General features: G+C 39.8%; 15 protein-coding genes and 1 long non-coding RNA gene across 21 annotated transcripts; 3 read left to right on the forward strand and 13 right to left on the reverse strand.

Annotated features, from left to right (window-relative positions):
* Positions 1-8,517: 8,517 nt before the first annotated feature.
* LOC149383939 (F-box/FBD/LRR-repeat protein At1g13570-like) lies at positions 8,518-11,461 on the reverse strand. Its single transcript, XM_089628309.1, has 5 exons — positions 11,271-11,461; positions 10,966-11,066; positions 9,522-10,339; positions 9,254-9,394; positions 8,518-9,157 (listed from the first exon to the last, which is right to left on the reverse strand). Exons 3-5 carry the CDS (start codon positions 10,305-10,307, stop codon positions 8,873-8,875), a joined length of 1,212 nt encoding a protein of 403 aa, XP_089484435.1. The 5' UTR covers positions 10,308-10,339; positions 10,966-11,066; positions 11,271-11,461; the 3' UTR covers positions 8,518-8,872.
* A 12,332-nt stretch (positions 11,462-23,793) lies between these two features.
* On the reverse strand, positions 23,794-26,054 carry LOC149383940 (F-box/FBD/LRR-repeat protein At1g13570-like). The gene is made up of 4 exons (XM_089628976.1): positions 25,885-26,054; positions 24,702-25,511; positions 24,340-24,561; positions 23,794-24,250 (listed from the first exon to the last, which is right to left on the reverse strand). Exons 1-4 carry the CDS (start codon positions 25,930-25,932, stop codon positions 23,930-23,932), a joined length of 1,401 nt encoding a protein of 466 aa, XP_089485102.1. The 5' UTR covers positions 25,933-26,054; the 3' UTR covers positions 23,794-23,929.
* Positions 26,055-30,714: 4,660 nt separating this feature from the next.
* Positions 30,715-32,165, reverse strand: LOC149383941 (uncharacterized). 2 transcript variants are annotated; one of them, XR_016301910.1, is made up of 5 exons: positions 32,033-32,165; positions 31,824-31,945; positions 31,580-31,700; positions 31,434-31,487; positions 30,715-31,007 (listed from the first exon to the last, which is right to left on the reverse strand). It is a non-coding gene; the product is annotated as an uncharacterized LOC149383941 (long non-coding RNA). The 2 variants fall into 2 exon arrangements; XR_016301909.1 differs by having other exon boundaries at positions 31,434-31,700.
* A 3,510-nt stretch (positions 32,166-35,675) lies between these two features.
* On the reverse strand, positions 35,676-38,046 carry LOC149383942 (F-box/FBD/LRR-repeat protein At1g13570-like). The gene is made up of 4 exons (XM_089628197.1): positions 37,938-38,046; positions 36,752-37,591; positions 36,453-36,608; positions 35,676-36,277 (listed from the first exon to the last, which is right to left on the reverse strand). The coding sequence occupies exons 1-4, from the start codon at positions 37,953-37,955 to the stop codon at positions 35,951-35,953; spliced, it is 1,341 nt and encodes a 446-aa protein (XP_089484323.1). The 5' UTR covers positions 37,956-38,046; the 3' UTR covers positions 35,676-35,950.
* Positions 38,047-43,224: 5,178 nt separating this feature from the next.
* Positions 43,225-45,518, reverse strand: LOC149383943 (F-box/FBD/LRR-repeat protein At1g13570-like). Of its 2 annotated transcripts, none has more exons than XM_089629027.1 (4): positions 45,412-45,518; positions 44,226-45,065; positions 43,926-44,081; positions 43,225-43,744 (listed from the first exon to the last, which is right to left on the reverse strand). In XM_089629027.1, the coding sequence occupies exons 1-4, from the start codon at positions 45,427-45,429 to the stop codon at positions 43,424-43,426; spliced, it is 1,335 nt and encodes a 444-aa protein (XP_089485153.1). In that variant the 5' UTR covers positions 45,430-45,518; the 3' UTR covers positions 43,225-43,423. The 2 variants fall into 2 exon arrangements, with proteins under 2 accessions (XP_089485153.1, XP_089485152.1); XM_089629026.1 differs by having other exon boundaries at positions 43,225-43,750.
* A 4,619-nt stretch (positions 45,519-50,137) lies between these two features.
* Positions 50,138-52,424, reverse strand: LOC149383944 (F-box/FBD/LRR-repeat protein At1g13570-like). 2 transcript variants are annotated; one of them, XM_089629171.1, is made up of 4 exons: positions 52,322-52,424; positions 51,148-51,987; positions 50,848-51,003; positions 50,138-50,666 (listed from the first exon to the last, which is right to left on the reverse strand). In XM_089629171.1, exons 1-4 carry the CDS (start codon positions 52,337-52,339, stop codon positions 50,346-50,348), a joined length of 1,335 nt encoding a protein of 444 aa, XP_089485297.1. In that variant the 5' UTR covers positions 52,340-52,424; the 3' UTR covers positions 50,138-50,345. The 2 variants fall into 2 exon arrangements, with proteins under 2 accessions (XP_089485297.1, XP_089485296.1); XM_089629170.1 differs by having other exon boundaries at positions 50,138-50,672.
* Positions 52,425-54,797: 2,373 nt separating this feature from the next.
* Positions 54,798-56,173, reverse strand: LOC149383945 (uncharacterized). 2 transcript variants are annotated; one of them, XM_089629172.1, is made up of 4 exons: positions 56,003-56,173; positions 55,527-55,852; positions 55,323-55,462; positions 54,798-55,243 (listed from the first exon to the last, which is right to left on the reverse strand). In XM_089629172.1, the coding sequence occupies exons 2-4, from the start codon at positions 55,808-55,810 to the stop codon at positions 55,194-55,196; spliced, it is 474 nt and encodes a 157-aa protein (XP_089485298.1). In that variant the 5' UTR covers positions 55,811-55,852; positions 56,003-56,173; the 3' UTR covers positions 54,798-55,193. The 2 variants fall into 2 exon arrangements, with proteins under 2 accessions (XP_089485298.1, XP_089485299.1); XM_089629173.1 differs by having other exon boundaries at positions 55,527-55,865; positions 56,003-56,146.
* Positions 56,174-61,687: 5,514 nt separating this feature from the next.
* LOC149383946 (Galactose mutarotase-like superfamily protein) lies at positions 61,688-64,468 on the forward strand. The gene is made up of 5 exons (XM_089629300.1): positions 61,688-61,877; positions 61,997-62,046; positions 62,579-62,705; positions 63,361-63,459; positions 63,538-64,468. Exons 1-5 carry the CDS (start codon positions 61,769-61,771, stop codon positions 64,164-64,166), a joined length of 1,014 nt encoding a protein of 337 aa, XP_089485426.1. The 5' UTR covers positions 61,688-61,768; the 3' UTR covers positions 64,167-64,468.
* Positions 64,469-66,493: 2,025 nt separating this feature from the next.
* Positions 66,494-68,335, forward strand: LOC149383947 (glucan endo-1,3-beta-glucosidase, basic isoform-like). Its single transcript, XM_089629664.1, has 2 exons — positions 66,494-67,029; positions 67,263-68,335. The coding sequence occupies exons 1-2, from the start codon at positions 66,636-66,638 to the stop codon at positions 68,165-68,167; spliced, it is 1,299 nt and encodes a 432-aa protein (XP_089485790.1). The 5' UTR covers positions 66,494-66,635; the 3' UTR covers positions 68,168-68,335.
* A 1,801-nt stretch (positions 68,336-70,136) lies between these two features.
* Positions 70,137-70,774, reverse strand: LOC149383948 (F-box/FBD/LRR-repeat protein At1g13570-like). The gene has a single exon (XM_089627954.1). The coding sequence runs from the start codon at positions 70,743-70,745 to the stop codon at positions 70,137-70,139; it is 609 nt and encodes a 202-aa protein (XP_089484080.1). The 5' UTR covers positions 70,746-70,774.
* A 4,338-nt stretch (positions 70,775-75,112) lies between these two features.
* Positions 75,113-77,867, reverse strand: LOC149383949 (F-box/FBD/LRR-repeat protein At1g13570-like). Of its 2 annotated transcripts, XM_089628227.1 has the most exons (5): positions 77,699-77,867; positions 77,524-77,605; positions 76,450-77,256; positions 76,186-76,341; positions 75,113-75,608 (listed from the first exon to the last, which is right to left on the reverse strand). In XM_089628227.1, the coding sequence occupies exons 2-5, from the start codon at positions 77,542-77,544 to the stop codon at positions 75,312-75,314; spliced, it is 1,281 nt and encodes a 426-aa protein (XP_089484353.1). In that variant the 5' UTR covers positions 77,545-77,605; positions 77,699-77,867; the 3' UTR covers positions 75,113-75,311. The 2 variants fall into 2 exon arrangements, with proteins under 2 accessions (XP_089484353.1, XP_089484354.1); XM_089628228.1 differs by lacking the exon at positions 77,524-77,605.
* Positions 77,868-86,326: 8,459 nt separating this feature from the next.
* LOC149383950 (uncharacterized) lies at positions 86,327-86,920 on the reverse strand. The gene has a single exon (XM_089627955.1). The coding sequence runs from the start codon at positions 86,918-86,920 to the stop codon at positions 86,327-86,329; it is 594 nt and encodes a 197-aa protein (XP_089484081.1).
* Positions 86,921-91,153: 4,233 nt separating this feature from the next.
* Positions 91,154-98,231, reverse strand: LOC149383951 (uncharacterized). The gene is made up of 7 exons (XM_089627956.1): positions 96,933-98,231; positions 96,522-96,827; positions 94,462-96,026; positions 94,032-94,372; positions 93,201-93,328; positions 92,466-92,549; positions 91,154-91,423 (listed from the first exon to the last, which is right to left on the reverse strand). The coding sequence occupies exons 1-7, from the start codon at positions 98,229-98,231 to the stop codon at positions 91,154-91,156; spliced, it is 3,993 nt and encodes a 1,330-aa protein (XP_089484082.1).
* Positions 98,232-99,027: 796 nt separating this feature from the next.
* Positions 99,028-100,093, reverse strand: LOC149383952 (F-box/FBD/LRR-repeat protein At1g13570-like). Its single transcript, XM_089628229.1, has 2 exons — positions 99,344-100,093; positions 99,028-99,239 (listed from the first exon to the last, which is right to left on the reverse strand). The coding sequence occupies exons 1-2, from the start codon at positions 100,091-100,093 to the stop codon at positions 99,057-99,059; spliced, it is 933 nt and encodes a 310-aa protein (XP_089484355.1). The 3' UTR covers positions 99,028-99,056.
* Positions 100,094-102,777: 2,684 nt separating this feature from the next.
* Positions 102,778-108,311, forward strand: LOC149383953 (uncharacterized). The gene is made up of 2 exons (XM_089627957.1): positions 102,778-102,877; positions 107,686-108,311. Exons 1-2 carry the CDS (start codon positions 102,778-102,780, stop codon positions 108,309-108,311), a joined length of 726 nt encoding a protein of 241 aa, XP_089484083.1.
* A 9,990-nt stretch (positions 108,312-118,301) lies between these two features.
* LOC149383954 (uncharacterized) lies at positions 118,302-119,772 on the reverse strand. The gene is made up of 2 exons (XM_089627958.1): positions 119,400-119,772; positions 118,302-118,897 (listed from the first exon to the last, which is right to left on the reverse strand). The coding sequence occupies exons 1-2, from the start codon at positions 119,770-119,772 to the stop codon at positions 118,302-118,304; spliced, it is 969 nt and encodes a 322-aa protein (XP_089484084.1).
* Between the last annotated feature and the right edge of the window lie 1,457 nt (positions 119,773-121,229).

A 121,229-nucleotide genomic window follows, 5' to 3' on the forward strand; every position in this document is an offset into this window, starting at 1 on the left:
ATGACATGCGGAAAGTAAAGCTTCACCCCACAAACTAAAATGTAATTCAGAATGCATTAACATGGCATTTATCATCTCTTGAAGTATCCTATTTTTACGTTCGGCTAAACCGTTTTGTTGTGGTGTTCTAGGTGCGGAACATTCATGAACAATGCCATTTTCTTCACAAAAGCATTAAAATCACTAGGAAAATATTCACCGCCCCTATCACTTCTAAGGACTTTAATATTAATTCCTAATTGATTTTCTACTTCAGCCTTATACACCTTAAAAACATTAAAAGCATCATCTTTATGTTTCAAAAGATACACATATGTAAATCTAGAGCAATCATCAATAAAGGTAATAAAATACCTATTTCCCCCACGGGTTAACATGGCATTAAATTCACATATATCAGAGTGTATAAGATCTAACACCTTAGAATTTCTCTCTACACTATAAAACGGTTTCTTTATCATTTTAGATTTCACACATATTTCACATTTATCTAATTTATCAGAATTGCACGAAATTAAACCACATTTAATTAATTTTTTCATAGTGCTAAAACCAATATGTGCTAATCTACTATGCCATAAAGAAACGGAATCAACCATATAAGCAGAAGGAGAAATTTCATTAATAGCATTGTCAATGATACAAAGTTTGACCATCCCTTCACTGGAATAGCCTTTGCCAACAAGTACACCATTACGGGTCAAGATAAGCTTGCCCGACTCATACACAGATTTGATCCCCGGTTTGCCTAGGAGATCGCCACTAACTAGGTTCCTACACATATCCGGAACATGGAGAACATTGGTCAAAGTGACCGTCTTCCCGGAGGTGAAGTTGAGATCCACGTTCCCGAAGCCGACAACTTGAGAGCGATGCTCGTTTCCCATCTGAACCACTTGTCCATCGTTGACTTCAGAATAGGTTTTGAAGGCAGCCCTATCATAGGCGACGTGAACGGTAGCACAAGTGTCGTACCACCACCCTTGAACCTTGCCTTTGACCGCCATGAGTTCGCTCAACATAGCGACTATGTTAGTATCGGTCATAGTGGCGTCGACCTCTTTCACATCCGTCTTGCGGTGTCGACAATCTCGAGCATAGTGACCGGGTTTGCCACACACATAGCAGCCCCCTTTGGACCCCTTGGACCCGGGCTTGTTACCGGACTTGGATTTACCTGAATGCTTGAATTTCTTCGAGTCCTTTTTGGAACCCGAAATTCCTTCCTTGTCATTCCACTTCCTCTTGCCTTTAGCGCTCACCGCATTGGCCTTGGAAGTACCGGCATCCGTCGTCTTCTCTCTCATCTTCGATTCCTCCTCGATTCGAAGATGTTTCTGGATTTGCTCCAAAGAGAAGTCCTCGGTATTGTGAAGAAGTTTCTTTCGATAGCCTTTCCACGAATTGGGCAACTTCGCAATAATTGCACCAACTTGGAAAGACTCCGGAATATCTATCTTCACAGCCCTCAATTTGTTGTCTATAACTTGCAATTCATGAACTTGAGCAAGTATAGGCTTGTCATCAAACATCTTGAAATCAAAGTAACTCGAGACAAGGAACTTTTTGGTACCTTCTTCTTCGGCCTTGAACTTGTACTCGAGAGCCTTCCATATCTCGACCGCCGATGGATTGTCGGTGTAGAGATCGTAGAGTCGGTCTGACAATGTGTTCAGAATGTGACCCCGGCACAGCAGCTCGTCCTCTTGACGCTTCTTCCGGTCCGCCTTGAGTTCGTCATCATCTTCGTCCGTCGGCTCTGGGATGGGCACCAACGTCGGATCGAGCACGTAGAAGATCTTCATGGCGGTGAGGAAGAAACGCATCTTGTCTTGCCAGCGAGTAAAGTTAGTGCCTTCGAAGCGATCTAACTTGACGAAGTCCTAGCTCATCACTTTCAGACTTGAAACAGACGCCTCAGTAGCCATAACACAAGATACTATAAGATTGTTAGATAATTCTTCGAAATTGAAGACTTCGAGGCTTGAATCACGCATAGGAACGCTTTCCTTATAGTATTTCGAGTACCCCAAAGTATCTTAAGGTTTTTGTACAAGAATACCGCAGGATACGACAAGCCTGGTTCGGACTGCACCAAGACAGAGTGAAAATCCGAAAATAAGGAAGAACTGTGTTTTTGGATTAGTGTTTCGGGAATTGAGAAAGTTGGTTCGAAAACCTGTGTTGATTACTGAATCCGAAGTCGGATTATATAAGCAATCGTACTCGTTCGCGAAGAGGTTCGACGAACAGACGCACTGTTTCGATCGAACTACGGTTATAGTCGCAAACGACACGACCGTTGGCCAAAGGATAGCTCGTTTCGAAGCGACGTGACCGTTAGTTAGAACAGTAACTAAAAATAACTACTAAATGAGGAGACGCGGCCGTTGGCGAGAATCGCCGCGAGAAGCTCGCGAATCGTGTCGTTTCGCCTGGAGGTCGATCTCGCCTGGAGGTCGATCTCGCCTGGAGGTCGAGCTCGCCCAGTCGAGCTGAAATGACTTCGTCACTTCGTCCAGTCGAGCTGAAATGACTTCGTCACTTCGTCCAGTCGACTTCGCCCAGTCGAGCTGAAATGACTTCGTCACTTCGTCCAGTCGACTTCGCCCAGTCGAGCTGAAATGACTTCGTCACTTCGTCCAGTCGACTTCGCCCAGTCGAGCTGAAATGACTTCGTCACTTTCTCACTCACCTTAGTATTTTGTTCCATGTGGGACTCTTTCTCACACACAAACTCACTTTCTCAATCAACAACACACTATTTTGTCTTTTAGTGAACAAATTAAATTGAGCTGATTAAAACATCTATTTAATTTTTCTCAATTTCCAACATACATGACACATTGTTTCATCATGATCTTCTAAGTAAGTAGAGTTTGACTTACCGTGTATTTTTTCAATTTTTTTTATTTTTAAATTTATAACAACCATTGGTCCCTTAAGACGTATTTAATGAAATAAAAGAGAGATTTCTCATTAAATTTCATCAAAGTATCCAATTTCGTGACTAAAATGTCATGAAAACGTACTGTTTCGTGACTTGAAGAGTTTGTTTCGTGATAGATACGTCACGAAACCCCAATTTTTCGTGACAGGATAGTCACGAAATCTCCATTTTTCGTGACAGGAAAATCACGAAATCCTCATTTTTTGTGACATAGAAGCAAGGAAAAAAATACCGTTTTCGTTGCCGTTTCGAACCTCCTGATTTACGGAAAATCGTCATGCCGATGGAAAACCCAACGAAAAAATTGTGAAAAAGGGCAAGTGAAATGCCGTTTTCAAATGCCGTTTTCCATGGAAAACCGACAAGCCGACGGAAAACCGAACGGTAATAATGTGGTAAAATATATTAAAAAGATAATACATAATTATATACATGTATCTTTTGAATTTTTAAACTTGAAAAATATATTATATATAATATCTATAGATTTAGTACGTATTTATACGTATTGATAATTTATTTTTTGTTGAAAGTAATATGTATAATAATGTTTTGGGTTTAATACCCATATTTTGTTTTTTATTATTACTCAATTTTTTATAATTCCTGAGTCTCAACTACCATAAATTATTTTTGAACTCATAATTCTCTTGAAATTTAAATTTTATTAGCATTAAAACCATATTTCATGTCTTAACTCTGAATGATCATGGCCTGGGGAGCCCAAAACTATTAATGACATTCATTTCCCATAAACCATTTATAGCAAATAAAAAATGTATACAAAGCCACGTCATATTTGGTGTTTTTTTTTTTTTGCAGAGCCAGAACATACACACACACTCTCTCTCTCTCTCTCTCTCTCTCTCTCTCTCTCTCTCTCTCTCTCGCACCTCCATTGTCGTTCTCTCTCTCTCACACTACAAGAAAACGGGGTATCAGAGACTAGAGTATTCGAGACTAATTTATTAGTCTGTGATAGTGGGCATCAAAGACTGATCATGCTGTCTCTGATGCTATTGGAGACTGATTTTTATGCGTATACTATTCGAGACTAATATTTAGTCACAAATATATATTTCTCCGGTCATAATTTTAGGAGAGACTAATTGTCGGTCACAGATGTATTCCCTCCAAAATGAAAAATGGCGTAAATTGTAGGAGACCAATTTTTAGTCTCTGATAATTGGCATTCGGGACTGATTTGGTTGTCTCTGATAGTATTCGGGACTGATTTGGTTGCGTATACTATTCGACACTAATAATTAGTCACGGATATATTCCCTCCAAAAATGTAAAAATGACGCAAATTCGTAGAGACTAATTTTTTGTCTCTGATTGCGGGCATTCGAGACAAATTTGGTTGTCTCGAATAGTATTCGGGACCGATAGTATTTGAGACTAATTTTCGATCACGGATGTATTCCCTTCAAAGTGAAAAATGGAGCAAATCGTAGGAGACAATTTTTTAGTCTTGGCATCCGGGACTGAGTTGGTTGTATCTGATAGTAATCGGGATTTGATTTGGTTGCATATACTATTCGAGACTAATAATTAGTCACATATATATTTTCCTCCAAAAATGTAAAAATGACGCAAATTTGTTGAGATTACTTATTTGACCAGTTGTACTTCAATTAACTTATTAATAAATTAGTGTATACAATATTATAAAGCATACCAATCAGACTCGGCTCACCTTTAAGGAGAGTAAAGCTTTTGCTTTAGGCCCAGAAAAATGAAGAAGGCCCACAAAATCTTCATCACAAGTCTAGTCACCTTCGAATTGGTTGCGCTAGGATTAGAACTTTCGGTGGTCGAATTTGGGTATGTTTTCAACTTCGATTTTGGGGGTTTCTAAAAAAAACTTATTAATAAACAATGTTATTATACAACTGATATTAACCATGTTATTTTTCAATTTATTCGGTAAAACAATGGACTTGTGCGTTCAATTGAGATGCTATATTATAATATCTCAATATTATAGTCTACAATAATATTATAGCAAAACCAATATTAATTAGTTTCTAAGTTAACGATATAAAGTATCTCAATATTATAATATCTTTCAAAACTATATACTAGGCGTAATCCCACGTTTTCGGTGATCCCACGTTTTCCTTCCTTCTCGATCGCGTTGCTCAACTTCTACCCTATTCGCACTCTGCAATTCCCATTCTTCTCTCGCTTTCTCTCCCAACTCGCCGTCTCTTCCTCGCTTTCTCTCTCAACTTTCCGTCTCTCCCTCACTTTATCTCTCAACTCGCCTTCTCTCCCTCTTCTTGGTGTGCTCTGGTTTTGCTCATCCGTGGAAAAGGTTAGAATTTCTTTGCAATCCTTGTGTTTTGGTTAGTCGAATTTCTGTGTTTTGGTTAGAGATTCAGGGTTTTTTTTGCTCGTTTGGTTAGTTGAATTTCTCTTTTGCCTACGCCGCTCATTACTTAAATTACGGTGATATGAATACATGCCCTTGCGCTTGATCTGGACATTAATAACGATTTGATGTTCCTGATGAAAGAGTGGTTGTTTTTCGCACTCTAAGTGTTTGTAAATTTGTTTCTTATATAATGTACGGTGCTTTGGGAGAGATTAAAGGAAAAAGATCTGGGAATAAAGAGAGAAAAAATTTCCTGTTGAAATTCATCGAAGCTTCATCTCAGTCTCGAACAATGGCACAGGTCATGGTGACTCGCTCGATCCAGAGCTCGTTCGCTTGTCCTACCTCTTCGACTTTCGCCGGAGATTTAGTCTCGCCGACAGATCCCTTCTTCACTCAGCCCGGTTTTTTTTTCTTTTCGTTCGATACTCGCCGACAGATCTGGAAAAATGGAAGCTATTTATACTGTTGTGTTAACGAAAAACGACGAAAACGTTCGACCGAAACGGCATGTCGTTTCCCGGCATTTCGAACGACATAAAACGGAGAAACGACACATATGGTTGTCGTCGGCCGTTGACCCACCGGAAACGAATTTTCCGGCGAAAATCCAGGAAATTCGCCAGCATTTAAACCATTGCATAGAAGTCACGAATTCCCATATATACGTGTCAATTACATGAAACATGCTCGAAACATGCTCTCTTTCGTTCATTTGATCTCGTTTGGTCCTCATAAACTTGCTTCTAGACTGTTAAATTAGTTGATTTGGAGGACTAACAACGCTAATACATGAGTTATCAATCAATTTCCACATTAAGGATAAGTTAGAGGGGAAAACGACATGTCGGACGACATGACGTTAAACCTCATTAACCTATGTTCATATGTTTAGACTACTTGACATTCTTTTTCCATTTGAAATGATGAAATTGTACAAATTAATGTGTGTCAACAACACTTCACAATACATGACTCATTATTTCCTCATAATCTTCTAGGTAAGTAAACCTCATTCACCTATGTTCATATGTTTAGACTATTAACATTATTTTCCCATTTGAAATGATAAAATTGTAAAAATTAATGTGTGTCAACAACACTTCACAATACATGACACATTATTTACACATTATATTTTTATTTTCCACATTATATTTATGTGTGTACATTATTATTTTCATGGAATTAAATCAAACAAATTTCATAAAATAAAAATAAATATGTGTCTAATTTATTAATTATTTATGTGTGTACATTATTATTTTCATGGAAGTCAAATAAAACTAATTTCATAAAAATAAAAAAATGTGTCTAATTTATTAATTATTTATGTGTGTACTTTATTATTTTCATGGAAGTTAAATCAAACTAATTTTATAAAAATAAAAAAATGTGTCTATTTTATTAATTATTTATGTGTACTTTATTATAACATATAAGGACAAAGAATAGAGAGAGAGAGAGAGAGAGAGAGAGAGAGAGAGAGAGAGGTAGGTGAGAGTGGGGTTCATGAGACATTGACATTTACAAAAGAGAAAATGGCGGCACAAATGCTCAAAGTTATCGGATTTTTACACTTATGTATCCAAACTATTTTTTTCGCGGCATAAGTACCCAAAGTCACTTCTCGGTTACTCTGTTGGTGTTTTGGACGTTAAATATAGATGGACTTATAAATGAACGGCTGTGACTGATTTGGTTAAATAAATTAATTTTGAAATGAAAAAAAATAAAAAATAAAAGCCCTAAATCCCTAAATTCTCCTAAACCCTAAACCCATGGATGAAGCACTACCGCGGGTCGAGGAAGCACCACAGCGGGTCGAGGAAGTTGTGTCGCAGGAGCACCACCGCGGGTCGAGGAAGCACCACCGCGGGTCGAGGAAGCTGCGTAGCAGGTCGAGGAAGCATCAGCGCGGGTGGAGGCAGCAGCGTCGCGGGCCGAGGAAGCACCACCGCAGGTCGAGGAAGCACGGTGGAAGAAGGAAATGGCGGATATAAGGTTTTATTTTTCAATTTGTTATAATTTACTCTCATTTATTAACTCAGACATTGAAGGATTAAGACACGTGGCTCGCCGTTTACATTTAACGTCCAAAACACCAACAGTGTAACCGAGAAGTGACTTTGGACACTTATGCCGCGAAAAAAAAAAAAAAAAAAAAAAAAAAAAGTTTGGGTACATAAGTGTAAAAACCCGATAACTTTGGGCACTTGTGCCGCCATTTCCTCTTTACAAAAAGTAAATAAATAAGGATATAATGGTAATTACATAAATGAAAAAAGTGTCAGAAGTCCTATTTGTGACCTTTAAAAAAAATCATTTGCATTTTTTTTATTCCTAGTTTTGGAAAACTCCCCAGCATTAATGACACAAGTTTTGATAAAATCCTAACCCAAATATTATAAAGTTCAGGTCATACATATTTCCATCGTCTCTCGTTACTTTTTGACACTCTTAATTGCGAAAAAGAAACTCGGAGTCAACTCCTAGAACGCACTCGGTACAGGTTAAATAAATCGGAAACGGGATTATTATTAATGAAAGTTGCACAAGTCAAAAGTACATTTTATTTCTTTCTTCTTCTGATCAACACACAAGCATGAATAATTATAGCATTTAGCAATGGATATGGATATAGATATGCAGTGAATTTAAGAGTTCACTGGGATGAAAAGTATTGGAACATTTTCAATAAAAATGACTGACACAAGAAGAAAATTGTATATTCATTCATTTATCAGCTTACTACATTGACATGGACAAATTGTGAGGTATTGGCTCGAATAGAATGAGAGATTAATTGACGGATGATAATTTATAGCATTGAGGCAGGTACATGAGTTCTCAGAGGCTCATTGATAATTTATAGCATTGAGGCAGGTACATGAGTTCTCAGAGGCTCATAGGTATAGTGGGGATTATACCTGTGCTAGGTACCACATCTTGGTATCTTTTAATCAAGGATTGAAATCTCATATCTTGCGATCGTACCACAGTTTGAATTTTGAAATATCTCATCTCATACCGTGATATTCCGCAGTATTTAATGAACGTTCGGGATATCTCGTACCGTGTAATAAATCGCATTCCGCATTGTATACCGCAAAAAACAGGGTATTCCGCGAGATATTTGAACAACTTTTTAATTAGAATTTAGGACACACAAAGATAAATTTAAAAATTCAGTTTTCAATTTTTCACACTTAGAATTTTAAATGGAATACAAAATTACAAGCCAACACACCTATAATAGAGAGTTCTTACACAAAACCATACTAAAATCTAAAAAGAAAACAAACAAAGACACACATAATAAAGAGTTTTCATACAAAACCACACATAACAAAAACACACCCTCTCATCTCCTCCCTTCTTTGTACTACGGAAACCACTTACAGCGAGTTATTATCAAAACAATATGGCTCTAGTTATGCAAAAGATGGTGAGATGAGACAGATCTCATACATGAGCAGAAAATCCCAACTCTTCTAACTTGGTATGTTTCGACATAATAATGAAGCTAGTCGATTTTTCTCCTACGTATATGAGATATTAACTTCAGCTTGAGGTGAAGCGCGCTTGAAGCTGCATACCTCCGTCACTATATCAAGCCTTTTTTGTTTGTCATCAATGTTGCAAACCTCGACGGCCACTCTCTCGAGAGTAGGTGCATTCGAGAGTAGGAATTTGATTAAATCCATTTCAGTTTTGAGCCCATAGAAGGAATTTATTTCGACACGCCTCAGCCGTCCGAATGGAAAAAACAAACTATCAGGTTCCCCAAAATAGGCACTTGAATTCTGGTCAGTATAATAGTGGCACTGCACATGTTTTTAAGAAGGAAAAATTAGTTTTCATTATAGAAATCGACAATTAGCACTGACCATTTGTGGTATCAAGAAAAAAAAAAGACTCACGTTGCAAACTAATTCTTGAAGATTAGGGGCACTTTTTAATAAGCAATATAATGCTTTAGCGAGGCTGATGTCGATCGTCAAAGAATAGAGGTTCAGGCATGGTTGTGGAAGTTTTCTTGGCATGTCACCATTACACAGATACTAGAGCCCCGGGGATTTAACACAAGAAAAAATTTAGACACGCTACAATACCATTGTAGTAATGAAAAAAAACAATCCACTCAAAAGGAAAAAAGCTTGAACAGCTAAATTAGTAGTTATTTTATACCTCTGTCGTATCACCTTGAATAGTAAGCCGTCGAATATTGGGTATCCCAGCCATTAGCTTCCCAAAATTGCTATGCTCGCAAATATGGTGAGCACTAATGACAAGGACTGACAGATTCGAACATTGTAGATTGATATCATACAACCTCCCTTCTAGGTGAAAGAAGTGTAGATTTGGTGCATCGATATTGAGTTGGTCCAAATACAACTCCCTCAAAGTCAGCCTACTGAGTACGTCAGAGCCAGAAATAAGGCATTCAAGCACATCTTGGGCCACTGATACATCCACGAGATCGAGCGTCTTCAAATGTTTGAATCCCTTGAATGTCGATGGCGGTCTCGGATAACAACAATTGGATAAAACCAAACGTGTTAAGTTTTGGCAAGAAAACATGCAAGATGGCATCTGGTAGGTTTCCATGTTCCATTTTTCGAGTGAAAAATCTTGCAGTGAGTGTTTTGATACATGGCGAATCCATTTATCTATCTCACAACGCGGGAGACTTTGCACGCACGACAGCTCAAACTTATGTATCGGACCCGAATGAAGGATGAGCACACGATCGATATCTCTGATAAGCTTATCAACCATTTCGTTGCCATTCCCATCGACGGAGATTGGGAATGACAGTCTATTAAACACCAGACTCGGAACTGTTTCCCATTTGTACCTCCACTTGGTCGACAACACACTTGTTTTCACTGCATCCTTGATCAGAACAAACGACAGAATTTTATCCATAACATGACCCGGTAGACCGCTGATTCTATCTTCTTTAGTCTCCATCTCAGAGGAAGTCTAGACTATTTTCTTGCACTCTAAATATTCAATGACAAACAAAGTTAAACAGAGTTACAGAAACATTAATCACAAACAAAGGCATGAAAAAGCGCACTTATTAGTCTCTATTGGGTAATGAGCACATATTGATTACACTAATTCCTTACAAATACATCAAATCTCGGTCTTTCAACTCAATTCCTAGTTTCTTAAGAAAAGAAAACCAGTATATGAGCCGGCGAAATGGAACAATAAACATCAAACTATTTAACTGTGATTCAAGGTCGCTCTAATCCCAGGAACCAGTCAGAGTTAAACGACATAGACGAAACATTGGACGATGCTGTTGAATATTTTTTTATTACTTGACAATCCCAGGACATCATACTAAAAATGCACTTGAAGAAAATATTCGACCAATAATATGCATGTAATTTATCTCGAAACCCATAAGAAACCCCAATATAGAAAGAATGTTCAAGAGTAATAAGTTTTTACTCCCATATTATTAACAAAAAGTTTTTAAAATAATAAGCAGAGAAAGAACCAGAAACCGGCAGAGAATCACAACCTTATTTTATTTTGATTGTAAACATTAGCAGTAACAAAGCGTATAAAAACCTATACAACAAAAAATAAAGAAAATGTCGAAGAAATTACACACCTTAGTTACAGGAATGACATTCTTGCCTTTGCATGAATCGCCTTTGCTCTTGTCCAATAGCTCTAAGAATACAAATAGCACTTTGAAAAAGCCCTTTCACACTGTTCAAATCACATACAATGTCACGGTTGGCGAGTAAAAAACAAAAATTTAAAATTCAATCTTGATTATCGCAACCCATAACAATCTTTACTTCATTGGAAGGAAACAAAACAGAGGATACTTTTTGCCTTTTTGGTTAGTGATGAGCTAATTCAAAGGTTATCTTTTGGTCCTTATGTGTAGACTAATAAATAAAAACTAACCAGAGTACAAACACAAAGCAATAATGTTAAACCAGTGATGAAAGCTCAAAGAAGAAGAAGGAAGAAGAGCCAGCGAGAACCGAATAAGAAAATTTGGGCGAACGGTGGATTTCTAATCCGTGAGCGAGTAGGTTTCTCAAGATGTAAGGGCACGTTTGGTAGCAAAAATGAAAAAGAATGATAATAGGAATGGCAATAGAATATACATTCTTTTTCTTTGTTTGTTTTATGCACTTTTAAAAAGTTGTAAAAAGAATGGAATTAATTTCTAAATTTACGTAATTACCCTCGTCCCTATCAAAAACTCAAATCGTCATTTTAGCATAAGCCCCCATTAAAATGGGGTTTGATAAGATTTGTCCTATAAGTAAAAATAACAAAACAAATAAAATAAAATTCATCACTTTATCTGAAACCCACCATCACCATCGGTAGTTCAACCGCTCCGACAAAGTCCCCAACCAACAAAAAATCAAAAAAGAGTTTTTTCTTGCAGAGGTTGAAGGAGGCCATGGAGATTCAAAATAGGTCGTTTAGTGTCTCACGGTTGTGTCGAGGACGAGAGGGGCGGCCGCGCAGACACAGGCGAGGCGGTGGCGGCGGCGACTCAAGTTTCGCCGGAAACCTTATTGCTATTGTGCGATTTTCATCCAGACATGATGTTTCTTTTTTTTCTTTTTTTGTAATATATTAAATATTTTTAAAATAATTGAAGGATAGTTTTGGTAAGATAAATGTTTAAAGAGTGGAATGCCATTACCGGTACCGTACCGGGACTCAGATTGTGATGGGTTCCCGGGAGATGCCCTTGATTTACCGGGGTATCCAGTGAAACTGAGGGTAAACAGTGCCGGTGAACTTACCGTTACCGATATGGTTTACCGGCAAATACCGGACTTATCGAGAGGGTATCTAGTGAACAAAAAAATTTATATAATGCCATACATATTACATACCATAGGCTAAAAAAGAAAATAGTTTACAATATCATTATTACATGCCATAGGCTAAAAATGACTACTCCGGTGATATCCCTCGACTAACGGTCATACAATAATCGTACCAACTCAAAAAATGAGCGTATGCAATTTGGTACGTCTTCAAATGGTAGTCGTATTCCCATTGCGTCATATCAATTATAATATATATATATATATATATATATATATATATATATATATATACATACATCTTTATTTTAAATGTTCTAAAGAGGATTTACTAAGAAATGAGTATACGTATAAATATTTCGAGAAAAAAAGAGTATATATTATATTCGATATTATAGTTAGAGAATGATAATTAAAAACAAAAATGACAGCAAAAAAAGAGTAGTGGGAGAGTGGGACTGGGGCCCACAGGTCACAATTACAAAGAGAAATTTCATTAATTGGGCTTAATAAGCCATTAAATATCAAGATTAGACCCTAATGTTTAAAAATATCTAAATATGGACTTTTGACCCAAAATCGGACAAAAAAACCTCTGATTCAAAAAAACCATAGTTTTCTCTCATTTTCAAATGATTTTCATCACAATTCTTTTTCATGTTCGAATTGGTTGCGCTAGGATTAGAATTTTCGGTGGTCGAGCTCACCGCTGAGCTCGTGGGGTTCGGGGCAACGCACCAATTTTTTTTTTTTTTAGGAATTTGGGTATGTGTTCAGTTTCGATTTTGAAGGTTTCACATTGTATTTTATCGTACGGCATCGTATCGCATCGTACAGCATCGTACGACATCGTACAACATCGTATGTGTTCAGTTTCGATTTTGAGGGTTTCACATTGTATTTCATCGTACGGCATCGTATCGCATCGTACAGCATCGTACGACATCGTACATTATAATGTGTATGAATTTTATCGTACATTATAATGTACGATATCGTACGATGTCGTACGATGCTGTACGATGTCGTACGATGCGATACGATGCCGTACGATGAGATACAATGTGAAACCCTCAAAATCGAAACTGAACACATACGATGTTGTACGATGTCGTACGATGCTGTACGATGCGATACGATGCCGTACGATGAAATACAATGTGAAATCCTCATAATCGAAACTGAACACATACGATATCGTACGACGTCGTACGATGCTGTACGATGTCGTACGATGTGATACGATGTTGTACGATGAAATACAATGTGAAACCTTCAAAATCGAAACTGAACACATACCCAAATTCCTAAAAAAAAAAAAATTGGTGCGTTGCCCCGAACCCCACGAGCTCAGCGGTGAGCTCGACCACCGAAAATTCTAATCCTAGCGCAACCAATTCGAACATGAAAAAGAATTGTGATGAAAATCATTTGAAAATGAGAGAAAAATATGGGTTTTTTGAATCAGGGGTATTTTTGTCCGATTTTGGGCCAAAAGTCCATATTCAGATATTTTTAAACATTATGATCTAATCTTGATATTTAATGGCTTATTAAGCCCAATTAATGAAATTTCTCATTACAAACATCTTCTTAAAACAATGCTTCTCTTCTTCTCTCCGAAAAAATCTTTCCTATTTTATTTTATATAATATAATATTTGACTCTCTCTCTCTCTCTCTCTCTCTCTCTCTCTCTCTCTCTCTCTCTCTCTCTCTCTCTCTCTCTCTCTCTCTCTCTCTCTTTCTTGCAGAAGACCAAGTACTATAAAAGAGAAATTTGTTTTAATATAATAACTTTTTGTCATTGAAGATGATTGATGTAATATATTTTTTATTCTCAAACTTCATCTTCTTCAACAGACTCTCCATCTCTCTCTATTGAACTAACATTGACTTCACGCCGGATTTTGACGGGGATCCCAGAGCTTACCGGGAATCTCGCCGAGAAGTAGTGAAGATCTGTCGTCTGCGTGCTGGGATCTGCGGGAACTCGGCGAGAAGCAGTGGTACGGCGTGAAGATCCTTGCTCGCGGGGACGGGAGAAACGGATCTCAAACTCGGCGTGAATGAAATTTTCACGGCCGAGATTCCATTTTATAACCCGGTTTTCAGTAAACTTTTAACTAGACCGGGCCGGATTTTGTGAATGGGGACGTAGACCGGAACTCGTCCGGTTCCCACCAATACTCAGGAAACCACACGGTTTTGTACTGAACCGTGCCGGGGAGCTCACTGAACCCGGCTCTCGGGCGGGAACCGTCCGGTTCCCCCAAGATTTTAAACCTTGATTGGAAGGAATGAAAATGAAGTAATGAAAGATTCTATATAGTACAATGATTACATCAACAAAAACAAAAAATGTCAGAGAGTTTGGAACTTTGGTGGTGAAATCCTCACCATCTCAATCAAAAACAATTATATTTTATTTACTTCATATTTTTCTATCATATTAAAATTAATTTAAAAAAAATAATAATAACACATATATCATATTATTTACTTCGTCTTTTTCTTTACTCTAATAAATTTTTTTGGATTTTATATTTGTTAAAATCACTTGAACCAATGTAAAATAAAAGAAAATCTGTAAAACAATGTATTTTTGAAAGAAAATAATGTATTATTAGAATAAGAATGAAAATTGAGGTATTATCAGAATATTGTTTTTGATAGGTAGTTAGGGTAATTTTGAGACTTGAAACACGTATTAAATAGGAGATAAATTGTAAAAGGAGGGATTCTTGGAATAATTGGATATTATTGAGTACAAATTACATTTAAGGTATTACCCAATATTCTATTTAAACAAAGACATCTTGAGTAATGTGGTTTTTTTTTTCTTCAAATTTTGCGCTTGGAAAGAGGCCTTGACTCTAAACTTGTTAAGTCAATATATTAAACGTTCATACCGTTACATGCCCGGCCAGTTATAAAATTTAAACCGATTTACAATAGACCAATTAAATTGATTTAAATCGTTTGGATCGTTTTAAACCGTTTAAAAGTGTACTCTGATTAAGTCATACATGTCACTCCCTTCAGGATATATATACAAGAATTGCTCAATTTTAAAATGGTTTTATAAATTATGATTCGGACTAGTTTAATTATGCTCAAACAACCATCTGGAGCAATTTAATTATTATTACCGTACGTTATCCAATCTAATATACTTAACAGAATAGCCAAGAGGAGTGAAAGTCTTTTTTTTTTTTTTTTTTAGTGAAAGTCTTTTTTTTAGTGAAAGTCTTTACAAGTGCATGCATGTTGCGTTGGATGTGCAAATGTGGTTACATGCCACATCAAGAATTAGGATGTTGTTGTGAGGAGCAGTCCAATAGAAAATAGAAAATAGAAAATGCGGTATGCAAAGTTATTAAGACCATCGCGACGAAAAGTTAAAAATGACTTGAAATTTTACGCTCTGACGGAAAAAATCCAACGTGTAAAAAAAATTTAACGATGGTCTTAATAACCGTTGTGGAAACGTACCACAACGGAGGATTTCACAACGGAAAATAACCGTCGTGGAAAGTTTAGACGACGATAAAAAAAACCGTCATAGAATCCAGTTTTTGAACTAGTGTTTCCACTCTCGGTTCTAGCTCACGTCGGTCGTGTTGCGCCACCCACCCTGATTAACAAAATATATTACATGAATATGGGACTTAGTAAATAATATGTTATTCATTTCGGTGATCTTTAAAAAATTATAATATATACATATATATATATATATATATATATATATTATGTTACAAAATTAAAACTTCTCCATTCTGATTTATTTATATATATTAACAAAACATATAAATTATTTATAACCATTTACAATCTTTGGGGTTCTTGAAATTTTGGGGCACTGCTCAAAAGCAGATTCAGGTTTTCGGTGTATTGTGTGCTCCGAAAGCAAATATTGACTAAAAAAACGACGAAGGTGTTAGGCCGTCTTTTTCTTATGGTAAAAACGACGCCTCAATTGCAAAAAACGACGTTACAATATAAAAGGGCAATTTAGTCAAAAGCTAAAAATACGCATGACTAAAAAACCAAAAAACAAGCGCCAACCAAGCATCAACCAAGCGCCAAGCGCCAACCAAGCATCAACCAAGCGCCAAGCGCCAACCAAGCATCAACCAAGCGCCAACCAAGCATCAACCAAGCGCAAAGCACCAAGCGCCAAGCGCCAACCAAGCATCAACCAAGCGCCAAGCACCGATTTTTTTTCCTATAAATAGTTCATTCATTCTCAACTCTGGGAGGACTCCGAACAGAGAATCCTTTGAACTCAAAATTCTCTCAACCCCAGAGACTCTCAACCCCAGAATTCTCTCAGCCAAATACTCTCCCAACTTCAAAATTATCCCGGATCATAGACAAAGACCGAGAGCCACCTCTCGGCGGGAGGAAGAAAAAACAAAAATCCAAGAATCCACTCACCTAGCAAACACGCTCGCCCTGAACTACGTCATGACCTGATCCTGCAAAGCGGGTACGTAGGCAGCTCACGAAGAGCACGGTCACGCCCCACAGGCGAGCTCAACCTCCAGGCAGGGGCGATCTCCAGGCGAGCTCGACCTCCAGCCGAGCTCGACCCCCCAGGCGAGCTCAACCTCTAGGCGAGCTCGACCCCCCAGGCGAGCTCAACTTCCAGGCAGGGGCGACCTCCAGGCGAGCTCGACCTCCAGGCAGGGGCGATCTCCAGGCGAGCTCGACCCCCCAGGCGAGCTCAACCTCCAGGCGAGCTCAACCTCCAGGCAGGGGCGATCTCCAGGCGAGCTCGACCTCCAGGCGAGCTCGACCTCCAGCCAGGGTCGACCTCCAAACCGAGCTCGACCCCCCAGGCGAACTCGACCCCCTAGGCGAGCTCGACCTCCAGGCAGGGGCTATCTCCAGCCGAGCTCGACCCCCCAGGCGAGCTCAACCTCCAGGCGAGCTCAACCTCCAGGCAGGGGCGATCTCCAGGCGAGCTCGACCCCCCCAGGCGAGCTCAACCTCCAGGCAGGGGCGACCTCCAGGCGAGCTCGACCCCCCTAGGCGAGCTTAACCTCCAGGCAGGGGCGACCTCCAGGCGAGCTCGACCCCCAAGCGAGCTCAACCTCCAGGCAGGGGCGACCTCCAGGCGAGCTCGACCCCCCCAGGCGAGCTCAACCTCCAGGCAGGCTCGACCTCCAGCCAGGGTCGACCTCCAAACCGAGCTCGACCCCCCACGCGAACTCGACCCCCTAGGCGAGCTCGACCTCCAGGCAGACTCGACCTCTAGGCCAGACTCGACCTCCAGGCGAACTCGACCCCCTAGGCGAGCTCGACCTCCAGGCAGGCTCGATCACCAGGTCAGGAATCAAAGACGAAGAACGCATTCCCGACGAAGAAGAAGACAAAGTATTATTTCCCTCTTTGCGATTCTAAGATCCTCTGAAGCTCTTGGACGCTTTGGGCTTTGTCCCGAACTTCCTTGAGCCCTTTGGACTCTCGAAAAGTAATTTGAGTCGATCCAATACTAGGCACGTGACTATTCCAGGCACATCACGTGTCCTCAAATGTTAAATCCAAAAAACGGCTTAACATTTTGGCGCTAGAAGGAGGGGATCTCGAGAACAACCACGAGCTCTCCACCGGCAAACTCACTTCGTCCACGGAAGACCACAAAACTCACGTACAACAAATGGCTAGCCACCTAGCTATCTCCGAGGGCGGCGCCCCTCCGGCGGGAAGCATCGCATTCAACACTCGGGCCCGAGCCCGCCAAGCCCAAGAGAACAACGCCCCCCGAGAGGAATCTCTCCCCGCACTCGTTCAAGGCGACCGAGACGCAAGAATGGAGCGAATCGAGACAAGTATCTCTCGTCTCGCCGGCGTTGTCGTGAGACTAGGAGGCCAAGACACCCTCATCAACGACGTCTTCGACGAGCAAGACATACCAGAGTATATCCCGTTGGGACCGGAAATTGAAGACTCGGAGCAAATCCCCGACGACAACCCCGAAGGCGAAGCACCCGAACCCCTTCAAGGAGAAAGCGATGGCGTCCCCGATCCGAGCATTCAGGACATCGGCCACAACCACCTCGAAGGAGCACGAGGAGTTCATGAACATCACCGACGCCGTCAGGCTAGCCGAGCGATGGTCGAGCCAAGGCCACGAAACCACCCGGCCGCCCCACAAAGCTCTCGCTCCTTCGTCAAGGCTAGAACGGATCAGTCGCGTCCGTCCACCTTCGATCGCCGAGGCCACGAAGAGGACATGGCGGCTAACGGCGATACTCGAAGGTTCGCGCCACCAAGACGCATCCATAACCCGAGACCCAGGACCCGGCATGACCAAGACCAAAGTCAACAGCTAAACGCTCGATGGGAGATTCCACGGAATCCCCACCCCCCAGCGAACCCCCGAGCGACAACGGGACGGATCCCGACCGATCCAACTCCACCACACATTGCGCCTCTCGACCAGGCGTCTAACGAGAGAGGACGCACGACAAGACTTGCCCCCGCGGTAACCCCCACTAACAATACGGACGTGATGACACTCTTCCAAAAGTTGAGGGACGAAGTGCAAGACATCAAAGCATCCACGGAGTCCGAGAAATGGGGTTTCGCAACGATGGAACCCCGAACGTATCGCAAAGAACTCTGTGCGACCTGAGATGAGGGGACTTGCGCCACCAAGTCCCCGACCGACCTCAAAACGTCCACGGAGTCCGAGAAATGGGGTTTCGCAACGTTGAAACCCCGAACGTATCGGAAAGAACTCCGTGCGACCCGAGATGAAGGGGCTTACGCCACCAAGTCCCCGACCGACCTCAAAGCGTCCACGGAGTCCGAGAAATGGAGTTTCGCAACGTTGAAACCCCGAACATATCGGAAATAACTCCGTGCGACCCGAGATGAGGGGGCTTGCGCCACCAAGTCCCCGACCGACATCAAAGCGTCCACGGAGTCCGAGAAATGGGGTTTCGCAACGTTGAAACCCCGAACGTATCGGAAAGAACTCCGTGCGACCCGAGATGAGGGGGCTTGCGCCACCAAGTCCCCGACCGACCTCAAAGCGTGCACGGAGTCCGAGAAATGGGGTTTCGCAACGTTGAAACCCCGAACGTATCGGAAAGAACTCCGTGCGACCCGAGATGAGGGGGCTTGCGCCACCAAGTCCCCGACCGACCTCAAAGCGTCCACGGAGTCCGAGAAATGGGGTTTCGCAACGTTGAAACCCCGAACGTATCGGAAAGAACTCCGTGCGACCCGAGATGAGGGGCCTTGCGCCACCAAGTCCCCGACCGACCTCAAAGCGTCCACGGAGTCCGAGAAATGGGGTTTCGCAACGTTGAAACCCCGAACGTATCGGAAAGAACTCCGTGCGACCCGAGATGAGGGGGCTTGCGCCACCAAGTCCCCGACAGACCTCAAAGCGTCCACGGAGTACGATAAATGGGCTTTCGCAACGTTGGAACCCCGAACGTATCGCAAAGAACTCCGTGCGACCCGAGATTAGGGGGCTTGCGCCACCAAGTCCCCGACCAACCTCAAAGCGTCCACGGAGTCCGAGAAATGGGGTTTCGCAACGTTGAAACCCCGAACGTATCGGAAAGAACTCCGTGCGACCCGAGATGAGGGGACTTGCGCCACGAAGTCTCCGACCGACCTCAAAGCGTCCACGGAGTCCGAGAAATGGGGTTTCGCAACGTTGAAACCCCGAGCGTATCGGAAAGAACTCCGTGCGACCCGAGATGAGGGGGCTTGCGCCACCAAGTCCCCGATCGACCTTAAAGCGTCCACGGAGTCCGAGAAATGGGGTTTCGCAACGTTGAAACCCCGAACGTATCGGAAAGAACTCCGTGCGACCCGAGATGAGTGGGCTTGCACCACCTAGTCCCCGACCGACCTCAAAGCGTCCACGGAGTCCGAGAAATGGGGTTTCGTAACATTGAAACCCCGAACGTATCGGAAAGAACTCCGTGCGACCCGAGATGAGGGGGCTTGCGCCACCAAGTCCCCGACCGACCTCAAAGCGTCCACGGAGTCCGAGAAATGGGGTTTCGCAATGTTGAAACCCCGAACGTGTCGGAAAGAACTCCGTGCGACCCGAGATGAGGGGGCTTGCGCCACCAAGTCCCCGACCGACCTTAAAGCGTCCACGGAGTCCGAGAAATGGGGTTTCGCAACGTTGAAACCCCGAACGTATCGGAAAGAACTCCGTGCGACCCGAGATGAGGGGACTTGCGCCACCAAGTCCCCGACCGACCTCAAAGCGTCCATGGAGTTCGAGAAATGGGGTTTCGCAACGTTGAAACCCCGAACGTATCGGAAAGAACTCCGTGCGACCCGAGATGAGGGGACTTGCGCCACGAAGTCTCCGACCGACCTCAAAGCGTCCACGGAGTCCGAGAAATGGGGTTTCGCAACGTTAAAACCCCGAGCGTATCGGAAAGAACTCCGTGCGACCCGAGATGAGGGGGCTTGCGCCACCAAGTCCCCGATCGACCTTAAAGCGTCCACGGAGTCCGAGAAATGGGGTTTCGCAACGTTGAAACCCCGAACGTATCGGAAAGAACTCCGTGCGACCCGAGATGAGTGGGCTTGCACCACCTAGTCCCCGACCGACCTCAAAGCGTCCACGGAGTCCGAGAAATGGGGTTTCGTAACATTGAAACCCCGAACGTATCGGAAAGAACTCCGTGCGACCCGAGATGAGGGGGCTTGCGCCACCAAGTCCCCGACCGACCTCAAAGCGTCCACGGAGTCCGAGAAATGGGGTTTCGCAATGTTGAAACCCCGAACGTGTCGGAAAGAACTCCGTGCGACCCGAGATGAGGGGGCTTGCGCCACCAAGTCCCCGACCGACCTTAAAGCGTCCACGGAGTCCGAGAAATGGGGTTTCGCAACGTTGAAACCCCGAACGTATCGGAAAGAACTCCGTGCGACCCGAGATGAGGGGACTTGCGCCACCAAGTCCCCGACCGACCTCAAAGCGTCCATGGAGTTCGAGAAATGGGGTTTCGCAACGTTGAAACCCCGAACGTATCGCAAAGAACTCCGTGCGACCCGAGATGAGGGGACTTGCGCCACGAAGTCTCCGACCGACCTCAAAGCGTCCACGGAGTCCGAGAAATGGGGTTTCGCAACGTTGAAACCCCGAGCGTATCGGAAAGAACTCCGTGCGACCCGAGATGAGGGGGCTTGCGCCACCAAGTCCCCGATAGACCTTAAAGCGTCCACGGAGTCCGAGAAATGGGGTTTCGCAACGTTGAAACCCCGAACGTATCGGAAAGAACTCCGTGCGACCCGAGATGAGTGGGCTTGCACCACCTAGTCCCCGACCGACCTCAAAGCGTCCACGGAGTCCGAGAAATGGGGTTTCGTAACATTGAAACCCCGAACGTATCGGAAAGAACTCCGTGCGACCCGAGATGAGGGGGCTTGCGCCACCAAGTCCCCGACCGACCTCAAAGCGTCCACGGAGTCCGAGAAATGGGGTTTCGCAATGTTGAAACCCCGAACGTGTCGGAAAGAACTCCGTGCGACCCGAGATGAGGGGGCTTGCGCCACCAAGTCCCCGACCGACATCAAAGCGTCCACGGAGTCCGAGAAATGGGGTTTCGCAACGTTGAAACCCCGAACGTATCGGAAAGAACTCTGTGCGACCCGAGATGAGGGGACTTGCGCCACCAAGTCCCCGACCGACCTCAAAGCGTCCATGGAGTTCGAGAAATGGGGTTTCGCAACGTTGAAACCCCGAACGTATCGCAAAGAACTCCGTGCGACCCGAGATGAGGGGACTTGCGCCACGAAGTCTCCGACCGACCTCAAAGCGTCCACGGAGTCCGAGAAATGGGGTTTCGCAACGTTGAAACCCCGAGCGTATCGGAAAGAACTCCGTGCGACCCGAGATGAGGGGGCTTGCGCCACCAAGTCCCCGATAGATCTTAAAGCGTCCACGGAGTCCGAGAAATGAGGTTTCGCAACGTTGAAACCCCGAACGTATCGGAAAGAACTCCGTGCGACCCGAGATGAGGGGGCTTGCGCCACCAAGTCCCCATCCGACCTCAAAGCGTCCACGGAGTTCGAGAAATGGGGTTTCGCAACGTTGAAACCCCGAACGTATCGGAAAGAACTCCGTGCGACCCGAGATGAGGGGACTTGCGCCACCAAGTCCCCGACCGACCTCAAAGCGTCCATGGAGTTCGAGAAATGGGGTTTCGCAACGTTGAAACCCCGAACGTATCGCAAAGAACTCCGTGCGACCCGAGATGAGGGGGCTTGCGCCACCAAGTCCCCGACCGACCTCAAAGCGTCCATGGAGTCCGAGAAATGAGGTTTCGCAACGTTGAAACCCCGAACGTATCGGAAAGAACTCCGTGCGACCCGAGATGAGGGGGCTTGCGCCACCAAGTCCCCATCCGACCTCAAAGCGTCCACGGAGTTCGAGAAATGGGGTTTCGCAACGTTGAAACCCCGAACGTATCGCAAAGAACTCTGTGCGACCCGAGATGAGGGGGCTTGCGCCACCAAGTCCCCGACCGACTTCAAAGCGTCCACGGAGTCCGAGAAATGGGGTTTCACAACATTGAAACCCCGAACATACCTCAAAGAACTCCGTGCGACCCGAGATCAGGGGGCTTGCGCTACCAAGTCCCCAACCAACCTCAAAGCGTCCACGGAACCCCGAGCATATCTCAAAGAGTTCTGTGCGATCCGAGATGAGGGAGCTCACGCCATCGAGTCCCCGACCAACCTTAAAGCCTTTACAGGATCCGAGAAGAAAATGGACTCGCTACTCCGAGACCAGAAACACAACTCAAAAAATCCTGTGAAGCCCGAGATAAGGGGACTCAAACCATCGAGGACCCGACCCGCCTCAAAGTCGCCTCAAAGCACAAAAAAAGGAAAAAAAAGAATGAGAAGAAAAAGCCTTCATCGTTGAAACCTTCACCGAGCCACCACGAGCACGTGACCAACAAAGACCGCGTGTTCAAGGCCGGCGAGTCACCGACGAGTCAGAGAGCGACGAGCCACCGCGATTCTGTGACCGGCGAACCGGCGCGAGTCCGAGATCGGCGAGCCCCCGCGAAGATGTGGCCGAAGAGCCGGGCAAAGACCCGTGCCGACGAGCCGAGCGAAGACGTGGTCTGCAAGCACTGCGAAGGCTGATCCGGAAAGCCGAGCGAAGATCCGTGGTCGGTAAGCACCATGAAGACGTGGTCGGAGACCGCCGCAAAGACGTGGTCAGCGAGCACCGCGAAGACGTGGTCGGCAAGCACCCCGAAGACCGGTCCGAAGAGCCACGAGATGACGCCCCCGACAGACCACTCGGCGAGGCGAAGGGCCACGAGATGGCATCCCCGATGAACCACTCGGCGAGGCAAAGAGCAACGAGATAGCGTCCCCGACGGACCACTCGACGAGGCGACGAGCCACGAGATAGCGTCCCCGACGGACCACTCGGCGAGGCGACGAGCCACGAGATAGTGTCCCCGACGGACCACACGACGAGGCGACGAGCCACGAGACCGAGTCTCTGACGGACTCGTCATCGAGACAAGGAGAACCAAAACAAAGCTACCAAACTCATACAATATCACACAAAAGAAAGGAGAATGATAAAGCAAAACACAAAAGAAGAATAATCTACTTTCATTCTCTGTAGAGGAACAATTCTATAATCTCCTTGGAGGGTTTTTCATTGATAGATAATATTATTACTAGCATAGACCAACGGGTATATTTAGAATTCAAATCCATCACAGCAGCATATAAAACCAAAAGATAATTCCTAAACCAAATTATCTAGAATTTCAAGATGTCGCCCGGACCATTTACGAACATAAATCTCTGCTTCGGTTGATGCACGCTTGAAGCTCAACATCTTCTTAAACATATTAAAGCTTGAGTTGGGATCACCATTGGAGCATCGCCTACCAAGCTTGATAGTCATGCGCTGAAGAGCAGGTGATATCAAAAGCATGAATTTGATGAAATTCATTTCATGTTTCCCTCCATTGAAGTTATGGATTTTGACAAGTTGAAGATGGGTCAATGCCTGCTCCAAGCCATTGACGTCCCACTCCCACGAGCCTTCTTTCGATGGGAAAGACTGCATTTTTAAATTACGAAGATTTACAAACTAAAATATAGAAACAGGTTTTTGTCTAGAGTCTAGACGCTTAAAAGCGAATGAATTACCCATTTTATGTTTCTCCTTGGAATCCCAAAATAGGGATTATGACCGCCGGAATTGAAGAAACTCACGATGATTTGTAGTTCCTTGAGATTAGGGGCACTTCTTAGGAAGCAAAGCAATAACAAAACCTCCTTGGAATTGGCAAAGGAGATACCTATACTCAAGGAAGTGAGATTAATGCACGGGATCGGTAGCTCTCTCGGAATGTTGCCTGCAGAAATATACTAAAGAAGAAGAAGAAGAAAAACAAACGAATGTGTCATAATTAGCATAAAAATTTCGACCTTATATAAAGCATCTGCAGAACGATATTTAAATTTAATATTCATGTGAATAAGACCTATCGAGCTAGGCTCTTACGCACGTCCACAAAATCGCTTCCAAGGATAAGACGACAAATTTGGGTTATACCACCCATCAGCTTTATCAAGTCGCCATATTTGTCAGGATTTTCTCTTCGGAATCTCTCGCTGGAATAATCCGTGCTTATGTGAACTTCAGATAATTGGGAGGCACTTTCAAAACAAACATCGACAAATTGACCTTCGTTTCTAAAGAATAGAAGATTCGGTCCATGGATGTTGAGCTGATCGAGACCTTCAACGTCATTAATATACAATCTCTCGAGCACTGGAGAGCTAGAAATCAGTTCTTCAAGATCTCTTTGGGTCACTACTCCATTCTCTAGAGAAAGACTCTTTAAATTCTTGAAGCCCTTGAATTTCGAGGGCAGCGACAGAGAACAGTTCCACAAATCCAAATGTGTCAAGCCTTGACAAGAATACAAGCAAGATGGAATACTGTAATAGCAGTTCTCATAGACGGATCTCAAGATGTGACACACGAGCTCCTTGATAGAGTGTCTCGACAGGTAAAGAATCCATTTGTCCAACTCCACAAAAGGTGGTTCGTTCTCAAAGTAACACAACTCGAACTTGTGTACGGGCCCCAAATGCAGGAAGAGAGTGTGATTGATTAGTGGAAAAGATTCATCGTCGAAAGACAAGCTCGGAACTGATGCCCATATATACCTCCACTTGCTCGACAGCACGCTTGTCATTACCATGTCCTTAATCGGCAAGCGCGACAAGATTTCGTCTAAAACATTCCCTGGCAAGTCGCTAATTCTATCTTGTTCCATCACCTTGCGATCGGAGCGTGCCGATCTTGATTTCTGAATCATCAAAACATAACAAATAAATTGTATTTATATCGTAGTTCTTCTATGATATTTGTATCTGCCGAATGACAAGTAACAATTTCACGAACAGGATTTATCATATGATCACAAATTGGGATTCTTGACTGATAGTGAACTCTTGGTTTCTAATTAGTCCACGGTTTATAAATTCTATGCCAAAAAATTGTTCTTTCTTCGTTCTTCGATGATATGTTAGCTAATAATAATACGAAGACAAGAGGGATAATTTCAGTGGCAAGCACGACCAAATACCTTGTTTTGTGAAGAAATAAAAATAAAAAATAAAAAATAAAGTCTGCGAGGAAATAATGATGAATGCATATTTAATGGAAAACTAATCAAATACCTTGTTTTGTGAAGACATCGAAGCTCTATCCGCGAATTGGTATATCATATGAACACAGAAAGTTTACAGATTATTTTGTTTTAACAAGCAAGAAGTGAACAGAGAGAAACGATCCCAATTCCAAGGGCCGTTCTGTGTCCAAGAAGTGGGCTTGCTCGATGAGAGAAGTCTGCATTGGGAGTTGGGACCTATCTAGTGGAAATTGCCTTTTATTTTCTTTTTCTTTTTTCTTTTTTTTTTAATTAAATCCAAAGAATACCGTTCAAAAGTGTTTTTTTTTTTTTTTTTAGATGAAAAGTTCTTGCTCCAAATAATATGTTATTTCAAGTTGTAAAAAAATCATCTATCTTTCTTCATGTTTACGTAATTTTATTATAAATTTATTTGTTGGTTTGGCTTTCATTTAACTTTAAACTTTCTTACTCATTACATTGAGAAAATGGTCTTAGGTAGTAGTCTTTTTGATACTTTTGACCAAAATGTTGTGGTCATTGTTTTTGGACAAAAATACTACCTAACCATGTGAGAAAAGTCTTAAGTGCCCTTTGATTTTTTATTTTGTTCATTTCCATCAAACTTCCTCTCAGCTCTCTCTCTCTCCTCGTTCATTGTTTCAGAGCTCTCTCTCACTCCTCGTTCATTGTTTCAAAGCTCTCTCTTTCTCCTCTTTTTTCTTCTCTCGTTCATTTAATGTTAAAAAAAAGTTTGCTTTTTTTCTGTTTGTCATCGACAGTGGTTTGTCCGTCGTCGTCATCGCTGAAGAGGTAAACTTTATCTCTTCATGTTAGCGAACGAAATCTGGGAATTTATGGGTGGGTTTCGTTCGTGTTTGTTTTTTGGTATGAGTTTCGTTGTTGACGTACGGGTTTCGTGTTTCGTTCGTGTTTATTTCTAAGTTTCATGTTTATGGGTTTCATTCGTGTTTCTGGGTTTCATATTTATGGGTTCGTTCGTGTGTTTGGGTAAAAAATGGTTTTTTTTATTGTCGGAGCTGACATACAAGTCTACAATTTCATTTATTGTAGACATACAAGTCTACAATTTCATTTATTGTAGACTTCTATGTCTACAATAAATGAAGTTGTAGACTTCATGTTGGCGAACGAAATCTGAGAATTTATGGGTGGGTTTCGTTCGTGTTTGTTTTTTTGTATGAGTTTTGTTGTTGACGTACGGGTTTCGTGTTTCGTTCGTGTTTATTTATGGGTTTCATGTTTATGGGTTTCATTCGTGTTTTTGGTTTCATATTTATAGGTTCATTCGTGTGTTTGGGTAAAAAATGGTTTTTTTTGTATTGTCGGAGTTGACATACAAGTTTACAACGTCTGAAATTGTAGACATACAAGTCTACAACTTCATTTAGTGTAGACATAGAACTCTACAATAAATGAAATTGTAGACTTGTATGTCTACAATAAATGAAATTGTAGACTTGTATGTCAGCTCCGACAATACAAAAAAAAAACCATTTCAGAGTTCCTCCAATCCTTTCTCGGTCAATCTCTTGGTTCGGCGGTCTCCTCTGGCTCGGCGGATGTTCTCAGGCTCGTCGGAGCTTCGTCAAAAGCTTCTATGATGGCTTTTCCTTGTCTGGAGTCGGTGGAGCTCGCGTCTCTTTTGTCTCAGCCGAGTCACGCGGCGAAGAAAAGAGAGGCTTGAAGCTCGCGATTTTCCTCTTTCCGGTCGGAGTTCACGCGAAGAATGGCTCGGACTGGACTAAGCTCGGAGTCATGCGTCGGAGGCAGAGGACGGCTCGCGACAGAGCGGGTTTTGGCCGGACTTGCAGAAACTAGGCGGTGGTTATAGCGTCGATTTCACCAGAAAGTTAGGAGAGAGAGAGCGGGAATGTAGAGAGAGACTGGGGAGAATTTTATTTTTTTTATTATTAATTTATTAGTTTTCACGTGTGTGTGTGGTGTGGATATATTTACAAAAGGGAAAAATTGTACTTCCTCAGCTGACCAACTACTATTCTTGTCCAAAACATGGATTTCCATATTTTGGTCCAAATTATGAAAAGTGGTAGTACTTATGGCCATTTCCCCATTACATTTTCATTACAAGGAAAATAAATGTTTATAGTTCTTAAAGTAATTTAAAACACCCACTTTTTTATTTCACTTTTAAATTATAATTCCTCTGATTTTCTCATTCGAGTTTCACCTTTACACAACCCACTCACATAAACATCGAATACAAAAATGACATAAAGAAATATGTACTAGAGAAGAAGAGCACACAAACGACATACTTGATAAAGAACAATAAGATTCGTCGAAAGTGAAGGAAACTTGACGAAATTTGTTGTCAAAAAATTTAAAAGAAAAATACGTCAATGGTATCTGAAAAACACAATTTCCATGAAATTTCAACGAGAAAAACGACAAAATTAGAACCTTGAATTGAAAAGCCTCCTAAATCCTTAAAGTGTTTACTCATTGCATCATTCAACAACCTACTTGTATTTCATTCTTTAATATGGCTCTCACTTCTGTAATAAGTGTGTATCTCCACTTTGGAACCTTTAGAGCATCATGTGTAGGCTTCGACACTTCTTGCTGCTCGTTAATTAGGATGGAGACAAATGAGTTAAGTTTATATTATGACACAAAGTGAGCAACAAGATATTCTTGGTACGTAGTTTCTTGAGAGCGATTCATATATCCTTGTTGGTGTCACACGACGAAGGTGATCTGTCGTAAGTATGATGTAGACTCACTTTGAATTGCTAAAGTGGAACTACCTGGTTTTCGACATGCCTCGGATGTTGGCATTTGTAGGGAACAGTTACACCGCTCTTTTGATTGCACTAGTAGAAAAATGGTCTTTGATGGCGTTCAAAATCCGCCATTAAAAAGATTTTATGACGCTTTTTGAGCGCCATTGAAGCAGGCGTCACTAAAGAGATTTCATGGCGTTTGTATAAAAAACGCCATTAAAAAAGCCACGTGTACTGACACATCACGCATTTTATTCCACGCGGGCGCGAACTTTTTAATGGCGCTTGATTACTGAGCGCCATTAAAAGTCTTGTTTATTCTTTTTTATATAAGAATTAATGACATTTTTAGTCCCTGGACTATGTCGTGTGTAACAACTTGGTCCTTCGGCGAAAAAAGCTGTAGCATCGATACCTGGTGAATGTGAGAAAATCACGATTGATCCTTCTGTCAAATTTATCGTCTATTTAGACAGAAATGTGCTGACGTGGCTTGATCGACTAGGGTAGTTACCATTTTGCCCATGTTTTAATGGTTTCCTCTTCTTTTATAGAATATTCGCTCCGTGACAAACGTCCTCGTCTACTGCGAGTCTCTCTCTCTCTGTGTCTCTCTAAACTCTCTCTCTAGAACTGGTAGTGAAAACCAGTCTTCTTCTTCTTCTTCTTTGTGATCATCGAGATCGAAACCCTAACCTTAATTTTGAAGCTCTGAGAGGACTCGTTAATGGCGGACTCGGCGAAGCACGCCGTATCGGTGAGCGTCTCCGACTCCAAGAGCCTAATCCCCGCCTACAAGACTCGCCGGACGGTGGCGTTCCTCTATGGCTTCATGTTCGCATCTCTCCTCGTCACCGTCTTCTTCGCCTTTAGTCCGTCGTCCAACGCCGCCGCGCCGTGGCTCACCAACGTCTTCGCCAATGGCGGTTCTTCTGGTTACAGATCTCAAGTCTCTTCGATTGTTTCTTATCTTTTTCCGAACGGGAGTTCTTCCTCTTCTCCTTCTACTTCTTCCGGTTTAGGTTTCGTTCCCGGCTAATCGAATTCTTCTAGATCCGATACTCGTAGTTCAGGGAATTCCCAATCGAGTAAGAATCAGACGCAGAGCTTGAGCAGTTCCAGTGAGAGCAAAGCTTCAAAGTCGAATCAAACTGCGCAGTTGAAGCCAGAGAAACCAACGACGCGAAGTCGCTGTTGCCGAGAGAGAGAGGCCATTTACTCATAAAGGGATACTCTGTTTTTTATTTTAGTCTGTACAGTCTTTTTTTTTCGTCGGTCTGAGCGAAGATTAGATCCACCACCACACAGTTGTGGAGTCTTACTCTTATGTGCTGTTCTTTGTCTTATCAGTCACACATTTGGAAGACGAAGTCCTGGAATAGGTCCGAGATGGTGAAGAATTCCAGGACGAGATTCGTGCAGCCATGATGGTGAAGAATTCCAAGATGGTTAAGAATGTCGCCCAAGTGTTCGACAAAATGCAGTGAAGAAAATTCCCCTAGCTGCAAAGAAAATCAAGGGAACGAATTCCATCATATTTTCTTCATTTCACAATCATTTATGAGATTTGCTCTTCGGTTTTGCATACGTTTTTGCGTTTTATTTTCGCTGATCAACACTACTAAAAGTTCATTATTTTACATTCATGTACAAAAAGATTTTTTCTTATCTGGGTTACACGTACAGGGGCGAAACAATTAAAACAGGGGCAAAACCGTAACTCCTCTAATCGATCAAGCCACGTCAGCAAATTTCGTCTAAATAGACGATTAATTAGACAGAAGGACCAGAAGTGATTTTCTCACATTCATCATGTATCGATCCTGCAGTTTTTTTCGCCGAATGACCAACTTGTTACACACGACATAGTTCAGGGACTAAAAATGTCATTAATTCTTTATATAATTTCAAAATATTAAAATCACAAAACATTTGCAGGAACAATTTGACGCACGGAAACTGAAAGTAGCATAAAAAAAAAAAAAAAAAAATCCAAAATTACCTTCTTTTTCCTGCATTATTACGATATCAAATGAAAGAACTAGTCTCACCATAATTTTTTTTAAAATCACGACTTATAATATCAATATTACAATCAAACTTGCCTGAATATCAATATACTAAAATTGAAAGAAAAAAAAACACTTGAAATTCCTATCTTATCATGATTCCCATACACACATTGAAAGAGAAGACCACATATTTCTAAACACTGAACTGCCAAAGCACCTTTGCAAGAGAGTGGTTGAACTTGTTGTACTCTTCATCAGTCACTTCCTTGGGGCTCCGCAGCTAAACAGCTCGTAAGTTGTTTCGTTCAGTGTCTCTGTCTTTTATATCTTCTCAGAACCATCATCGTCTTTCTCAGCATCATCTTCCTCTTCCTCAGTAGAGCTCTTTTCAGCTATATGATTAATATAAAATCCAAGTAAACAGAGTATACAACACAGGCTAATAACTCATAAAACAAAACAGGCTTCATTAATCAATCCAACCAAAATATAAAAGAGTATATATACAAGGGTGTCTTCTTAAATGTGATAACAACCAGCCATTACAAACTGAAAATATATAATCAAAATGAATGTAATAATAATGGTGCAAGATAATCAAATCAATAAGAAGCATGGCAAAAATTAAGTTATAACTGATATAACTTATTATTCATTCATATTCCCATAACTGATTCTCCAGATTTTGCAATAGTACCCAAGTTCTTAATCAAATCATCCTTGGTCATACCAACATCCCAATCCCGTATAGAAAGGATTTTCTTCTCCTTAACTTAATCTGTGACTGGTTTGGTACACATTTATGTTAAATAACGTACCACAACAATCTAACCACCCAGTCAAGAGACTTCCTATCTATCACCTCTGATTCTCTGCAATACAAAACAAAATAAACTATATAAATGACTACAATCAGTAACATTGTATATGTGTGTACAATTTAAGAAGCGAGATTTAAACAAACTTCTTAACGACATCTGAGTCAGTGGAGTGATTGGTTGAAACCCCACCGATCTTCTCTTCAACCTTTGGTGGATCTATAAGCTCGCCTGAGTAAGCCACAGCATTCGCTTGGATTTTAGTACCTATATCACCATCCAAACAGATCCGAAAAATTACAGTAGCAACTCTATAAAAAAAATAATTAGAATATAGCTATTCCCGGAATCAAGACTCTGTTCAGGAGATTTGAGAAAGAAAAAAAATACCTAATCTCGAGAGGAACTGACGAAGATGGTTGTGAAAGGGCATGAAACGACGAACGCCGTCGAGGATGAGCCGCAAAGATCAAGCGACGTCTAGCATCGTCGATGCGAAGCGGCGGCGATGACTGGCAAGTGAAACCCACGGCGACAAAATAGAGATACATTACAAACCATTAACTTCCAAAAAAAAATGAGAAGAAAAAAACCCTAACCTTGGAAGGAATAGGTGAAGCCGATTGTGAATTATTACGAAACAAGAAACTCCGACCAAACCCACGGCCAGAAACATGAACGACGAGAGGCAAAATACAAACGGAATCGAGGACTGTGAGGATAGACGGCCAAACCACGGGGCGATGGGTTTGGAGGAGACGAATGCGCTGTGATTTTTGTTTAAGGACGAGAATGTTTGGGAAAAAGAACGAGGCCTTTTGGTTTATTTTTACTAAACCATTAATGGCGTTTCTTAGGAAAATGCCATTAAAACTTACGCCCAACAATTCTGACGTTTACATACGCAATTCTGTCATTGGGTATTATATATTCAATGGCGTTGAAAATTAAAACGCCATAAATATTTAATTATGACGGATAAAAATGAATGACATGGCACTTCCTTATTGGATTTTAACAATAAAAACGAGCTAGAATTTAGAAAGGTTGCTTTAATGGCGTTTTATCATGTGAACGCAATTAAAGAAGCGTCATGAAAGCCCATTTTTCTACTAGTGTTGGTCTTCCTTCTAACATGGACACACACTTCCTTGGCCGTAGTAGTATCAATTTTCGGTAGTGGATCAATTCAGGCAATCTCAAATCAAATTGTGTATGTGAAAACGCACTATTTTGAGGTATTGCTTCGATGGCTAAGCACTTGATAGTACATTCCCAAAACATGTCTTAATTAGATGTCTTCCCATGGAGAAGTTTCGGAGGAAAAAAAAAGTAATGTAATTTTTTCCACGGGTAGCATCAAAACATTTTTAACCTTTCTTTGTAGGTGAGTAACCTTAAAAAACACACTCAATGGACATGAGAAAATGCAGTGCACCCAATAACTCTAGGTGGTAAGGGACGAAAATGTTGGTTAATAAGGTAGGAGTGTGATGACTTTTGAAGACATTCTATTAGTTAAATAAGAGAAAGTTACAACAATACTTTCCCAACACCTAAAAGGGATGTTACTTTTAAGCATTAAGGCTCGAGTAAGTGAGGGTTTCTTACAAAAACTACTCCATTTTGTACGGGTTATCAGCTCAAAAACTATGGTGTACGAGGAAGGTGTCTAGAACTTGGTAAAAGAAGTATTAATAATAAAAAGAGATTTGTAAGTAATTAGGCCACTTTAAACATGTGATTTTGGATCTAGCCTATGTTTGACAATTTTTAGGGATATAGCCAAATGGCTTATGTGGCAATAATTAAGGTCTGATTTGCCCTTATTTATTAATAAATAAGTCACTTTCTCTCTTTTATTTTTTTTCAAATAATTTTTTTTGCATCAAAACTTCAAAAATTTGTATCTTTCTCATACGAACTCGAAATTGAGTGATTTCAGATCCTACAAATTCGTGCCGTCGAGATCTTCAAAAATAGACCTATTGTGTTGGATGAAAAATTATGTTTAATGCATCATAGTTACGTTTCCATTTATTTTTTTGATAATTTCAAAAATTTCCAGTTATTTCCATATTTAAGGTAGTAACATGATTTTTCTACATCTATGGTATTAAACATGATTTTTCATCAAACAAAATGGATCTATTTTTGAAGATCTCGGCGTCACGAATCCGTAGGATTTGGAATCACTCAATTTCGAGTTCATATGAGATAGATATGGTTTTTTGAAGTTTTTATGTAAAAAAAAAAAGTGTAGGAAAAAAGTAGGAGAGAGAAAGTGACGAATTTGTTAATAAATAAGTGTAAATCAGACATTAATTATTGCCACATAAATCTGTTGGCTATTTTCCTAAAAGTTGTGAAACACAAGCTAAAAACAAATTTCATAGTTTCATTTTGGCTATTTCGCTACGGTGCCAAATAAAAATAATAAGGGAGAAATTTCAACACAATACACACACAACTTAAAGAATCGACACTTAATTTCTGTAATATCTAATTCAAACAATTTTATGCAAAAATAAGCTCAATCTCAAATAACCCAAACAAAACACTCTCACCTCCATTTTTATTACATTTTGTCTCTATTTTAATTTTAAATATATAATAATAAAATTCATAATCCATTTTAAAAATGTCAAGTACCGTTTATATACAGTCAACATCAAAGTTTTTTTTTTTGTGTGTGTTATCGAAAGTATTGAACATTTTTTAAGAAAGTGTGTATTTTTGTCTTATTTCATCGTACAAACTTAGAAGAAATGAAAAAAAAAAGATCCGAAAGAATCATTGAACGACGCTCAACCACACTCAAGAAAAGGCCTACGACACAATGAGACACAACATTTTAAAGCACTTCACTGTATAATTTTTTTTTTTTTTTAAGTTTTTGTATTAAAATACAACAATAAAAATGACACGACAAATAATTATGGTTTCTTAAAAAAAAAAAAAAATTTAATACTCGTCAAAATTCATTAAAAAAAAAAAACTCAAAAACTTTAGAGTAAAATTAGACTTGAGAAAAACAAAAAAATACGAAATACGGAGATTGGGGTATTTTCGTCCAAACAGGAAATACAAGCTTAGTTTTGATAAAATAATGTATATAATTAGTTAAAAAAGCAAAACGCGTCGTTGCAGTTTGATTGATCTATTTTTATAATCTTCTATAAGATAATTTTGTGCGGACAATAAAGAATAACATAAATGTAAATTCTATAAAGAGTATTTTCGTCATTACACTGTAGAAAAAATAGTGAATTATTTTTAGGTGAATAGTTAACTCTATATATATATATATATATATATATATAAAAAATAAAGTTTAAGGAAAATGACACATATATACAATGTGTTTTAGTAAAATGTCGAGCTTAACATATGATTTTAAAAAATGTCGAGTTTAACATTCTGTTTAATTAAAATGACGAGATTATACCTTAAAATAGATAACAGTGCCAAAAAACTTCTTTTTGTTGACTTTTCATTGATGTTGACTTTAATATTTATATGTAAACCTCATTTTACCCTTATTCATTTGCAATTCGAACGCGGAAGGAAGCCATCTCGTGGGAGGTATGAATTTTGTTAATCAATTTCGATTTAGGGTTATTTTTTATTTCGAAATTGGGAATTCGACAGTTAGGGTACTAGTTTGTGGTTTGGTTCGGTTTCTTATATCATAGTCAACATCATTGAAAAATCAATAAAAAGTAGATTTGTGATGCTGCTATCTATTTTAGGATATAATTTTGTAATATTAAGTAAACAGAAGGTACAAACTCGACGTTTTTGAAAACCAAAAGTTAAACTCGACATTTTACTAAAACACATGGTATATATATGTTATTTTCCCAAAAGATTATATATATATATATATATATAAAGTGTATTGCAAAAACTCTAGTTCATTACACAGTAGACTTTGAGCAGTAAAGTAACATGATATTGTATCTAAAAACCAACATACGAGTAATAGGAACAAATGCCCATATAAAACTCTTTAATTAATAAGCATTAAAAGAGCCAAACCTCGCATTCTTAGGAAATCATTGATTCTAAAAATAAAAAATAAAAAATAAAAATTGGAAATTGGATGTGGACGATGCTACATTCATTCTGAATTATCAGCCACGAAGAGCAAGACAAGACAGTAAAAAAAAATTGTATTTGAGACTTGAATTATCGCAGATGCAGTGCGTGAAAAATAAAAAGTAGCATCTCTTCTTTTACACACACACACACAGAAAAAGGGAACCACAGAATAATTGAATAACGCTTCTGAACACAGAGAGCTTAACCCCAGAACGAAAATATGAGCATATATGCATGATATTCACAAAAATAGTTAAAAAAAACTTTAGCTTAAAATTTCCTCCAGTCGGTTACACAGACCACGACTACATTTAGTATTTTTTATTTTAAAAAAAAAAAAGAAAAAAGAAAAGAAAAGGATAACTCCTAAACCAGACTAAAATGCCTAACAAAGCAACTTTTCCTTGTATCTTTCACCAATATGGCTCAGACCATCCACGAACATCGATCTCTGCTTTGATTGATGCCCACTTGAAGCTCAACATCTTCTTTAACATCTCAAACTTGCTCGTCTCATAGTTAACCTCAGATCGGTCCTTGTCAAGCTCGACGGTCAGGCTCTCGAGATTAGGTGACGTCAAAAGCATGAATTTGATGAAATCCATTTCCTGTTCTGTTCCGGATATGTAATATATTTTGACAAATTGAAGCTGTGTGAACGTCCATTCCCAGCCATTAGCGTCCCAGACCCACATGTTGCTACTTGTTTCCGCGATGACGTCCTCCATGCTAGACTGCATCTGCAAATTATATAGTTTTATAAACAAAACACAAACAGGTTTTTGTCAATTCAAATCAAAAGCACATGAAAATTCCACTTTATGTTTATGCTAGTCATGACCATTGGGGATCGATGGATAATAACGCCTATATGTCGTTCCACGAGAAAAGGTGCACTTGATAAGAGAAACTCACTATGATTTGTAGTTCCTTGAGATTAGGGACACTTCTTAGGAAGCAAAGCAACACCGAAACCTCGTTGAAATCGCCAAAAAAGACACAAATACTCAACCAAGTGAGATTAATGCATGGTTCCGGTAACTCTGTTGGTACAAAGCCTGTTGCGATATACTAACGAAGAAGAAGAAAAAGAGGACGCACGTGTCATGAAGAGCATTTGTTATACGATAGTCAAACATATATATATATTTTTTAGAGCAGGAAAACTGATTGAGCTATGCCAGAGATTGACTGTGAGCTAGGCTCTTACGTACTTCTACGAGATGGCCTCCAAGTTCAAGATAACTAGTTTGGGTTATACCACCCATCAACTTTATCAAATCGCCATATTCGTCAGGAAATTCTTTTCGGAATCTCGCACTGTAGTCGATCATGCAAATGTAAACTTCACTCAGATGGGAGGCACTTTTAAACCAAACATCAACAAATTTTCCTTCCATGTTGAAGTATAGAAGATTCGGTCCATAGATGTTTAGCCGATCGAAACCTCTGACTTCAGTGATAGACAATCTCTCAAGCACGGGAGATCCAGAAATCAGCTGTTCAAGATCATTTTGGATCACTACCCCACCTTTGAGAACAAGACTCTTTAAATTACTAAAACCCTTGAATTTCAAGGGCGTCAAGAGAGAACAGTTCCGCAGATCCAAATGTGTCAAGCCTTGACACGAATATAAGCAAGATGGGACGCTGTAATAGTTGTGGAAATAGTCGGTGTCGCCGAAGGGTTTCATGATTTGAAATACGAGCTCCTTGATAGAGTGTCTCGACAGGTAAATAATCCATCTGTCCATCTCCGAAAAAGGTATTTCTTCGTCAAAGCAACGCAGCTCGAACTTGTGCACGGGCCCCAAACGAAGCAAGAGAATGTGATTGATTAGTGAGTTGCGATCATCTGCCGGAAAAGATTGATCATCGAAAGCCAAGCTCGAAACCGATGCCCATTTGTGCCTCCACTCGCTCGACAACAAGCTTGTCGTCACCATATCCTTAATCGGCAAGCGCGACAAGATTTCGTGTAAAACATTCTCTGGCAAGTCGCTAATTCTATCTTGTTCTATCACCTCGCGACCGGATTGCCCATATCTCGATTTCTGAATCATCAAATGGTAACAAATAAATTGTATTTCTATTGGAGTTCATTCATGTTCTTTGTATCTATCAAATAACAAATAATCATTACGGCAGTTACAAAGAGGATTTACCACTGAATACTAAAACACCAACCCGAAATAATGATCTCAAACATGTACATAGCCAATCTTAACACATGGTTTCTTCTAGCTTAGCACACCGTTTATTAATAATACAAGAGCGATGATTTAATTGGCAAATACGTCCACCCCCAAACTCCCAAAGAGAAAGCTCCCCATTGGGTTTTCATTATTCAAAAGTAGAAATAACGATGAATTCATATCCAAAGGGAAGGTGACAAAATACCTTTTTTTGGGTAGACATTGAAGCCAAGTTGCTTTTCGGGGATTTGTCTATCGTAAAGAGTAAGACGAGCTAAACAGAGTTACCTATTCGAGAACAGAGAGAGAGAGAGAGAGAGAGAGAGAGAGAGAGAGAGAGATATAGAGAGAAGAGAAAGGGGTTCCGTAGAGAAACAAGCCCAATTCGCTGAGATGGGCTTTCTGGAGATGGAATTATGTGGGCCGAAGATGCAAGGGATCCACAAGAGCAACGTCCTACTCCTAATTTTTTGGAATTGGACACAAATATAAGTAATTTCATTTTTTTTTATTAAAATAAAAATAAACTGTAGTACAAACCAAGCAGAAAGATGTCTGAAAAGGAGTTTGATTAAGTTTGATTATACAGACCAGATCTTAAAAAAAAAAAGAGCAGAACTAAGACGAGCCACCATCGTCCTTATCACCAGCATCATCCCGGGCACTGTCATTATTTCCTTCATCGTTCTCAGACTCCTCAGCATCTTCAGAATCAGCAGCATTAGCTTGGCCTGGCTGAGAGGAGGTAGTATCAATAGGAGGAGCAGAAAGATCTCGAACAAGGGCTTCACACTTAGACTTCTTGTTGGAGAGAGTCTCAATAGTCCTTTTGAGAACTTCAATCTCCTCAAGAAGTTCTTTCCGCACATTCCTCTGAACCTCAACAGTCATTGAACTCAAATTCAGTTTGCCCCCAGAGATGTCAGATGACGCGACAGAAGGTCTGACAAGGTCACAGCATGTTTCCCCTCAAACAGTTTGTGACTGAAGTTGAGAACACCAGGTCTTTTGCCCGCCACATCTGTACTTCGCAAAATACTCTTGTTTTACTTGAGCAGGATACCAGTGATGAGGGAAGGGAAACCTATGGGGAGCTTCACTGCAAACGACTTGGCATGTTTTGCCAAGTGATCAAGCACAAATTCACCAAAATCAAAGGAGGAACGGGTACCTATATGGTAGATTAGGCGTGCCAGATCCCTTGATACTCGACCCATGAGAAGAGGGGGCCCGGTTAGCGATGCCGATGCGATACAGAATGAAGTATTTGGCAGTGAGATCAGAGGATGGCAGCATTCCCTTGGATGGCCAGACTTTGGTTTCGTCACCTGTAATCTCTTGAGCAATGATGTCCAAAGAGGGTACACGATCAGCCGTAATGATTTTCCCTCGACCAAGTAACTCGTTGATAACACCAGGAGAGATCTCAAAACAGTGTCCTCTGAAGAAGACCTTTCTGAATTCTGCATCATCTGGAACATCGAAGAACGAGGAGAGGTTGACAATGAATTCCTTCACCAAGGCCGGGTAGTATTCCCCTATGCTGGTAACAGTCCTGAGAATCTCAGCATCGTGCAAGAGCTCTATGACAACATCGATCTTCAGAGCCTCAGCAGACAGTTCCTTTTCAGGAAAGATGGCTCTGTGATACACATACCTCCATTTCAAGACATCGTCTTCCTTATGGAACGAGACATTGTCCAGGGGAGCAGCAGGAATATTCTTTGGGAGCTTTTGCCCTCCTACAGATCTCTTGTTCCCTATTCCAAGAGAAATCACTAGTTCCTCTTCTTCAACATCAGGGACCTCGTCGATAGGAGACATAGGAGTCTCAGCAGACTTCTTTCCACGCTTCTTTATCATGCCCACTTTTTCTTTCTTTTTCTTCTTCTTCGCTGGGATGGGAGCAACAGGAGCACTTTCTTCCAACAGCTTTCTCTTTTTTCTTTCTCTTCTCCGACAGAAGAGTGGCAATACAGACGTCGTCATCTTTCTGGACTTTCTCTTTGAGAGAGGCAAGAATATCTTCCCCAGCATCCTGACCTTGATCAGTCTCATTCTCATGCCTCAGAGAAGAAGATGTTGGAACATCTTTCGAGGCATCTACACTTAATCCCAGAAAACCACCAATCGCATCAACGGGAGGAGGATCTTGTTCATCGAGGAGAGAGTTCAAAGTTTCACTGTCCCTAGGATTTTCATCAGAGGGAAAAGAGGTTTCAAGGTTACCTTTCACAACCTCGTGAGGGCTTTCAATGGGAGACCCACCGGTGAGAGTTTCTTCTTCGGGAGCAGCGTCATCCTTTCTTCTTTTTTTAGAAGAACTACTGGAGCTCACTTCTCTAGTAATGTTAGTGATCGAGAGAGAGACTTTCTTGAGCATGACATTTCTTGCGGCGGAGAGTGAGGGGTTCTCAGGAGGAATTGACGATCCAGTGATTGCACCTCCGGCCTGACCATCGGCGTGTTCATTGGATCGCAAACCTCGTACCCGGACACCGTGCTTGTTACTCTCCTGCCCAGGCTTCTTTGTCTTGACATTTTTCCCCCTCATTGTGGTTTTCTCTTTAGAAGGAATGGTTGTGTTGATGCCGCTTCTGGTACCAACCATTTTGAAGAGAATCTCAAGAAAACTGCCACACAAATAACCGTCGAGAGGGGTGAAAGCGCAAATTAGAGAAATAAGCTTAGTGCAACTGCTCCCTGCAGCGATGTATTTAGCCTCAGCTGTGGACAAGGAAATGCAGTTTTGCTTCTTGCTGAACCAGGAGATGAGATTGTTTCCAAGATAGAAACATCCACCAGAGGTACTTCTTCTATCAATCGTGCTACCTGCCCAGTCAGCATCACAGTATCCCACAAGCATAGAGGAGGTATCATAAGTATATAAAAGGCCAAAATCAGCAGTTTCTGAGATGTACCTATAATTTGCTTGGCTTGAGCCAGATGGCTAGCTTTGGGATTAGCTTGACATCGTGCACACACAACTACAGAGTAGGCTATGTCAGGTCGGCTGGCAGTGAGGTAGAGGAGACTATCAATGATACTCCTGTAGAGGCTTTGATCAACAGATTCACCATGCTCATCTTTAGTGAGTTTAAAATGAGTAGCGGCGGGGGTCCGCTTGTGAGAAGATTTTTCCAAGCCAAACTTATTTACTAAGTTTTTAGCATACTTACTTTGGGAGATAAATATACCATCATTCATTTGCCTTATCTGAAAGCCCAGAAAATAATTAAGTTCACCAACCATATGTTGGTAAATCAAGCGCGTATCAGACACGAACAATCACTCTGATACTACTCATTTGAGATGATTCTACCATATAACCATATTAATGCGGAAAAATAATTAATTACGCTGATCATAAGCTAATTAAATTATGGTTATAATTAACAAGATCTAGTTATGTTTAATTATTTTAATTCACGAGAGCATATCTATCAAGCAACCAATTTGAGCGAAAAACGAATAGTTACATTGATTTTCGGTTCAGCTACAGAACGCTCCTAAACCAATCGCGTACTCCTTGCGTCGTCTTGATGAAGGACTCGAGGATGACACCTTAGTCTTCCGAAACGTAATCTCCGAGACGAATAAGAAAGATGAGTGGGCACAGTCTTTATCTCACTAGATCACGAAACTAAGTGTTTCGAGATCTCTCTCTTATTTTACTAAGAATGGAAACGAATTTCCGAGGGGAGGGAGAGGCAGATGCACGGCCAAGGGAGGCTAGGATAGGAATGGCAACGGGTACGGGTTTTAGCGGGTACACCAATACCGGTACCCGTACCCGCCTATTAAAATACCCGTTAACCCGTACCCGTTAACCCGGTTTTCCCAACGGGGCGGGTAGCGGGTATACCCGTCGGGTGACGGGTGCCAAAATTGAGCACCCGCTAACCCGTTAACCCGTTTAAAAAAATAAAAAAAAAATAATTTTTAATAAGAATCAAAACAACAACCTACGCATTATGATGTAATCTAATGTTTTCTTAAAAAAAATATCTAGTTTTTTTCCATAAAAATAATTAACGGGCGGGTTAGCGGGTTAACGGGGCGGGTTTAACATTTTCGCTACCCGACCCGTACCCGCTAAAATACTAACGGGTAATACCCGTTAGCCCGTTAACTCATTTTGAACGGGTATTACCCGACCCGTTAAGACCGGGTAACGGACGGGCTAACGGGTTTCGGGTAAAAATGCCATCCCTAGGCTAGGATGCACGAAATTTTCACAAAAAAATGCTTCATTTTTTGCCTTCTCATGAACCTCTATTTATAGTAGTAAAAGAAGATATTCATGGAATCTTCCAGAATATTTTATTTCCTTTTATTGTGTTAACATTGGTGGATTAAATCTAGGACATTGGATCTCAACAAGTGAATCCTACTTTTTCTCTCATCCATCAGATCAATATCTATGGGATATTGTTCTCAATTTAAATAGAGAATATTTTATTTAGTGAGATAATAAAAGAGAATATATTATTTCCCTTTAAATATATTCTCATATATTCTCCTAAATACTTTCCTTTAAATAAGGAGAAAATATAGGACAATATCTTATATTATTCTCTCTCCTTTATTTAAACAACTAAAGAAAAAAAATTGGTAAATACCAATTATGTAAAAGTCGGATTTGATGGCACACGGCCAAGGTGAATTTGCGCAATTCCCATGCCAAAATTCCCAAATCCGATTTTCATATTTTGTGCAAGGCCCAATTGCTTAAAACCCAATTAATTATTTATTTACTTGGTCCAACAATAAACAAATAATTAATAATTGTTTATTTACTTGATCAAACAATAAATAAACAATTCTACCATAAATATTTATTTAATTCTGCGAATACTCATTTTCCAGAAAGTACAAACTCGACATTTTTTAAAATCAAAGGTTAAACTCGACATTTTACTAAAACACAGAGTATATATGTGTTATTTTCCCTAAAGTTTATATATATATATATATGTATACATATATATATATATATATATATATATATATATATATATATTACTGAGTCTACCTAATATTATTTCTCCAAGGGAAATATTGCAAAAACTCAAGTTCATTACACAGTAAACTTTGAGCAGTAAAGTATCATGATATTGTATCTAAAAACCAACATACGAGTAATAGGAACAAATGCCCATATAAACCTCTTTAATTAATAAGCATTAAAAGAGCCAAACCTCGCATTCTTAGGAAATCATTGATTCTAAAAATAAAAAATAAAAAATAAAAATTGGAAATTGGATGTGGACGATGCTACATTCATTCTGAATTATCAGCCAAGAAGAGCAAGACAAGACAGTAAAAAAATTTGTATTTGAGACTTGAATTATCGCAGATGCAGTGAGTGAAAAATAAAAGTAGCATCTCTTCTTTTACACACACACACAGAGAAAAAGGGAACCACAGAATAATTGAATAAGGCTTCTGAACTCAGAGAGCTTAACCCCAGAACGAAAATATGGCATATATGCATGATATTCACAAAAATAGTTAGAAAACTTTAGCTTAAAATTTCCTCCAGTCGGTTATACAGACCACGACTACATTTAGTATTTTTTTTATTTAAAAATTTTTTATTTAAAAAAAAAAAGAAAAAAAAAAAGAAAAGGATAACTCCTAAACCAGACTAACATGCCTAACAAAGCAACTTTTCCTTGTACATTTCTTTCACCAATATGACTCAAACCATCCACGAACATCGATCTCTGCTTTGATTGATGCCCGCTTGAAACTCAACATCTTCTTCAACATCTCAAACTTGCTTGTCTCATACTTAACCACAGATCGATCCTTGTCAAGCTCGACGGTCAGGCTCTCAAGATTAGGTGACGTCAAAAGAATGAATTTGATGAAATCCATTTCCTGTTCGGTTCCGGATATGTAATATATTTTGACAAATTGAAGCTGTGTGAACGTCCACTCCCAGCCATTAGCGTCCCAGACCCACATGTTGCTACTTGTTTCCGCGACGTCCTCCTCCATCCTAGACTGCATCTGGAAATTATAAAGTTTTATAAACAAAACACAAACAGGTTTTTGTCAATCCAAATCAAAAGCACATGAAAATTCCATTTTATGTTTACGCTAGCCATGACCATTGGGGATCGGTAGATTATAACGCCTATATGTCGTTCCACGAGATAAGGTGCACTTGATTAGAAAAACTCACTTCGATTTGTAGTTCCTTGAGATTAGGGACACTTCTTAGGAAGCAAAGCAACACCGAAACCTCGTTGAAATCGCCAAAAAGGACACAAATACTCAACCAAGTGAGATTAATGCATGGTTCCGGTAACTCTGTTGGTACAAAGCCTGCTGCGATATACTAACGAAGAAGAAGAAAAAGAGGACGCTGATGTCATGAAGAGCATTTGTAAAACGATAATTAAATATAAATATTTTTTTAGTAAGAGCAGGAAAACTAATTGAGCTATGCTAGAGATTGACTGTGAGCTAGGCTCTTACGTACTTCTACGAGATAGCCTCCAAGTTCAAGATAACTAGTTTGGGTTATACCACCCATCAACTTTATCAAATCGCCATATTCGTCAGGAAATTCTTTTCGGAATCTCGTACTGTAGTCGATCATGCAAATGTAAACTTCACTCAGATGGGAGGCACTTTTAAACCAAACATCAACAAATTTTCCTTCCATGTTAAAGTATAGAAGATTCGGTCCATAGATGTTTAGCCGATCGAAACCTCTGACTTCAGTGATAGACAATCTCTCAAGCACGGGAGATCCAGAAATCAGCTGTTCAAGATCATTTTGGATCACTGCCCCACCTTTGAGAACAAGACTCTTTAAATTACTAAAACCCTTGAATTTCGAGGGCATCAAGAGAGAACAGTTCCGCAGATCCAAATGTGTCAAGCCTTGACACGAATATAAGCAAGATGGGACGCTGTAATAGTTGTGGAAATAGTCGGTGTCGCCGAAGGGTTTCATGATTTGAAACACGAGCTCCTTGATAGAGTGTCTCGACAGGTAAATAATCCATCTGTCCATCTCCGAAAAAGGTATTTCTTCGTCAAAGCAACGCAGCTCGAACTTGTGCACGGGCCCTAAACGAAGCAAGAGAATGTGATTGATTAGTGAGTTGCGATCCTCTGCCGGAAAAGATTGATCATCGAAAGCCAAGCTCGAAACCGATGCCCATTTGTGCCTCCACTCGCTCGACAACAAGCTTGTCGTCACCATATCCTTAATCGGCAAGCGCGACAAGATTTCGTCTAAAACATTCTCTGGCAAGTCGCTAATTCTATCTTGTTCTATCACCTCACGAACGGATTGCCCATATCTCGATTTCTGAATCATCAAATGGTAACAAATAAATTGTATTTCTATTGGAGTTCATTCATGTTCTTTGTATCTATCAAATAACAAATAATCATTACGGCAGTTACAAAGAGGATTTACCACTGAATACTAAAACACCAACCCGAAATAATGATCTCAAACATGTACATAGCCAATCTTAACACATGGTTTCTTCTAGCTTAGCACACCGTTTATTAATAATACAAGAGCGATGATTTAATTGGCAAACACGTCCACCCCCAAACTCCCAAAGAGAAAGCTCCCCATTGGGTTTTCATTAAACAAAAGTGGAAATAACGATGAATTCATATCCAAAGGGAAGGTGACAAAATACCTTTTTTTGGGTAGACATTGAAGCCAAGTTGCTTTTCGGGGATTTGTCTATCGTAAAGAGTAAGACGAGCTAAACAGAGTTACCTATTCGAGAACAGAGAGAGAGAGAGAGAGAGAGAGAGAGAGAGAGAAGAGAAAGGGGTTCCGTAGAGAAACAAGCCCAATTCGCTGAGATGGGCTTTCTGGAGATGGAATTATGTGGGCCGAAGATGCAAGGGATCCACAAGAGCAACGTCCTACTCCTAAATTTTTGGAATTAGACACAAATACAAGTAATTTCATTTTTTTATTAAAATAAAAATAAACTGTAGTACAAACCAAGCAAAAAGATGTCTGAAAAGGAGTTTGATTATACAGACCAGATCTTAAAAAAAAAAAGAGCAGAACTAAGACGAGCCACCATCGTCCTTATCATCAGCATCATCCCGGGCACTGTCATTATTTCCTTCATCGTTCTCAGACTCCTCAGCATCTTCAGAATCAGCAGCATTAGCTTGGCCTGGCTGAGAGGAGATAGCTAAATAGGAGGAGTGGAAAGATCTCGAACAAGGGCTTCACACTTGGACTTCCTGTTGGAGAGAGTCTCAATAATCCTTTTGAGAACTTCAATCTCCTCAAGAAGTTCTTTCAGCACATTCCTCTGAACCTCAACAGTCATTGAACTCAAATTCAATTTGCCCCCAGAGATGTCAGATGACGCGACAGAAGGTCTGACAAGGTCACAAGCATGTTTCCCCTCAAACAGTTTGTGACTGAAGTTGAGAACACCAGGTCTTTTGCCCGCCACATCAGTACTTCGCAAAATATTCTTGTTTTACTTGAGCAGGATACCAGTGATGAGGGAAGGAAAACCTATGTGGAGTTTCACTGCAAACGACTTGACATGTTTTGCCAAGTGATCAAGCACAAATTCACCAAAATCAAAGGAGGAACGGGTACCTATCTGGTAGATTAGGCGTGCCAGATCCCTTGATACTCGACCCATGAGAAGAGGGGGCTTGGTTGGCGATGCTGATGCGATACAGAATGAAGTATTTGGCAGTGAGATTAGAGGATGGCAGCGTTCCCTTGGATGGCCAGACTTTGGTTTCGTCATCTGTAATCTCTTGAGCAATGATGTCCAGAGAGGGTACACGATCAGCCGTAATGATTTTCCCTCTACCAAGTAACTCGTTGATAACACCAGGAGAGATCTCAAAACAGTGTCCTCTGACGAAGACCTTTCTGAATTCTGCATCATCTGGAACATCGAAGGACGAGGATAGGTTGACAATGAATTCCTTCACCAAGGCGGGGTAGTATTCCCCTATGCTGGTAACAGTCCTGAGAATCTCAGCATCGTGCAAGAGCTCTATGACAGCATCGATCTTCAGAGCCTCAGCAGACACTTCCTTTTCAGGAAAGATGGCTCTGTGATACACATACCTCCATTTCAAGACACCGTCTTCCTTATGGAACGAGACATTGTCCAGGGGAGCAGCAGGAATATTCTTTGGGAGCTTTTGCCCTCCTACAGATCTCTTGTTCCCTATTCCAAGAGAAATCACTAGTTCCTCTCCTTCAACATCAGGGACCTCGTCGATAAGAGACATAGGAGTCTCAGCAGACTTCTTTCCACGCTTCTTTATCATGCCCACTTTTTCTTTCTTTTTCTTCTTCTTCGCTGGGATGGGAGCAACAGGAGCACTTTCTTCCAACAGCTTTCTCTTTTTTCTTTCTCTTCTCCGACAGAAGAATGGCAATACAAACGTCGTCATCTTTCTGGACTTTCTCTTTGAGAGAGGCAAGAATATCTTCCCCAGCATCCTGACCTTGATCAGTCTCCTTCTCATGCCTCAGAGAAGAAGATGTTGGAACATCTTTCGAGGCATCTACACTTAATCCCATAATACCACCAATCGCATCAACGGGAGGAGGATCTTGTTCATCGATGAGAGAGTTCAAAGTTTCACTGTCCCTAGGATTTTCATCAGAGGGAAAAGAGGTTTCAAGGTTACCTTGCACAACCTCGTGAGGGCTTTCAATGGGAGACCCATCGGTGAGGGTTTCTTCTTCGGGAGCAGCGTCATCCTTTCTTCTTTTTTCAGAAGAACTACTGGAGCTTACTTCTCTAGTAATGTTAGTGATCGAGAGAGAGGCTTTCTTGAGCATGACATTTCTTGCGGCGGAGAGTGAGGGGTTCTCAGGAGGAATTGACGATCCAGTGATTGCACCTCCGGCCTGACCATCGGCGTGTTCATTGGATCGCAAACCTCGTACCCGGACACCGTGCTTGTTACTCTCCTGCCCAGGCTTCTTTGTCTTGACATTTTTCCCCCTCATTGTGGTTTTCTCTTTAGAAGGAATGGTTGTGTTGATGCCGCTTCTGGTACCAACCATTTTGAAGAGAATCTCAAGAAAACTGCCACACAAATAACCGTCGAGAGGGGTGAAAGCGCAAATTAGAGAAATAAGCTGAGTACAACTGCTCCCTGCAGCCATGTATTTAGCCTCAGCTGTGGACAAGGAAATGCAGTTTTGCTTCTTGCTGAACCAGGAGATGAGATTGTTTCAAAGGTAGAAACATCCACCAGAGGTACTTCTTCTATCAATCGTGCTACCTGCCCAGTCAGCATCACAGTATCCCACAAGCATAGAGGAGGTATCATAAGTATATAAAAGGCCAAAATCAGCAGTTCCTGAGATGTACCTATAATTCGCTTGGCTTGAGCCAGATGGCTAGCTTTGGGATTAGCTTGACATCGTGCACACACAACTACAGAGTAGGCTATGTCAGGTCGGCTGGCAGTGGGGTAGAGGAGACTATCAATGATACTCCTGTAGAGGCTTTGATCAACAGATTCACCATGCTCATCTTTAGTGAGTTTAACATGAGTAGCGGCGGGGGTCCGCTTGTGAGAAGATTTTTCCAAGCCAAACTTATTTACTAAGTTTTTAGCATACTTACTTTGGGAGATAAATATACCATCATTCATTTGCCTGATCTGAAAGCCCAGAAAATAATTAAGTTCACCAACCATATGTTGGTGAATCAAGCGCGTATCAGACACGAACAATCACTCTGATACTACTCATTTGAGATGATTCTACCATATAACCATATTAATGCGGAAAAATAATTAATTACGCTGATCATAAGCTAATTAAATTATGGTTATAATTAACAAGATCTAGTTATGTTTAATTATTTTAATTCACGAGAGCATATCTATCAAGCAACCGATTTGAGCGAAAAACGAATACTTACATTGATTTTCGGTTCAGCTACAGAACGCTCCTAAACCAATCGCGTACTCCTTGCGTCGTCTTGATGAAGGACTCGAGGATGACACCTTAGTCTTCCGAAACGTAATCTCCGAGACGAATAAGAAAGATGAGTGGGCACAGTCTTTATCTCACTAGATCACGAAACTATGTGTTTCGAGATCTCTCTCTTATTTTACTAAGAATGGAAACGAATTTCCGAGGGGAGAGAGAGGCAGATGCACGGCCAAGGGAGGCTAGGATGCACGAAATTTTCACAAAAAAAATGCTTCATTTTTTGCCTTCTCATGAACATCTATTTATAGTAGTAAAAGAAGATATTCATGGAATCTTCCAGAATATTTTATTTCCTTTTATTGTGTTCACATTGGTGGATTAAATCTAGGACATTGGATCTCAACAAGTAAATCCTACTTTTTCTCTCATCCATCAGATCAATATCTATGAGATATTGTTCTCTATTTAAATAGAGAAGATTTTATTTAGTGAGATAATAAAGGAGAATATATTATTTTCCTTTAAATATATTCTCATATATTCTCCTAAATACTTTCCTTTAAATAAAGAGAAAATATAGGACAATATCTTATATTATTCTCTCTCCTTTATTTAAACGACCAAAGAAAAAAAATTGGTAAATACCAATTATGTAAAAGTCGGATTTGATGGCACACGGCCAAGGTGAATTTGCGCAATTCCCATGCCAAAATTCCCAAATCCGATTTTCATATTTTGTGCAAGGCCCAATTGCTTAAAACCCAATTAATTATTTATTTACTTGGTCCAACAATAAACAAATAATTAATAATTGTTTATTTACTTGATCAAACAATATATAAACAATTCTACCATAAATATTTATTTAATTCTGCGAATACTCGTTTTCCAGAAAGTACAAACTCGACATTTTTTAAAACCAAATGTTAAACTCGACATTTTACTAAAACACAGAGTATATATGTGTTATTTTCCCTAAAGTTTATATATATATATATATATATATATATATATATATATATATATTACTGAGTCTACCTAATATTATTTCTCCGAGGGAAATATTGCAAAAACTCAAGTTCATTACACAGTAGACTTTGAGCAGTAAAGTATCATGATATTGTATCTAAAAACCAACATAGGAGTAATAGGAACAAATGCCCATATAAACCTCTTTAATTAATAAGCATTAAAAGAGCCAAACCTCGCATTCTTAGGAAATCATTGATTCTAAAAATAAAAAATAAAAACTGGAAATTGGATGTGGACGATGCTACATTCATTCTGAATTATCAGCCAAGAAGAGCAAGACAAGACAGTAAAAAAATTTGTATTTGAGACTTGAATTATCGCAGATGCAGTGAGTGAAAAATAAAAGTAGCATCTCTTCTTTTACACACACACACAGAAAAAGGGAACCACAGAATAATTGAATAACGCTTCTGAACTCAGAGAGCTTAACCCCAGAACGAAAATATGGCATATATGCATGATATTCACAAAAATAGTTAGAAAACTTTAGCTTAAAATTTCCTCCAGTCGGTTATACAGACCACGACTACATTTAGTATTTTTTTTATTTAAAAATTTTTTATTTAAAAAAAAAAAAGAAAAGGATAACTCCTAAACCAGACTAACATGCCTAACAAAGCAACTTTTCCTTGTACATTTCTTTCACCAATATGACTCAAACCATCCACGAACATCGATCTCTGCTTTGATTGATGCCCGCTTGAAACTCAACATCTTCTTCAACATCTCAAACTTGCTTGTCTCATACTTAACCACAGATCGATCCTTGTCAAGCTCGACGGTCAGGCTCTCAAGATTAGGTGACGTCAAAAGAATGAATTTGATGAAATCCATTTCCTGTTCGGTTCCGGATATGTAATATATTTTGACAAATTGAAGCTGTGTGAACGTCCACTCCCAGCCATTAGCGTCCCAGACCCACATGTTGCTACTTGTTTCCGCGACGTCCTCCTCCATCCTAGACTGCATCTGGAAATTATAAAGTTTTATAAACAAAACACAAACAGGTTTTTGTCAATCCAAATCAAAAGCACATGAAAATTCCATTTTATGTTTACGCTAGCCATGACCATTGGGGATCGGTAGATTATAATGCCTATATGTCGTTCCACGAGATAAGGTGCACTTGATTAGAAAAACTCACTTCGATTTGTAGTTCCTTGAGATTAGGGACACTTCTTAGGAAGCAAAGCAACACCGAAACCTCGTTGAAATCGCCAAAAAGGACACAAATACTCAACCAAGTGAGATTAATGCATGGTTCCGGTAACTCTGTTGGTACAAAGCCTGCTGCGATATACTAACGAAGAAGAAGAAAAAGAGGACGCTGATGTCATGAAGAGCATTTGTAAAACGATAATTAAATATAAATATTTTTTTAGTAAGAGCAGGAAAACTAATTGAGCTATGCTAGAGATTGACTGTGAGCTAGGCTCTTACGTACTTCTACGAGATAGCCTCCAAGTTCAAGATAACTAGTTTGGGTTATACCACCCATCAACTTTATCAAATCGCCATATTCGTCAGGAAATTCTTTTCGGAATCTCGTACTGTAGTCGATCATGCAAATGTAAACTTCACTCAGATGGGAGGCACTTTTAAACCAAACATCAACAAATTTTCCTTCCATGTTAAAGTATAGAAGATTCGGTCCATAGATGTTTAGCCGATCGAAACCTCTGACTTCAGTGATAGACAATCTCTCAAGCACGGGAGATCCAGAAATCAGCTGTTCAAGATCATTTTGGATCACTGCCCCACCTTTGAGAACAAGACTCTTTAAATTACTAAAACCCTTGAATTTCGAGGGCATCAAGAGAGAACAGTTCCGCAGATCCAAATGTGTCAAGCCTTGACACGAATATAAGCAAGATGGGACGCTGTAATAGTTGTGGAAATAGTCGGTGTCGCCGAAGGGTTTCATGATTTGAAACACGAGCTCCTTGATAGAGTGTCTCGACAGGTAAATAATCCATCTGTCCATCTCCGAAAAAGGTATTTCTTCGTCAAAGCAACGCAGCTCGAACTTGTGCACGGGCCCTAAACGAAGCAAGAGAATGTGATTGATTAGTGAGTTGCGATCCTCTGCCGGAAAAGATTGATCATCGAAAGCCAAGCTCGAAACCGATGCCCATTTGTGCCTCCACTTGCTCGACAACAAGCTTGTCTTCACCATATCCTTAATCGGCAAGCGCGACAAGATTTCGTCTAAAACATTCTCTGGCAAGTCGCTAATTCTATCTTGTTCTATCACCTCGCGACCGGATTGCCCATATCTCGATTTCTGAATCATCAAATGGTAACAAATAAATTGTATTTCTATTGGAGTTCATTCATGATCTTTGTATCTATCAGATATCGGCAGTTACAAATAGGATTTACCACTGAATACTAAAACACCAACCCGAAATAATGATCTCAAACATGTACATAGCCAATCTTAACACATGGTTTCTTCTAGCTTAGCACACCGTTTATTAATAATACAAGAGCGATGATTTAATTGGCAAACACGTCCACCCCCAAACTCCCAAAGAGAAAGCTCCCCATTGGGTTTTCATTAAACAAAAGTGGAAATAACGATGAATTCATATCCAAAGGGAAGGTGACAAACATACCTTTTTTTGTGAAGACATTGAAGCCAAGTTGCTTTTCGGGGATTTGTCTATCGTAAAGAGTAAGACGAGTTAAACAGAGTTACCTATTCGAGAACAGAGAGAGAGAGAGAGAGAGAGAGAGAGAGAGAGAAGAGAAAGGGGCTCCGTAGAGAAACAAGCCCAATATGCTGAGATGGGCTTTTTGGAGATGGAAATATGTGGGCCGAAGATGCAAGGGATCCACAAGAGCAACGTCCTACTCCTAATTTATTGGAAATTGGACACAAATACAAGTAATTTCATTTTTTTTTATTAAAATAAAAAGAAATTAGTTTTTTTTTAATATTCAATGACCAAATTTGTCGCAAAATACTAGATTTCGTAATAAATTTATCATTAAATGTAAAAACAAACAACTTTAGTTTATTTTGGTAAAAGTAAAAACGAGATGAAAACATGAAAGTTACTAGTGTGCCCAATTCCGATATTTTATTTTGGAATTATTTTTAAATTATACCATCTTCAATACTTTTATACCAAAATTAATCCAAAAATATAACTTCCTCATATTTGTTGGAATATAATCAATGAAATATCTTTTTATTTTTCTTTTATATTCCATCTGTCTAGTTTATTTACGTGATCATCAATAATCTATTTGATTTATTGACATTGTCGACATCACAAAATTTTTTTTGTGTGAAAAAAATTGGAATATTTGAAAGATAAAAAATTATTCGTTCTGAAAAATCTAAAAATTCAAAATCAATCTCGTTTCGAACCTCTTTCCATTTACCGAGGATTTAAGTTTATTGGTAATGGATTTAACTTTAGGGTTTGAGTTCGGATTTTTGTGTTTCTTTGTCATTTTTTTGGTAGAGAAGAACAAAAAAATGAAGAAGAAGAAGAAGAAGAAGAAGAAGAAAAAGAAAAAGAAGAATCAGTGTGAAGGTGAAGAGAAAGAGAGAACGATTTATGTCCATATCAACGTACTTCACGATTCAATTCCCTCCAAAACCTCGTGTATACTTAATATTTTGAAAAAACCATGAAAAAAATTGGTTTGAAAAAACTGAAAATTCGTTTGAAGATTTATTGACATTTCGTCTTTTTCTTGACATGAATGCCAATAAATCTTCAAGCGATTCTGGGAAATTCTTCGAAGATTTATTGACAACAATGTCAATAAATTTTTTGAATGTCAATAAATCTTCAAAGATTTTGATCTGTTGAAGATTTATTGAGATCCAAAATCTTCTTCTGTGGCCTCGACTAGCTCCACCAGAGTTGCCGCTATGCCCGCGACCATCTCATGTGTAGCCTCAGCACCCTCTGGATATCGAGGAAGAAGTTGCGCCTCTGTTCTTCTTCGTTCGCGCCATCCATTCTATGTGCGTGACCAAGAAGTGTTGCTCCTCTTCTTTTTCCCCGTAGCCACAACGCCTCTCCTAATGCGCCTTGAGATGTCCGATAACCTCCTCAACGGACATGTTTTTGAGGTCGCCAAATTGCTCGATGGAGGTGACAATCTACATGAACTTTGGCGGCACCGTTCAGAGAAATTTCTTCACAACAGAGATCTCCTCCATTTTGTCACCGAACGAACAGATTCTGGTGACGATCGTCATCAATCTCATGGCAAAGTCATCCACCGACTCACCGTTCATGCGAGCAGCCTCGAAATCAGTCTTTAAGGTTTGCACTTTTGCCTCTTTGGCTCGCTCCACCCCAATATGCATCGTCTTGAGTGTCTCTCACACTTCTTTAGCGGAATCCTTCTTTGCCACCATGAGAAGAACGTCCTCCGAAAGTGCTTGATACATGGCAGCGAGAGCCATTATATCATTTCGTTCTTCGACCCCGATGTACTCCACGGAGTCCCACACTCCTTGTGCCTACAAATTCACCCGCATTTTCAACGCTCACACCGAGTAGTTACTCTTTGTGAGTAACAGGTAGTGACATGTTCTCTTCCTTTCCGATCCTCATCGCTGCCATTTCTCCTCCGGTGTCTTTGTTCGGTGACGGCATGTGTTTTGGCATCATGGTTCTGATACCAAATGTTGGTTTTTAACTCAGGATCGCTGCACAAAACAGAGAATAAGCAAGCCAAAAACACACAATCCTCACTATATCCTTAATCGGCAAGGGCGACGAGATTTCGTCTAAAACACATCCCGGCAAGTCGCTTATTCTATCTTGGTCCATCATCTTGCAACCGGAGTGGGTTGATCTTGATTTCTGCACCATCAATCATAACGAGCAAGGCATACAGAAATTGTATTCAAATAGCAATTCATTTATGATATACGTATGTTAAGATAATAATTTCCCCCAAAAAAATCATCCAGATCAACAATAAAAAAAATAAAAAATAAAAAATAAAAAAAGATTTCCTCAAACACTTCCCCAAAAAATTATTCCCAGATTTGTTGTCGAGGGCTGCAATCCAATCTAATCCAATCCAACGACTTGTACAAATTAGTGTCAGGTAGAGTGATAAACTGCTTCACATTTTCGCCTATGATTTATGAAGAATACCATCTACATATCTTCCTTCTGAGAGTGAGTGAATTAATATATATACATCCCTCAATGACAATTTCGAAAAGTTGGATATTATAAATGCACATGCTAAGTAACACAAGAACAAATCAGGAATGTTTGAACTTTGAACCCAACACACACACACACACACACACACACACAGAGGCATGGAAAAGCTGTTGTCTTAAAAGATAACCCATGCATAGTAAAGTGGAAGCCAAGGTGATATGGGCTGTGAATGTGAGAAAGAAAGAAGAAGGCAAGGCATGGATTATATATAAGATTGAGAGTATGTAAAAGCAGAGAGAAAACATGTAAAACACAGAGAGAGCAAATAAGCAGAGAATCAAAAGGGCTTGTCGAAGTCCTGCGGCGGTGGCTGCTCCCAGTGATACGCTGTGGAAAGCCAAGTGGATGAGAAATTAGAGACAAGTCAACGGTATTTCTCAACGGGAAATAATCAGGATAGGCTTACTCAACGGTATTTCTCCGAGGGACATGTAAATGGAGTCATCGTCCGGAATCGCAATAGCCACGCCCTCACTTCCGTCTCCGGCGGCGGCGCTGATGCTTTCGTTGTCCAGCAGCTCCGATATCATCTCCTCCGTCTCACCCCTGCCATTTCCCCCAATTCATTAATCAAACCTAATCCCTAGAAACTATTTACTTACCAACTTACTTTGCTGCTGGTTGAGGCGGCGAGTCGTTATCGTCCAGCTCGATCACTTCGATTTCTTTCACTTTCGCATTCAGATTCACGTTCGGATTCAGATTCGGATTCGGATTCGGATTCGGAGTCGGAGTCGGAGTCGGAGTCGGATTCGGATCGGGGAAGCTCGGAGCGGTGAGAACGGCGGGAGGAAGACGGCCCTGAGAGACGAGGTACTCCGCCGCCAGACGGCCTGCCTCCACCAACACCGTGCCCTTCCTCTTCATCACCTCCGGTGACATCCTTTTCCTCATCTCTCTCTCTCTCCCTATTTTTTTATGTTTGTTTTTGTATTCCTGTCATAAGAAACTGCTTTCTTTTATATGTAGGTATATGAATTTGAAGACCACATCAACATTCCACACTCACACACATCATTCATTGCTGTTAGAAAACTTATATACAATTCATTTAAACTAGGTATTATATACTAACTAACAAAATACCTAGTTTCATGAAGACATCGAAGCCAAGTCTGGGCCTGGGATTTCGATTGGCGAAAATCCACTTTAAGATAACCACAAAGTTTAACCAGTCAGCTTTCTTATTCAGGCGGGTAATAATAAGAGACTAATAACGAGAAACAAGCAAAAGCCCAGAAGCTCAGTGGAAGCTGATAGTTTTTTGTTTCTTGTTTTTTTTTTTTTTTTTTTGGCAGAGGGGTGATGTTTGAAGAATAGTAATTTACCAAATACATGTGTATTTATTTTTAACCCAAATTTTTTCTTTCATAAAGACCCCTAACCACTATCTTAAGTTTCGAATCTATCTCATTCTACCAAAATAATTCAACTTTCTCTATGGTAAAAAAAAAATAATTAAAAACGAAAAACAAAGAAGATTTCAAGTTTTATTTCTGCTCTTCTGTACACACACTCATTTCTTTGATATAAAAAATGCATGCGAAGGTTGAATGAGTATTTTCTTTAAAGGTTATAGTCATATTTGTTGGAAAATGGTGTGTTTATTGATATTGAAGATAATTTAATATCAAGTTATTGGTTAATTTTTGGTAAATATTCGAGTGGAGTCCACTCATCAAAACTGATATGTTTTGATTGATTTTTATTCCTCATTGCGAGTAAGATCAGTTATTTATTTGCAAAAATCAAAGCTATGATGAATGAGAAATTAATGCTCAAAATACGTTGAAAAACAATTTTATTTGGACATTTTCTGGAGCAGTTTGTGTGGTAATGGCTGGTTATAAATGGTTGTAACTCATGTTCCAATACACATTATGAACGTTTTTCAATAGCCATTTTATGGCTTTGATGGGCATATTAAAATGCCATCATTGTGAAACGGTTTTTTGTTTGTAACTTATCTCATTAACACTTTGTAATGGGTTTGAATGAGTATTAAGTCATGAACGTTTTATACATTCTTCCAAGCCTTTAAAAGGTTGGGTTTGTTCTCATTTAGACATTTATTATCTATTTGAATTGAAAGCGTTATTTCTTATTTAATGAGATTTATTAAACATTCATTATTCCATAGCCTTCGTATCTAACTGAGTCACGTGCTAGACACCTGAGTTCGGGCGGTGTGCTAAAACATGGTCGATGACTGATATACGCCTGGAAAACTATATCTAAAGTCATATATGTGGAACACATGGGTGAAGGCTGATCACTATGTGGGAGCATTCTACACTTGTGGTAAGTGTACGACCCGGACAGGTCTTGGTGTAGATGTGTCGTTTAAAGACCGTTACGACACACTAAACGAGGCCACTATGATGGTCACAGTGAGACTTGATCTAAATCCTGAAGTGATCATGGACACTGGGTTATGTTACTGAGCTCTTTGACTCATTCGCTAAAATGCTATTCATGCTAATCACAACTTATGTCTTGGGAGTTTTCTCAGAGCATAATTCGAGTGGGAAATGATTTACAGATACGGAATCCAGCCTTCCTGAAAGAAGGTTAATGTTCTCTCACCTAAGGATTGATTCCAGAACCGATAGATTGCGCGCACTTTCGAAGTAAGTAACGTTCGAAAGAATCTTTCGCTGGGGAAGCAACAATGCTTAGGGATGATATGTATCAAGAGAAGTATAACGGAAAAATTGACTTCTCTTGACACGGGTTGAACCTGGAGGATCTTGATCACGAACTGACTATATCAGTGGACACTCGTCACGATAAGTAAATATAATTCTAGTATAAAGAAGAGTTCAGTCTTGGCTTACAAGGTGGAGTATTTGACCAAGATTAAACGAATCGATGGAAAAAGAGAAATGACTATTTCGTCTTTTTCATCGGATTTGTTAAGCTTCTATTACTAGGTCCATAGTCCCCGATTCGGCTCTGATAAAGGCGGATAAGAACTTTCGTATAACAATGTTTATCAGTATTAATCTCACTTGCTGTAATTGTGATTGACCGCATTAATTCTGGAAAACGGGTATTCGCAAAATTAAATAAATATTTATGGTAGAATTGTTTATTTATTGTTTGATCAAGTAAATAAACAATTATTAATTATTTGTTTGTTGTTGGACCAAGTAAATAAATGATTAATTGGGTTTTAAGCAATTGTGCCTTGCACACATGGAAAAATCGAATTGAGAATTTTGGCATAGGATTTGCGCAAATCCCCTTGGCCGTGTGCCATCAAATCCGATTTTTTCAATATTGGTATTTACCAATATTTTCTCTTTAGTTGTTTAAATAAAGGAGAGATAATAATATAAGATATTGTCCTATATTTTCTCCTTATTTAAAGGAAAATATTTAGGAGAATATATGAGAATATATTTAAAGGGAAATAATATATTCCCCTTTATTCTCTCACTAAATAAAATACTCTCTATTTAAATAGAGAATAATATCCCATAGATATTGATCTGATGGATGAGAGAAAAAGTATGATTCACTTGTTGAGATCCAATGGCCTAGATTTAATCCACTAGTTTGAACACAATAAAAGGAAATAAAATATTCTAGAAGATTCCATGAATATCTCCTTTTATTACTATAAATAGGGGTTCATGAGAAGACAAAAATAAGCAATTATTTGAGAGAAATTTTGTGCATGCTAGCCTCCTTTTGGCCGTGCACTTCTGCCTCCCTCCCCTCGGAAATTCGTTTCCATTCTTAGTAAAATAAGAGAGAGATCTCGAAACACTTAGTTTCGTGATCTAGTGAGATAAAGACTGTGTCCACTCATCTTTCTTATTTGTCTCGGAGATTACGTTTCGGAAGACTAAGGTGTCATCACATCGAGTCCTTGAAGTAGAGTCCTTTATTTGATCGTGTGGAGGCTTGTACGTTTAAGACGAAGACGGATTGTGAAAGCTTTCAGTTCGTGAACCGAAAATCAATGTAAGTACTCGTTTACTCTTATTTCGGTTGCTTGACATATATGCTCTCGTATAATTTTTAATTAACGTAAATCTAGATCTTGTCATATAATCATTGAATTAATTAGCTCATGATTAGCGTAATTAATTACTTTTCCGCATTAATATGGTTATATGGGGGAATCATCCCCGACACCCACATCCCTCAGCATCTTCTATGGTTGTTGATCTCAAACTCTTCATCCGGCAATGCCACTTCATCTCGTTCCTCGACGTCTCCGGAAAAAAGCTTTTCCTCTTTGACCTCCAAGAAGCCTCGTTAGGGTATGGATGGCATTTTGTTTCAATGATTTCGTCTTGGTTCAAATTGGATGTTGAACATACATATGATGTGCTAAATTTATGGTGAACAAGTTTGATTTGTAACTCGGAGAAATTGAAGATGTTGATGTTAATTTACGCTAGAACTTGCAAAAAGAAGTATTGTTCAAATCAAATACAATTTTTTTGAGAATGCTGAATAGAGAAATCATTAAAAGAAGTATAATAAAATCAATTGACCGATATTTAGCAAAAACAATGTATTCCAAAAATCATTTTTTTAACGTCGATAGGATTATATTATCGGAATAGCGATCTCAACATTTTGGCTATTTTTGTAATTACAATGTTTCAAGTAATTTGGTTCATCTAATTATTTTTAAAATTAACTTAAACCTAAATTATCAGTCAAATTTGGTAAAGACTTTATATTCGGTTGAATTGATTAATTAATTAATTTTTTTTAAAATAAGTAATGAGAGGGAGAGTAATTATATTTAAAATTTTAGTTACTAGAATTTATTTATTTGTATGATTGTAATTTTAAGTGCTTACAAGTGTATATATATATATATATATATATATATATATATATATATATATATATATATTTGCAATGTTGCACATACAAGTTCAACAATTGTATGAATTATATACTTATGACCAAATTCTATAAATATGTAAATATACAGTTATATTATCTCATATATAAATAAATTTGGTCTGAATATATATATTATATATATTATTCCTTAAAATGTTACTTAAACAGAGTTTTAACATTTATATTGCGTAATACAAAACGCTTTTGTTTTATTCGGATTATATCTATTAACTAAAATGCTCATGGATGTAACCTAAATATAACTTAAAACATATTATGTTATATCATTGTTTTGTATATTTTGCTGATATTTTTTACTATATATTAATTATTACAAAAATACAAGCATCCCTGCACGTTTTCCCGCAGCAACGCGCAAGTATAGGAATTGTATATATATACTAGTTTTAGCATCGCGTTACGCGCGAATGATTTTAGCATATTATAAATGATAATAGCAAGTAAAATTTGTAGAGGTTAATTTGTGTTATCAAGATTTGTAAACAATAGGCATCAAAGAAACCGGCAACTAAGAAAAAACCCTTAAAAATCATGAACGAATAATAAAATGTAAAAAATTTATTTTGTACATTGATTAAACTTTCATGGGTAAATAAGATTTGCGTTCGCTTTCAAATGAAATATGGAGACACATATAAGGTGAATGAAAATAAATATCAAAGAGAAAAAGAAAGAGAATTCAATAAAGAAAATATAAAACTAACATACACTCAAAATAATGTATGTTATTGATATAGGCTGCGTTTGGTTGGGATTAAAAAACCTTGTTTTTGTTTTTAGAAAAAAACTATACTGTTTATCCGGTGTTTGACAAAACTGTTTTTACAAAAAATTTCAAAAACGTTTTTAGATTTTGTACATGAGATGGAAAAACTAGGATTCTTAGCTTTTAGAAAAAAAGTGTTTTTAAGTTTGCTATATAAATTACTGTAATATCCTCGTACAAAATATTATTTATATATATGTATATAAATAAAAATATTAATAATTATTATTTAATTATTAAGAACATGTCTATTTTAGTCTTTTTACTATAATATATTTATTTTACCAAACGCTAAATCAGTTTCTGTTACCAGCAACAACTGTTTTATAAACAGTTTACCAAACACTTTGTCATTTTTTTTAAAACAGTTTTTTTTCAAAAACTGAATCTAAAAGCACTTTTTTAAAAAACAAAGCTATGTTAAACGGGGCCATAGTATAATGTAGCATCAGTAATTATGATTATAAAATAAATAAATAAAATTATACAAAATATATTGACGAGAGAGAGAGGAAAAAAACAATATACATAAAAAAAATTACAAAATAGATTGAAAAAAAACTTAAAAAAAAAGAACCAATGAAATATGGAGACACATATAAGGTGAAGAGAAATAAATATCAAAGAGAAAAAGAAAGAGAATTTAATAAATAAAATATAATACTAACATACATTCAAAATAATGTATGTTATTGATATAGTATAATATAACATCAGTAATTATGATTATAAAATACATAAAAAAATTATACAAAATATATTGATGAGAGAGAGAAAAAAAACAATATACATAAAAAAAAATTACAAAATAGATTGAAAAAAAAACCAACGAAAGGCAAAGGAAAAAGAAAAAGAAAAAAAAACCCAACCGAAAAGGCAAAAAAAAAAAAACAACCGAAAAGGCACAATGCAAAAAAAAAAAACAACAACCGAAAAGGCACATGCCAAAAAAAAGGAAAAAAAAAAACGAAAAGGCACAGAGCAAAAAAAAAAAAAAAAAGAGGCCGCCACGTGTTGCCGTCTGGCGACGACACATGACGGCCAAAGTTGGCGGAGAGGTTGCATTTATTATATGTTATATGTTATATAAAAGCATTTTCTTTGATACGGGAAATTCTGTTTTAGTGATAAAAAGCATTTTCTTGAAAAAAGAAGAAGGAAACCGAGTGCGGTTACGAGCGGAAAATCCAATGGCTGATCATCAAGCGGAGATCTTTGAACTCAACAATGGAACAATGCGAGCTTTCATCTCCAACTTTGGCTGCACCATCACCTCTCTCTCGGTTCCCGACAAAGACGGTTTCTTTCATAATTTTTTTTTTCAATTTCTGCATGTTTATTATATATGGATAAATAAATTTTACTTTTCTGTTTTTGAATATTTTCGTCTGAATTGAATTCTTGTTGAATTTTTGAAGGAAAATTGTCTGATGTTGTTCTGGGATTCGACTCTCTCGAGCCTTATTTGGTAACAGTTTATTTATTTGTTTTTTTGTATACATTTTCGTCTTGTATCTCTGTTTCTGTGATATTCGTTTGGACCAGTGATAACAATTTCATTTTTCAGAGCTTGATCTAAGTTGGTTTTTGGCTACGAGGGAAATAAAAAACACCCGTCCTGAAATTTTTTGTTGGAATTAACAATCTTATCTATTCTTGTTCACGGAATATCAAACTAAAACAAAAATTGACATCAGTAATGCTATGGTCCAACCAATTTGTTTCATAGACTTTTTTTTTTTCATTCTTCAATACATAGAAAATCAAGTGTGATAATTGGAAAGTTTCTTTGCTTGGTTTTTATTACAATATGAGAGGACCAACAACAAAGACAATGTTTGACTTTTTTGGTTGGAATTGAATTATATGTATTCTTATGCAGTTTAAGGATTATGGAAATGAAATCACTTGTGCTATGATCATCTTGCAGAATTTATTTGTCTAGTTTGAATGATTGGAAATGCCTATGAATTTTTTTTTTTTAATTTTTTTTTTTGTAGAAAGGTCTTTCTCCTTATTTTGGCTGTATTGTTGGCCGCGTTGCGAATCGGATCAAAGAAGGAAAGTTCAGTCTCGATGGCGTCGAATACTCTTTGCCTGTCAACAACCCTCCCAACAGTCTCCACGGTACGAATCACTTTTGCTCTTAATTCGTGAGTGCTAGTCAAGGATCAGATGTTACGAGATCTGCCGAGATCTTCAATTTACCATCGAGAATTTAGTAGAATCATCCAGCTTTTTGATTTTTTATGATCCAAAGCTGTGTTTATGAGTACCTTTCTTCTTTGATTGATTACTTTACAATGCAAGGTTAAGAAATCGTAGAGCTCTTGTAGTCAAGTTGCTTTTGAAAATATGATTCCACATTTTGTACTTGGAATGAATTTTAGAGAATCATTGCTAGGAAATTAGATGTTGAAGATCGTATAATAATATATTGAATATGTGAGTTGGCTAGCTTATAAATAAGGAAGATTAGCAGAGTAGAAAAGGCAAGTTTTAGGGGAGACTAGAGTGAGGAAAAACGTCCTAGTCAGAGAGAACAGACCTCTCTCGAATGTCTGATATCGACTATTGTATTTCATATTGTTTATATTTTAATTAATTCAGTTCGTATCACTCGTGTGCATATAATTCAACTCATTAAAATAAATCATAATTCAGTGCGAGTGCTTGCTCAGAAACTTCATCCTTTAGATACTTACCGGCATATAAGGTATGCAAAGTAAATAATTTTTTCTTCTTTTTCAATTGAGTACTAAATCTCTCATTTCCGTCTCAGGTGGAGCCAGGGGATTTGATAAGAGAATATGGAACGTTGTTGAATACAAGAAGGATGGGAAAATTGTGTTCAAGTATCACAGCCGTGACGGCGAGGAGGGTAAATAAACACCAGCCCTTTTTCTTTTTCCTAACCACTGAATCAGCATATTGATTACCTTGTTTTTCACTCTTACAGGTTATCCCGGTGGTTTGACCATCACCGCGACTTACACTTTCACATCAAGCACTACAATGAGGCTCGACATGGAAGCTGTGCCTGAGAACAAGCCCACCCCAATCAGCTTAGCCCAACACACTTACTGGAACTTAGCCAGCCACAACTCGGGGAACATTCTGGACCATTCGATCCAAATATGGGCGGACCAAATCACGCCGTTGGATCAAAACATGATCCCGACCGGCGAATTCATGCCGGTCAAAGGAACGCCTTTCGATTTCACCGCCGGAAAAAGGGTCGGGAAAGATATCCACAAGGTGGGAATCGGTTACGACCACAACTACGTGCTCGGCCGCGGGGAAGAGGAAGAGAAGTCGGGTCTCAGACACGCCGCGAAAGTGAGAGACCCGTCGAGCTCGAGGGTCCTCGATTTGTGGACCAACGCTCCGGGAATGCAATTCTACACTGCGAACTATGTTGATGGTGTCGCAGGGAAAAGCGGGGCGGTCTATGGGAAGCACTCGGGTCTCTGCCTCGAGACGCAGGGCTTCCCAAACGCAGTCAACCAGCCGAATTTTCCTTCGGTCGTTGTGCGGCCCGGTGAGAAGTACAATCACACCATGTTGTTTGAGTTTTCGATCGAGTGAGAGTCCTTCGAAAACAAAACCGAAGTTTTTTGAGGAGTAAATATCGAAATAAAAGGCTTTATTGGTGCTGAGTTATTGGGAGATAACGTGATGACTTGGTGCTCGTTTCTATAAATAACGAGGCCGTTTCTTGTCGTTCTTTACCCGGTTGCAGAGAAATGATGAAATTTTGTTTAAAATGAAATCTTGGATTTTCTTGAAATTTTACCTCGGCTTGAATCTTTGTTTAATGAATGTTTTGTTTCTTGGGATCGGCTTGAATCTTTGTTTAATGAATGTTTTGTCTTCCCAAGACTTACTTTTTTTCTTGGCTATTATCTACTATGTACTGCTTTGAGTACGAGGGTATGGTTCCCAAAAAAGCAGTGGCCTAGTTCTGTAATAGCTAAAACGGAAGTCTATTGATGAGAAAAAGGTTACATCATTTGAAATGTTTGTTTATGCCATATACATGGACAGCCTCAAGTAGGTTAGTTTTCCTTTTCCCTTTTTCCCCTCGGTGTCCCTTGTTTGAATGTTAGCAGCAAAAGTTGCAAAACACTGGAATCAAGTGAAAGTTGAATCATCTGCTCTGATACTAGACACCATAACCATTTGTTTATATCGCTGCATCGCTTTGTCTATGTGATTTTCCAGGTTAATTGATCGAAGCATCAAGACCAAGCGATCTTTGATGGGCCTCTTGAGGTATTATAAAGTCACAACCTCTTTTCCTTTGGAAAAATAAGATATAACCAAACCTCAGTTTTTGCCCTAGTGACGTAATACATAGTGACATAATCACGATAATTGCCGTATCTCTAAAATGACCAACCATCCCTGATTCCTGTCGAGGACAGGTCCGACCTATTGGTCATAGATTTAACTTAAATATCATCTGTCTCCCCCAACAAAGCTCTTCTTTCATGATACATTTCCTAGTAATCTCTAGATCCCAAGAAGCTTTGCCCAACACGACTGGTTCGGATAGCAAAGTGATTGGTTGTGGAATTTGTAGAAAAAAAATTTCTAAGGGGAATATTTCCAAGAGAGGCTCCTTGAGCTGAAAATAATTTACTAGTTTTTAATTCATAAACACAAAATTGGAGATTAGTCCATAGTATTGTGAAATATATAGGATTGTGTGATAAGGTAAAAAAGACTATCTTACGATGTTAAACTGTTTTTGGACTTAACGTTCGTGGACACGCGGCGTACTTGGATTGGTCATGTGTCTAGTATCGGGTAGGCCCAAATCGCTTTTCAAGAGTCCAAAGGGTTCAAGAAAGTTCCGGACAAGGCCCAAAACATCCAGGAGCTTCAAAATATATTAGAATCGCAGAGTGGGAAACGATGTCTCGCCTCGTTCTTCGTCGGGAGAGCGTTCTTCGTCGGGAGAGCGTTCTTCGTCCTTGAATCCTACGAAAATGAGAAAAAACGCGATTTAGAAGAACGCGGAAGGTTTCTCATTGGGGCGTGCTCCGACGCTCACATTAGTCTCGGTCACATTTGTGTGAGTGGAGATGGTTTTGATTTCTCTTGATTTTAGTCTCAAAAGTGTTTTTTATGAGAGAAATAATTGAGTACAAAATTTGATATAATCTAATTAAAGAGAGAGATTTACCTTTAATATGTCGAGTCAGTGGAGTATTTATAGTGTTTTAGGATTATATGAGTGATCTAAGGGTTTTTTTTTTTTTTTTTTTTTTTGTGGTCCCAGCCAATATGGGCTCAAAAAACCATTAGGCACGCGGTCCACGTGAGAGTAATTGTCCATGCCCTGTTTTATCCTCTATGGACGGAGAGGTTCTTTAAGGCGGGGTCATTTTTGTCATAGGCTGGTAGAATTTTTGCACGTGGGCGAGAAGAGGGTTGCTAGCATATCTGTCATTTGAGCAGATAGGGAGATGTGGCACATATGCACGTGGACTCTTTTTATTTGAGTGAGCAGATTGGCGGAGAGACATGAGTTGGGTTTTGTTTAGACTTTCTTAGGCTTAAGTCATCTTTCTTTGTTTCCGTGTGGTTTTCATGATGACACGTACGATACTTTTTCTCTTTTTTTTTTTTTGGTTGCATACGTGTATTCAAGCTACATTATTTGACCATAGACTTGTATAAATGCATGCTTTTTGACTAGCCTCTCCATCCAAGCTCTAGCTCTTATTCCTCTCAATCACCGGTAATGAGATCATCATTCCAACAACTTGCAGTCTTCTCAATCATAATCATCTCATTTCGACCGTCCTCCCTCGCAACCCGGTTCCGCATCCGCAACAACTGCACCTACACCGTGTGGCCCGCCGCCGTCCCAGGCGGCGGCCGGGAGCTGAAACCCGGCCAAGCCTACGATCTCTCCAACACCGCGGCCGGGCCGGGCCGCGTGTGGGCCCGGACGGGCTGCGAATTCGGCCCCGACGGCCGCGGAAAGTGCCGGAGCGGGGACTGCGGCGGCCTCCTCGAGTGCCGCGCGAGAACGGGCGGGCCCCCATGACGGTGGCCGGGTACTCTCTGGCGGGCCGGAGCGGCAGCGGGCTCGACTCGTTCCACGTGTCGGTGGGAGAGGGGTTCAACGTGGCGGTGTGGTTCGGGTCGGAGTGCGGAGAGGCGGTGGGTTGCGTGGGGGACGTTAATGGGCTGTGCCCGATGGAGCTGAGGGACCCGGAAGGATGCAACAACCCATGCACAGTGTTCGGGAACGCCCAGTTCTGCTGCACGCTCGGGACCGAGTGCGAACCCACCAACTATTCCATGTTTTTCAAGGATCTTTGCCCTGACGCTTTTACTTACCCCTCCGATCTTGGTAAAAGAAGCACCTGCCGATCTGGAACCAATTACGAGATTGTCTTTTGTCCTGCAAGCATAACCCCGCTACCGCCTTCAGGTATCTCTCTCTCTCTCTCTCTCTCCCTTATGTTCGCTAATGGTATTAACCAAGATGTACCTTTATAAACCGTTATTAACCTTTGAAATTGGAACTCTATTAACCAAGAGTTCTTCTAGGGTTTTGGTAGTTTTCTGTGAGTAATAGTTCTTCTAGGGTTTTATTCCAATGCATCTCTGTCTCTCTCTCAATTTGATCCAAATGCTAATTTAAATACAAATAAATGACTGCAGAGCTTTCTGAATATGTTGGGGTGTGTTATAGTCCACGTGGAAGTATACCCGACGCTCAGGTCATAGCTCTTTACGAGCAATACAACGTCCCGAGAGTGCGGATCTACGAGCCGAACCGAGCCATTCTCAAAGCCCTCAAAGGCGCAGAGACAGAGCTCATGCTTGGCCTCCCGAATGTCGACGTCCCGAAGATGGCCTCGAGCCAAGCCGAGGCCGATGCTTGGGTAAAAAACAACGTCCAAAACTACACGGACGTCAAGTTCAAGTACATTGTCGTTGGGAGCGAGATGGACGTTATCAACCTAACTCACCTAGCCCCCGCCATGAGAAACATCCAGGCCGCGATTTCTTCTCACGGACTCTCCGATAAAATCAAGGTTTCAACGTGCATTAATGGGGTTTTCCTTGGGGCCTCGTTTCCGCCGTCGGCGGGCGCATTTAGATCAGATTTCGAGCCGTTTATGAAGTTCTTGACGAGCTTCTTGGTCAACAATAGCTCCCCATTGCTCGTCACCATTTACCCTTATTTTACTTATGTGGCCAACACGCGTGACGTCTCTTTAGACTACGCTCTCTTTAGAGATCGAGAAACCGTGGTTCGCGACGGGGAATTGAAGTACCGTAATCTCTTCGACGCGATGGTGGATAGTTTCTATTCTGCTTTGGAGAAGCTCGGTGGAAAGTCGGTGGAGATCGTCGTGGCGGAGACTAGCTGGCCGTCCTTTGGCGACAAAGAAGATCAAACAGAGGAGTACGCGTGGGTTTACATAAGCAACTTGGTCCGACATGTGAAGAACGGCACTCCAAGGAGGCCTGGAAGGCCCATCGAGACTTACGTTTTTGCCATGTTCGAGTACGCCGAGCATATGGGGATTTTTTGGCCGAACAAGAAGCCTAAGCTTTGAGCTCTGCCTTTGATGACACTTTAGTACCTAAAACCTTCTGCTTTAGAAAGTTTATCTATGAAATACATATTCATAACATCACAGGCTTATTTATTATACATGTTAAATTTTTCAATATATGTCGTTACTCATTGAATCTGGTTAAATATATTACTTATTTATGCATTCTCAATATTTTCAAGGTTGGCCGTTTAGCTATTATGGTAATTATAGTGACTTAGTTACTTACATAAAAAGACTCCATGTTATTTTCAATAATTTACTGGACAATGGTATAAGACATCGGAAATCCGCTTGCCTACGAAAAGACTCCATGTTATTTCCAGTCGGCGGAAACTTCACTATAAAAGTGATTTACATGTTTAACTTTGAAGGTATATATATCCCAAAGCTACCGCTGCTACTAAAAAAAGAACTCATCATTCATCATATTTAACAGGTACTATTGTAACGTATAAGAACTCATAACAAGTTAAAAGCAACAAAAGAGTACTTTGAACGGTGTTCCAGATAGCACTATTACTATATTCATAATGTACGCAATAGATTTTTTTTAAAATGTCTAACACAGAGCTTAATGTGCCAGTTTTGAGGCATCTTAAAAGAAATAAAAATAAAACTAAAAATAAATTTATTCTCTTAAACTTTGCAAACTAAAAGAAATTTCGATTTTCACTCTAATTTTCCTCTATCATAAGTACCCAACAAATCACTTGTCCAACAAGATGACCGTTGGATTCGGGGAGCCACGGCGAAAAGACAACAGCTGGTTCGTAACTTCTTCATGGCCATCGTAGTGCAAGCTGCGTGGAAGTTTATGACCATCTTCTCAAGAGCAAGCGAATTCGAGAGCATGAAACCAATGAAATCCATTTCAGCTTTCGTTGCATGGAAAGTAATGATGATTTCGATGTATCGAAGATTGGTAAATGGGCGGTTTGAGCTGTCAGATTCCCAACCTTTGTTACTTACTTCCAAACTCTCAGAGACAATGGCCTAAACAAGTCAAAATCAAAGAATAACACATTCAATTCACCCTATTACGATTATACTAAAACAAAGAGTGTTGTTCTTAAAGCAACATGTTTTTATGGTTGTTTAAAACCACGACATTTTCAAAAATATCATTAAGTTGTAGATGATGAAAATCGTATTTACTCGAACATTTATGGTTCAGTCATAGTTCTTTATGTTTTCCGGTGCTTACAAAACACTTTTTAGAAAATGAGTCAAAGTGATATATTTGAACTTTGAAATAATACCACGACCTCATGTTTATTCATTAAATTTTGAAACATGCAAGGCAATAAATAAATGACGACATAACTCAAATACTTCTATATTCTTGTGACTTCATTTTCATTCAGTCTTGCCTGAACGCCTAAAATATTAACGAACTTTTAAGAAGAATTAGGAACTATTATGCTACATCATCCATTATCTTTTCTTTAACAAAGTTTATACACAAATTTATTGCCCATCCCCTTTTAAATGTATAATGTCAAGTTTTAATATCTTCCAAATATTATTAATTTTTAAATGAAGTATTACCAAGTGTCGAGACTCAAGATAACTCACGGATATGCTTAGCTGTTGAAGATTATTAGATGCACTTCTCAGCAGGCAGAGAAGAAGTGAAGTCTCTATGACATCGGTAAGATGAATTTGGGTAAATAGATGACGGAGATGGGCTAATGGAACAGGAAACTCTTCTGATACTTTCCTGTGAGTGATAAGCTAGAGTACAAAAAAATAAGATTGTCATAATTGGGGACAAGAATATATAGTTCATTGGACAGACTAAACAAACCATCCCAACGATTGAATCGAGCTTAGCTCTTACCGATCAAAAGCCTTTTCAAGTAGTTTTCATATACATGATTGTCACTGTAAACTTTCGCGTGCATGAAAAATGCTCGTAGATGAGGGGTATTTCTAAGACTAACTTGGATAACATTTGTTATGATTCCTAAATTCGCAGATTTGGGGCTTCGATGCGGAGGTAGTGGTCTGCGTAATGACCATCGTAATTAAACTCCTCAAGCAAAGGGGAGCCGGAAATCAGTTTCTCAAGCACATCCCGGTTGACAATAACATTCTTGAGATGAAGGTGCGTCAAATTCTTGAAACCCTTAAATGTTGACGGAGGTTTCAAGACACAGCTGGTTAAGAACAAATGTCTGAAGCTCTTACATGAAAACATGGGATATGGCATCTGGAACAACATTCCAAGAGGCACATTCAATACCAGCGCTTGTAGAGGGTGTCTTGATAAGCAAAGAATCCATCTTTCTATCTCACTGTCTGGGATTTTATGCATAAAGGACATCTCAAATTTACGGATCAAGCCAGAATGATACAAAAGAACATGATCCACGACTCTCACAAGCTTATCGATCATGTCAGGTTGGTCAAGTGGGAAAGACCGATCGTCAAACACTAGGCTCGGTAACATTGCGTACTTGTACTTCCACTCTTTCGACAATATGCTCGTCTTCGTTGCGTCCTTTATCGGCAAGCACGATAATATTTGGTCCATAACGTTTCCCGGTAAGTCACTGATTCTATCTAGGTCCATGCTGCCATTGGAGCTGGGTGATGTTCTTAATTTCTGTAATCAAACAACAACACATATTAAATAATGAAAAAAATAAAGTACATAAATATCATGAAAATGTCAGAATTTTTTTTATTCGGGTATCCCTGCTCAGTGTTGGATTTAAAGTATAAACCTATAAGAACTTGGCTCATTCCATGTAAAAGCCAAAAACGGTGGAGACAGATACAGAGAGAACTATGCATGTATATGATCTTAAAACTGATTCTCTGACAAGTAAGGCGGAGCTTGGGCCCAGGGCTCCAATGCCCGTTAACTTTTGAAAATTATAATTTTTACTCTAAAAACTTCTATAATTTTAGCCTAAATTTATTTAATTTTTATAAATTTGCCCCCACTGAATTATTTTTATCAAATTTGCCCCCTCATTAGAATTCCTAGCTCCGCCAATATCCATGACATTCAATACCATACCTTGTGCGGTTGTGATGACATTTAAGTCAAGTCTGTCGGGGAATTCGATCGCCGAAAAGAATACTCACTTTATATAGCCTCGAGCTAGATCGTTTAAAGAAGGGGGTAAGAATATATTCTTTTATTATAATTTCTGTAGAGATGTAGAGAAGAGAAATATACCCGGAAATGTTACAGGCGAGCCCAGATGATGACGACTTGTTTTGTTGAGCGACGGTTTTGGAATTATACGGAAACTGATGAAATTGGGAATTATTATTATTATTATTTACTAACTTATAAGGTATAGGTTATAACCCGCATTTACTTCTTTTAAAAAAAAAAACCCCACGATTTTTAAGGAGAAATTTCATGAATTAAACTTCTTAATTGGTCTATTTTTTTTTATCAGATTTTAATCGGTCTAAATTAAGGGAGAGTTAGCATACTAGCCCAATCAACTCACCAATATTAGGAGAATAGCTCAAGTTTGAATAAATTAAGTGAATAGCCCAATTAATATTTCACTACCTAAATTACCTTCATATATAAGAGCAAAACTCAATTTTTCCAAACCTAAACCTAAACTCGTCCTCGTTCATTTCACGCCACCGATCCACTTCACGCCGTCGATCGCCGCCGATCCATTTCACGCCGCCGCGTCGTCGCCGATCGTCGTCCATCCTCGTTGCTAATCCCTAACACATCGCCGGCGAAATCCACCATAGACGCCGTCAAGATCCGCCATAGACGGCATCGATTCCGTTGAGCTCCGACGGCGGCGATGCTCGACCGGAACGAACCAGATTGACTCGAAAATCGGTGGGGGGAGAGGAATCGGCGGCGACGATGGAGGGGATTGAGTAGAGGCACTTTGTAAATTCGCGAATCGGTTAATTTAATTAACCTACTGGAGTGAGTTAGGTTAATTAATTAACTGATTCGTGAATGATTTGAAATTCACAAAAAATTTACAAAAATCACAACTTAAGTCAATTGATATTCAAAGCATTCAATTAATTAACCTAATTCCGAATTCAATCTTTTAGTAAATTAACTTTACTCACAAAAAAATCAGAACCTAAACTAATATTCAACCAATAAGTTAATTAATTAACCTAACTCACTCCAGTAGGTTAATTAAATTAACCAATTCGCGAATTTACCAAGGGCATTATGGTCTGAGCCGAAAATATGAGCTATTTGCTTAATAAAATGAAACTTGGGCTATTCCCCCAATAAAAATGACAAACTTGGTTAGTTACAACAAATTTCACCTAAATTAATTCAGAGACTCTTTGCATCATTTTATGCTTAAGATATATAAAATAAAACAAAACCCCTTGCACTAATTAATATCTTTCATCTTTCATTCACCACTTCGAAAAGAACCTAAAGTGTATTGCGTGAATATAATCCGTATTCATGATGAACAAATAGCAATAGAGATAGTGGCGGACCCAGATTTTAGAAAAATGAGTAAAAAAAAAAACAATTTAGACTGGAAAAACAATAAATAAATACTCTTGAAGATTACACCCGGGTCCGCCTTTGAACAGTGGTATAACAAATTATTTTTATATTCCGATAAAAATCCCTTACTCTAATTCTCCAAACTACATTATTAAAACTCGAAAATTAAACCACACCCTGCACTAAACATCATCCAGGGGCTTCGGAGCTGGACGACAACGACAATGGTACGTCACTCAATAATGATGGCCACACGACACCAAGACGAAGGGGCACAATGATGACGGTACTACAACAAGAATACATCGGCAAGACGGCGGGACAAAAATGGACAACGATGTCATTTTAAATCGAAGTATAAAACGACATGATTTCATATTAAAAAATATTAAACAAATTCCTAAATAAGTATTTAAATTATTCCTAAATATACTAAATTAATTTGCATATGCAAATTCTTTATCACAAATCAAAGTAATCAAAAGGAAAAAATATTTATATAAATTAAATTATAATATAAAGTTGAGAATCCGTTGTGTTTTCTAGCTTTTTTTTAGTTGAGAAAAATAGGAGAGAAATTTTGATGTTTACCACTTTCAAACATAACAAATAATTTGATTTTTTTTTTCATGCATTCTCCCTGCTATTATCATTTTTCTTCAAATTTCCAATTTCTCTTACATTTTTCGGGTTCCAAACGGACCTTAAAAGACGGTTTCTATATTTCAAATAAATAAATGCTTTAGTATGACCTATTTACCCATACGTTAAACTTTTAGTATAATTATCTAATAATTAATAAAATAGTCCAAACCAAGAAAAGACATATGCAATATACTAAGTGAGAGTTAAGCATAAACTAAAGTATATTTTTTATATTTAAATAGTTAAACTATAATTTTAATTAAGGATAGTTATTTAACTATTTTAAATCATTTTTTTTTTCTATAAAAGGAAATGTCAATAACTTATCGGATGAGGTATTTATTTATTTATTTTTCTAAGATCGGATAAGGTGTTTGTCAAGCCCGGCCCATGCGTAAGGCAACTTAGGCCATTGCCTAGGACCTCATAATTTTTTGAAGAAACAAAGGTCCGATTTCAAAAGACTATCAAATTTAACATAAAAAATCTATCTTCTTTTGAAGGCCTTGTTCAAGAAATTAAGCATGTGGAGGCCCAATATTTTGCTTTCATCGGCAAAGAGTCACTTATATTACAAATGATGACAATCACTTTAACGTTTAAACATAATAATGGGCCTTTTTTTTAAACCATAAGTCTTAATTTTGAAATATAAATTTGAAATAGCTATATAGGCATACCGAAGATCTTTTTTTTTGTAAGCTAAATTGTGCTTGCCACTTAAAAAAATAAAGTAGGGAATTAAATGAAATTGGAAAAAGTTTACTTGGGAAAGAAAGAGCAGTGATTTTTCACAAATTTGGATAAAAAAAAAAAGAAACATTTGGTTCCATATAATATATATATATATATATATATATATATATATATATATATATATATTTGTGAAGGTTTAGGTTTTTTTTCGAGTTGTGTTTAGTTAGATTACTTTATATATATATATATATATATATATATATATATATATATATATATTTGTGTGTGTTAATTTGCTTTATTAGACATGAGAACATAGATATAACTATTGATAAGGGAATTGTAATATTTTGATTTTAATTATAATTATAACTTATTTTTTTTTAAATAAATCATCATTTCTTAAAAAAAAAAAAATTAAAAGGTCGAATTTTTTTATTCTCGCCTAAGGCCTCAATATGTATTAGGCCGGCCACTGCCGGCCTTGGACTAAGGCAGGCTAGGCCCAGGCCTAGGGCCCAATATGTGGATGGGCCCCAAAAAATTTACATTTTTTGCTTATTTTTAAGAAAATTTACATTTTTTACCCTAAAAATTTACACTTTTGGCCCGTTTTCTAAAAAATTTATATTTTTTACCCCGAAAATTTAAATTTTTATTAGTATTATAGAGACCCCGATGAGTTTGGGCCGGTCCTGGTGTTGGTATAACGTATAAGAGATCGACCACGCACTTGTATTTGAAAAGACTGCATGTTATTACTAGTCACCCGCGACTTCATGATTAAGTCACATGTTTGACTTTGAAAGCATGTATCCCAAAGCTACGACCACGGCAACGTACCGTTCATCATATTTAACACGTACTACTGTAATATCTCGAAACCCGTCGAACTATTTTATCGAATTTATTTGACGAATACTCTTGATAAACCTACGAAATCTATGGTAACCAAGTTTTGAGATTTTATCGGAAACCTGCAAAATGACCTGAAATCTCGCTTCTCTCAACCTACCACCCGGTTGTCCATTTTTTTAGTCAGCTAATTTTTTGCAGAAATTGTACCACAACCACATGAGTTTTTGTGAGCGCAATGTCCCAACGCTTTGTCGATAATAGCACTACTACTATATTCATAATCTTGGAAATAGATTTTCTAACAACGTCCAACACAAAGCATGATGTGCCAGTTTTGAGGCATCTTAAAAGAAAGAACGAGAAAAATAAACTAAAAATATATTTACTTCTCTTAAACTTCGCAAACTAAAAGAAATTTTGATTTTCACTATAACTTTCCTCTATTCTTTAGTAACCAACAACTCACTTGTCCAACAAGATGACCGTTGCTTTTGGGGAGCCACGGCGAAAAGACAACAACTGGTTTGTAACTGCTTTATAGCCATCGTTGCACACGCTCTTGAGGCTTTCAGTGTGGAATTTTATGACCATCCTTTCAAGAGCAAGCGAATTCGAAAGCATGAAACCGATGAAATCCATTTCAGCTTTCGTTGCATGGAAAGCAAAGATTTTGATGGATCGAAGATTGGTGAATGGGCGGTTCAAGCTGTCAGATTCCCAACCTTTGCTACTTGCCTCCAAACTTCCAGAGTCAAAGAACTACATAAGTCAAGAATAGAGATTATCACATAAAAATTATCCTATTAGGATTATACTAAAATAAAAGGGTATTTTTCTTAAAGCAACAACAATTGTTTTATGGTTGTTTAAAACCACGACATTTTCTAAAATATCATAAAGCTGTAGATAATGAAAATCGCATTTACTAACATTTTTGGTTCAGTCATAGTTCTATACATTTTCCGATGGTTACAAAATACTGATTAGAAATGGGTCAAAGTGATATATTTGAAGTGATACGACGACCTCGTGTTTATTTATTAGATTTCGAAAAATGCAAGGCAAGAAATGAATTACAACATGACTCACGTACTTCTATATTCTTGTTGCAATAGTTCATTTTCATTCAGTCTTGGCTAAATGCCTAAAATATTGACGAACTTTTAAAAAGAATTATGAATTATTATGCTACATCATCCATTATTTTTTTCTTTAACAAAATGTATACACAAAATTAATGTCCATTGGCTTTTAAATTTATAATGTATAAGTTTTACTATCTTTCAAATAGAATTAATTTTACAATTAAGTATTAATAAGTGTCAAGATAACTCACCCAGATGCGTAGATATTTCAGATTAGAAGCGCTTCTTAGCAGGCAGAGAAGAAGTGAAGTCCCTTTGGCATCGGAAAGTTTGATTTCGGTCAATAGATGACGGAGACAGACTAATGGAGCAGGAAACTCTCCTGATACTTCCTTATCAGTGATAAGCTAGAGTACGAAAAAAATAAGATAGTCATGAACTGGGGACACGAATATATGGTTCATTGGACAGACTAAACAAACCATCCCAAAGATTGAATCGAGCTTAGCTTTTACCTTCAAAGCATCATGTCTAAGAAAAAACGTTTTAAGCCGGGGCATACCAGCCAAAAGTCCTTTCCAGTAGTTTTCATTCATATGATTGTCACCGTAAACTTTCGCAGACACGATAAATGATTGTATACGAGGGGTATTTTTAAGACTAACATGGACGACATTTGTGTTGAATCCCAAGTTTCGCAGATTTGGAGCTTCGATGCGGATGTAGTGGTCTGCGTAAAGACCATAATAAATAAACGTCTCAAGCAAAGGGGAGCCGGAAATCATACTCTCGAGCACATCCCGGTCGACCACAACATCCTTGAGAATAAGGTCCGTCAAACACTTGAAACCCTTAAATGTCGACGGAGGTTTCAAAACACAGCTGGTTAATAACAAACGTGTCAAGCTCTGACATGAAAACATGAGAGATGGCATCCGAAACGACATTCCAAGAGGCATCTTCAGTATGAGTGTTCGTAGTGGGTGTCTTGATAAGCAAAGAATCCATCTTTCTATCTCACTGTCTGGGATTTTATGCATAAAGGACATCTCAAACTTTCGGATCGGGCCAGAGTGGTGCGAGAAAACATGATCTACAACTCTCACAAGCTCATCGGTCACGCCAAGTGGGAAAGACTGACCATCAAACACCAAGTTTGGTATCCATGAATACTTGTACCTCCACTCTCTCGACAATATACTCGTCTTCGTTGCGTCCTTGATCGGCAAGAACGATAATATTTCGTCTATAACATTTCCTGGCAAGTCGCTTATTCTATCTAACTCCATGCTGCCATTGGAGCTAGGTGATGTTCTTAATTTCTGTAATCAAACAGCAAACATCAATAGAAGAAAAAAGTACAGTACAAAAATCCCATGAAAAATGTCCGAAAACTTCGATTTGGGTATCCCTGTTCAATGTTAGATTTATAGTATATACCTATAAAAACTTGGCTCATTCAAGGTATGTAGAAATTTGTTCTTTGTTATTCGAATGTATAAGCCGAAACTAAGGAATTACATGTATGCCTTGAATATCGGATCTGGCAACATGCATAGAGATAGATTTTATGAAATTCAATACTATACCTTGTGCTGTGGTGATGACATTATAGCAAAGTCCGTCGGAAACTTTGACCGGAAGATATATCCAATTTATAATAACCTCAAGCTAGATCGTTTAAATAAGGGAGTCAGTAAATATGTATTCTTCAATTATAATTTCTTTATAGATGTAGAGACACAAGAAAGAAGAGAAACTTACCCAGAAATATTCAGGCGAACAAATTGTGAATTCGAATAGAGATTAAATAGGCCAATGCCCAGACGACGATGATTTCTACTGCTGACTCAGTGCTGAGCCACGGTTTTGGGATACGGAAAGTCGGAAACTAACGAAATTGATAAATTTATTTATTTATTTATTTTGAGGAAGCCTCGGCTAATCAGAAGTTGTAAGTTATAACTTAATGGGGAAATAACACATTTAGTTTTAGTGAAATGTCGAGTTTAACCTTCGATTTTCAAAAATGTCGAGTTCATACCATCTGTTTAACTAAAATGACGAAATTATACACTCTGTTTAACTAAAATGACGAAATTATACCCTGAAATAGACAACAGTGTCACGAATATTCTTTTTATTGACTTTTCATTGACGTTGAATATAATATTTATATATAAACACCAATTATCTTTATTCATTCGCGCCATATATGTAATTTATTTAAAAACTAAAAAATAAACAACAGTCTCTTAATCGTGAAAAACACAGAAAGAGGCAAAGGGGTAAACATCGATAGTTGATAGTCATCAAAATCGCATATTCGAACAGAGAATCCAAGATTTAGAGTTACAATTCGAACACGGAATGAAGTCATTTCTTATGAGGTATGAGTTTTATTATTTAATTTCAATTTAAGGCTATTTTTATTTCAAAATTGAGAATTTGGAAGTTAGGGCACTGATTTATATTTGATTTGGTTTTTCTTATATAGAGTTAATATCAATGAAAGAGAGATTTGTGACGCTGTTATTCATTTCAAGGTATAATTTCGTCATTTATGTTAAACAGAGGGTATAATTTCGTCATTTTAGTTAAACAGAGGATATGAACTCGACATTTTTGAAAACTGAGGGTTAAACTCAACATTTCACTAAAACACAGGGTATAAATGTGTTATTTTCCCTAACTTATATAACCCCACGATTGTACTTCTTTTTTTTTTTTTTTTTTTTTTCGGAAACGCATTTACTTCTATTATGTAAAGGATTCTCCCAGATGGCATGAACTAGCCAATTCAAACTATGGCTTTTCCAAAATAGTTATAGTTTCATTAGGTTAGACAAAATAGCCACCACTCTCTCCACAAAAAATGAGCACGAGCATGGCCGATGTGACATAGACACGAGCATGGCCGATGTGACTGAGATCGTAAGCAGTGACTCCACAGACATACATTCCCACATTTCCTTCCACTTTCGGCCTGAAAACTTCCTTCTTTCTGCTCATTGTGTTGTGGAGCCAGAGCTCAGAAGACGACGAATTCTCTGTCGCTTTTCCGACGGAACTGCCTCGAAGGCTCTGGGCGATCGACGGTGACGCGCCTGAGGAGCCGAGGCATCAGAATCGGATGGGCTTGAAGAACAAGGGGTGAGCCGAGGCATCAGAATCGGATGCGCCGAGGCATCGGAATCGGTTCTGCTTCAGATCCTCGTCTCCGATGTCGGATCTGATGCACGGCTGGATCTGTTGGATTTCCAGATTGTCATTAAATTTAATCTTGCCTTCATTAATTTTAATCTTGTCTTCATTAGGTATAACAAAATAGCCAATTGAGAGTACTACGATTTTTAATCCTGCATCGATTAATTTTAATCCAGCGGTCATAAACCTTACATTTTGTCTTTATAGTTCGTTGGGATTAAATTTAATCCATCCTAGATTAAGTTGGCTAGTTTGCTTATAGTTGACAAACTATGGCTATTTTGCAAAAGCTTAAGTTCTATTTGGGTATATAGCAGCTTGACCCCATTGTAGCGAAATAGCAAAAAATGAAACTATGAAATTTGTTTTTAGCCTATGTTTCACAACTTTTAGGGAAATAGTCAACATGATTATATGGCAATAATTAAGGTCTTATTTACCCTTATTTATTAATAAATTCGTCATTTTCTCTCTCCTATTTTTTTTCCTACACTTTTTTTACATAAAAACTTCAAAAAACCATATCTATCTCATATGAACTCGAAATTGAGTGATTCCAAATCATACGGATTCGTGACACCGAGATCTTCAAAAATAGATCCATTGTGTTTGATGAAAAATAATGTTTAATACCATAGATGTAGAAAAATCTACCTTAAATATTATATATTTTTCCGTCATTTAAGAAATTTTCATTATTATTAGTGGCATAAAATTAGGGTATAAATTCGTTTTTTTTTTTTTTTTGTTATTAGTTGTTATTGATCTATCATGTTTTTTTTATTCGAGTGCAGTGCATTATACATTATTTATCAAAATCAATATATGTTTGTTGTCTTGCACAATGTTCGCTATTTACTACAATTAATCACTATAAACCGTTAAAACCGTCTACAAAAATCAAATAAAAAGGCAAACAAACATATATTGCGGGGAGGGGATTTATTTTTGGCGAAGTAAGTCACATCAATTTCTCTTTCCTTACTTCTCTCTACACGAACCGTAAACTTTTTTTTGCTCTAAACGGTGGAGAGAAGTGTCTCTCCTTCTCTAGATACTTTTGTGTCTCAATTTGCGGGGAGGGGATTTATTTTTTAAATATTTTTCTCATATATTTTTTTCTCTTTTTGCTGCAAATTGCTTCCATCGTTTCTTCACCACCATCATCGTTGGCCTACGATTTTGTTCCTAAAATTGCTTTCTTCAACGACTCGAGCCGCTGACGATTGCGAAGTTCTCGTCCTCAACGAATAGAATATTTATGTTTTTGTTTGTCGATGATTTTTCTGTAACTTTTTTTATTTTTTATTTTTTTTTATGTTGTTGTGTAACAAGAGTACTATGTGCAAATTGCACGTGATAATGGTTTTTGGCAACTAAATGTAATTATAGTGTGTAAGTTTTTATGCTATAAACAATTTTTTTTTTTTTTTTAATGTTAAAGGTAAAAAATTATTATTTTATCTACTATTTGTGGTTATATTTAACTTTGATTATGTTTCTATTTTTAAAAGAGCATAGTCCTAAATAGTTTATGTTTATGTCTCACTAAAGAGTCACACCGCGCAGCCACCATATTGCCGACAAGCCACGCCGCCAAAACCGAAGAGGGTTTCTTGGGAAGAGAGAGAGGAAGCCTTCGGTCTATTGAGGGTGAGAATTAGTAGTGCGTCACATAGTCCTAAATAGTTGTTTGCAGTTTGAAAACATTATTCCTAAAATAATTTAAAACACTCTCTATTTAAAAAATGTTGCACTTTAAAACTGGTATTCTTGTCATTTTCCTAAGTACGTTTAACCATGAATAGCCCAACAATATTAAAGGCTCACTTCTAATTTTTATTTACTCAACCCAATTCAAAAGAGTAAAAGAATTGACCCCAAAAAAAGTTATCGGGCGCATTTAGAACTTTTGAAAACTTAGATTAGAAAAAAGTCTCAAAATAAAAGCTAAGAAAATTAATGGTGGAATATGATAAAAAAATATATACAAAAATTTAGGTAACTATTATGTTTAAACGTTTGAGATTACTATATAGCCAATTTTTTATTCGATAAATAACCACAAACCTGACGTGACATTGTTTAGGCTTTTTATGCATTTTTTGTTTTCCCTTTCATTTAAATTTTTGGAATTGAGTTTAAAGTTTGAATTTTTTTTACGTTTAAATTTTAAATTTAACAAGAGATAATTGGGTAATTAATTTTAAATAAATTCCTACAATTTAGCAGCCTATTATGGGATTACGCGAGAATTTTTGTTTCAAATAAACCAGCCACTAATGTCAATAAATCTTCAAATAATTTCTAGATTTTTTAAACCAATTATTTTTTTTCAAATTTTCCAAAAAAAAAAAAATCGTTCTTATATTTTTAACATCACAATCAAACGAAAATGTCTCGAACCTTACTTTTATGACAATTAAGTAAATAAGAAAAATAAATACAAAAGAAAAATAAAATGATATTTTATTAAGGGGATTTTTGTACAAACATATATAAGATAGTCATACTTTTTTTTATTTTTTATAATTTGACTTATTAGATTTTGATCCTAATAGAGGTCATATGGTAGGAATAATTTTTTTTTTTTTTTGCTCAAAACTTGATAGATGGGTGTTGATGTCGATTTTTAGATCGATCAACAATCACAAATGAAAGGTGAAGTGATAAAAATAATTTAAAGAGGTTTAGAAAGACGTCGTATAAGAAACAATTTAATAATAAAGAACTATAATAATATACGAATATTAATTACTTTTATTAATTTAGAGAAGGTTACAAATGGACGAAGTGACGAACTCAACAGGTCGAGCTCAAGATCGTGAATATAAGAATACAAAATAGAATTAATTGAAAACTGAGATGTAGAGCTTGCGTGTGGGAAAATCGTCATCTCCTCTTCTATTTATAGACGAGATGGAACCTTTTGGCCGAAGACACGTGTTCCCCGATCCACTCTCCTCGCCGAGGTCGTAGTCGTCCGAGATCTGGTCTTCGCGGCGTAGTCTACTCTTTGACTGATCCTTCTGATTAGGAAGACGTGGACGAACTGGAGTCTATCGAACCGGGAAGTGTTGCTGGACTTGGGCCGACCTGCAGAGAGCGAGTCAGGTCCAAAATTGATTTCGCGGGCCGCTTCTCAAATGGATTGTGGGCTTCAATCGGGCCTAAGCCCATCTGAAACGATATTTTAATATTTGAGTTTTTATACCCCCACAATTAGCCCCCAAATATTTTGAAAATATTTCGAATATTTTGAAAATATTTAACGCGGGGAATTCGAATTGTTCCGAATAAAAATGGGGGAGATTGAAGATTTAGGACCACGTGGCGTCGTGTGAGAGCGCGTCTTCTTCACACGTGGCGTGTCGTAACCATATTTCCTAGGTCGTAGTCGAAGAGTCGGAGAATCTGTTATCTTTGCAGATATCGAGGGAAATATTTTTGATTTGATTCGATCCGTTTTCCGAAATCATTAGATTTTTTTTGGGATTTTGGTTAATAATGAAACATATAAATATGTAGACCGAAGAGTCGCTTCTTTTCATTTATATTCTCATCGTCCGCAGTTAAAAGGTAATTCTCCCTCTTTCTTACTTTCTCGCTTTCTTTCTGATTTCGAGTTCTCTCTCTAAGTTCTTTAGGTTACTTGCACTTCGGCTATTATCGACTCTCAGTTCGACTAGCGAACTCAAACGAGTTTATAGATTTAAACACTTCGCACGTAGAACACCTTAGAACCAGATGTCGAACTCAGAACTTCGTCCGTCGGGGTCTCAACCTTTCGGGAATGAGGATATCTTATTGCCCTCAGCCGTGACTTCGACCGATCTTAGGAGGATTCGTGAAAAATACCAGATCTCCCCAGAAATTAACATCCTTCTTCCTCCTCCTGGGGCTACAGCTGACACCGTAGTGGAGGGTTATTGTTGTATATATGAAATATGGCTGGAGAAATGTGGTTTAAGATTTCTCATCCATCCTTTCCTATTCGACTTCGCCTAGACTCTAGGGTTGATCCTTCCCCAGATGTGTCCGAACTTTGTTAGGATGGTAATGGGTCTGATAGTTGTGGCCTACGAGGAAAAGATCGAACTCACTTTGATGGATTTAGTCCGTCTTTGTGTGGTCAAGGCGAACTCAAAACACGATCCGAAGTGTTTTTACCTCTCGAAAGCCACGGGAAAAGGGTGTGATCTCGGGCCTTCCTTCGAAGGACAAATTTTGGGGGAGGCGATATTTTTACTTCGTTGTGAACGAGCATTCACTCGGGGATCGAGCTCGTTCTTTCTCGTCAAAATGGGCGAGCTCGCCGAGTATGCATAAAATTTAGTTCGCCCGTATTTATATTCTTTACAATGAGATTTTTATTCATCATCATTTTTTTTAAAATATTTTTTTTAGAAAAAATCAAAGCGCCACCCCAAGGAGTGGAGTTCGCCGAGAAATTATCGTTACTGCAGTTGGACGAAGTAGAGTAGTCGAGCTTCACCCCTTTCAGATTCATTTCGGCCAAAATTTGGCATTTTCCACCAAATTTATCAGAACACCTAGAGGAAGGTCAGTTCGACGATTTCGACACTGTCTTCTTTTCTCTGCAATTAATTTTGATTGTTATTTATTATATTCTCTTTTTTAGTCGTTGGAGACAATATGAACACTCCGATCAGTGCTCGGGAGGCGAGGAAATAGAAGAATGGGGGTGCCGCCTCGACTTCGGCCCCGATTCCAGCTGTTCCAGCGGATACTCCCGAGGTCGAAGTGACCGGGGTTCGCTTAGTATCCGAGATCCCGCTCGTCTTGGTGCCTTCCGACGAGGTACTTGAGACGGCCGAAGATGCCCCAATAGGCGTCCAAGGAGCCGGGGTACCTGAGGCCGAGGAAGATCAAGCCCCCGGGATCGAGGACGACTCCCCTGAGGGGGCCGAGAGAGTTCGAGTCCACGAGAGGGCCGAGGTCGCGGGCGTGGCCAAAAAAAGAAAGATGCCGGCGAACCGAGTCCCCGAGGGGGGTGCTCCCGGAGAGCGGAAGAAGAAGAAGAGGAAAGAGCCGGTTCCCGAACGTGTCGGCCGGGATGGGGAAGAGCCCACCCCTGAGGCTCCTGTGACCGCAGTGACTCGGGCGGACAAAGGCAAAGCCGCAGTTGAAGGAAGCAAGTCTTCTTCGAAGTCGAGGTCCGGGGGCCGAGATGACTCCGCCCCTGCTGCTCCCCGGAAAAAGAAACACGTCATCAATTTTCATTATGCGCGGGATCACCTGCTGTGTGACGATATTTACTCCTCGACGGGGTTTTTTCGTCAGGTGACGTGTTCTGGGATGGAGCTCCCGAAGGTTCCCGAGCTCGCCGAGGCGGACTGGTACAGGATGATGGCTTCGGCCATAACCGGGGTGAGTTTTTTTTTGGAATATTTTTGTGTATAACCGATATGTTGTGAAAAATGATTATTCTGTTATGATCGGACTGATGAAAGTTGGGTTGATTTCAGCTGTCCACCCAACTGAACCGAGGTGTTTTCCGTTATGAGAAGCGCCTTCATGATGCTAAGGTCGAGCAGGAGAAGCTCGCCGAGGTTCAGAAAGGGACAGAGTCTCTTCAAGCAGAGCTCCAGGGGATGAATGACAAGATCTCCACCCTCCAAGACGACCTCCTGGCCAAAGATGCCTTACTGGAGAAGTCGTACGGCAAGGTTGAACGCCTTACCGACAAAGTTCAATTCTTGTCCGTCGACCTCGACGATAAGAAAGAGAAGGTCAAAGGGTGGGCAGCTCATTCTGGCGACTTCGAGAGGGAGAGAAATAAGCTAGCGGCCGACCTGGGGGCTCGGGATAAATAGCTGAAGGACGCTTTGGAGGAGATCGCCCGGATGAATATAACGGTGAAGGCGGAGCGAGATCGGGCGGTGCATACGGCGAAGAAGGCGACCTCGCTGAAGTATCGCGAGCAGATAATTAAACACGGTGCGCAGAAAGAGAAGATGGACAAGGCCGTTCTCATTCTCAAAAAGCTCGAACAGTGCCGGGGGAACAAGGAGCTGATCTCGGAGGCCTTGAAGGGCGAGATCTCGGACTGGGCGACCGAGATGAAGGACACCGAAGACGACATCGCTCAATATGTAGCCGATTACGCGGCCATCTCCATTCCTGAGGTCGAGGACGTCCTGTTCACCCTGTACTCGGATCGATCCCCTGCCGAAGCACCCGTGACCGATGGGGAGACTTTTGTCATTAATGAGCATGGTTCAATGCTTGGCCGTGCTGACGAGGTCCTCAACACTATCCCGGAGGGGAACGAAGAGGTGGCGGCGTTCACGCCTACTCCGGAGAATCGAGATGCCGAGGTCGAACCCCGCGACCAAGCTTGAGTCTTCTCGGCCCGTTCAGCCCCCCCTTTTTTTTAATTCAATAAAATGTTTTTTTTTTGTTTCTGGGGCCCGTGTTTTGGGCGAAGTTTTTATTGGTTCTGATACAATCATAGGGGGCTTCGGTACCTCTATTTTATTTGAATTTATGTTATTATTTTATGCAATTTAGATTTTTAATTTTCCCAAGTTTTTCAGCTCGCCAAAATCTATTATGAATGCATGGATGTTTATTTTTTTTATTCATTCCGTCCGGCTGATCTGAATATCATTATTTCGTTTGTTCCTGAGACAGCTCGAATTAGTATAATCTGTTTAAGTATTTTAGGTCGCTTGTATTCGGCCTAAAATGTTTCCCTTAAAAGTTTCAGATGATTTTGCTAAGTTATTTAGATCGTGATGGAATTAAAAGGTTTCCCTTAGGCCGAGGTGTGGAATTTTTTCGTCGTTCAAAATCTGTTTAGTTGTCCGGAATATTGCTGGTCCGAAGCGTTTCCCTTTAGATTTGAAGCCGAAGTCCGTAATTAAATTTGGTGAAAATTTTAAGTCTTTTAGATCGTCGTGGACCTAAAAAGTTTCCCTTAATATTTTCGGGCGAGGTCGATCCATGTGGGTGCGATCTCTGATGACGCTGTGAGATGTCGGCTCTCGCCAGAGTCGTCGTGAGGTGTTTGCACTGCTAGCCTTCTCCGAGGTCGGGGTCATTGGCCGAGGTGCGAGCTCCGTGGCTCAAGAGGGTATGGGGACTGTGCCTTTGTGGTAAGAGGCTGCCTACGTACCCTTATGCAGGGATCAAGTCGGAGTAGTTCAATTCTTACTGGTTTCAAAAGTAGTATTTTTTGAGGTTCGAGACGTTCCATGATCTTAAAACCGGGATTCCGTTGAGTGTTTCAAGTTCATAAACGCCGGGATAGGTTACTCTGGTGACCCTATAGGGGCCTTCCCATTTTGCCCAGAGTTTTCCGGCGTTTGCCTCAGCAGTGTTTTGGAAGATTTTTCGCAGGACCAAGCCCCCTACATCGAATCTTCTTGTATTAACATCCTTGTTGTAGAATCTAGCGATGGATTGCCTATAACGGGATAACCGTGATAGGGCTGAATCTCGCTTTTCCTCCACTAGGTCTAAGGCATCGCATAGATCCTTGTCATTTTTTGGCTCATCCTCAGGTGCGTATTTTACCCTAAGGGTTTGCACCTGATGCTCAATTGGGATGACAGATTCGACTCCATGGACGAGGGAAAACGGAGTTTCCCCTATCGGCCTTCGCGGGCTGGTTCGGTATGCCCATAGCACGCCTGGCAGTTCTTCTGCCCACCGCCCTTTCTTGGCATCGAGCCTTTTCCTTATGGAGTCAACTATCGTCTTATTTGTTGCTTTCACGTGCCCATTTCCTTGAGGATATCGTGGTGTCGACATTCTTACCTCAATGTTGTTATGAAAGAAAACTTTCTAAACTTTTTCAATATGAATTGCGATCCGTTGTCTGTTATGATCTCGTGGGGAGTGCCATGTCGACAGATTATATTTTTCCAGATGAATGCGGTGACGTCGACGTCTTTTATCAGGACGAAGGCGCCAGCTTCCACCCACTTTGAAAAATAATCTGTTAAGATTAATAGAAATCTTAACCCGCCAGGGGCGACCGACATTGGTCCCACAATGTCCATAGACCATTTCATGAACTGGTATGGAGCCGAGATAGAGGATAATTCTTCTGCGGGTATTTTTATGTTGGGAGCATGGCGTTGGCATTGGTCGCAGCGACGCGAGTGCGCCTCGCAGTCTGCCAGCATAGTCGGCCAAAAGTAGCCTTGCCTCTTTATTCTGATGGCAAGCGCTCGTCCGCCTGCGTGATTTCCGCATTCCCCTTCGTGTACGTCTTCCAGGATTCGTTTAGACTCTTCTGTCCCGACGCACTTGAGGTAGGGTCCTACGAAGCTTCTTTTAAACAGATTTCCATCTATGATGCAAAATCTCGCGCTTCTCAGCACGAGCTTGCGTTTTGCCATCTTATCGGATGGGACCGTACCAGTCGTGATGTAATGTAGTATTTCATCTCTCCAATCCCCCCATTCTATTGTTATGACCGCGGTAGTGGTTATGGCAATGGAAGGTTGTTTGATTGTTTCGACTGGGATGAACCTTTTGAGGTCCGGATCCGAGGTAGATGCCAAGGCAGCCAACGCGTCGGCCGAAGTATTTTCACCCCGAGGGATCCTAGTCAGGGAGAATTCTTCGAATTGTTTCGTGAGGTCTTTTACGGCTTTTAGGTAAGCTTCCATTCACTCGTCCCTTGCCTCGTACTCTCCGGAGTATTGGTTTGCCACGAGTTGGGAATCGCAGAAAGCTTCTACTTTCTTTGATCCAACTGCGGTCGCCAACCTAAGTCCGGTGATTAGCGCTTCGTATTCGGCTTCGTTATTTGATGCGACGAAGTCGAGCCTGAATGATTGTTCTATGGTTTCATTGTTAGGGGGACGTCAGGTGTATTCCCACTCATGTCCCTTGCTTCGATGATGCCCCGTCCACTTTAAGTGTCCAGGTGCCTTCGACTTCGGTCACGGTAGGAGTTTCCCTCGGGAGTTCGATGATGAAATCTGCTAAAACTTGCAATTTTGCGGATGTCTTCACTCGGTACTCAATATCGTATTTGCTCAGCTCCACGGCCCACTTGGTTAATCTTCCTAATTGATTAAGGCTATGTAGGAAACTTCTGAGAGGATATGAAGTCATTACTATTATGGTGTGAGATTAGAAGTATGGTCGAAGTTTTCGCGCTGCGGAAACGACGGCCAAGGCCAGTTTCTCCATAATAGGATATCGAGTTTCAGCATCGACTAACGACTTGCTTGTATAAAAGATTGGTCGTTGGTCCCCTTGCTCTTCTCTGACGAGTACTCCACTAACTGCCGCTTGAGACACTGCGACGTATAGATAGAGTGGCTCCCCCGCAACGGGTTTTGCCAAGATTGGGGGTGTCGATAGATACTCTTTCAATTTTTTGAACGCCTCTTCGCATTTGTCATCCCATTCGAGCTTCTTGTTTCCTTTAAGGAGCCGATAGAAAGGAAGACATTTATCTGTAGACCGAGAGATGAAGCGGTTGAGGGCAGCGATGCGTCCCGTCAACCTTTGAACTTCACGCCTATTACGGGGTGAGGGCATCTCTCGCAAGGCGTGTAATTGATCCGGGTTAGCCTCAATTCCTCGTTGGGTAACTAAATACCCAAGGAACTTGCCGGATGATACTCCGAACGAACATTTGGTGGGAATGAGTTTCATCTTATATTTATTCAGTACCTCGAAACATTCCTCCAAATGCCCTATGTGGTCGTTCTCCCTTAAGGATTTTACCAACATGTCGTCGATGTACACTTCCATCGTCTTCCCTATCTTTTCTTTGAACATTTCATTGACTAACATTTGATAGGTGGCGCCAGCGTTCTTTAGTCCAAAGGGCATGACCTTATAGCAATACGTGCCTCGGTCGGTGATGAAGGCTGTTTTTTCTTGGTCATCCGGATGCATCAGGATTTGGTTATATCCTGAGAATGCGTCCATGGATGAGAGGATTTCATGCCCCGCGGTCGCTTCGACTAGCTGGTCGATGTGGGGCAGTGGAAAGCAGTCTTTGAGGCATGCTTTATTTAGATCAGTGAAGTCAACACATACCCTCCATTTCCCATTTTTTTTCTTTACGACGACAGTGTTTGCCAGCCAATCCGGGTATTTCACTTCGCGGATTGAATCTGTACTGAGCAGTCTTTCAACTTCGTCGTTGACTACCTGTGCCCTGTCGGGACCGAGCTTTCGTTTTTTTTTGTTTTACAGGTTTAAAACTGGGATTGACGTTAAGTTGGTGAGACGTGACGTCGATGCTTACTTTGCATATCTTTGGTTGACTAGGCGAAGGTGGATTTGTTTCGTTTCAAGAAACAGATCAGTTCTCGCCTGATGCCACCTTTAAGCTTAGTTCCGATTCCGACACACTTGGAAGGATCGGAGCCATCGAGCTGTACTTGGACTGTTAACTCAGTACTTGGCACATCGAGGGAGTCGAGATCTTCTAGTGTGGGAACGCTCCCAGCCGACTCCACACTCATTAATTGCTATTGCTCTTCTTTGATTGCTTTGGCACAATGTTTGTGGCTAGTGAGATAGCAACTGCGGGAGGTTGCCTGATTACCTCGGATCTCTCCTATTCCCCCAGGCGTAGGGAAACGAATACATTGATGAAAGGTTGAAGGCACAGCCCTCATCATATGTATCCACGGTCTTCCCAAGATAATGTTGTAAGGGGAGGACAGTCTAGTACTTGAAACTCTACTATTTTGTTGATTCCGTGTGTTTTTACGGGCAACCTGATTCTTCCTAAGGATGGAGTAGTGGACCCATTGAAACATGTTAAATGGGTTTGTTCTCTTTCGATCTCGTCTTCATCGATTCCCATCCTTGCCAGGGTATCCTTGAAAATAAGATCTACAGAGATGCCTCCATCGATTAGAACTCTCGCAACCTCATCGTTAGACACGTCGATCGTGATCACGAGTGCGTCGTCGTGTGGTTCGGTTGTCCCTATTGCTTCTTTTTCGGAGAACGAGATTTGAACATCTTGTTCTAATCTGATTTTGGTAGTTTGGTTACTCAATCGACGTTGATGTGTTTTGATTGAGTTAACCGTTTCGTTGCAAAACTTTGAGCCGCCCATTATGAAGTCAACCTTGTGTTTTGCAACAGTCGGCAGGGAATTTGGTTCCCCTTCCTCATCGGGGCTTGCTCTCATGGGGGAGGGGTTGCCCATTCCCCTGTTGTTGCTATTAAAGACCTTCTTTTTTGGCGAGGGTCCTAGATCGACATCTTTTAGTTCCTCATTTGCATATTTCTCTGCTAGGGCCTTACGCATGGTCTCGCAATTAACCGTGTCGTGGCCGTTAGCCTTGTGGAAACTGCAATACGCATTGGGATCCCTCGTCCATTTCTTTGCCTAGGGACCTCCCTCCTTAATTTCATCACCGACATTGAACGTATAGTTAGGAGGAGCGTGTTGCTTTTTGGCGTGAGGTATGGCGTCGTGGGGATTAATCCTGCGAGGGTTATTCCCAGTGTTTACGGGCCTGACCCAAGTATTGGAGGGTAGTTTCTTTTCGGCCGCGCATTGCCTCTCGTAGGAAGCGAATTCCTCTTCAGCCTTTACGTAATTCGCAGCTTTATGAATTGCGTCCTCTAGTGTGAGGGGCGGTTGACAGTCATTTCCAATTTCATCTTTGAATCGTGCATTAACCCGTTCCTTAGAGAGGTTATGGCAGACTCGTGGCATACGTTAGAGATTTTCGAGAGTACTTCCTTGTAACGGATCATGAAATCCTTCAAAGATTCGTTCTCTCTCTGTTGGATCCCCCATAAGTCTGCTATGGTCAGATCGTCCTCCACGAACATCGAATAGTGTTTCAGGAATGCAACCGATAGCTTATTGAAACCATCAATGGAGTTTGGTTCGAGTTTGGAGAACCATTCCAAGGCGGGTCCGGACAAGCTTTCAGCGAATAGTTGGCAGTATCCTGCCTCTAATTCTCTCTCAGCGAGTATAACCCGTCCCATTGCGACTCTGAAGGACAATATAAATGCTTTCGGACTTGAGGTGCCACTGTATCATGGAAGGCGAACCTTTCCGGTATCTCCCAGTTGCACTTCAGTGATATTTCTGGCGAAAGGAGTTCGCCTTGTTTCTTCAACGAGACGATCTATCTCGGGAGCCGAGCTGGTCGCAGAATGAAATTCTGAACGAACAGCTCTCAGCTCGGCCGTTTTAGATTCCTTGAACCTGTCCAGTTCGGTCATACTGGGTTCACCACCACGAAATAGGCGATGTCCCGATTGTGCCGGACTGGCCGCAGTTGCACTTACCGGACCCTGACGGGTCTGATTCATCCCACCAAAACGCTGGGGGTGAATGTTTAATAGATCGCTGGAGGGCGAGGTCCCGAATCAGTCGGGAAAGACCCGGACGGTGCTCCCCCGAGCGGAGGCGAAGGGTGTCCGGAAGGATCGATCGTGACTTCTGTCGCGACCTCGCCAGCAGCCCCCCCCAAGCTGAAAGCTTGTGATGGGAGACTGGTCTGTTCCTCGGGTGACCTGTATCCCAGAGAAATCCAGACGGACTCCGGGAGGGATAGCTCGGCTTGTTTGCGCAACCGAGGTTGCTTGGCGAGCTGACTCAGAGGCGGTCATATCTCCGGATCCCACTTGAGGATCCGGGGTGTTTTGAGGAGTCGAGAGAGTATTCAACCGGTCATTAAGAGCACGGTTGGTCTCGGCTTACTCATCTATCTTTTTGGTCAGCATATCCAGGATTGCCCTGATCCCCGGGGGGATCTCCTCTCCGGATTCGTAATGAGTCGGAGTGGAAGACATGATTTTTTTTTTTTACGAACTGCTTCTTCCGAGATTGGTCTTTCTGAAAATTCCCACAGACGGCGCCAAATTGTTGATGTCGATTTTTAGATCGATCAACAATCACAAATGAAAGGTGAAGTGATAAAAATAATTTAAAGGGGTTTAGAAAGACGTCGTATAAGAAACAATTTAATAATAAAGAACTATAATAATATACGAATATTAATTACTTTTATTAATTTAGAGAAGGTTACAAATGGACGAAGTGACGAACTCAACAGGTCGAGCTCAAGATCGTGAATATAAGAATACAAAATAGAATTAATTGAAAACTGAGATGTGGAGCTTGAGTGTGGGAAAATCGTCATCTCCTCTTCTATTTATAGACGAGATGGAACCTTCTGGCCGAAGACACGTGATTCCCGATCCACTCTCCTCGCCGAGGTCGTAGTCGTCCGAGATCCGGTCTTCGCGGCGTAATCTACTCTTTGACTGATCCTTCTGATTAGGAAGACGTGGACGAACTGGAGTCTATCGAACCGGGAAGTGTTGCTGGACTTGGGCCGACCTGCAGAGAGCGAGTCAGGTCCAAAATTGATTTCGCGGGCCGCTTCTCAAATGGATCGTGGGCTTCAATCGGGCCTAAGCCCATCTGAAACGATATTTTAATATTTGAGTTTTTATACCCCACAATGGGTGGGTAACAAAAAGGAGGGCGTATTTTATTTGATTTTTATTTTTTTAATTAATTACATGGAGAGGAGCGAATAGAAAAGATAGCGAATTTGAAGAAGGGTGAACAACTTTTTACCTCTTGTATTTTCAATTTGTAAGGCTTACGATTTCGAGTTAGTGGAGAGTAAAAGCAAAATGTCAAAAATAAGTTCGGAGGTATTTTTGTCTTAAATGGTAAATGCGTATAATTTTCCAATCGTTTTAAATTAAAATGTGTAAGAGATTAATATGAAAAGTTTTGATACATAAAATTCATTTTTCTTTAAAAATCAAGTTAACCGCAAACCACGGAGCAATTTGAACGGTGTGCCAGCATAGCATCATTTGTACTAAATATTCATAATCTTGGCAATAAATTTTCTAACAATGTCCAACACAGAGCATATAATGTGCCAGTTTTGAGGCATCATAAAAGAAGGAAACATACCAAAATCTAATTATCCTATCTCTCTTTTTCCTAAAATTAAAGGTTCAAACAACTAGATCCCTGAACTAAAAGTCACTTGTCCAACAAGATGATTGTTGCTTTTGGCGAACCACAACGAAAAGACAACAATTGCTTCGTTACCGTGATCGCTGCTTTATGGCCATTGTTGCACAAGCTCTCGAGGGTTTCAGCGTGGAAGTGTATGACCATCTTCTCAAGAGAAAGCGAATTCGAGGGCACGAAACCGATGAAATTCATCTCAACTTTCGCTGCACGGAAAGCAAAGATTCTGACATATCGAAGATTGGTTAACGGGCGGGCGGGTCAAGCGCTCAGAATCCAAACCTTTGCTACTTGCTTCCAAGCTCTCTTAGACAAAGGACTACATAAGTCAAGACTAGAGATTATCACATACAATTTATCCTATTACAATTATACTAAAATAAAGTATTTTGATCTTGAAGCCATAGCAATTCTCATTCTAATTCAAGAACTCACACCCTCCACTCCAAACCAGGGCATTTACTAAAATATCATTAAGATGTAGAAGATGAAATCATGTTTTCGTTCTTTCACGATCGAGATCTCAGAGAGAAGAAGAGAGATGAAACGAGAAATTTTGAAAAAGGAAAAACTATTTCATTAACTGAGAATTGGGGACGAAGACCCAATTTAAACATACAAAAGACAAAAGGAAAATTACATAAAAGACCTTACTTAAACGTTTAAGTAAAGGGCAGAAAGGTAAAAGACATAAACCAAAAAAACAAAGAGCAAAGCTAAGCGAAGTTAACTTATACTCGAAGCAACCTAACCATAACTGAAAGATTCATCTAAACTAAACCAAATTTCTCAATACTCCCCCTCAAGGTGGACGAAAGATGTCCTTGAGAGACAGCTTGGATAAGATAGATCTCAATGCCGGAGTAGGAAGGGGTTTAGTAAAAACATCCGCCAGTTGATGGTGAGTACGAATCGGCAACAGCTTCAAAGTTCCACGCTGCACATGGTCACGAACAAAGTAGAGGTCGATCTCTATGTGTTTCGTTCGTTCATGGAATGCAGGGTTGGAAGCGATGTACACGGCGGCTTGATTGTCGCAAAACAACACTGTTGGACTTGACTGATCTATGTGGAAGTCACGTAACAGTTGTTGCAACCAAATCAGCTCACTTGTCGCAGAAGCCAATGCTCGATATTCTGACTCTGCCGACGATCTTGACACTGTCTGCTGCTTCTTTGACTTCCATGACACCAAGGAGTCTCCAATGAACACGCAAAATCCAGCGATAGTCGCCGTGTGTCTGAACATGCTGCCCAGTCAGCATCCGAGAAGCCTTTCAACTGTGTTGAAGTTTGAGCTGAGAAGAAAAGTCCTTGTCCTGGAGCAGCTTTGATGTACCTGAGAAGACGATGCACTGCCTGTAAGTGAGTATCACAAGGGGACTGTAAAAACTGACTCAATATGTTGACAGTGTATGTAATATCAGGGCGAGATATGGTTAAATACAATAAGCGACCAATGAGACTTCGATAATGAGTCTTATCAGTCAAAGGAATTCCTGTATCATAAGACAATTTCAAGTTCGAGGACATAGGAGTAGAAACAGGTTTTGAGTCCAAAAAACCATAGTCCTCAAGTAATTGAAGAGCATATTGTCTCTGGCTAATGACAATGCCGGAAGTGGATCTCGCAATTTCAATCCCGAGGAAAAACTTCAGAGGACCTAAATCACGAAGCTTGAACTTGGAATGTAAGAATTTCTTCACATTTCCAATTTCAACCATGTTAGGACCAGTGATGATAATGTCATCGACATATAAAAGGATGGCTATAAAATTGTGTCCACTGCCACGAGTGAACAAAGAGTAATCTGACTGTGACTGTGAAAAACCAGAAGATAGGATAGCCTGTGTAAAAGTGATGTTCCATTGCCGTGAGGCTTGCTTGAGTCCATAGATTGACTTATGTAGCTTGCAAACCCGTTTAGGAGCCTTCACTTGTTGCTCCCCCTGACCATTATAACCCAAGGGTAAGTCCATATAAACCTCTTCAAATAAGTCACCATTCAAAAAAGCATTGTTTATATCCAATTGTGCAAGAAACCAATTCTGAGAGGCAGATAAAGCAATCAAAACTTTGACAGTGGTGAGTTTAGCGACAGGAGAGAAGGTGTCGATGAAATCAACCCCTTCTCTCTGGTTATAACCCTTTGCTACTAAACGAGCTTTGTGCCGAGCTAAGGATCCGTCTGAGTTGAACTTATTCGTGTAGATCCAACGACAACCAATGGATTTTTTTCCATGTGGTAAGTCAACAACAGACCAGGTTTTATTTTCCTCCATGGCTCGAATTTCCTCTGCCATAGCTTGCCTCCAATTTGGATGTTTGTAAGCCTGGTGATAGTACTGAGGAAGATAATGGCTAGAAACAGATAGGGTATAGGTTGTAAAAGGGTGAGATAGACTGTCATAGGTGCAAACTTGGGATATATGATGTGGAGAAGGAAGTTTAACACCTGGGACTTGAGCAATGATATTGCAGTGATAATCTTTGAGTCTGGTAGGAGCCACTCTTGTCCTATCTGATCTCCGAATGGGAATGGATGGGGTGACTGAGATGTCTTGGTCAAGGGCAGCGCTGACTTCTTCATTCACCAGTGGTAGAGCCTCAGACTGTTGTTGATCATTCAAACCAGCTGTACCTGTCTCATCATTATGTTCACTATGTATAACATCTGTGAGGTCAAGGTTAGGCAATGGAAGAACAGTATTGGGAAAGGGATCAACAGAATGAAAATGAGACTTAATGTCATGAAAGGGAAAAATATTTTCATGAAAAATAACATCTCTAGAGTTGAAGACCTCATAGGTATTCAAATCTAAGAGCTTGTATCCCTTGACTCCTGGTGGATAGCCAATCATGACACACTTGCGTGCACGTGGCATGAATTTAGTCCGATGTCCCTGCAAGGTAGATGCAAAGGAAAGGCATCCAAAAACTCTCATAAAACCATAATCCACATCCTTTTGATACAAAACTTCGTAAGGACATTTGTTATGTAAAAGAGGAGTAGGAGTTCGGTTTATAAGGTACACAGCTGTCATAATGCAATCAGTCCAATAAGCAATAGGTATTTGGGATTGAAAATAAAGCGACCTAGCAACATTCAATAAATGTTGATGTTTCCTTTCAACCACAGAATTTTGTTGAGGGGTTTCAACACAAGAGAACTGATGCAACACCCCTAATTTTGAGAAAAAATCAGAAAAAACTAACTCCTTTGCATTATCAGATCTGAATTATATAATAGAACAAGCAAACTGATTATTCACTAAGGCACAAAAACGAGGAATAATGTTGTGAACATCATTCTTATTTCTCATGAGAAAAACCCAGCAAAACCGACTACAATCATCAACCAAGGTAAGAAAGTATCTAAAGCCTGTGTATGAGGGTACAGAATAGGGTCCCCACACATCACAGTGAACAAGGTCAAAAATCTTTTCAGACAAATGATTATGACTATGGAAAGGAAGTCTACGCTGCTTGGCAAGAGGACAAATGTAGCAGGGTGTGTTTTTATCACAAGAAGAGTAAGACAACTTATTCTTTAAGATTTCTAATCTTTTGAAGGAGAGGTGGCCAAGCCGGTTGTGCCATGTGCGAGCTGTGATCAAATTGGCAGTAGAGGTTGATCCATTCGTCAGCACATATAGGCCATCGAGGCTATTACCCCTGCCAATCATCTTCTTGTTCAGGATATCCTGTATAGTAAAAGAATCATGTGAGAAAGACACTACAATGGATGAGTCTTGTGTCAAAGCATGCACTGACATCAAATTAAATTTGAAATCAGGGACTAGAAGTACATCTTTGATCACTAGACTCTCATTCACACATATATCACCACTAAAGAAAACAGGTATCACCGTATGATTAGGTAAGGTTACAGTAGAATGCTGCAGAGGTTTCAGATTCTTGAAAAGAGATCTATGAGCACATATATGCCGATTGGCTCCTGAGTCTATGATCCATATATTTCTAGAATTAGAAGTACAACCTGAAATGTTGTTAAAACAACAAGAACCTGCATGGAAGGTAGTCATGTTGATGTCATGATGACCTTCAGAGGTGATGGGAGCCGTGAGTTGAGTTGAGAGCATGTTGATGATCTGATGAATTTGATCATTGGTCAAGCTGGTTGTAGCTGTAATGCCTGACTCGGTCTTGCCTCCTTGATGGTTGATCAATCCTTCAGCCACGTTTGCCTGATTCTTTGACTTTGGCTTGAATCCAACTGGAAAGCCATGAAGCTTGTAACACTTGTCAACAGTATGACCAGGTATTTTGCAATGAGTACACATCGGTTTGTCCTTCTTGTTGGATTTCTTTTGATCATTCACAGCCATTGCCATGGGATTGGAATGATCTTGACCACCAATAGAGTCCAGGCTGACAGATCTCTGCTTCTCATCTTGGCACACCATAGAAAATACCTTGTTGATAGGTGGTAGAGGATCCATGAGAAGGATCTGGCCACGCACAGTGTTGAAGGAGTCATTAAGTCCCATAAGGAACTTCATGACATACTCACTTAACATAAAGTTGAGTAGTTCTTTAGATCCTCCACAAGAACACGTGCAGATAGGCTTGTAATTGCTCAATTCTTCCCAAAGAATCTTGAGCTTGGTGTAGTATGCGCCCACACTCAGCTGATCTTGAACGAGGCTCATGATTTCGCGTCTGAGCTCGAAGATTCTTGGACCATTGCTCTGTTCATACCTTTCTTGCAGGTCTTTCCAGATCTCCACTACAGAATCTCCAAAAGCCACGCTTGAAGCTATCTCTTTAGTGCACGAGTTCAAGATCCACGCGATAACGATATTGTTGTACCTTATCCAAGAAACCACACGATTAGGATTGGAGTCGTCAGGTTTTGAAATAGAGCCATCAATGAACCCTAATTTGTTTTTGATCTGCAATGCCATCTTCATCGATCTGCTCCACGAGTGGTAATTCTCTCCATTCATCTGCTGCGTCACCAAGATCATTCCTGGCGAATCTGTATGATGCAAGAAAAACGGATCCACCACATCGTCAATCGGAGCCTTTTGCGACCTAATTCCAGTCGCAGACGTATCTCCAGTCAATGCTTCTTCGGACGTCATAATGAGCACGCCGACACAGGAAGTTGAGAGAGGAGAATCGAAAAAAACTTCAATGGAGATTCGATCAGAAGCGAATCGCGGAAATTTGCTCTGATACCATTTCACGATCGAGATCTCAGAGAGAAGAAGAGAGATGAAACGAGAAATTTTGAAAAAGGAAAAACTATTTCATTAACTGAGAATTGGGGACGAAGACCCAATTTAAACATACAAAAGACAAAAGGAAAATTACATAAAAGACCTTACTTAAACGTTTAAGTAAAGGGCAGAAAGGTAAAAGACATAAACCAAAAAATCAAAGAGCAAAGCTAAGCGAAGTTAACTTATACTCGAAGCAACCTAACCATAACTGAAAGATTCATCTAAACTAAACCAAATTTCTCAATACGTTCAGTCATAGTTCGATACGTTTTTAGATCCTTGCAAGACATCTATATTAAAAAAATGAGTTTAGGCAATATAATTGAAGCGGTACGAAAACCTTGTGATTATTTATTCAATATTGGAAAGAGCAAGGCAAGAAATGAAATTCGACACAACTCAAAATACTTTAAATAAACGCATACACAGAATTCTTGTCTATTTCCTTTTAAATCTTTTAATATCTTTCAAATATTATTAATTTCAAAATGAAGTATCAAGATAACTCACGGCGATGCATAGCTATTTCAGATTAGATGCGCTTCTTAGCAGGCAGAGAAGACCTGAAGTCTTTTTGACATCGGTAAGTTTGATTTGGATCCATAGATGACAGAGATTGACTAATGGAACAGGAAATTCTCCTGATACTTCCACTTAGTGATAAAAAATAAAAATAAAAGATTGTCATGAATTGGCCAGACTAAGCAAGCCGTTCCAAAGATTAAAGTGAGCTGAGCTCTTTCCTTCAAGCAGGCGGAGAAGAACTGAAGTCTCTTTGACATTGGTAAGTTTGGTATGGATCATCAGATGATGGAGATGAACTAATGGAACAGGAAACTCCTCTAATACTTCCCGGTGAGTAATAAGCTAGAGCGCATAAAAAAAGGATTGTCATGAATTGGGGACAAGAATATATAGTTCATTGGACACTAACAAACCATCCCAAAGAATGAAGTGATCTTAGCTCTTACCTTCAAAGCACCGCGACCAAGAGTAAGGAATTTGAGTTGGGGCATACCAGCCAAAAGTCCTTCCAAGTACTTTTCAGTTATATGATTTTCAAAGTGACCTTTCGCGTCAAGCATAAATACTCGTATACGAGGGGTATTTTTAAGAAAAACATTAACATAGCCATAATTTGTTACGATTCTTAAGCATCGCAGATTTGGAGCTTCGATATGGAGGTAATAGTCGGGGTAGTGACCATCATAATCAAACTTCTCAAGCAAAGGGGAGCCGGAAATCAGACTCTCAAGCACATCCCGGCGGACAATAACATCCTTGAGATAAAGGTACATCAAATTTTTGAAACCCTTAAATGTTGACGGAGGTTTAAACACACAGCTGTTTAATCTCAAACGTCTCAGGTTTTGGAATGAAAACATGGGAGATGGCATCCAGAACGACATTCTATGAGGCATCTTTAATGTGAGCACTTGCAGATAGTGTCTTAATAAGTGAAGAATCCATCTTTCTATCTCAACGCTTGGGATTCTGTCCCTAAAGGACAGTTCAAACTTGCGGATTGACCCACAATGAAGCAAGAGGACATGATCCACAACTCTCACAAGTTTAGTTGTCATTTCAGGTTGTTCAAGTGGGAAAGACCGATCATCAAACACCAAGTTTGGTAACATTATGTACTTGTACCTCCACTTTCTCGACAATATACTCGTCTTCGTCGCGTCCTTGATCGGCAGGCACGATAATATTTGGTCCATAACATTTCCCGGAGCTGTGTGATGTTCTTAATTTCTGTAATCAAACAACACATGTTAACTAATGAAAGAAATAAAGTGTATGAATCTCAAGAAAAATGTTCCGAAAATTCCGATTTGGGTATCCATGTTTAATGTTTTAGATTTATAATAGTAGCCCATCAATGTATGCAGAACTAAGCACTGATATGATTTGAACTTTTGCTACTCGAATGTATAAGCCGAAACTAAGGAATGTCATGCATGTCTAAATATTGGATTTGACACCATTCATATAAACACGAGACTTAATATTATACCTTGTGGTGATGACATTATAGCAAAGTATGTTGCCGAATTCGACCGCTGAAAGAAATACCCAATTTTTAATAACGTCAAAGCTAAAACACAAAGTTTGAATAGGGGTAGGTTAATACATTCTTTATTCAGGCGAGCAAATTGTGAATTGGAATAGATACTAAATAATATCAATCTTCTTTGCCAGTAATATTCTGAGTACTGAGCGTATTTCTAGGGTTTTGAGAGACCGAAACCGATGAAATAGAGATTTGAGTAAGCCATTGATTGATTAGAGAGTGAAAGGGGAAATTCGTGTGTGTGTAGGGTTTTAGATAGAAAGGAAGAATGCAGTGGAACTCTATTGCAGACATGGGTATCGGAGTTCTAGCTTTCAAAGTTGCTAAAGTAATACCTTTTTCTGCTATGCCTTGCGACCTGAAACGACGATGGAGGATCGCTGTTTCGCTAGAGACACCACAGCCAATATTTTATATTGGGAAGAGAAATTTGATTTATTATACGTAAAAATACATGTTTCAAAAACAAAACATAAATATACACCTAATTATACTTGGGTAACTGAGCTTGATATATAGAAACATTAAAAAAAAAAAAAAAAACTTTACCAAAATGGACTCTTACTCAAGATCACGGTTCAAAATATCGTCGATATAACGCCGTCGAAGCAAAAATCGTCAAAATATCGACTATATCGATAATATCACTAAAATATCACAATATTATGAATTCATGGCAAAATCTCGAATAATATCGAGAAAATATCACCAGCAATAAAAAAAATTGACTTACTACACGAGTTGTTAAAACCCGGGCCTAATAGCCAATACAATGCTCTGACAAATGAAGGATTGATCCTTCTTTATATTTATAGTAGATTAAAGCTCATATCATTCATTTATCTAAGCAATGTGAGACTTTTTGCTTCAATGAGATATAAGCACTTTTCACTTATGATACACTTTCTTTTTATTAAAATATTTTCTATACATAATCCATCACACACACACACACACACACACACACACATATATATATATATATATATATATATATATATATGTCTTAAAAGTAAAAACGTACAGAAGTTAAAATGTATGTTATATATATACATATAACTGTAATATATATATATATATACATATTTAAGTATATACAGATATATATCCATTTAAAATAGAATTGTTAGAGAGAGATATATATATATATATATATATATATATATATATATATATATATATAACTAAAATCATATAGCTGTAAGTTTTATTTAATTACCAAAAATAATTTATCATACTTTTAAGTTTTAATAACTATTAAATAATATTAAAATTATTGAAATGTTTAAGTTTTTATTTATTGAAAATAAATTATATGTTAGTATATATATATATATATAAATATATATATATATATATATATATATATAAATATATATATATATATATATATATATATATATATATATATATATATATATATTAGATCTTTAGTAGTATTTTGTTATAGGATATTTGTCGATATTATGCTACATCATCCATTATATTTTCTTTAACAAAATGTATACACAAAATTATTGCCCATCTCCTTTTAAATGTATAATGTTAAGTTTTAATAGCTTCCAAATATTATTAATTTCTAAATGAAGTATTAGCAAGTGTCACTACTACAAAATTGGTTTTCTGATGCGCAAGACTATCAGATGCGACTAGTCGCATCTAAATAACTTTTAGATGCGACTAGTCGCATCGGATAGTCAATCAGAAGCCGAAAAAATTTGCTCAAATTTTCTTTTGATTTTGACAATCCGATGCGATTAGTCGCACCTGAAAATATGTTGAAACTTTCAGGTGTGACTTTGTCGCATCAGATAGTTTTAAATTTTTAGGCAGGCCTCATCTCCCCCTATTTTATTTCATTAATCTGACGTGGCGAATGAATTTTTTTTTTTAATTATAATTCGGTGCGACTAGTCGCATCGGTAGAGGTATCAGGTGCGACTAGTCGCACCTGAAGAGTTATCAGATGCGATTAAGTCGCACCTGATGATTAGGGTTTGTTTAAAAACACAGGTCGACCCTTTCTTCTCCAGCCGCTCAAACCCAATTTTTTCACTCTCCTCTCTGCTAACTTCCCTTCTCCGACCACCCTCTCCTCCGTCCCTCTCTTCTCGGCCTTTTCCTTCGCCGACCACCACAAGCTACCGCGCGTCTCTGGTCCTCCGCCTCGGCCACCGGACCTCCGCCTCATCCGGCCACCGGACCTCGCAAGTCACCACTGCCACCGTCCCTGCTCCGGCCACCAGGTTATCTCTCTATCTCTCTCTCACTCTATCTCTGGCTCTCTCTTTCTCTCACTGCAATTTTTCTCTGTTTCGTCCAGCTCCGCCAATGGACCTCACCATCTCCGCCGTCCCTGCTCCATCTCCGACAACGCCTCAGCCACCGGACCTCATCGTCTCCGCCGTCCCTGCTGAATCTCCGACGCAAGGTTAGTTTTTTTTTTCATGTTTAAGTATATATATGTTACTAATTAATATATGTATATATGTGTAATAATAATATATGTATATATATATGTGTGTGTTTGTATATTGCATGTATGTTTAATTTATATGTGTTAATAATTATAGTATTGTATATTGTGTTAAGTAATTTTAATTGGATTAGTTTAATTTAATGTGTAACTTAATTATTATTAATTTGATAATTAATTTAACATGTTTAGTAATTTGGTTAAGTTTAATAATTCTATTAGTTTAGGTTAAAAGTTTAAATTGATTGTAAATTAGTTAGTATTAATATGATACTTTCACATGTTTAATAATGTGATTAGTTTATATTAGGTTAAAATTAAGTTTTAATTGTTTTTTGACATGTTTTGATATATAGTTTGTGACATTTTTAAATTTTTTGCTTTTAATTAATTTAGATTAATTGTAAGTAAAATATTATTACCTAGAAATTGTAATTAGTTTAATAATTACATTTATGTTGCTTAGTTTATAATTAGATAATTAATTTGTGATAAGTTTGTGTAGTTGATTTAACATGTAATGAAATTGTAATTTAAATAAGAAAATTAGTTTTGTGACATGCTTTGATAGTTTGTGACATGTTTTGATAGTTTGTGATATTTTGTTTATTTCGGTTTTTCATTTATAAATGTTGTGATCGAACCACGGAGGTTCAGTTTAGGGCTGAGCTAATTTATAGGATAGTTCTGGATGGTTTGTGTAAGTTTTTAAATAATTTTGCAGGTTTTTGGTTTGTCAGTATAATAGGGGAAACTCTGCCGAAATTTCGGTAGAGTTTCGAATTAATTAGTCTAAAAACTCCCAACTTATTCAATCCGAGCTCAAAATAACATACAATTCATAATCTCTCTTTCATTTTGTTCTCCGTCGTCCTTTATCAATTACTCTTCCAAACTTTCATTTCTCGCTCTCATTCAGCGAAATGTCCAATCCAAGTAGAGATTGGATCACGGAGAATAATCGGGTGACATTGCAGTACAAAACCGGTGTTAACGAGTTTATTCGCGCTGCAAGAAGATTCCCTAACGAAAAAGCCAAATATCGGTGTCCTTGCAAACCTTGCAACAACGTGAGATGGCACGACATCGGGGTTGTCACGAATCATTTGCTGAACAAGGGGTTTACCCCAGGCTACACAAAATGGTATCATCACGGCAAGCTCGAGCGTGTCGTCCTTCCTCATGAAGAAGATTCCATCGGAGGAACATACCAGAGAGAAATAGGAGGATTGCACGGTGCTGTGGAGGATATCAGGGATCACGAGGATTTCGACGATGCTACGGAGCCGACCCAGAGCGAGGTGCGTGCAGAGGAGCAAGTGGAAGACCTCTTCGCCGTGTTGGAAGTAGAATTGTACCCTGGATGCAAAGAGTTTTCTTCTTTGTCCTTCTTGGTTTCGTTGATGCACCTCAAAGTCACGAACCATTGGAAGAACAAGTCGTTCACAGAACTCTTGCAGCTCTTGAAGAAGTCTCATCCATCTGGTAATCGAATTCCGGAGAAGCATTACGAGACAAAGGCGAAGCTGAAGCGTTTTGGCATGGGATACGAGATGATCGATGCGTGTATTAACGACTGTGTCCTATTTCGAAAAGATCTCGCGGAAGCCGACGTGTGCCCAGTATGCAACGAGAGCAGATGGAAGCCAACTGGGAAAATGATACCGCAAAAGATTCTGCGATATTTTCCCCTGAAAGATCGATTGAAGATGTTGTACGCGTCTCGACACACGTCGCTTCTGATGCAGTGGCACGAAAGAGATCACGTCAGGGAAGTTGGTATTCTACGACATCCTGCGGATGGTACGGCGTGGAAAAACCTGGACGAGAGAGAATGTGTTTCAATTCATTATTGTATATATTGCTATTGGAGTAATGTTTTTAACAACAGTGAGCATTTGGATCTCTTGAGCGAATCTGGAGTTCGCGATATTGAAGCGGAGCATAGAAAGAGGTGCAAAATTTGGTTTGAGAAGAAGGTAATAACACAATATCAATGCAATTTTTTTATAAACGCACAAGTGCTAATCAATGCTTTCTTTTGTAATCAGATTTTTTATATGAAAGCTAGTGGTTCTGACGTGTCTGACGAGCTATATTCGCTTTCTATCGGCTCCCTTCAAGTCGCCTATCAATATCCGAGCTGCTTTGTAAATGGCGTTCGCAACTAACGATTGGAAGGTAATAGAGGAGTTCGCAACTGACGATTAGAAGGTAATGTATAATTCAAAAAAATTATGCTATCTTCTATGAAATTGAATTATAACGCAGTTTAATATGTGCAGAAAAAGTCTACTCGCAGTAGGGACAATTCAAAGAACAAGAAAACGAAGTCCACACAAGGGTCGATTTCTTTCTTGGCTCATCGACATTTGAACGTAAGTTTATTCTAATTTTGTAATTTTTTTTGCAATAAATACATTACTCATATTTTCATAAGAACTGGAGAGTAGGGAAGATGGGACTTTGGCCTCGGCGTTAAACACGTGGGAGAAAAAACATCAAGATGATCAAGGCAATTGGACGACAGATTGGGCGCAACAAGCATTTGTAAGTTACTTGTGTTAATTACTTAATAATCAAGTTTCGATAATCTTAATAATTTTTTTAACATATGTTTGAAGGCGCGAATTATGATACAAGTCGAGGATATTCAGCCACAAGCAGCGGAGTCAGGCCAAACGTTTGACATAGACCAGGCGGAGCAGTACGCGATGAATACTGTTCTCGGGAAACGTCGAGATTGGTATGTCGGGATAGGTACCTCGATCCTCGTATCTCTTGGCTCAGGCTCAGGACGACAGCTCGTCATCAGGTTCTTCATCGAGGCGCGTTCCAGATCCAGTGGCTAGCGAGCTACAAGCAGCGTTGGCCGCACAACCGGTCGCAATGGAAGAGATGAGGCGTGAGCAACGAGCTCAGATTGAGGCGTTTCAGCGACAGTTCTTTGCCTACACACAGCAGCATCCGTCTCCCATGCAGACATCCCCCGCGATGATGCACCCTGGGATGACGCCGCCATCAACTTCTGTTGGAATTGATCTAGGGTTTAAGAAAAAGTTTAACGCTTCGTTAAGCGGCGGAATTTTAAAAATTTTATTTTTCAAGTAAAACGTTTTTACTAACCTAGACAAAGAGCAAGTACATGCAAATATAAACTATTATGAGCATAGAAGTTTACTAACCTTTCTTGAAGCTTGAACTTTGAGAAGCTCTTGGAAAGTTGCAACGCTCGTCTCCCTCGTAGCACGTCTCTCTTTCTTTCCTCGGCAACTCGAGCAACCACGATAGTTTCTATCACTAAATCACTCGAAATAAAAGGAATCAGTGAGTGAGCACTTTTAAACACTACGACTTAAGAACGAGTCTTGAAGTCGCAGAGCTAAACTCTAGGTCAAATGAGGACCTATGTGCCAAAACAATAAAACGAAATTGAAGAGAGAGGGAGAGAGAGGATCGGCCAAGTCTAGAGAGAGAAGCTCTCAATCTCTAAAACTTTGGAATGAATAAAATGTGTGAAATGAGGCTCCTATTTATAGGAGAGGTCTCACCTTCAATAAGGTAGTTTCCTCTTCTATAGAATATCACATATTCATGAGCCAATTTCCTTATTTCCTCTTTCATTTTGGGCGGCCAAGAGGTTCCATGCATAGCTTGGATTTGTTTCCTCTTTTATTTGCGTCTCCCACTTGCCTATTTGGCCAATTCCCTTTATTCCTCTTAGAGGAAATTTGTTTCCTCTTTTTCTTTTGGCAAGTATCTTGATACATTTATGCACAAAATATTCTCTCTCTCTCTTTGGGTGGTGGGCGCCTATACTCATTCTAGAAAGGCCTTCTAGAAGCTTTTCCATTTGTTCATGACAACATGAAAAATGCCCATTAAGAATTTTCAATAAAATTCTTATGAAATGAAATTAATCCACAAGGCCCATTGATCAAGTCATGGCCGAGTATTATTGAGTCATCAAAAGACCTTGTCAAAAAATTTATTGACATTCATTTCATCATATGTCTCAAAAGACCAAAATACCCTTTTGACAATTTTCGTTCTTGTTTTGACTTAGCTTCCAGTTTAACTATTCCTACTCGATGTGATTCGTGACAGTGACCTCATGGATCCAAATGAACAAATCTTGAGCTAAATACTTGGACTCGAAAGTTCACAAACCTTTTCCAAGTTTAGCTTAATGTCAACTGACTCCACTAAAGAGTTGACACTGAAAATCTCTCGGTTCAAATGAATTTATTTTCTACTAAAAAATTCAACCTAATTGTAATGAGTGGATCCACAGAATATTATCAGTGTTTACCCTTCATGAATATCATCAGCTAGTCGGGATTTACAAAATTACCATTTTACCCTTCTAGCTGTTATTTCCTCAACTCATTTGTCGCTTGTGAATAAGTTAGAAACAATGTATTGACGAGGAGCTAACAAGTCACATTGTTTCATCCAAAAGAGTCAGGACTCAATTTGGACACTGGCCAGTTCATTTATTCACACTCCAAGGAACAAAGCATGAGGTGATATACATTGCATTTCAGCAATCTTGTACATGAATTCCATATCTATGAGAACTTCACAAAGTTACTCATGACATTCTCACAACTTAGTACTTCACCAATAGGCCTTGTTCGGAATCACATAGTGAGTCCGAACTCTGACTTTCTCAAACGAGAATACTAACACCTTTGAAATTGTTTATGGTTTTAATCCAATAACACCTTTGGATTTGATTCCTTTGCCTATTGGTGAGCAAGTTAACTTGGATGGGAAAAAGAAGGCAGATCTTGTGAAACAGATTAATGAGAAGACAAGGCAAAACATAGAGCGACGGACTGAGCAATACGCAAAGAATACCAACCAGAGCCGCAAGAAAGTGATTTTTGAGCCAGGGGATTGGGTTTGGTTGCACATGAGAAAGGGGCGATTCCCGGAGCAAAGGCGTTCCAAATTACTTCCAAGGGGTGACGGACCATTCCAGGTTCTGGAGCGCATCAATGACAATGCCTACAAGCTTGACTTACCTGGTGAGTATGGTGTTAGTGCAAGCTTTAATGTTTCTGATCTATCATATTATGATGTAGGTGAAGATTTTAGGATAAATCGCTTTCAAGAGGGGGAGAATGATGAGAATCGAGGAGCTAAAGTGGATGCAAGTGATCAAGGAGCTCAAATGGATACAAGTGGACCTGAGATGACTAAAAGAAAACTTTCAAGTGGTCCATTAAGTTTGCCTAGTGGGCCTCTCACAAGGTTTAAGGCCAAACAATTCAAAGAGGCTCTAAATGGGCTGATTCAACAAGTTAGCTCATTTGGGCCAAAAGTTGAGGCAAATCAAAAGCAAGAGAGCCTAATTACAATGATTAAGGTTCTACAAGACTAATCAGAATGCCTAGGTCGTTTTTAGGCATTGGATCCACATTTTTAACAATAAATAAGGTTGTTCACTCTTTTGGGAGTTACTGTTGTAACCACTCAGAATAGTTGGACGAATTTGGGGTGTTTATACCCATTTAGTGTGTTGTTTTGTGTGTTTTTATGTCAAAGACTTTCAGTTTCAAAGTTGTAAGGGCTGAGAGTTATTTGCATTTAGATTTCAGCTTTTATTACTAGTGTCTTAAATGTTGTTTTTAGAGCTGTTGGAGCAAAACGTTTTTGGCTGATTGTAAAGCCTCTCCAAAGCTATAAATAAGTGTTTAGGAGAATGTAATCAGGGACAATCCCATTTGAATGAAATATATGCGAGTTTGTGTCTTTCTTGTTCTTGAAAAGACTTTTTGAATTTATCAAGTTTTCTTGTGGCGTTCAGCAACTTGACTTATCATCTTGATTCTTAAGTGATCATCTTGAGTATCTTGGTGTGGCGTCATATATATTGTAGGCTTGGTTCTTATCTCTCTAGATATTGGGTCAAGTCTCAACATTCTAGTCCTTTGCAGATCTTGGGGTCTTTTTCCAATCATTGTTATTGGGTCTTGAAATTCTGATTAGTTGCAAAGGCAAGATGTCGCACACAATGTGTTGACAATGTGTCCGACAACTTGCTTGAACACAGATATGGATAAACAACAAAACAGTGCAGTAAACAAAGTACACAAGATATGGTTACCCAGTTTGGTGAAACACACCTACATCTGGGGGCACGCTGCCAGTGCAAAGGATTTTCACTATCTTGTAGTCAATAGTACACACAAGGTTTATATCTGATTACAATCAACAAATCAATAAAACCTAGAGACTATTACTACCAGTGATCACCTAGACAGGGATTCCCCCTGAATTTGAGCTCCGTCTCAATTCCACTCTTCGAGCAACCTCCTGGCTCGGATGACCTTCAGTCTTCAGCAGTACGTGAACCTTCAATCACGAGAACACAAGAACCCAACTCTCACATACACTCAATCTGTGGAACAATGTTTGAGAGAATACACCACTTAAAACCAAAACACACAGCCTCCCAGTCCGCCGGTCTTGCACGTCTAAGAGCTCTGAGTGTTTGATCAAAAGTGTCAAGGCTGCTAAGGGGGAGCACACGGCTTTTATAGCAGCTTTACAATCCTGGAAGATATCTCGGGTTTCCTTACCCGGCCTCAAGCGAATATCACAAAGTGAAGACTCCATCAAGGCGAATATTGAGCAATGAAGATGGCAGCGAGAGATATCTTGCAATGAAGTCACCAGCGAGGCAGATATCTTGTAATGAAGACAGTAGCAAGACAATAACTCAGCAATAAGTCATCAGCGAAGCATCTTGAGCAAAACTGGAAACTTGCCTGAAAAAGAGTCTTCATACAGAAGGAAAGATGTCAAACCATAAGTAGAAACATAACAACCGACATCTTTCCATACCACTTGCACTAAAAAATAAAGCCAACAAAACAACGTATCAACAATCTCCCCCTTTGGCTATTTTTTAGGCAAGCACTTCAAGGACCAGTTCTCATACAAGCGTCATGACCAGAGCGAGAGTCAAAATAAATGACCTCATGACACCTCTCCCCCTGATTGCCTCAAAAATCTACCAAAGGCAAGGATCGACCAACACAGAGGGAGGAACAACAACCTGAAAAGGAAATGAGAACTAGGAAAACAGCATATCATTTATCAGAAAGAACGAGAAAGCTGTCTTACAAAACATCCAAACGAAACACATTAGTCTGAAACACACTGGAGCAGTAGCAAAAGATGTCTTGAAAAGAGAATATTACAGACCAGAAAAGAATCAACCAACAATATCATGATCATTCTCAGAGACATAAACATCGTCTTCAGTTTCAGAATCTTCAACGGCTTCAGAAACATGAGACCCAGCGGCTTGACCTGGCTGAGAAGAGGTAGCAGAGCTCGGGGCAGTAAGGTCCTTGATAAGAGCTTCACACTTGATTTTCCTGGAGGAGAGAGTCTCGATGGTCTTTTTCAGAGTCTCAACCTCTTCAAGAAGTTCATTCACCACTTTTCTCTGAACATCTTCTGACATGGATCTCAAGTGAAGATTGCTCGCAGGGGCGTCAGATGTCTCGTCACAAGGTCTGACAAGATCCTGAACATGTTTCCCTTCAAATAATTTGGGACTGAAGGTAAGAACATCAGGACGTTTACCCACCACATCTGAACTCCTCAAGATGTTCTTGTTTTGATCAAGAAGTTCCCAGAGATAAGAGAGGGAAAGCCGATGGGAAGCTTTACTGCAAAAGACTTGGCATGTTTTGCCAAGTGATCAAAAACAAAATCACCAAAGTCAAATGAAGAGCGTGTACCTATCTGGAATATGAGCCGAGCGAGATCTGCCGTGATGCTAGACCCATGAGAGGAGGGAGCCCAATTGGCGATGCCAATGTGATACAGGACAGAGTATTTGACAGTAAGCTCGGCCGAAGGCAAGGTTCCCTTTGAAGGCCAGACCTTGGTCTCGTTTCCAGTGATTTCTTGCACGATGATGTCCAGAGAAGGTACCCGATCAGCTGTGATGATCTTCCCACGACCCAAGAACTTGTTGATCACATCAGGAGAGATCTCAAAACAGTGACCTCTGACAAAGACCTTCCTGAACTCTGAGTCTTCTGGAGAATCAAAGGAAGGGGAAAGATTAACAATGAATTCCTTTACCAGCGCAGGATAGAACACCCCAATGCTAGTGACAGTCCTCAGCATCTCGGCGTCGTGAAGGAGCTCCATAATCGCATCAATTTTCAGTGCCTCAGTGGATAATTCCTTTTCAGGAAAAATGGCACGATGGTACACATATCTCCACTTGAGAACACCATCTTCTTTGTGGAAGGAGACATTATCCATGGGAGCAGCATGGATATTCTTCGGGAGCTTTTGCCCTCCTACAGACCTCTTGTTTCCCAAACCAAGAGGGATAACAGATTCTTCTTCTTCAACCACTTGGTCCTAAACAACAGGAAACAGGGGAGTCTGAGCCGACTTCTTTACCCGTTTCTTAATCATGCCCATCTTTTCCTTTTTCTTTTTCTGGACAGGGATGGGGACAGCAGAAGTGCTTTCTTCCGGAGACTTCTTCTTCTTCCTCTTCTCCGACAGAAGAGTGGCTAAGCAGACCTCATCATCTCTCTGAATCTTCTTCTTCAGAGATGCGAGAATGTCCTCGGCATCATCCTGAACATGATCTCTCTTCCTCTTTTGCCCCAGAGAAGATGTAGGCACATCTTTCGTGACATCTTTATTCAAGCCCATCATGCCTCCAATGGCATCCTCAGGAGTAGGCTCATGAACATGGGGAAATGAATTCATATCCCTAGAACTATCAACTGGGATATTAGAAGCTTTAGGGTTACCTCGAACAATCTTGTGAGGACTCTCGATAGGGGATCCTCCAGAACGAACCTCTTCTTCGGAATCAGCTTTGTCTTGAGTCTTTTCTGAGGAGGAACTGCTGGAGCTTGCTTCTCCTGTGATGTCAGCGATGGAAAGAGCAGCTTTCTTGAGGATTGCGCTTCTGGCGGCGGAAAGAGATGGGTTCTCAGGAGGCATCGACGACCCAGCGATCGCACCTCCGGCCTGACCATCGGCGCGTATGCTGGGTCTCTGACCTCGAACCCTAACACCATGCATGTTGCTTTCAGCGCCAGGTTTCTTTGTTGCGACATTTTTCTTCTTCATTGTGGCTTTCTCTGAGGGAGTGGTAGTACTGATCCCACTTCTTGTGCCAACCATTTTGAATAAAAGATTTGGGAAACTGCCACACAGATAACTGACAAAAGAGGTAAGAAAGCAAATATGGGAAACAAAGCTTAAGAGCGCCGAAGAAGAATGGGAAATTTCGAAATTCAAGCAAGAAATAACTTCCCCTTCTTTCTCGGGAGAGTAACCGTCTGCATGAGTGAGAACATGGCATGGAGAAATACGACGTTGTGACATGAAGTGGGCCTTGATCAATTTTAGGCCCTGGGAGGCAGCAATTGGCATTTTAGCCCGGCAAACCAGTCGAATGGGCCAACCAGATACATGGGCCCATGAGAGAAAAAACACAACAGTAACGCGAACAAGAATCAGCGAAGGATTAGCACATATGTTCAGACCAAAAAATCCTCCGATAAACAGTAATTTCTATTGATCAATAACGCATAACCCAAGAGAAGATCTGAGATTTTCAAACCGGTTAGCATCCAAAGCCTTGGTGAAAATATCTGCGAGCTGTTTCTCGGTGTGAATGTATTCGAGTTTGATCTTCTTTTCTTCTACAAGATCTCGAATGAAATGATGTCTGATCTCAATGTGCTTGGTCTTACTGTGTTGAACTGGATTCTTTGAGATGTTGATGGCGCTAATGTTGTCGCAGAACAATGTCATGACATCTTGTCCAACATCATATTCAGCGAGCATCTGTTTCATCTAGAGGAGCTGAGTGCAACTGCTCCCAGCGGCGATGTATTCAGCCTCAGCTGTGGACAAGAATACACAGTTTTGCTTCTTGCTGAACCAGGAGATGAGATTGTTTCTAAGATAGAAACATCCACCAGAAGTGCTCTTTCTATCAACCGTGCTACCTGCCCAGTCAGTATCACAGTATCCCACAAGCGTGGAAGAAGTATCATAGGTATACAGTAAACCAAAATTAGCAGTTCCTGAGATGTACCTTATGATTCGCTTAGCTTGAGCCAGATGGCTAGCTTTGGGATTGGCTTGATATCGCGCACATACACTTACTGAGTAGGCTATGTCAGGTCGGCTGGCAGTGAGGTAAAGAAGGCTACCAATAATACTCCTGTAGAGGCTTTGATCAACAGATTCTCCATGCTCATCCTTAGTGAGTTTGATGTGAGTAGCGGCAGGGGTCCGCTTGTGAGAAGATTTTTACAGGCCAAACTTCTTCACCAAGTTTTTGGCATATTTACTTTGGGAAATGAAGATACCATCACTCATTTGTTTGATCTGAAAACCCAGAAAGTAGTTTAACTCGCCGACCATACTCATCTCAAACTCTGACTGCATTTGTCGAACAAAAAGATCCACCATCTTGTTTGACATTCCTCCAAAGACGATATCGTCAACATAGATCTGAGCTATCATGAGATTGCCATTCTCATTTTTCACGAACAAGGTCTTGTCAACGCCACCTCGCGTATAACCATTCTGCACAAGAAATTGGGTTAGTCTCTCATACCACGCACGAGGAGCCTGCTTAAGGCCATAGAGAGCTTTTCTGAGTTTGTAGACATGCTGTGGAGAGCTGGGATCTGTAAACCCTTTTGGTTGTGCTACATAGACTTCCTCATTCAGGTACCCATTGAGGAAAGCACTCTTAACATCCATCTGATAGAGCTTGAATTGCAGGTGACACGAGATGCCAAGCAGAAGTCTGATAGCTTCAAGTCTCGCAACAGGGGCAAATGTTTCATCAAAATCTACGCCTTCCACCTGTGAATAGCCCTGTGCCACAAGTCTAGTTTTGTTCCGAGTTATATTACCATGTTCATCAGATTTATTCTTAAAAATCCACTTAGTTCCTATGACATTCACATTGTCAGGTTTAGGAACCAGCTTCCAGACTTTGTTTCTTTCAAACTGAACAAGTTCTTCTTGCATAGCATTAACCCAGTATTCATCATCAATAGCCTCATTCACATTCTTAGGTTCAATCTTAGAGACAAAGCAGAGATTACCAATCATCTCCCGGTAGTTAACAGGAGGTTTTGGACGAGTCTTTATTCCTTCACTGATTTCGCAAATCACTTCATGAGCCGTATGATTTTTCTGAACTCTTCGGGAAGGAATTCTCTGTTCAGTCTCAGGAGAGGATCCTTCATCTGGAACAATGTCGCTTACTTTGTCATCAGCATCAGTCCTGACATTTGGATTTCCAGTGGAGATGTCGTCCAAAGAGTTTTCAGCGTCTGTCCTGACATCTGTGTTACTAGGAAAAACTTCATCCTCATCATTAGGACTGTTAGTAACATTATGGTCATCATTTATCACCACATTTATGAATTCCATCATAGTCTTAGTGCGTTTGTTAAAAACACGGTATGCACGACTATTTCTAGAATATCCAAGAAATATACCTTCATCACTTTTCGGGTCAAATTTACGCCGAGGATCTCTGTCTGGACGAATAGTAACTCTATTGTGAATATGGCAGGCAGTATTGAGAGCTTCAGCCCAGAAATGTGGTGGAATATCCTTGGCCAACATCATCACTCTAGCCATCTCTTGGAGGGTTCGATTTTTCCTTTCAACAATTCCATTTTGTTGTGGTGTGATAGGAGCAGAGAACTCATGAGCTATCCCTTCTTCAGTACAAAACTTAGCAAAGCTCATGTTCTCAAATTCCCTCCCATGATCACTCCGGATTCTGATCACTTTGCCTATGCTCTCTCCTTTTTCTCTCTGAGCATTCTTACATAGAGCTTCAAAAACAGCAAAAGTGTCAGATTTCTCACGAATAAAATCAACCCAAGTGTACCTGGAGTAGTCATCCACACAAACAAACACGTATCTCTTCCCTCCAAGGCTCTCGACCTGCATCGGTCCCATCAGGTCCATGTGAAGAAGTTCCAGAACACGAGATGTGGTAAGATGTTGCACCATCTTGTGAGACGTCTTGACCTGTTTCCCAATCTGGCACTCACCACAAATTTTTCCTTCTACAATTTTCAGGTTTGGGACACCGATGATGGCTTTCTCAGAGACAATTTTCTGCATGCTTCTGAGATTTAGGTGACCAAGCTTTTGGTGCCACAGCTTGGTTTCGTCAACTTTGGTCAAGAGACAATTGCTGTTTGGTACGGGAGACCACAAATAGCAGTTGTCACGAGATCTGTTTCCTCGCATAAGTTCATCATGTTCTTCATTAATCACTATACACTTATCACGAGTAAAGTTGACATGCAAATTCAGATCACAAAGCTGACTAATACTAATGAGATTAGCAGTAAGTCCTTCTACCAACAAAGCCTCAGTCAGACAAGACATACCAGGATAGTTTAATTTACCTTTACCCACAATTTTGGCTTTTACTCCATCTCCAAAGGTAACATGACAGTTGGAATAAGGTTTCACGTTGGTCAGGAATGTGTGATCACCAGTCATGTGGCGAGAGCAACCACTGTCGAAATACCAGTCATTCCCGGTGGATGCACTCAGAGATGTGTAGGCAATATTGGCACGATAAGAGGCATTTTTCACTCTCCATTCCAGCCGAGTAGCAGGTTGTTGATGAGATGGGACATTCCTGTGGATGGACCTTTGCTGACGGATATTCCTCCCATACAACCGATAGAAAAAGGACGGATATGTCCCTTCCTACCACAATAATGGCATATCCAACGAGGTCTGTTGACAGGAGACCTGGTTGATCCAAATTGATGATGTCGAGAAAGGTCATGAGACTTGTTGTTACCAGATGGTTGAGGCATGTTTCGCGACATCTGGCTAGTCTGCTTTTGAGGAACGAACGTAGTCTGGGAAGATGAAGCTCCATGGGTATATCCAAGCCCCTTCATGTTCTTCGCAGGCTTGCCGATGGTGAGGATTTTGTCAAGGCTGTCAGTCCCAGAGTTCAGCATTCTGACAGTTTTAGTCATGTGCTCGAGTTCGTCATTCAGCCTACTGACTTCCTTCTTCAGATCCACAATCGTCTCCAGGAGCCTTGCCTTATCTTCAGTCAGGGTAAGGATAAGAGCACTCTGTTTGTCTAGAATCTGGGATTCCTCAACCCATTTGGTGTGCAAGGTATTGTATGCTTCATTCATAGCATCATCAGATAGTTCTTCATCTAGAACATATTTCTGAGAGCATTCACCGAATTCATTAGTAGACTCATGAGTATGGACAGAGGCAGTAAAGGCTACAAAGTTACTTATCTGATCTGAGTCGCTTTCTTCATCTTCTTCATCCGAAAGAGTAGCGTTGTATCCCTTTTTCTGTTTCTTGAGGAAGTTGGGACACTCCTTTTGAATATGACCAAAACCTTCACATTCGTGGCACTGAATGCCTTTGCCTTTCCCAGATCGTTCACCACTTTTACTATTCATGTGCGGATAAGTGTTCTTCTGGAATCGTTGTTGGAAATTGTCCTTGACATCTTGTGGGACATTTTTCCCATTCATCTGGTTGAGTCTTTTCATGACCCTGCCATAGTTTTTTGCAAGCATAGCTATAGTATCGTCAATATCATTGTCAGAGTCTGAATATACCTGATCCCTTTGTTCATGAGCAGAACTTTTGAGGGCCATTCCTCTTTGTTTCTTTTCCACCTTAGGAAGTGAGAGCTCAAACGTCATGAGAGATCCCATTAGTTCGTCGAACTTCAACGTCTTTAGGTCATGAACTTCCTCAATGGCCGTGATTTTCATTTTGAATCTAGAGCTCAAAGCTCTCAGGGTTTTTCGAACAAGATCTTCATCAGTCATTGGTTTCCCGAGAGAATATGATTCATTGGCGAGGTCACGAATGCGAACGTTGAACTCAGCGACTGTTTCATCCTCGAGCATCGTGATGGCTTCAAAATTGGTTGTGAGATATTGAAGCTTTTGTTCACAGACCTTTGTAGTTCCCTCATAGGCAACAGCGAGGATTTACCAGGCCTCTTTGGCAGTAGTGCAAGTATTTATCAATCTGAAAACATCTGTATCGACACCGTTAAATATAGCATTTAGAGCACGGGAGTTACCAAGGGCCGCCTCATCTTCAGTGGGGGTCCAGTCCTTTTCGGGTTTTGTGCCAGTACGGGCTCCTTTGTCATCAGTCGTCATAGGAGCTTCCCACCCGTGTATCACAGCTTTCCATGTTCGGCTATCAAGGGACTTCAAGAAAGCGGTCATGCGTGCCTTCCAATATCCATAGTTGGTTCCGTCGAGTACTGGAGGGCGATTGACAGAACCTCCTTCTCGGGAACTATCCATAATAGGCAATCAGAAAAAATACAGGAAACCACCTAAGAGATCAAGGTGCCTGCTCTGATACCAATTGAAATTCTGATTAGTTGCAAAGGCAAGATGTCGCACACAATGTGTTGACAATGTGTCCGACAACTTGCTTGAACACAGATATGGATAAACAACAAAACAATGCAGTAAACAAAGTACACAAGATATGGTTACCCAGTTCGGTGAAACACACCTACATCTGGGGGCACGCTGCCAGTGGAAAGGATTTTCACTATCTTGTAGTCAATAGTACACACAAGGTTTATATCTGATTACAATCAACAAATCAATAAAACCTAGAGACTATTACTACCAGTGATCACCTAGACAGGGACTCCCCCTGAATTTGAGCTCCGTCTCAATTCCACTCTTCGAGCAACCTCCTGGCTCGGATGACCTTCAGTCTTCAGCAGTACGTGAACCTTCAATCACGAGAACACAAGAACCCAACTCTCACATACACTCAATCTGTGGAACAGTTTTTGAGAGAATACATCACTTAAAACCAAAACACACAGCCTCCCAGTCCGCCGGTCTTGCACGTCTAAGAGCTCTGAGTGTTTGATCAAAAGTGTCAAGGCTGCTAAGGGGGAGCACACGGCTTTTATAGCAGCTTTACAATCCTGGAAGATATCTCGGGTTTCCTTACCCGGCCTCAAGCGAATATCACAAAGTAAAGACTCCATTAAGGCGAATATTGAGCAATGAAGATGGCAGGGAGAGATATCTTGCAATGAAGTCACCAGCGAGGCATATATCTTGTAATGAAGACAGTAGCAAGACAATAACTCAGCAATAAGTCATCAGCGAAGCATCTTGAGCAAAACTGGAAACTTGCCTGAAAAAGAGTCTTCATACAGAAGGAAAGATGTCAAACCAGAAGTGGAAACATAACAACCGACATCTTTCCATACCACTTGCACTAAAAAATAAAGCCAACAAAACAACGTATCAACAGGTCTTATCACATTTTTTGGTAAGGATCATATCAGGCCATTCACAATGTTCAAGTCATCTTTGAGAAAATCCAAGAACCAGGCCCAAGAAGATTTGCATTCAGACTCGACAACAGCATACGCGATCGGAAATATGTCGTTGTTTGCATCAATTCCGATGGCCGTCAACAGTTGACCGGTATGATGACCCTTTATGTGGCAGCCATCAAACCCAATAACAGGCCTACAATATTTAAATCCTTCTTTGCAGCCTTTGAAACACACATACATCCTTTTAAATACCAGTTTATCGTTCTCACCATTTTCAGTCTGAAACTTGACAGTTGAACCGGGATTTGTAGCCACTAACTCTGCCCTGTAGTCCCATAACTTGGCATATTGCTGTTTGTAGCTCCCTTCAATTTCCATCAGAGCAAGCTTTTTGGCCCTGTACGCTTTATCCCGACTACACTCAACTAAAAAGTCTCTCTGCAGTTGGTTCATCACATCCCTTGCTGACCATGAATCGCAGTCTTTGAATTGTTGCATGTACATACGTGACATCCATTTTGATGTCGCAAACCTGTTCACATTAACTCGTGGGCATGTATGTTCACTCCTGTACGTCTTGATTTGGAAAAAACCTGTTTTAACCGACAGCATGTCAGCGACTAACTAACTAACATTCTTCAAATCCAAATCCAAATAGAATACTATACTATAACAGTATACTACTATAGTTTTGATAAATAAAAACATTAATATAGCAGCTTATTATATTTACTTAATTACTACTGTTTTATTTGTGACATAAATAATTAATTACTACTGTTTTGATAATTAATTAATTACTACTGTTTTATTTGATAATTACTACTGAGAGAAAGCAATAATTCTAAGTAGAAATGCTTATAATTCTAGATTTTTAATTATTATATAGTCTTTGGGCCTTTAAATTATTATATAGTCTTTGGGCCTTTTAAATACAAGGACATTTGTTTATCTGGATTATTTATTAATGAAATTGGCCCGTTTCTTTCAACATCGAGTGTTTATATTAGCAGGCCTTGAAAATAACAGGATAATGGGCCTTGGGCAATTGGCCCACTTCAGCCGGGCATGTTCTCAAGCATACTATGAACATACCTGTACGCCTCGACAATGAAGCAAAACACGTCCAATTGCAGCTCGGATGCTCGCACTCTGCACGGACTCTGTTGTATTCGTTCTTCTTAAAATAAATGGCTTTACCACTGTGTATTGAGTACTCCCTTATGGCTTCCTTGAAGAGCTTGCCGGTTTGGAATGTCATACCCAGCTTAAAGACCGGGTTTTTTAATTCAGATTCTTTAAACTCCACGAAGTTGGGGAGTTTCTTTTTGAAATTCCTCGGGGCACTAGAGCTTTCACCGGGAGGTCTGACCTCCTCTTCAGACGATGAATCTTCAATTCCGATGTACGCATCCATGTCGACGTCACTGTCCTCCGATTCATCATCTTCATCACTAACGGCGTTCATTCATTTACCTATGTACGCCAGGCCAAGGTCAACAGCATCACCATCAACTTCTACGTCGTCTTCGCTTGCTTCAAAACCAACATCTTCAACGTCACCCTCGGCATCTTCAATGTCAGCCTCGGCATCTTCAACGTCACCCTCAGCATCTTCAAAATCGTCAAAGCCTTCAAATTCTTCAAGTTCATGTGGCTCAGCAGCTTCATGTGGCTCAGCAGCTTCATTGTGATATTGCTCTAGTTGGATCAGCTCCTCCATGTGAATCACGTCCACTGCATCAACTTGAACATCAAAGTGGTCGGATTGTACTTGCTGATCGTCCTGCTCCACCGTTGCCGGTCCAGTTGGGTGAGAACCATCGGGGTGATCACAATAGATGTGCACTTCCCATTTCGTTTTGAGAGTCTCTGACAACAGTTCTAAGAGCAACTCATCACTGCATATGCACTCTAGTTTGTCACACAAGGTAGACTTCCATGAAGTATAGCGGCCCCGTAGTGTATCGAAGCGTCACCGTCAATAGCTTGTCCAAACAAACCATCGAAATCCTATCTATGTCTACACTCTCGATGCGCTCTACAACTCCACCTTCATAGCTCCAATCACGATCAGCCGTTGCAAACAAGAGCGTACCTCCATGGTGAACGTTCAAGGCAAAGCAGTTCAATGTTTCAACTGCAAAAAAAAATAATGACAGTCGAACAAAGAGCCGTTATTAGTGCAAAGGGATATCACTACTTCAAAGAACTAACAAATCTCGTACATGAATAGAAAAACAAAACCACATAAAAGAACAACAACACAAACCCGGCTTCCAATTAAATATAGCCAACCAACCAACCAAGACTAAGCATAAATTTTATTTACCGACACTAAGGACCCACTGTATATTAAAAGGGGAAAAAAACCATCGCGCGCACACACTAAAACCATAAAAAAACGAATAAAAAACTTCTTTTCATACCCTGGACCCATTCGACAAAAGCATTGTGGTCCCCAACTATATTATCGACTTTAAATAACACTTAAAAGACACAAAAATGTTCATACCTGTACATTCGTTCTCACTCGGTGGAGACTCCTTCGTCGGAACAGGCGATTTTTGCTTCTGTTTTGGTTTTCGAGCCGGTGATTTCTTGGGCAGTGCGTTCGATTTCTTATTCGCACTTTCTTTCCCTTTCGACTTCGAGCGAGAAGATGCCACAGACCTTCGCGCCGGTGACGACTTCCCGGGAGATTTACCTTTCGCCATTACTGGTTTTTCAGTTCTAGGGTTTTACTGTTAAGACTCGATGCAATTTGGGATTTTTACATCCGACTGTTTTTTTTTTTACTTAAGTACTGTTTTTTCTTTATTTAATTTACTTTTACACCTCAACTCATTTAATTTAGATGAATAAACAAACAATTAAATACAATCCCTCATCCGACTAACAAAATAACGATTTTACCCTTATTTA

This window comes from Urtica dioica, chromosome 10, assembly GCF_054948205.1.
Source record: "Urtica dioica subsp. dioica isolate 48M chromosome 10, U.dioica_male_clone48M_v1_H2, whole genome shotgun sequence".
Taxonomy (NCBI): Eukaryota; Viridiplantae; Streptophyta; class Magnoliopsida; order Rosales; family Urticaceae; genus Urtica; species Urtica dioica.

Coding starts and splice junctions, on each gene's coding strand:
- LOC149383939 (XM_089628309.1), bottom strand. CDS start 10,307: ATGGAGACTAAAGAAGATAGAATCAGCGGTCTACCGGGTCATGTTATG. Junction 9,395..9,521: donor TTCAAGGTGATACGACAGAG/GTATAAAATAAC, acceptor CCGGGGCTCTAG/TATCTGTGTAATGGTGACAT. Junction 9,158..9,253: donor TTCAAGAATTAGTTTGCAAC/GTGAGTCTTTTT, acceptor AAACATGTGCAG/TGCCACTATTATACTGACCA.
- LOC149383940 (XM_089628976.1), bottom strand. CDS start 25,932: ATGATATACCAATTCGCGGATAGAGCTTCGATGTCTTCACAAAACAAG. Junction 25,512..25,884: donor CGATGTCTTCACAAAACAAG/GTATTTGATTAG, acceptor TTGATGATTCAG/AAATCAAGATCGGCACGCTC. Junction 24,251..24,339: donor CAAGGAGAAACATAAAATGG/GTAATTCATTCG, acceptor TTAAAAATGCAG/TCTTTCCCATCGAAAGAAGG.
- LOC149383942 (XM_089628197.1), bottom strand. Junction 36,609..36,751: donor TTGGAGGCCATCTCGTAGAA/GTACGTAAGAGC, acceptor CTTCTTCGTTAG/TATATCGCAACAGGCTTTGT. Junction 36,278..36,452: donor TCAAGGAACTACAAATCATA/GTGAGTTTCTCT, acceptor TATAATTTGCAG/ATGCAGTCTAGCATGGAGGA.
- LOC149383949 (XM_089628227.1), bottom strand. CDS start 77,544: ATGTCATCACCACAGCACAAG. Junction 77,257..77,523: donor TGTCATCACCACAGCACAAG/GTATAGTATTGA, acceptor GTTTGATTACAG/AAATTAAGAACATCACCTAG. Junction 76,342..76,449: donor TTAGACATGATGCTTTGAAG/GTAAAAGCTAAG, acceptor TTCGTACTCTAG/CTTATCACTGATAAGGAAGT.
- LOC149383952 (XM_089628229.1), bottom strand. CDS start 100,093: ATGGACCAAATATTATCGTGCCTGCCGATCAAGGACGCGACGAAGACG. Junction 99,240..99,343: donor TTGGTCGCGGTGCTTTGAAG/GTAAGAGCTAAG, acceptor TATGCGCTCTAG/CTTATTACTCACCGGGAAGT.
- LOC149383948 (XM_089627954.1), bottom strand. CDS start 70,745: ATGGACCTAGATAGAATCAGTGACTTACCGGGAAACGTTATGGACCAA.
- LOC149383947 (XM_089629664.1), top strand. CDS start 66,636: ATGACGGTGGCCGGGTACTCTCTGGCGGGCCGGAGCGGCAGCGGGCTC. Junction 67,030..67,262: donor AACCCCGCTACCGCCTTCAG/GTATCTCTCTCT, acceptor AAATGACTGCAG/AGCTTTCTGAATATGTTGGG.
- LOC149383945 (XM_089629172.1), bottom strand. CDS start 55,810: ATGAGGAAAAGGATGTCACCGGAGGTGATGAAGAGGAAGGGCACGGTG. Junction 55,463..55,526: donor CCGCCTCAACCAGCAGCAAA/GTAAGTTGGTAA, acceptor GGGAAATGGCAG/GGGTGAGACGGAGGAGATGA. Junction 55,244..55,322: donor CCTCGGAGAAATACCGTTGA/GTAAGCCTATCC, acceptor GGCTTTCCACAG/CGTATCACTGGGAGCAGCCA.
- LOC149383951 (XM_089627956.1), bottom strand. CDS start 98,231: ATGACGTCCGAAGAAGCATTGACTGGAGATACGTCTGCGACTGGAATT. Junction 96,027..96,521: donor ATGTGTGGGGACCCTATTCT/GTACCCTCATAC, acceptor TCTACCTTGCAG/GGACATCGGACTAAATTCAT. Junction 93,329..94,031: donor TTTGAAGCTGTTGCCGATTC/GTACTCACCATC, acceptor CTTTCCGTGCAG/CGAAAGTTGAGATGAATTTC.
- LOC149383943 (XM_089629026.1), bottom strand. Junction 44,082..44,225: donor TTGGAGGCTATCTCGTAGAA/GTACGTAAGAGC, acceptor CTTCTTCGTTAG/TATATCGCAGCAGGCTTTGT. Junction 43,751..43,925: donor TCAAGGAACTACAAATCGAA/GTGAGTTTTTCT, acceptor TATAATTTCCAG/ATGCAGTCTAGGATGGAGGA.
- LOC149383946 (XM_089629300.1), top strand. CDS start 61,769: ATGGCTGATCATCAAGCGGAGATCTTTGAACTCAACAATGGAACAATG. Junction 61,878..61,996: donor CTCGGTTCCCGACAAAGACG/GTTTCTTTCATA, acceptor GAATTTTTGAAG/GAAAATTGTCTGATGTTGTT. Junction 62,706..63,360: donor CCCTCCCAACAGTCTCCACG/GTACGAATCACT, acceptor TTTCCGTCTCAG/GTGGAGCCAGGGGATTTGAT.
- LOC149383953 (XM_089627957.1), top strand. CDS start 102,778: ATGGACCTCACCATCTCCGCCGTCCCTGCTCCATCTCCGACAACGCCT. Junction 102,878..107,685: donor TGCTGAATCTCCGACGCAAG/GTTAGTTTTTTT, acceptor TTGGTGAGCAAG/TTAACTTGGATGGGAAAAAG.
- LOC149383944 (XM_089629170.1), bottom strand. Junction 51,004..51,147: donor TTGGAGGCTATCTCGTAGAA/GTACGTAAGAGC, acceptor CTTCTTCGTTAG/TATATCGCAGCAGGCTTTGT. Junction 50,673..50,847: donor TCAAGGAACTACAAATCGAA/GTGAGTTTTTCT, acceptor TATAATTTCCAG/ATGCAGTCTAGGATGGAGGA.
- LOC149383950 (XM_089627955.1), bottom strand. CDS start 86,920: ATGTCGACACCACGATATCCTCAAGGAAATGGGCACGTGAAAGCAACA.
- LOC149383954 (XM_089627958.1), bottom strand. CDS start 119,772: ATGAACGCCGTTAGTGATGAAGATGATGAATCGGAGGACAGTGACGTC. Junction 118,898..119,399: donor TTCATTGTCGAGGCGTACAG/GTATGTTCATAG, acceptor CGGTTAAAACAG/GTTTTTTCCAAATCAAGACG.